Raw genomic sequence first — 140,388 nt, forward strand, 5'->3', positions numbered from 1 at the left:
GTATAGATGCGTGCGTTATACAAAAATAACTTGCTTAATACAAGGATATATATCAGTTCTAACCTACTACAGTACAAGAAACGTAAACTACAATATTTAACTACTATTACAACAGTTGATACTATCGGCAACATAAGCTTATAATTAGCAACAACAAATTAACAATAACAGAGGTTACCAGACTAAAACAACAAAGCGGAGAAGACGATTGAACAGCAATGCTTGCAGCTGGAACAACAAGGAATTAGGAACAAATTTCTGGAACGTGGAAGAGGCAGGAACAAAAATAAGTCGAATCGCGCTTTGTGCTGTCTTGAAGACAGTTAGCACCCTGCACCGGCAGCAAGCAGACTACGGCGACTATCTCAGTAGGATGAAACGACATCTCCGGTGAACGGTAGCCACGAACAATCAGAGCTAGCAAAACTCAAGACGGGCTTGCTCTCAGTGATGAAAAACTCGAGAAAAAACAAGTTCTTCCAAAGCTCAAAGAAGAAAACCAAGTCTTAAAACTCAAAGAAAATCAAGTCTCTTAAAACCTCAATGAACTTTAGGGAGCTTAGGGAAATATATATAGGCTTGATGAACTTGGAGACCAAGTAAGACTAGAAGAGTATATCTAAAAGACCTTGGGGGCTAAGGAAATCTAGAACACCTTAGGGATGAAGGAAAGACTTGGAATGACTTTGCAAGACTTAGCAATAAAGGAAAGACTTGCAAAGACTTAGGGAAGACTCTCAAAGACTTAGCAAGAAAGGAAAACCAAGCTTGGAAGGAAAGCTACACATACTCACTTCCAACAATTTTAATATTGAAGAGTGGGCAATTACCGCCCTCGGGTGGCTCGGTATTCAGAGAAAAATTTAAAAAAAATAAATTTCATATATACAGTAATAATTTTTAAAATTGAAGGGTGGCTAGCGTAGCTCCGCCCCTAACCAGTGCTGGTGAAAGAAACCCAAAATCGGTGTTTAATATACATATTAAGTGGGATGATCTTTAATATACATGATTAAAATGGATTGAAATTCAAACCAAAATTAACCTAATCCATTCACACAGCTGAGCATAAGAGCTTGAAATTCAATAGGAATATAGCTGGCTGTATCAAATAAATTTGCAGTGTGCACAAAGATTATGAGGCCATGATGCATGGAAATCTTTTTGGGTATCGTTTTAACGTTTCTGAAACGTTTTTATTTTTGAAACATCAAGAGACGTTTTTGAACTACTTTTGTAATTTTAAAAATTTTTCAGGATTATTTCATAATATTAGAAAAATATTGAAAACATGTTTCTTATTTATAAACGCATTTCCATCCACAAATAGAAATGAAATTTTTTCTGTCTCTAACTTAAAATTCTTATTTTTTTAAAAAAAATTATTTTTATAATTTATTTGAATATGTTATGGAATTTATGTTTGATTTTAGATTGAATAATTATTTTTTATTTTAAAAATTATATTTATAAAAATGCTCTTATATTTTTTTTTATTTATACATTTTTCCGCATTTTCATTTCTTACCTTTTAAAAAAATGATATTTTTTTATTTTTATTTCGTATGATATCTGTTTCAGTTTTCGTTTTTGTTTTTGTGTAACTTTAGCCAATAAGAAACAATAGGTAGAATAAGTATAGACAAAAAATACTGGTTAATAAGCACATAATAGTACTAAAATGAAATAGAGTTATTGAAGTAATGTGAGGAACTTCCTTTATCGTTACTATGTTAATGAAGATGAAACTGATCAATAAATCCCAAATAGCCATATATAAATAATTCACCCAATTTACAGCAATTGCCTGCACATCGAAGAAAAGAGCTTTCTCTACTATTAGAACATAAAATAAGATAAAATAGACAAACGCTTTTAGATCCAATAAGAATCAGAGGAAACGACTCCAAACTCGAATGCCTCGTCAAAGCCCCAAAAAGAATCCCTTTTTGTTGTAACGGTGACAAACGGCAATGGAGGCGTCAACGGTGACGAACGGGCAAGTAACAAGGTGTTTGGCTTAGCGGTTTGACCACTTATAAGCTTATCCTTCAACTTATAAGTCACATACCTTATTTAATTGCACATTTATTAAAAAATCATGAGGTTAAAGGCTGTCAATTTTATAAGCTATTTTAATAGAGTTTTGGAAAAGCTACCAAATAAGCTGTTAAGAGCTTATTTCGTTAACCAAATATTTTATCATTTTATCCTCAAACAATTACCATATTTCCTATGTATACCTATCTCTTTCATCCCTCTACCTTTTCTCTATCGCCATGGTTGCCTCCATCTCCTTCATGGTAGTCGTCGCCTCCAATCCCATCCCTCTCCCCATCGACCACCATGTATAGCCATGTCCCTATCAATTGTTGCCTCTAGCCTCCATCGTCGTCACCTCCTCCATTGTCCATCGTCGTCGTCTATTGCCAACACTTCCATCATCCACCTCCTCCTCCATCGTCTGCCACCCGCACCTCCTCTATCTCTGTACGTGTGTGTATATATATATATAGGAAAATGTTACTTGTATAAACAACTAGGTTACCAAGAAAATGATCGAGGAAGCCAAAATTCAAAATGTCCTCACCTAATTTACTACTACTGCCTCTAGATAAAGCCCCGGGTTTCATCCCATGAGAAGCTCGATGAATGATGATGAAGTTCGATCTATGAAGTTTGATTTGGTTTCGGGCTTGTACATCTCATCAGTACATGTAGTAAAAGGAATCACTAGTACGGCAGTGTAGGCAAAAACAAAATTTTTACCGTGTATCAAATATACGCAATGGAATATAACATGCCATGCAAAGTTTGAACATTTAAGCAACATGCATATTCAACAATTAAATATATAAATAAATCTCATACTTGATGTCCAATGTAAGGTTGGGGTGTAATACCCGAGAAATTCTAAAGGACTCAAGGGTAAATTATCTTAGGAGCAAAAATGGAATTTAAGGATAAATAAAGGGTATAATGGTAATTTATTACCGTATGAATGATCGAATCGACTGGAGGGAGTGTCCTGGAGTCGAGATGCCAAAGAAAAATGATGTGAAATTAACAAGCACCCCGAGACAGGATTTATGGTGCCAAAAGAAATCGAATCGGGAACAATTTTCAGTACAGCAAAATGGCAACTATCAATTAGGCTGCAATACCGAATTGTTATAGACAACTTTCAAGAAATCAACGTAAACTTGAGGGGGCTTCGATTTTTCATAAGTAACAACCCTTCAGTGGTTTCAGGAAGAAACGAAGAGGTTTAGGGTCAAAACGAATATTCGGGCTTAAGTGAAATTTCTTAAATTTGCCGGAAGGAGGTCGAAATGATATTTTTTCGAAATCTTCGGGGATGCAATGAAAATTATAGAACTTATGGGTCGCAATGACAGTATTGGGAAGCTTAGGGGCTTCAAGGAAATGATCAAAAGTTCAAAATGAGAAAAGATAGGGTTCAAAGTGCAATTTTCAAAAGTTGGAGATGGAGCAAATCTGCCATGGCCGACCAAGCTTCCTCTACCACCTCCCATCACAGAATTCGATAGTGAGAGACTCGAGGAAAGTGGCCTACGATGCTCTTAGATCGAGCTTAGGCAAACATTGGCCAAGATGATGACTAATTTTGCATGATTTTCGCCCGTTTTGTGGCCGAAATTCCAATACGTTGAATCTGTCTTTGGTGGCATTTTTGAACTAATCTAGAGCAGGTAGAAGCCTCAGGGAGGTTGGATCGACCAACCATGAGCATTTGGAGGGTCGGGGTTGCCTATAAATAGAGGTTTTTGAATTGGCCGAATGAAGTGAAAAATTAAATTCTTAGATCTAAGAGTTTGGGCAAAAATTGAGAGTAGCGGATAAGGGGCTTTTTTTGCCCATATCCTAAGTTTCATTTCTGTGCAATTTGAGCCATTTTGGTTAAGAGATGAGTGAGATTCGAAGGCTCGTCGGAAAAACGAGTTTCGTTGAAAAATGTGCTTGAGCTCAATTTGTGAGTTTTTTGGTGTCATCTTGTAGAGGGCGAAAAGACGAAGCCATAGGTTCAAACGGGGAGTCAATCGGAGGTCGGATGAAGGAGATATGGCCATTAAACCAGAATGCGTCGGAGCTAGCTGAAATCTGGAGGTTGAAGACGACCGGTGTGTGCAGCACACTCTCCAGCTAGGCCCCGCGAGTGGGCGCGCGTGAGTTAACTTGTATGGGTGAGTGAGGACGCATCCAGACTCCAAAAATTCTGAACAAAATTGCTAAATTCCTCTAAAATCGAGATTTAGTTCCTGTAAAAAAAGATTTGGATTTGGAGTTCTCAGTGTCTCGATTCTCGCACAAAAGAGTCTCGTTTTGCATGAAAACGCAACATCTGGGTAAGTCCAGTTTTTCCTTGGAATTTTATAGTCTATTATGAATTGTTGTGAAGATAGATTTAAAAATATAGTCTCGATGTATTTATTGAGATTTTTAGAAGAAAAAATGAAAGAAAATAGAGGCAAATAGGAAATAAATGGAATATTGAGGATATTTAGTAATAAATATCATTTTTATGATTGAGGTAATCGAGATGATGTGATTGGTGCAACTTCTGAGAGTTGACACGAAAATCAAGGCGGGACACGCATATCGAGGTGATACACGCTTTGCAAGAAAATACAAATTTATCTCAAAATGTGAGTTTTCATATCCAAACGATGGTATTGCAAGTGATTTTCTCATAAGAACTTATATTCATGATATGTTTACGAATGTTGTTATGAATATAATATTCATTTTGGCATATTGCATGGAAAGTCATAAAAGTTGCATAACACGTTATTATTGATACATTGATATTTGTGCATGGGAATGGAATGTTGCCCTAGAGTGTAGCCATAATTCCCCTAGGGTAATGATGGAATAACGTTAGGTCTATCCTGTAGAGGTTTGGGATTTGTCTAGGATTCTGTGCCGGGTTGGTGGGCCTAAGAAGTTACATTAAGGGCACATGTTGATTATGTCATGCATCATGCATTCGTATATATATATTTTGGACCCTCACTAGAAGTTTCATCTTCTAATGAGTTATGCCCTTAGAACATTCAACGTTCCAGTTTAGTCTTGCAGTCTAGATAAAGAGCAGGTTGAGATGAGACGATACGTGATGGCGTGGCCAATGGACTCAGCGAGCTAATTTGGATATGTTTTAGCTTATGCTTTAATGAGTTGAGATATACCAATGTATTTATATATTTCTGTATTAAGGATATGATGTTAATGTATGGTACGGATTCTTATACTGTTATAAAGTGAAATTGATTATGTATCATATCAGGTTTCAATTTTTAAGCTTCCGCATTTATGATGATTACCTGTCGTAGCTTATTGATTCTTATTTAGTGAGTTGAGAAGGTAAAACGGGATTGTCGGGAGATGGTTTATAAAAAAAAAAAAAAATTTATTCCCGAAATTCCTAATACTACAAGAATTTGAGGGTTTTACCCACACACGTAAATGTGGATAAAAATTACCTTATGTGTCAACTATAATTTTTCCTTACACATAATGCAAATGTCAAGATGTGTGGGTAAAATGTGGTAGAAAATAACTTTTACCCACACATATATTTATGTGTGGGAAAAACTTAAGATATTGCCCACACATATATGTGTAGGTAAATATTTTTGTATGTGTAGGTATTTTTATGTCAGGAAGTTGTAATTGTGACGTGGTTGATGATGTGGCTTTAATTGGATAATGATGTGGCATGACATATGTATTTAATTATGTGTAGGTAAAGTTAAGATTATGTGTGGGTAATAATATAAAAAATAATTTTCATGTGTGGGTAAAAAACATTATGTGTAGGTAAAAAAAATATTATGCGTGGATAATAATTTAAATTTTTTTTGAATATGTGTGGGTAAAAAAAATTATAATGTGGGTAATAAATATATTATGTGTGGGCAATAATATAAAAAATAATTTCTATATGAGAGGATAATTTTTATATGTGTGGCTAAAAAACATATTATGTGTGAACAAAACTAAAATTGTATATTTAAAATTTCAATTGTTGAAACATCTATTACAATATAGTTCAAATATATACGCACCAAAAAAGTCATAAAGTCACAAAATAAGCATAAAATCATGAAGTCACCTAAAAAGTTCAAACATATATGAAAAAAAAAAGAATAAAACAAATTATTAAATCTCGTCGCCAAACTCCTATTCAGTAGAATGGAGGGAGTGGCTGGAGCTGGATGGGTCGAGATGGGAATGGCCGAGGCGGGATCGTCTTGAACTATGATCCGATGGTATATGTGGAGTGGATGGAGAAGGCATAATATTCTTCTCAATTAACACTTGTTGCAGCATGTTTACGTCTCCCTGAAGCTCTCGAAAAAGAGACTTGTATTGGTTCAAATGTTCTACCAATTCATTGTAGGTTGGACGACTGGATTCCTCACTAGTGCATGTTGTCTCGAAAGTACTAGGAGATCACCCCCAACCGAACAATCGAACAGATTGTCATCCAAGGACCTTTTCTAAAATATCCTTATCAGTCATTTTATTTGGAGGATTATCTCGCCTTAACTGCATCATTTGTTCCTGTAAAAAAATGCAACATATTCTTAATCAACTATTTTTAAATTAAAAATATAGTCTCAATTATGCCAATGTAAAGCAGTTAAATTTATAGGGTATATACTCAATTATGCCAATGTTTTTAATTAATAATTAAAAACATCTTCATGTGTCAGCTGAAGGGATGAGGAAGGTATCAAATGTAAGATATATGTCAATTTCCAATCTACTCTAGATGATTCCAAGAGTATAGTTCTCATTTAGCTAAATTAGATAACATTCTATGTATTCTAACTCTTTTAACTTAGGAAAAAAATAATATACTTACATATTTAGCCTCTAATTCTGGAGATGACCAACCGTGTTCGAAATGCCAATGTCGAAGATGCCAAGTCTCAATATGTCCTGTCGGGGCATCTAAGTTAGCTCCACGAACAACGTGATGACGCGCTGTACTCCTTGAACCATTTCTAGATTCCCACTTTCGTTTTGCACGAGAGTCAGTATTCTTCTGTGCTCGTTCCTTTTAAAATTAACAATTCACTAATAAATATATATTTTCATTAATAAGAAAGAGAAATCCTAAAAAACAATTATAAGCATTACCATAAAAATAGGATTTGTCCAAATATCAGAAAGGTAATCCCAATCCTCTTGGGATATATGCATGAGCTTTAATAGAAAATCTACTGAACCAAGTATGTAAATGGGTTTAATCGGGGACCCATTTACATCCCTAGATAGGATGAAAATTGTTCAAACAACAAAAGAAATCAAACTCCATTCACAGATGCAACTGATTGCAAGTAAGTAATCAAATACAGGATTAAGCATGCATATACATACATATCAGTGAATTTTTATAAAATGTACGCTTTGGTTGATAATGCCACTCTCCTACCTCTCAAGCAATAAATGCCTATACTAGGCCATCTCAAAAATCACAGAAAAAAGAAAACCTAGCCCAAACCTAACCCCCCTCCCCACCCCCCCCACCCCCTAAAAAAAAAATGAAAATTAAATTAAAAGCTTTAACATTGAATTAAAAAACAGTAATGAGAAGTCAAAAAACATGAACAAAGTAGAAGAAATGACTCAATACGGGCTCCAACTTTTGAATAATATTGTATTATAAAAGAAAACGAGAATAATTGGTAGAAATTTTACAACCAATATGATGATATTAGAATTAGTTACATAAAACTTATTCAATTAAATAGATTGTACCCTCTAACCCCATTTGGAATCATTCAATTAATCCACATTCCATTTATGTATATGTGTGTGTGTGTCTGGCTCATAAAATTTTAAAGAAGTAACTCTAGAATGTGTATCGTTGCACTGCTGGGGAGTCATGGGTTCATACCATACATTTTGGTTCCAATGATTGTATGGGCACAAAAATGACAGAGAAGGTAACAGAATCCAAAGAAGGGAGAGGGAGAACCTATATTCCTCTTGATTTGGTTCTAAAAATTGAGAACAGAATTAGCAAACTATTGGTTGGCTTGGGGCGGAGGGGTAATGTTGTTGCAAAGTAATATTTCTGTGAGACAAATGCAGTGTAGAAGAATTAGTTAAATGAACAAGGAATAAACCCTAACTATTTCCGCTTAAAGACAAATTGGAAGTAATTTAAGAACATCAAAGCTAGGCCGTCAAAACGAATTAGAATATCTCTATTTTATGCATATTCCACCCTTTCTCTTAGCAAACCAAGTAGGGAACTACAACCAAACTGAAAACGGTAAAAGAACCGACGACCTACCTGCTTGAGATCATGTTTAGGCAAGTTGGACATAGCGAAGAACTTAATGGCGTCGTTTCCCGTAATGTGTCCGTCGGAATTTGAAATCAACAGCTTAAATCACCAATCAACATGCAAATACGCATGTATATATATATATATATAGAGAACTTCAATTGGAACCCCCAATCAGAAAAAAATGACTGAGATCTGTTTCGTCTTTTTATACAATGCTGGATTCCACATAAATCCAACATACTCAACACAAAGACACCGCACAAACAGAGTAGGAGAAACCATGTTCAGTTCTAGCTTCACATCAATTGAAATCATCAGGAAATCACCGCACACAGACAACAAAATTAATTAGCCATCAACTGAAATAAAGAGGGGGTGATCAAACCTTACTAGCAAAACCCCAATCTAGAGGCGGCGGGCGTAGAGGTAGCGATGAGGTTGCGTCTGGAGGCGGTGGCAGCATTGAGGCGGCAGAGGCATTGGGCTGGAGAAGGCAGGGAGTTAAGAGTGAGAGGGGATTTAGAGCAATATGTGATTTAGGGATTTACAAAAAGAGGCGGGGCTTCTCTTGCCAACATTTTAGTTTTTTTTTTTTTTTTGAAATATTTCGTTATTAAATAAAAAATAAAATAATTTATAAAAATAATAATAATTATTATTTAATTAATAAAAATAATTTAATTTACTATTATGATAACTAATAAAATAATTTAAATTATGAAAATTATTAAATAATTTAAATTATAATTTATGATAATCATCTAAAATATGATAATAAAATAATTTAAATTATTGCATCAAATTAGTATTTATTTAAAAAATTAATTATATAATAAATCTAATAATTAGAATAAATTAGTTTGATATATTGTATTCATTTTAATATGTTCGTAATTTTTAATATATTGTATTATCAATAAATAATTAATACTTCATTATAATAGTTTAATAATTATATTCGTGATTATATTAGAAATTGCTTATAATAGTGTTAGTTAAATCTTAATAATTTTTTTTGGTTAGAATTAATGAAAATATATTCAATAAGGGAAAATTGTAAATATAACCCTAAACACAAAAAAATCAAAGATAAGAGAAAGAAGATAAGATAAGAGAAGAGATGAGATGGGATTATAAACAAAGTTAAAAGAGGTCGATATAGACCTAAAAACTAACCGATATGAGAAACGCCGTTGCAAAGAACGAGAAAAGGTCCAGAGCTTCTCAACTTTGTCTCTATTCCTATAGGAACTTTTTATGAGGTTAATGGTACCATGTATTTGTTAAAGTTTTAGGGATTTTAAAAATGAGCAGATGAACAAAAGAGATATTTTAGAAATTAGAAATTCGAAATCGGGTAGGAATTTTATTTTAGGGAAGGCAAAATTTTAGTGTAAAGATTTAGTTTTAGGTTTATTATTTGTATTTGTAAATAAAATAAAAATAAATTATTTTAAATTATCATAAAATTTAAAACGACATAGTTTTGTAATTTAAATAAAAAATCATAGATACATGAATACCCACACATATATAACATTTGTAATTATGTGTGGGTAAGTTTATAAATAATTACCCACATATAGATAACATTTATTAATATGTGTGGGCAATAAAATTTAAAAAAGTGCCACATAAGCTAATACATGGATACCCACATATATATATAATAATTATAATTATGTGTGGGTAAGTTTATAAATAATTACCCATACATACTTAATATTTATTAATATGTGTGGGTAATATAATCCAAAATAAATGCCACATCAGCTAAAAGTTTACCAAAAAATATCTCACCAACTTCTTAAAGTGAAGGGAATTTTTCCCGCTAAAATAACTGTGGGTATATAAATGTACCCACATATAATAAATGTGGATATTGTAACGAGTTTTTCTAATTTAATCACCCACACATATTATCATTATGTGTGGGTAAATATCCACGTATAATATGTATGGGTAATTTAAGTGTGGGTAAGTTTATAAATAATTTTTCACACATATGTAACATTTATTAATATGTGTGGACAATATAATCCAAAAAACTGACACATCAGCTAATGTGTGGATACCCATACATATATAACATTTATAATTATGTGTGGGTAAGTTTATAAACAATTACCCACACATACCTAACATTTATTAATATGTGTGGGTAATATAATTCAAAATAAATGTCGCATCAGCTAAAATTTTACCGGGAAACCTCTAAAAGTGGAGGGACTTTTTTTCGCAAAAATAAGTGTGGGTATACCAATTTACCCACACATAATAAATGTGGATAATATAACAAGTTTATCTAATTTAATTACCCACACATATTACTATTATGTGTGGGTAAATACCTACATATAATATGTGTGGATAATTTATGTGTGGGTAAAACCCTCAAATTCTTGTAGTGATAAGTTATTTAACGCTCGAAAAAAGTAGGGCGTTACATGGGGTACAGAAACTATTTATGTACTGAGACTGTGTCCACCTCACATTGTCGTGGTCCTAGTCTGTTCACCCCTAGTATGCAGTAGGGTATCGTTTAGGTCACATCTTCCTATACTAGACACAGAGGATCTACGTATCACCAGTGTCCATGTCTCAAAATTATATGCATAGCAATTACACGTATAATTTTTATGATTTTTTAGTTGAAAAAGAAGAGGAAACAGAAAAAGCTACATTGAAAGAAATGAGAGAGAGAAGGGGGGGGGGGAAGGCAAAGGCTCTGCCTCTGTCATTGAATAAACTTCCTTCTCTTTATCTTCATTCCCCTCTCCAAATTTAATTTTCCTTTGAAATCCGCAACCCTTCCCCACCTCCAATGATTTAACTCAATCAAATATGCAATTTCACTATGCACTATGTATTATGCACTATGCATTATTACTATACACTATGCATTATTACTATATACTATACATTACTATACACTATGCATTATTACTATGTACTATATATTATTACTCTATACTATGCATCATGCACTATTAATAGGAGGGCTAATTATCAACTTTTGACCAATCAATCCTAGAGACATTTTGGATACACGTTGTTGATACCAAACGCAACATTATATGGTGTATGACTTTCTAAGTTCACTACCTAGTAGCAATCAGATAACACTAAAACCCCTTTCGGTATCGATCAACCCCTTAACCCATCACCAGAACTTCTCTAAATTCCTGACAACGTTCTGAGAGTTATTGAATAGTGCTTAGCAACGACTTAAGACAGTATATGTGGTAGCGAAGTCTTACTTCAAGTGAACCTATTATAGTTGGCGATTACAATGTAATATAATCCTTCTATCACCTAATGTCCTGACTGAGCGAGAGTCATGGAGGCACAAATTCACAAATTCAGTAATTATGTGTCAAATCTCATTAATGTGACTAAATGACACCTCAGGAAAGACTTTTTTTGACTTTCACTATGTCTTGGGCATGGACTGTCTTGTCACATCAACAATAGATCACATAGGACATTCATCCCATCAAATACCGATAAGGGCGACGGATCCTATTCCCAACACCTGTCTCCATATACCAGTAATACGAAATCACATGGATGAACGTTCCCACCTCCCAATTAGATGATTTACTTTATTAGTAAATCCGGCACATCAATACACAAAAAAACTGTGTCGATTCAACTTTAAGGATCAACATATCATTGCAACCTGATGACATTACCATTATCCACCATGCCAAGTGGTCATTCATTGGCATCACATTCGACTGATCGTTCCCCAACGACTACCCACAGGTTTACTAGTGACATCTCATGTCATATGGCGTGTGACACACCATCCTCCCATCAGTATCCCCATACTGAATGAGATAGTAACCCCTATACTAGTCCATACTCGATTAATCGGAGTGCTCATCCAAAAAATCTAAGAACTATGAATAATTTAAGATATTTTGTTACCATAAAATCCTATCACATAGTCTCAATACTTGGAGAATAAGATTCTCACACAGAAAATCTAGAAACTCATTTATATAACTGATTGGAGAAAATATAAATAAAGAAAATCTTGTCTTTTATAGATTATACAAAAACATAATTAATGCATTAAAATAAGCTCGCTAAATGTCATCCAAATCTAACATCAGGGCACACAACACTAACATGTAGCACGGTCCATATATATATATTAATGTCTATTATATTAATATATTTAACATTTTTATTAATTAAACTTAAATTTAAACATAAAGTATTGTATTAATATAATTTTTTAGTAATTGTGTATAATTTATTAACACATAATTGTAACAATTTTATAAGTTGGACATCAATTTATAATTTATTTTTACTAAAAAATAATATTTTTATAAATTTTATTTATATTATTTAATAACATGTCCATATTAGTCTTTTTTGTAAAATTCTGATAGGTTATTAGTTTTTTCAAACTAAACACATAATTATATAAATGATATCTTAAAACACATTTATTACACATTATCAATTTAAACTCTAGTAAGCTTTTAAGCTTTATACAGTTTATAAGTAAAAAGATTTATGAGCTCAATAAAAAAATGGTAAACTGATTAGTGGTTAATTTTATAAGATTTTATTATAATTATAACCCCCGTTTTGATTTTAAATTGGTTTAATTGAATAGTTATGTGTAATAAATTATAATAAACATGTAAACATAATATATATATTATAACATAATACATATATTCAATGGAGTGCATGCATGGAGCATCTATATAATATATAAGTATATAATATACCATATAATATATCATATAAATATATACATAATATATAATTTAATAACATTCAATTGCTTGCTTGTAGGCATGAAGAATGTGGGTTTGGAGACTTAAATTGAATTGAAGAATGAAGAATTCAAACCCAATCCATGAAGAATTCAAATCCAACACATACCCATTAAATTGAAGGTCTAAGGACAAACACATGTTTAAGGCTCAACTTGAGCAAGCTCATGGAAGACATCATTTAGACAAGGCCCAAGTATTTTTTTCAATCCTAATAAAGGCCAAAAACCCAATTGTAGAAATTTATTTTTTTTTTATTTTTAAAAATTTATTTTATAAGTGTTTTATTAGGTGTGTTTTTTAACTAAAATCCATTTAACTATTAGGTGTGTATTATACCTAAAATTCATTTACCTTTATGAATGCTTTATTATGTGTGTATTTTAGCTAAAATCCATTTAACTTTACACGTGTATTATAACTAAAGTCCATTTAATTTTAAGTGTGTGAGTGTCTAATAAATATAATTATGTCTAGTTGAATAATTGAAATTGTGTGGTTTGTATTGCATTTTGTGGGCTATAAATAGCTCACTTGATTGAATTTGTAAGAGTGATTATTATTCTTGAATCAAAACTTAGTTGTTTTCTTAGAATTCTCTCTTTGAGAATTGTTTTTGTTCTCTCTTATTTTCTCTATTATTTTCTCTTGTGATCTTACGTTCTTTCTTTATTCTCTTGAATTCTTATATCATTTCTTGTTACTTTATTATCCACCGCCTAAATGGCAGGTTAATATCTGCCTTTAAATTTCTGTAATTTTAATTCCTGTCATTTTATTATCCACCGCCTAAATGGCCGGTTAATTTATGTTATTTTAACTCCTGTCATTTAAATTCTGTTATTTAAATTACGCCATTTAAATTCTAGTCAATTAACTTTTAAATATAGATGAGTAGCTAAATCTAATCTTGGGTTAAGGCAAGGATAGTGTCCAACGTCATTGATTCCCAAAGAAAGTTGCGCTTTAAATAAGTGACATTAATTTAAATTTCAGTATGGGTGTGTAGTTATTATTGAGAAATCACTAGGTTTGGATTGGAGCGTAAGCCTAACTTAGAGCTTTCATGCCATGTATGGGAGTTACTAGAACTGGAAACGCTATCATACCCAAACTTGGATGATTAATTTAGTTATTTTGTGTATTAATTGCAATCAGATTTATGGTAGTTGCTTAAACTAGAATCCCGCATATCATGTATAGAGATTGCTTAAACTATAATTATTATCATCTCTAATTGCATTTAATAACAAACCCTCATATCTGAAATTAAATTAATGTTACTAATCTTTTCTGCTAAAATTTGGAAATCAACGGGTTGGTGCTGAAATTGTCTTAACTCAAGTGCTATCCAATTTCATATCCTCACATTTAGCGTTTATTTCAACTTCTACCTTGTTTTATTTCCTAATATTTGTTATCTAAAAATTCATAAAAAGAATTTGTTGTCAATTCATCTAAATGCGTGTGCGTGTGTGTGACATTCTTTTTCTTTTGCCATAAATAAATCTCTTAGTGGATGACCTGAATTCATCCAGAAAATATAAATTTAAATTTAGACTACAACTGTACTCGTACACTGATGAGTATAAATCTCTCACCAAAATAAAGAAAAAAATATAAAAGTTTTAATGTGTTTTTATTGTGTTTGAATTGCATGGTGAGAGTGCAGCCAAATTTTGGCGCCGTTGTAGGGGAGATTGAGACAAAAACAAAAAGAAAAAAAATTATGAATTAAAATTTATTTTTAAAAAATTTAAATAAAAAATAAAAAAATATATTTAGATAACTGTTAGTTACTAAACAGTGTAAGAGACTACGGTCAGGTATGATTATTGAAACATTAATTGATTCATTAACATCATTATCTATCGTTGAATTGTCATTTTCATATTCTTTATGTCTCAGTATTTTAGCATTTATGTGTCTTCTAATGCATTTGGTCATCCCGAGCCCAATGAGGGGAGGTTTTCTTTTAACCAGAGTTAAAGAGAGAATTCTTATCTGTCAAGTTACGACCTGGATCTTTACACTGATTACCCCAATTCCTATGACCATTGGAATTATTCTTGTAACGATGACTCTTTGTTCCAATCTTATGAACCTTTCTCTCCAGTATCTCATCAATTCGAGTTAGAACAAAGGGTTACATCTGATACTTATCAACCTCAGGTTGAAAATTTTTTAGAGGACACCCTTCAGGAGTTTATGCAAGGTCAAATGAGTTTTAATGCACAAGTGGCCGAATTTAAAAAACAAACTACTAGAGCCATGTGACATTTTAGAACAGTTGATTGAGCTTACACAGACCTCAAGCGTGAGTGAGCCTGGCAAGTTTCCAAACCAACCCAATCAAAATTTCGAAGGGGGGAAATCGTCATTCAATGCGCCCATAGGTCAAGAGTTGGTCCAATTTACATCCATCCCTAAGAATGATGAACCAATTGAGAGACTTGATGAACCTAGGATGGTACAAACAATCATAGAAAAAAAATTGGATCAAAATGATGTGAGAAAAGAATAAGCCTGGGAGGTAGAAGAGGATAAAATTCGAAAGTCAAAATGTGAAGATGTCATAGGTCTATCCACATTTAAACCTAAATTTTTATCTTTTAGGCTAGTCTATATCATTGGGGATCAAATTAAACCAAACATGTGTGAGGTGTTTATGCGAATTAATATGCCATACTCTGATGTAATAAAACCAACACCTCCGGATGATATATTTTCAAAATATGTATGTGCATTCATGAGAAAAATCAATTTACATAATTTTGAAAGTGGTGTAATGAATGGGAGTTATTATACGATTAAGTGGGCAACCACTCATTTGATCCTTAACTGGAAGAAAAGAAAAAAAAAGAACTTTAAAAAAATAAAAATAAAATATATAATAAAATAAAAATTTTGTTTTTTTAAAATAAATAAATATATATATATATATACAAAAAAAAGATAGAGAAAAAAGGGAGACAGAATTGATGCTGGTGGTAGCCATTTTTCTTGGGCAGTGCAATCACACTGCCCTATAAAGAAAGAGGCACACTGCCAAATGTTGAAAAAGAAGGCACCAAGCGTTGAAAAAAATGCACACTGCCAAATGTTGAAAAATGAGATGTTAAACGACACTAAGCTCTATAAGAGACTCCATATCTGTATAAGGCAAGCCACACTTCTTTTGCTCAGTCTTCTCTCCTTTGTGTTATTCTTCGAACAGGTACTCTCATCTCTTTTGTAAGGTTCATAATTCTTTACTTTCTTCTTATTATAGTTATTTTTTTAAAAAAAAAAATAGATCTTCAGCTCTTAAAAATTCCCAAGTATTATCCATCTCTCCTGCAAAATGATTTGAAAAAAATTGATGCCGTTAGGTGTGAAACACTTAGGCTATTGATGTGTAATAACATCCCTGAAGATATTCATTGGCTGATCGAAGCAACAGTTCGATTAGCTAGGAAAACTTCACCTAGTTTTAAGCATTTTCCAAACTTAGGGAATAGTAGTTTTACTAAGAAACGAAGAGCTAAAAGAGTGAATAGTTGTCACAAATGTGCTCGATGGACCTGTAATACACAATTCAAATCTGTGGGGTTTACGTCCATAAATCGAGAAAATAAAATTAGTTTCATAAATGATGGACTGAGTAAGGAGTCTTTGGATGATATCCGATTGACTCTTGAGACGCATCCATGTGGAATAGTGCAAAGAGAACTTCTTACTTTATGGACTCAATTCATAAGTGACCACCAACGCTATAGTCTTGGGAATCTGACTAAAAACGACCATGTTTGCCAATTTATAAGAAAATTGGATGGGAAGCCTATCCCCACTTCATAGAAAGTGTTTAAGTCATTTATGGATTTAAAACCAGAGGAAAATGTGAGCCACAATTACAACTATTAGTACATACGCATGATTTTTGTTTGTATTTATTTCTTGTTGAATTTTTGTATAGCTACTTTTGATTGCCAAACTTCTTTCCAGGGCATACAAAAGGAACAAACATGGAAGGCCAGTTAGTTCATCGAATCAATACCATATGTGTACTTTGTGGCTCTCAACTTGGGAGCGATATTTGTTACGCACTTGCAGCAAGCAAACTTTGCCAAAAATTGGGAGAGCAAAAAATTAATTTGGTATATGGAGGAGGAAGTCGTGGATTGAATGGTTATGTTTCACAAGCTGCACATCTTGAAAAATTATTTGTGGTAGGTGTAATGCCAATCCCTTTGGCTGAACCACATATTTTCGAGATTATAGGCGGTCAACTTATAGAAACGATTTCTATGTTTGAGCGCATGGCTTGTAAAATTTATCAGTCAGATGCCTTTATTGCTTTACCAGGAGGTTTTGGAACACTTGAAGAAATCTTTTGTATAATCTCTTGGGCCAAGAGTAATCTCCATACCAAACCCATTGGACTTTTAAATGTTAACCATTTTTTCGATGGGTTGCTCTCTTTTCTTGATCAGGCTATGGACCAAAAGTTCATTTCTTTTTCAGCAAGAAAGATTATCATTTTCGCATCCACCATTGAGGAGCTACTAGAGAAATTACACGCTTATGTTCCACAGCACGATCCTTATGAACCTCGGATAGACTGGCCTAAGGCAATCCGTAACAAGCGCCAAAGGGGTCCGATTAATTTAAATTTATCACTGTGAGAAGTGCTCTGTATTAAGATGGCCAAGTAAATAGTACTTTTTGTACTCTTGAGACGCATCTAGTTATTGTACAACTTGTAGGATTTTTCTTGGTTGTGTTCTTAAAAAAAATAATAATAATTAATTAATTAAAAAAAACTGTGAAATGTTGTTAGGCAAGTCTATGGTAAGATGGTTGAGTAAGGAGTACTTTTTGTACTCTTGAAATGCATTTTGTTTATCTTATGACTTGCATGCAATTTTTATTTTGGTATGAAAATATAAATATATATATATGGTATTCTCATTTGTTTGTTTGAATTTTAGGAGTTCACAGTAAATCTATGAACTTGTGGAGTTATAGGTATTCCCAACAACCCTATTTTATTACTGCAATTCAGGTTGGGGGGTGTAAAGTCTAGTTATGAATTATCTAATTCATGTTTAACTGTGAGTTTGTTATTGCTAGTTTGTAGTCTTGTGTAAATTGATTATCTTTATCTACTCTTATTAAAAAAAAATTGTGTATTTTAAATAACGTTATTCCTAAACCTTTGGAGTTATGCACTAATAGCTGGTTAAGTTTGCAATATGAAACATGAATGCATTGATTTCTTATTTGAAAACGTATATGCATTAGAACAAGTAATTTGCATTCTTCGGGTATTCAAAATTTAAAAATTGGTTATCGGTCATAAAGTCAAAGGTAACAATAATTAGCTAATTAGTACACTGTATGATCCCTCAATAAAAATGGAGACTATTACCCAACTGAGTGTTTGAGCCTAATAATCGTTAATTCTGAGTGAAATAATACTTACTCTAAATATGCTTTATTGTTTATCTCATATTTTCAATAGCTTCAAAACATTAATTCGTTTTGAATGTCTAGTATGATAGCAGATGAATTTGACTGATTTCAAACTCTGAATTAGATGACTGAGTATCATCGTTTTGTAGACGTATGATAGGAGAATCAATTTCTTTCATTTTGTGCTTGTTAACCTTTTTCTTTCTTTAAATTAACCTCCCTTACTAGCCCATTTGAGTCATTTGTAGTACAATTTCTTTCGTTATCCTTGTTTAACCCATAATTATATGAATTTTGTCTAACCTTGCGTGTTTTGGGGAATTAGTCTCTCTAACTATTTTCATATTTAAAAAAAAGAAAAAAAAAGAAGAAAAAAAAGAAAAAAAAAAGTGAAAAAAGGAAAAATTCTCTTAGCTATTCAGCATAATTGTTTCAAAATAAATGCTGAAGTTAAAAAAAAAAAAATTACCGACACACCCTTTGCGCATTCTATCTTTTCTTTGACAACCCATATTAACCTCATAGCCCCATTACAACCCGGTCTGATCCCTCTTGATGCTATAAATCATGTGATTTCAAAATTCGAGTTTGGAGTAGGGAATTATGTTTAAATTTAGAAGTTACTCTTCTAGAGCATTATTCCAGTCATGAAGTTATGTCATTTTTCCTGTTCTTTTATAAAAATACGTTCCTTGTATTTGGGATGACACCGAGTTTTGAACTTGTTTTGCACTTATTCTTATAACGGTGCACCCCCTTGTGTGTACACTTGGGGAATCTTTTTTATTGGAGGGAAAATCCATAGTAAGGTTTAAAGTCAAAATTTTGAGCGAGTAAGTTTGTGTGTTGGCTATCCTAATTGCTATTCCTGAGATTGTATGACCTTTAACCAAAAATTTGATTTAGAATGCTAAATTATTTATTCGATTTTATGCATTTCGGTTTCGAATTTGAAATTTTTACATTCATACAATAATTGCGAATAAAGTTTGGCAGGTGTATAATCTTATTGCTAAGGAACTAGTAATGTTTAAGTTGGGGGTATGGTTAGTGGTTAATTTTGTAAAATTTTATTATAATTATAACCCCAGTTTTGTTTTTTAAATTGGTTTAATTGAATAGTTATGTGTAATATATATATATATATAATATTATAATAAACATGTAAATATAATATATATTATAACATAATACATATACTCAATAGAGTGCATACATGGAGCATCTATATAATATATAAGTATATAATATACCATATAATATATCATATAAATATATACATAATATATAATTTAATAACACTCAATTGATTGCTTGTAGGCATGAAGAATGTGGGCTTGGAGACTCAAATTGGATTGAAGAATGAAGAATTCAAACCCAACACATGCCCATTAAATTGAAGGGTCAACACATGTTTAAGGCCCAACTTGAGTAAGCTCATGGAAGACATCATTTGAAGAAGACCCAACCATTTTTTTTAATCCTAATGAAAACCAAAAACCCAATTGTAGAAATTTTTTTTTTTATTTTTAAAATTTTGTTTTATGAGTTCTTTATTAGATGTGTTTTTTAGCTAAAATTCATTTAACTATTAGGTGTATATTATATCTAAAATTCATTTAACTTTATGAGTGTTTTATTAAGTGTGTATTTTAGCTAAAATCTATTTAACTTTACATGTGTATTATAACTAAAGTCTATTTAACTTTAAGTGTGTGAGTGCCCATTAAATATAATTATGTCTAGTTGAATAATTGAAATTGTGTGGTTTGTATTGCATCTTGTGGGTTATAAATAGCTCACTTGATTGCATTTGTAAGGGTAATTATTATTCTTGAATCAAAACTTACTTGTTTTCTTAGAATTCTCTCTTTGAGAATTGTTTTTGTTCTCTCTTATTTTCTCTATTATTTTCTCTTATGATCTTATTTTCTTCATTTATTCTCTTGAATTCTTATGTCATTTATTGTTACTTTATTATCCATCGCCTAAATAGTCGGTTAATTTCTATCTTTAAATTTCTACAATTTTAATTCTTGTCATTTTATTATCCACCGCCTAAATGGCTAGTTAATTTCTGCTATTTTAATTCCTGCCATTTAAATTCTGTTATTTAAATTACGCTATTTAAATTCCTGTCAATTAACTTTTAAATATAGATGAGTAGCTAAATCTAATCTTGGGTTAAGACAAGGACAGTGTCCGACGCCAATGATTTCCAAAGAAAATTGCGCTTTAAATAAGTGACATTAATTTAAATTTCAATATGGATGTGTGGTAATTATTAAGAAATCACTAGGTTTGGATTAAAGCGTAAGCCTAACTTAGAGCTTTCATGCCATGTATGAGAGTTACTAGAACTGGAAACGCTATCATACCCAAACCCGGATGATTAATTTAGTTATTTTGTATATTAATTGCAATCGGACTTATGGTAGTTGCTTAAACTAGAATCCTGAATATCATGTATAGAGATTGCTTAAACTAAAACTATCATCATCTCTAATTGCATTTAATAACAAACCCTCATATCTGAAATTAAATTAATGTTGCTAATCTTTTCTGCTAAAATTTGGGAATCAACGGGTTGGTGCTAAAATTGTCTTAACTTAAGTGCTATCTAATTTCATATCCTCACATTTAGCGTTTATTTCAACTTCTACCTTATTTTATTTCCTTGTATTTGTTATCTAAAAATCTATAAAAAAATCTTGTTGTCAATTCATCTAAATGCGTGTGCGTGTGTATGACATTCTTTTTCTTTTGCCATAAATAAATCTCTCAGTGGACGACCTGGAGTCATACAGAAAATATAAATTTAAATTTGAATTACAACTGCACTCGTACACTGACGAGTATAAACCTCTCACCAAAATAAAAAAATATATATAAAAATTTTAATGTATTTTTATTATGTTTAAATTGTAGGGTGAGAGTGCAGCCATAAACCAAGCAACCTCTAAATACAAAGAGAGAGAGAGAGAGGGAGAAAAGACGAAGGGTTTTATGGGGGTTGCACTAACACGTGACAACATCTCATTAGTTTTAATTACACAATCAGCATATTGGTTTTCATGTTTGCCACATCAATGCCACGTCACCAATTTTGATGGAAGGTTTGTCGAAAAATTTTAAATGTGACCGCGTTGCAAAAAAATTCAAAGATTAGTAATCACCTTGTAAAGAATTAAAGTTTGGTGACTAAAATAGAAAATGCACCCAAGTTTTGTGATTTTTGGTGTGATTTACCCATCAAAAGCGTTTATAACTTAAACTATGACACTCCCAAGCCCCAATCAAAGATTATACTAGGAGATATAAACAAATAATAAAATGTATAAATATACAAATGGATAAGTCTCTTGACATCAAAAGAAATGCACAACTATCAAAGGAAAATTTCATCAGCATCACCTTTTGAACATATTTAGAAAATAACTTCCCTAATGATCATGTTGGCTTTGGTCATTCAAGGTTAACAGTTGTGCTGCCAACTCTAAGATACTCACCAAAATAATCACTTAGGTTGGTGTTACTAGTATTTTCCGATCTACTTATGGGTTAGGTTCAACCCAATAAGCCAGCCCAATCACCCAAAAACCTAGTAGGCCTAAAGCCAAGTTCGTCGGAGCAAGCTCACACATTGCTAAAACCCGAGCTCAGATCACGGGACCAAATAGGCTTTAAGCGAGCTCCTAGGGATACCTCTAGCAAGCTCCTGACGACGCTTAAGGTGATGGCGAGCTTTTAGCGATGCTCCCAACTCACTGACCTAACTAATTAGCTCGCATGACAAGAAGGTCACAGGGTAACCGGAGAACGGTTGTGGGCTAAGGGCTATTCCGATTGGGTCATCCAGGCCCAACCTAACCTCACCCTCTCGCTTCATTTCCCTGGCCCATGGTGGTCCAATCCTGGCCCTGTATCTACCTGCAACAACATCATTGCAACCATTTCTGGATTTTCGCATGCCTACCTCAGATCTCATCCCCATTAATGGAAAATTCCATCCTCATTAATGGAAGATCCTATCCCCATTAATGGGGGTCCCGTCGGCACCATGCCTCTGTTTGGGCGCCTCTATCGACGCCGGATATTTAATCCCATCACCTGTGGGCACACGACACATTCAGAAGAACATCCATTCCTCCTATATATCAGCCAGCTCTTTTCAGAGCCAAGTATGCTCTTCTCAACTAACCTACTAATATGCTACATCCTTCCAACTCCCTTACTTACTTGAATGTTAGAGTATTTGCAAGTATCGGCCGCCGAAAAGCCTACCAAAACCACCTTTGCAGTTCATTTGATCATCGTGGACCAACGAATCACGATTGACCAATTTTGAACGTCGACAGGTTGCATAAATAGACTTATACCTCAAGCCACGTTTAATGTGAGAATAGGCATTTGTGATATCAACCCTTAGTTACTAAGCAGCCAAAACTAGTAGAGTAGACAACAAGCATTAAAGTGAACTATTAACTCATGAGTTTCCTTAAGGATTATGTTGGCTTTGGTCGTCCAAGGTTAACTGTTGTGCTAACAACTCCCAAAATACTCACCACAATAAACACTTAAAGATGCACAAGTATACTCATAATTCAAATCACTATAAATGATCAAATCAGTAGAGTAAAGAAAATTGTTCAACTGGAAGCCGTTAAAAATGCTGCAGAGCTCAACTCTGTAAAGTAGGAGGGAAAGAAATAGTAGCCAACTTCATCTAGACAACACACTAGAATTGATATACCAACTAGGACACATATCACTCTTGCTCCCCAAAGCATCTATTGTTGCGCTCTTGCCATAAAAAATAAACCATAGCCTGCAAGGCCAACGGTTAGGCAATCTCCAACATTTCTCCAAAACCCTTGCCAAGCCAAATTTTTAGCGAGGCAAGCTGATCATTTCATCTCTTCCGACACTACTTGCCATCGCTAAATTGATAACAAACCCAAATTGCCTCACCAAATTTGGCAATTCATCTCATCCAAGCAACATTTTCCATCTCTCCCCATAACGACCATCTCAACGCCAGCGACGACCAATAAACTAGGCAGCAGGAGGGGAACAGTCACTGCGGCGACAACTTCGAGTGATAGGGCTTGTGTATTTGATTTTGGAGAATTATTTATTGATTTTTGTATTTAATGAGTGATATTGTGTATTTGTGTATTAGGTTATTGATTTATATATTTAATTATTAATTTTATGTATGTCTGTATTTGATTATTGATTTGTATATTTGATTATTAATTTTGTATAGGTGTGTATTTGATTATTGATTTAAAAATATATTAAATATTATTAAAATTTAATATAGTAATATTTATTATTAAATTATAAATAAATATTAAAATTTTATAATAGTGAAAATTTTATGTAAGATAAAAAAAAATAGAATTGAAGTTTATTTATGAATAAATAAAATAAGAAATCAAATAAAGAGTAAAATAGAAAATGTAATTAGAGCAATCATAGTTTTTAAGATAAAAAAATAAAAAAATAAATTATTTATAATATAATAAGAAAGTAAAAAAGAGAGAACATGATTAGAGATGATCTTGTAAGCAAAACATTTATATATAATAAATATATATACATCCACATGTCCTGAAATTGAAGCTACAGCCCTCCGCTTGGATCCGCCCCTGCTGCCAAGTGCCCTTCCCATTGCATCAATTGAAAGCGTTGGATTCTTAATTGTTCCCAAGCGTGTTTGCAGTCGACTCACTATGACTAAGCTCTCTATTGATGCAAGCGTTGGATTTTTAATTGTTCCCAAGCGTGTTTGCAGTCGACTCACTATGACTAAGCTCTCTATCACCATCAGCAGCAGATTGTGCTTCCGCACTGACTGGTGATGGACTCCAGCATGCATAATTGGCGTCCTTGTCCATTCAGCATGATTGTGAGTTGCATAATCGGCACTTGCAGTGTCAATAGACTTAAGGGGACCAGTAATTGGGCTTCTCGACAATGATCTCCCATGGAACATGACCTCCTTGATCGTTAATGGTATCTGCCATTCATTTGCAATCCCTTTCAAAAGTTATTTCCACCCACTGTTGCTCCACTGCCTCCAAAATACAGAGGGTGTGGAAAGATTAGTTCTCATGTCAATCGTTTAGAATGATGAAAAAATTATCGACCATATTATTTTTTTTATCATAAAAAATTTATGAAATTCTCGATCGTAAAAAATTTAAGAAATTTTCACAACACAATTAGTTTCCAGCTCGACACGTCTTGCCCTTCTCTAAAATTCATAATTCACCTCAAACAGGACCGGCTCAAGGGGTTAGAGGGCCCTAGGCCATTATTAATATGGGCCCCAACCCCTTAATAAAAAATTAAAAATTTATTAATTTTATTTTAATAATAAAATTAAAATAATTGTTTATTAGGCTCAAGGGGTTGCGGGCCCTTTGCACATGCCTCACCAGCCTACCCCTTGAGTCAATTCTGATCTCAAATCAGTCCAAGATGTATAAACATGTAAGTCGTGAGTCAAATCTCGAAAACTTAGTTCATCATTATCGACACAGATTATTACAACTTGTGCGGAGATAGATTCGAACTCGCAATCTATTGTAACTCAAGCTCCAGAATGTTATTACAACATTAAGGTATGATAATTAAAATAAAAAAAATACTTTAGCCGTTTTACATGATAGGAAAAGTTTTTGGTTTAGGGTAAAAGAAAAACTCTACACGAGACTATAAAATCAACTTGTTCGTATGGGAGAAAAGATGATGTATTAAAGCACTACCATGTGAAAAATATAAATGTAACATAGATGAAGATGTTATGATGGTTGCGAGACCTACAAGAAATGAATTATTTGCATTAAAGTCAAATTGACTCCAAGATAAAATAAGAGAAATGTATTAATTTAAACTTTTAGTTATATAATTATGTATTTGGTAAATAATAAGCTTATAAGTTATAAAAAATTTTAAAATGAATAAAAGGATATCCACTTATTTTTACAAAAAAAAAATTAATTAATTATATTATGTGACAAAGTATATAATAAATTATCAATAGTTAGATAATGAACTTAATATTTAATTAATAAATATGTTTAAATCTATTTTTGATTAATTAATTTACATATTTCAAACTATATATAATATAAAATATATTTTTGTAAATTTTTATATATCTAAATATAGTTTTTTTTAATTATATTATTTTAGTCTATCTCTTAACTTTATCCAAAGAAATATTATATCTAGCCTCACATCCTTTCCCACAATCAGGGCAATTTTGTCTTTTCCATCACAATAACATTTGTTTTTATTTTCTCTTTTTTCTTCCACCCTTTCTCCCTAGAGATGGTAACGTGTCCTTAAGGTTCCCAATTAGATATAGACATAAGACTTATTTGAAAATTTATTAAGATAAATATGTAAATAATTGTTAGAAAACGACGACATATTTAGGATTTTCATTCCATTCCAAAATTTTGAAAAGAAAACTGTAGAAGTGGTATTTGTTTACGCATTTTGTTTTCGAAATTTTGGCAACAATTTTTTGAATGGAACGAAAAAATTGGAACCAATTTAAAACCTATTATGTTTTCTAGACCGTTCGGACTCATTCTCCGCCCAATCTTGGTCCTTCCTCTGGATCTAGCATTGGCCCAGCGCCAGTCTGCCACGACATCATTGCAATTCTCACTGGGTATCCATGCGGCCGCCTTAGATCCTGCCCTCATTAATGACGGATTTCATCCACATTAATAAGGATCACGTCGCCACTATACTACCACTTAAGAACTTTTACCGATGCCGAATAGTCAATCTCATCACCTGTAAACATATGAAGCATACATACAGGAGGACACCTCCTCCTCCTATATCAACCAACTCTCTTCAGAACTAAGATATGTTCTGACCTCTAACCTATTGATACACTATATCTCCTTACTCTCTTACTCACTCGAGCGCCGGAGTACTTGCAGGTGCCAGCCGCCCCCCAGACATACCCATCACCGGAGCCCGCACCTTGCTATTGCAATCCCATCTCCAACTCTCCTCCTTCGATCAAGAAGGAATATATATATATATTTTTTTTTTATTCTTACTCAAAAGTTGTTGTCATGGTCTCTTTTTCTGTCCATCCAATTAAGAAGGTCTCTTTCTTTGTGACCGTTGGTTGGTGCCAACACTACGACATTTCCAATTCCAACAAGTCTATTTCGGAGCCATGCCAATGACCTAACTCTCATTTTCGATGACATTTTCAATTCAACAAACTCAATAATTTTGACACAATTGCAATCTTTTCACACCAAATGTAGTGACTCTACAGATTCGGCTGGTGACAGACTTGAAGTCACTAGTATTTCTAGCAACAAGTGGCCTTCGGCGACCAAATTAACAAATCTAGCCTCTCTTTTTTTTTATACCCACGACATGAATTTAATGTTGAAGATAGATTTAAAAAATCAAATATTATTTTTTGTTTTCACTTTCATTCTCATAGGGATAACACTAATAGAGCCACTTGCCTTCGAAGAATCTTTGTATATGGATGTCAATTGAATTACAGCCAGTTGTTACTAATCTTAGTGATAACCAAAAAAAATTGAATTCCCAAGATTGGAAAATATTTTTGTGTGACAATGAAAAGGAAAAATACATTTTTGTATTTTTGTGAAATTTGATAAATGGGTTTAATTGCACTTTGGTTGAAAAGACAAAAAAAAATAACAATAATGTTATTGGCCAAACTCATATTTTTGTTCTTATAATTTTATATTTTTTTCGTGTAGTCACTTGAACTTTCATTATTTTAATTATATTTTTAAACTTATATTTTTAGTTAATTTAACTTATATACTTTACGTTTTTTTTTTATATGATAATCTGAACTTTTCATTATTCTGATTACTTCTGTCTACCTACCTGCATTTAAGAAAAAATTATTGTACTTTTGTCATTGGGTTGGTGGGTTTCATTAATTTGAGAAAGACATGATTTTGACAAATAGGGTACAACCTTTTTTTAGTAAAAATTTAAAAAATCACATTAAATTTTTATTAAAAATTTAATTCATGTCTATTAAAATTTTAATATTATATCTCTCTTTCATCATTGTCATTATCATAACTCAACTATCGTCCTTGTTTATAACTATTGTTACTCTCTCTACTATTATTATTGTGATAGTATTCTCGATTTATTATTGAAATTAGCCACAATAGTTACCATCGTCATCAAAAGAACCCACAACTCTACTATTATTATTGTGCAAAAATGCTATGTTGCTCACTGACGGGCAACATAGCATTTACCTACCAGTGAAGGAGGCGCGGTCCCATGCACATGGACCCCATGTTGAAGTTAGCCACAATAGTTACCATCATCATCGAAAGAACCCACAACTCTACTATTATTATTGTGCAGAGATGCTATGTTGCCTACTGACGAGCAACATAGTATTTGTCCGCCAGTAAGTGGGCACGGGACCCATGCACGTGGGACTCATGTGCATCACGTGCATGGGCCCGCGCCCCCATCACTGGCGGACAAATGTTGTATTATTGTGATAGTAATTGTTGTCGGGACCAATTGTTGTTACTCTCTACCATTATTATTGTGGTAGTATTCTCAACATATTGTCAAAGCTATATCATTTTAAAATTTATGGTAATTTGACAATTGCAATATAATATGTATATATGTAGAGCCTCTTTGGTTTTTTTTTTTCCAATTTTTTCTCTTTACATAAAATAATAATTGAAAAAAGAAACCGTAGCAATTGTTGTCGGTGCCAATTGTTATTATTTTCTATTATTATTATTATTATTATTATTGTGGTAGTACTCTTGACTTATTGTCAAAACTAGTTACCACCGCCATCAAGAAAAACCCACAACTCTATTATTTGAATGATAATGATGGGAACAATCTATTTGAATTATCAAAGCATATGAGTGACATTTTTATATTATTTTAAAATTTTAAATAATAAATTTAGTGTACAATAATTTTTTTTTTATCATTTTAAAATTTATGGTAATTTGACAATTGCAAACATATTTCTAGTGGCCAATTATATATATAGCAACTCTAAAAGTGATCCTCATAGTCACAAAAAATTTCAAAATAATGCCAAATAATCTATAAAATTGAAACATGAGACAAATGAGATTTTGGCCAGTTGAATTTATACAGGATTAAGCCACCAGTTGGATTTATACGACTCAAATGAAAATTTGACCACGTGCATTATTAATTTGAACTGTGGAATGCCCCTCTAGATAAAAGAAAAAGAAGAAGAAGGAGGGTAAATTATACGAACCTCCTTTAGGGTTATGTGTAATTTATTTCTTATTTTTTGATTGCATCGAAAGATTTTTTTTATATTTTTTAAATATTACAATTAGTTATTATCTGTTATTATTATACAGAATTTTATGCAATTTATTAATTGATCAACTCAAAATTTTGTATTTTATTGATATACAGAATTTTAGAATTTTGTATGTAGAATTCTGTATTATTTATGTAGATTACTGCACAAAATTCTGTATAATAATAATGGATGATGGCTTATTGCAACATTTAGAAAATGTAAGGAGTTTATTTGGTGCAATAAAAAGTACATGAAGTAATTTGAACATGACTCTAAGTGTAAGAGGGTTTTATATAATTTACCCATTTAAAAAGGACTAATCGTAAAAATAATTCAATCATTTTCGAAAATTTGTAATTTTATCCAATCCTTTTAATTTTAACAATTAGGTTTAAATTATCTTAATTGGGTAAAATTTTATTTAACGTGTAAAATTGATTTAGAATGAGTATATTCATGTTGGCTTTGTATGTCTGGTATCATATAATAATAATAATATTTGTAGAATTTATATATACACATAAATAAAAAAATAAACAAATTATGTAAAATAAGTTATAATTTTTTTTTCTTTCATATTTATATGTACGTGTGGATCTTACAAATATTATTATTATATGATAAACATTATTCTAAGTCAGCATAAAGATATTTCTTCTAAAACGATAGATAAAATTATATCTAATTAAGTTAATTTAAATTTAATTGATAAAATTAAAAAATTGAATAAAATTATAAATTTGTAAGAAGAATTGAATTGTTTTAATAATTAACCCATTTAAAAATTCACTAAGTTTTCCGTCAATGTCCCATGCATCGTATAAATTCTTAAAGTCAACTTTTTTTTTGTACGATTGATGATTGATTGGAAAGGGTCAAGTCTTGTGACCAATGAGATGAAATGTAATATGAGACTTTAATTAAATCACATGTAACAACTGTTATTGTTAAAATATAATTAATCCCTAATTAAATTATTTTAATAATTAAACCCATTTAAAAATTCACTAAGTTTTCCGTCAATGTCCCATGCATCGTATAAATTCTTAAAGTCAACCTTTTTTAGTAAAATTGATGATTGATTGGAGGGGTCCAGTCTTGCGACCAATAAGATGAAATGCAATATGAGACTTTAATTAAATCACATTTAACGAATATTATTGTTAAAATATAATTAATCCCTAATTAAATTACATCACCATGGTATGTACTCAAACTCTAATAAATAGACTTTGGATTGTGGATAAGTGTTTTCAATATAAATAAATAATATTATGAATCATAACTGATTATGGTATCATCAATTATGTGATGTCTCCTTATTGAAAAAAGTTAAGGAGACCATATGCTATTATATTTTTTACCTAATACCTCCTTCAATAAGAATATAATACATGACTGATGCACGACTCCTATTATTACTTTTCCAATATTTAGGATCAAAAATGTTATTTGAACACTTTATGATGTTTTTAATAATATTTATTATTAATATATAAATGTCATAAAAAATAATTAAGGGGCTTAAGAAATTGGGATGGAGTCCAGCTAGCACATTTGATTTAGATTGCGATTTATAATCGTTTTTCCACTATCTAGTTTCCTCAGTCTAGTTTCTTCGATCATTGTAGAGGTTGGTTTTGGTTCACATTTAGCGTCTCCCTCTAAAATATATTTTGTAATATTTTATAGGTTCTAGGTTTCTTGATCTCCGAGATATGGAGCCATGTGTTTCTAGTGTGAGTTAAACTTGGGATCAAATGGTGAAATCTTTTATCCTGGGGTCTCGTAACTCAATCCCAAGATTTTTGTAGGAGGATTAAATCACGAAATTCAACAACAAGATTCAAATATGAGATTAACACCGAATATATAACAGCTAAATCTAAAGCTCTTTAAGACCAATGCGTATATGGTACCAATCGCCAGACTATACCCGTGAGGCCAATATGAGTTAAACTTTTCTGGTATGCTTGTGTTGTAGTGAGGGACGTCATAGCGTTTCCCTAACGTCTATTTCTTCTATTAATTATTAAAAGTGTATTTCTTGGTATATCAAACAAGTTAGTAGCTAATTCATGATGAGCTTAGTTTGGCCCACCTCGTTCTTTTAAATAGGGCAAGCCTAAACCCAACATGTTCGATGGTGAAAAAATCTCAACCTAACTTGAACTCATCGTCTCAGCCTAAATTTATTTTTTAAAATAACAATATTATAATTATTAAAAAGTGGATTGTATCTCAAAATTAATCCTTTAAAAAATTTATATCTCATATACCATTATATATAGTTTTACACAAAAATTCATAATAACCTTAAATAAATACTATATATATATAAATAAAGTTACCAATTTAACATAATAAATCATACATAAAAATGCTATATAAATATATGTTTCTTACAGCCCAAAGAGTTGCCAAATGGGAGATTTCGGGACGTCAGAGTTGATTCCGAAGATCATAATGGGAGGTGACGACACTTACAAAACGCTTCAATGGTGAAATGAGTAAGAGATTAAATTGGTAGAGTGTTAATAGGCTGAAAAGAACATATATTGGCCTATGATCAGGCTAGTTTACATAGAAGAGTGGGGAAACCCACTTGCGTGTATTTTTTTCTTTGTTATGGCAGAGAGATGGGATTGAGGCTTCCAGCGCCGGCGAGCCTTCCTGGCGAAGGTATGGTGCTGACGGTACCTGCAGTAAATGCGGATGGGACTAGTAGTAGACGCAGGAGTGTCAAAGTACAATAGTGATGATAATAGTCGTTGTAGGCTGAAGTTGGGCCGAGATCAGGCCCTGGTCCGAGTGATCTTTGGGCCTTCTGAACTGGGTCAGGCCTGATTTGGTTAGTACAATCCACAGCCTCCCAGGTCAGATGTTGGAGAGGCAAGCATTTGCGCTAGAAGAGAGGAAGCTGGGTGATGTTGTTACTTAGCTAAGATAGATAGCCAAGATGATGTCGGGGTGTGGTCGAGATAGTGTTCGAGCATGACCGAGATGTATGACCGAGGTGGGGTTGCAGTTCGAATAGCATGGGCCTTTCAGTATGCTTGAACTTGGCTCAAATCCGACAATAAAAGTGGCATTTTTGTCATGTTGAATGTTTAAAAATATTGACTTGAGATCGGGTAAGTACATTTGTTTCTACTATCGCGTTTGCCCTTGTATATATATAATAGGAATAAGGCCCCAATAGGGTATGCCAAGAGAGAAAAATCGAGATGGACTCGAGATTCGACCATGCTTGTTTGATACAAGACATGTCTTGAATGAGACCGAGGTGACTTGAGATCTGGTCATGCCTGTTTGATACAAGGCATGGCTTTGAGTGAAATTAAGGTGATCGTGTCGAACTGACCCTTGTAGGCATGACTTGAGTGAGATTGAGGTGATCATGTTGAACTGACCCTCGTCCATGTTTGATCCAGGGGACGGTAGACGGCACAGCGAGAGAAAGATCGGGATGGCCCTAAAGTTTACCCGTCAAGGTAGACCTGGGCACTTGGGAGCGAATTGACCATGCCGAACTGACCCCCATCCCTATTTGATCCAAGGGACAGTAGGCAGCACAGCGAGAGAGAGACCGGATAGCCCTAAGGTTTGCCCACCGGGGTAAACCCAAGCGATTGAAGATAGACTGACCTTGTCGAACTAACCCCCGTCCCTATCTCATCCAGGGGACAATAAACGACATGACAAGAGAGAGACTGGGATGGCCCTGAAGTTCGCCCGTCGGGGTAGACCCGGGCGTTTGAGGACGGATTAACCGTGCCGAACTGATCCCCGTCCCTGTTTGATTAGGGGACGGTAGACAGCAAGGCGAGAGAGAGACCAAGATGGCTATGAGGTCTGCCTGTCGGGGTAAACCCGGGCGTTTGGGGGCAGACTGACCTTGTCGAACTGACCCTTGTCCCTGTTTGATCCAGGGGACAACACAGTGAGAGAAACCAAGATGGCCTCGAGGTCTGCCTATCGGGGTAGACTTGGGCGCTTGGGGGTAGACTTGGGCGCTTGGGGGTAGACTGACCATGTTGAACTGACCCTAAGCATGATAAGGGAGAAAGAGAAAAACCTAGAGAAATTAAGAGCAGCCAGTCTTCAAGATAAATATAATCCAAGTTGAACAACTTCCAATTTTATTTGACAATGTGTAATCGCACAATACATAGGTGAAGGCCTAATGTGAGAATATCGAATGTTGGAAGAGAATAAGATGAAATTTAGGCTTGGGCCCTTATTGTTATAACAAACAACAAATCTTTGAGCAAATGAATAAATTAATGGATGAAATTTATTTATAACAAGGGAAACTCAAATGGCAACTTAGTTGTAGTATCTTCGTAGGCTACCGCATTCCATGATCTTGGTAGGGGTCACCCTGAGAGCTTAGCAAGGTGGTAGGCTCCCTTGTTGAGGTTGTAGGTGATACGGTAGGGGCTTTCCCAATTAGTGCCAAGTTTCCCTTCTCCGACTTCGAGCTATCGCCTTACTATTCATTCATTCTCTAATCGAGTAGTTGTTCCTAGCGACCGAGACCTCCTCTATGGTGATATAACCTGTTGCTCGCTCTTGAGGTCGTTTAGGCTGGCAAAAGGCTTCCGAGCTAGTGAGTCAGTGAAAGGCCCCAGTTTAAACCCAGCCATAATAGCGTGTAGAGAGACTGTCGAATTGAGGTTCTTGATTTGGATGGCCTCCTGGTTGAACCTGTGCAGGAAGGCTCAGAGTGACTCATTCTCTCCTTGCCTCAAATTGATAAGGCTTGCCGATGTTTTACAATGTGCTCGGCTGGTGGAGAAGTTGGTGAGAAAGCGTGTGGTTAGCTCGGAGAAGTCATGAATAGAGTTTGGTTCCAAAGAGGAGAACCATAACATGGCCAACTTCTTAAGTGTGCTAGGAAATGCTTGGCACATGATCGATTATGTGCCTCCGCTTTACAACATCGCAGCATTGAACATGGTCAAGTGCTCCTAGGGGTCGGAAGTGTCATCATATGGTTCAAGGTGTTGGGAAGGCAAAAGCCATATGGCAAAGGTACAGACATAATGAACTCCGAGAAGGGGTGGCCTGGAGCACATAGGGATGTGGAAGGTGGAAGAATGGGAGTGTAGGGTAGCCTAGTGTTGTTGGTGGTTGCCTTTTGCATCATCATCAACCTTCTCATTGCGCAGGTCGTGTTGTTGATTGCGGGTTAACTCAACAACTTGATCTTGGAGTTGTTAGATAGTTTGGATGAAAGTATCCATGGCTGTTGGATTTTCTAGGTTGGGGCCAAGTTATTCTGGCTTCTGGTTCTAGTCATAGGTGATCGTGAGGAGTAATTGGGAATGCTACGATAAGGTTGTGGGGTAGGCAAAGTTTAACGACCTCACAGTGGGAGCCAAATGTTTCTTCCGGCTCAAAGGGTTGCCAAATGGGAGATTTTGGGACGTCAAAGCTGATTCCGATGATTGGAATAGGAGGTGGCAGCACCTACAAAACACTTTGATGGTGAAATGAGTAATGAATTAAGTTGGTAGGGTATCGATAGGCTAAAAAGAACATACATTGGCCTGTGATCAGCCTAGTTTATATAGAGGAGTGGGGAGACCCACTTGTGTGTGTATCTTTTCTTCTGTTATGGCAAAGGGATGGGATTGAGGCTTCTGGCGTTGACGAGCCTTCCTAGCAAAGGTATGGTGCTAACAAGACTTACAGTAAATGTTGATTGGACTAGTAATACAGTAAATGTTGATTGGACTAGTAATAGGCACGAGAGTGTTATAGTATGATAGTGATGATAATGGTCACTACAAGTTGAAGTTGGGTCGAGATCATGTCGTAGTCCGACTAGTCTTTGGGTCTTTTGAGGTAGGACAGGCCTGATTTGGCCGGTATAGTCCAATATAAAAATTTGGCAACAACATAACGATTTTTATTTCTCATTATTGTCAATATCATCATAATATTAAACTTAAATTAATGTGTCCTGGATCGTCGTTACTTGGCGTTGATTATCAACAATAAACGGGTCAACCCGTCCAAATTAGATGCTCCCTTAATAATTAATAAATAGATAAGGGGAGGGCAGTTGGGTGGCATCCAATAATTAAAACTTTTGGTAGCCACACAAAAATAAAATAATAAAAAAATTAAAGGAAAAAAGAAAAAGAAACAATACGGCTATCAACTACTAATCACAATTTTTTACATTAAATCTCAGACTTCATTTTGACAAATGACATTAAATTATTTACTTTGATTTTTAAATCTTTTTTCAAATAAAAAAAATTGTGTTTTTAAATTGTTGTTTCTTTTTTCCTTTCTTGTATTACAGCCATGACTCCTCCTTACACTTTAGCCCGTTTAAGAGGGCGTCGACGCTAATTTTGAAAATTTTGGTAATTGATGAGGTGAATTTTAAAAATTTAAGAGTGTTTAAGCTAAAGGATTAAAAATAAGGAGACAACTAATTTACCCTTAAGTTTTTGAAATCGTGATCCTCTCTAAGTCTTTATTTGATGAGTAATCGGATGTCTTCATCACAAATATCGACATTTATCTCAAAAGTTTTATAATGTTTGAAAAAAAAAGTCATGTTGATTAGGAGTTTCAATTCAAAATGAAGCATTATGAAGATTCCTTTGATATTTGTGTGTATATATATATATATATTGTTAGGAGAAATATAAATATATTGATAGTCTTGATTTTTTACTTTTTAGTTTCTTATCGTGAGTCTCGGAGTATGTCCTATCATAAATTATGGACACTTTATAATTTTTTAATGAAATACTTACTTATCTAAAAAAAAAAAAAGTTAGATGAGTCAAATCCCTAGTAATCCATCAATAACATGACTTATAAGTTATTGGAACGACAATTATTCGATTTGATTTGAATCTATTGACTTTGTCAAAAGTGTCATAACTTTACTAAATCGAAAGAAATACAAGAAATGAAAAATAAAATTAAAAAGCCAAAAGTACTAAACATCATGTTAAATTTTTATGTTGAAAATAGAAAGAAGATTCGAACACAATAAAGAATAATAGCAACAGAAAATTCCAAAGAGAAAAGTTCAAAAAATAAAAAATTGTCTCATGCCCCCATTTACATGTCAACAACATATCCCTTTAGGCCTATATATCTAAAGCATAGTCTAGAATATTTCTTAACAACACTTTAATATCTTGACTCTTTTTTATTTTTATCGTAACAAACATAAAAAATTCTCGATCAAGGCATAGTTATCAATTGAGATTGTCGCATCTTTTGAAAAATTTACGATTTACTGCATCACAACCTATATGAGTTAGATAGATGAATCGCGAGTCAAAACCTAAACCCTAATCTCATAAATATATACAGATTATCGACAGTTATATAAAAATAAATTTTATCTCACGATTTTGGATCATATGATATTTTGGGTTTGGGGGCGAGTTCAAAGACAAATATCTACCAATTGGGTACACTTGTGACTTTTTTGTATAAGTTTTTATTTGTATTATCTAAGATGTGACTTTTCTTTGTACAGGGAATAAGGGATAATCTAGAAAGTGTAATACCCAAAGTGATTGTCCTAGAGTATTAAAATGATTTCATCCATACAATATGGCTTAAAAACAAAAGGTCTCCATCATTATAGTGTAAATAAAACTTTAATTATATCAGCATAAATTTACGTAATACGTAAGATGATAATGACTGTCACGTTGATAACATTAAGGGGTCTAAATTGGCACAATAAATTAATTTTGTCTTTATTTAAAATGAATTTAATATATACATAGATTCAAACAAAATTAATAATAATTTAACATTTAATTTTTTGTTTAATAAAATAATTCAACTTCAAATATACATGTACTAGAAGTGGGGTATGTGTTATGTACGGACAAATAAAAAAATGAAATATTTTAAATAAAGACTTATTAGGTGACAATTGGTAGTTGGGTCTCGTTTGTATATTTTTTAAGATAAATTTCAAATATGATAAATTTAAATGTTTTATATTCTCAAAGTTATGAGATCATTAATTAAGTTTTATTTTTATTTTTTTAACAAAAATATGAAAAATATCTTAAGAATTCATTTTATTGATACAACGGCATAATATTCAAATACCCTTTATATATATATTCTGTTTAAAGTATAATTTAATTTTATCTTTATATAAAAATATATAAATTGACTCTATCTATTTAAAGAAATAAGCTTAGAGAGAGTGAGATGGGGGAGCCAAATAATATCAATTCCCAAAGCCACTTTTCTTTCCGTTCGATTCATCCAAACTGACCCTCAATTTCTTCCCTTCTTTCTTCCTTGCTTCGCACGCCTTCTCTCTCTCTCTCTCTCTCTCTCTCTAGTTGACTGACTGGTTCCTACATAGATGGCCTTATAAGGGTTGCGTGGTCTTCGTCTTCTCACCCTCAGCAGCAACGAACCTTCCTTCTCGCTGCAGCAATTTGCAAGATAAATATACACCTCTATCATTATCACAGTCCAGCTCGTAGTAGTCTGTTCCCTGCGCCCAATGGAAAAGAAGGTGAAGTTCCCTTTCATTCTTTCATCACCACTTCGACCAATTATTTTATGGGCTGGCATTTTTTTAGGCATTGATGGGTTTTTCGCAGTTTTTCCGTGCTTGACTTTGAGATTTAAGCCCGTGTTTTGGTGGGGTTTGTAGTTCCTAGTAGTTCCGGAGATAACGATGTTTGATGCTCTGGTTTTCCTTGGCTTCCTCTGAATTTCAAATTTCATCTCTTCATTATTTGATATTCTCGAGTTTCATAGACAGGGAGGGGGTTTTGCGATTTCTATCAGTTATGGGGATCACTTAGTTTGATGCTCTGTTTTTCCTTGGCTTGCTCTGAATTTCAAAATCCATCTCTTCAAGTGTATGTTCTGCAATCTCTGTCTGCTCTGAGAAGATAAACGTTTGATTCTCTTGTGTTTCTTAGAGCAGATAAGCATCTTGATGATGGGTTTCCGCAATTTCTTTCAGTCTTGAAGATATCGAAGAAGTTCGATAAGATGCTCTGAATCTCAGAACCCATCTCTACCATCTTACATCCTGCAATTTCTATCAGTTTCGAAGAGAGAAGCGCTTGATAATCTTGAGATTCTTATAGAAATTAGTCGTGAATCTTGAGCTACTCTGTCCTTCTTCTAGATGCCCTGAACTTCGAAACCCATCTCTTACACCCTTTACCTCCATCAGTTCTGAAGAAAGCCGTGTTTGATACCCTCGCAATACTCTGTTTTTTCTCAGAATTTCAAAACCCATCTCCTCAATTTTGCATCCGCGCCTTTGGTGAACGATCCCCGTTTAAAAATCTTGGCGGGTGAAACTGGTGATGTCCCGCTCAGGAACCCACTTTCTCTTCCAAGAGATTCTTTGCTTTTTCAGAGTAGATTCTGTATTGTTCTTGACAATTACATGTCCTTTTGGTTGGCTACGTCACTGATCTTACGTCGTCTCCTCTTTCGCAGAAGGTTGTACTGAGGCTGGACGCGCATGATGAAAAAGCCTGGCAAAAGGCCATGAAGACAGTCACAAGACTCCCAGGTGTCCAATCCTTCCTCTACTCTCTATTCATTCTTTTAACCCCCTTAAAACTGTTCATAAATTTTACTTCATCAATCATTTTTATCTATTCTCGACACATCATTGGTGTTCTCTTGGTGAGTTTTCAATTTCTATACAAATCATTGATTGGGTTCCCAATTTGTAACTTTTTTTTCCCTATACAAACGAGTCTTGTTATTGGGTGTTTGTTTTGTCAAAATTTTCTTATTGGGTTTTTGATTTGTCTAGTATTTTTGTACAACCCATTGATAGGGTTCCTAATTTGTGAATTTTTTTTTCCTTACTGAATGTTCAATTTGTTGAGTTTTTTAGTACGAATCATTAATTGGGTTCTCCAATGATGGTGGGTCTTTATTAGGTTTTCAATTGGTCCAGTTGTCAAACTTTTTCTTACTTTAATGTTCGGTCGATCAAACTTTCTATTCAAACCATTGATTGGGTTCCCCCTTTGTCAAGTGTTTTTGGCCATTTTTTCAATTTGTCGGCAAACTCATTCTCATACTCTAGAATCAGATATAAATACAGATACAATTAATTAGTATTAATTTCTTTTATTATTATCATTGTATGAATACAATACGATTAACTAATACTAATTCCTTTTATCGTCGTGTTATTGTCGTCGTTGATTGTGTAGGGATAGAGTCGCTCACCAAAGACCCAAAGGACAGCAAACTGACAGTGATAGGGGATGCTGACCCAGTGGTTGTGGTGTGCAAACTGAGGAAACTGTTCTGCACAGAGGTAGTGACAATTGGGCCTGCCAAGGAGCCCGAGAAGAAGAAGGAAGAGCCCAAAAAGGAGGAGCCCAAGAAGCCTGACAAGCCCATTGAGGTCAAGCCCTGCCGATGCCATCCCTACCCTTGCCAATGCCATCCCTACAGTCCTTGCTTCAATCCGTATCCTGTCTATTGTGCAGTGGAAAACCCAAATCCTTGGTGGTTTTTTTGATCCAAACCCAGCCTCACTCTTGGCCCCTTTCTTTTATGTGTATCAGTTTTGCCCCCTCTTTTTCAAGTCTTCTTCATCCCATTTCAAATAAGTACATGAAGTTATGCTCTAATTGGGGGGATGCTGATATTTTCTCAATAATATGAATGTGATGGTGAAAATAAACTCTAATTTAAATTTCTAAAATTGCCAACCTTTGTGTATTTTAGATCATCGATGCATGTCGAGATATGAGTGAATTGCAATGTCGTGTTATTGTATTAACGTGATATTATAGTTATAATAGTAATGGATTGATAAATTTTAATAATGTTATTTGGAGACATTTTATATTCGGGTTTTGTACGCTTAAATAAATTGTTAACACTTCATGAATTTATTAACTATATAATTTTCAAAAATTCAACATTTCAAAGATTATAATTAACACTTTACTATGTAAACATATCTATAAGTTTTTTTAAAAATCCGAGAATTACATGATGGATTTGAGACCTTCTCTTCCTCGGTTTGAAAGGTAGGTTATGTAGATGTAAGTTAGTTTTTCTTCACACGATTGAAGGCAACTAATCAAAAGGAAAGCGGGTAGGCCACACCCATTGACACACTTTTTTTTTTTGGTGTAAAAATGTTATTTATTTTTTAAATTATTGTGGGTTTTTGGCCTTGCAAATGACAAAGCTTCAGCCTTATCTATAGAATTATTGTGGGTTATTGCATTAATTATATAATAAATTTTAATTCTTATTAAATATGTATTTAAATTTTTGTAATTGTAACAATTATATAACACTAATTGTCTTGTGAACTTATAATGAAACAAAAATCCATCAAAGATGGGTCAACCAAAAAAATAAATTTTTATTTGTACAAAAATTCATCGAAAAATTAAAAAATGGCAAAAGATTTAGTATTTATTTTTGAAAAATAAAAAAATAAAAAATATGTGAAAATGTGAAATGAATTTTTTGAAATAAATAATTTTAAAAATATTTTTATTTTTTATATAAATTCATTAAATAATAGGTATCCATTAAATAAAATTTTTAAGAAACAAGAACACACTGATAAAATAAATATTATACAACGAAAAAAAATATATAACCAAATTTTTAATACAACTTTGTATTAAAATTTGGGTTGTGATTTTTGTATTTTTTGATATAAATAAAATTTACACAAAATATATTTTGGTTATGTCAACAAATTCCATTGAAGTCAACACTTTTTTCCTAGCAACAATAATGCAAAATGTGTTTCGTCAAAACAGATAAATAATTGAGGTTGCATCGTGTCACTATCAGATAAATAATTGAGGTTACATCATGTTACTAATTGGTCGTAATTTGTTATCTTATTGGGTCAAGAACCTTTAACTTGAATCTAGACATATTAACGAAAATAAGTTAACATGTTAAATATTTATTAAGGTTAACATATACATATCATGTTGTCCCATTAACGTATTCAAGTACTTATTAAAATTTAAATACTAACTAAAATATTAAAATTAAAAATAAAATAAAGTAACCCACAAATTACTAATTAAATGATTTATTTTGCTCTAATTGTTTTTTAAATAATTCAAAGTAGTCAAGACATAAATTAAAAATAGTACACACATCCTGCATGATATAAAATAATTAAAGTCTCAAGTGAAAAATGACTTAGTAAAAAGTGAAAGAATGAAAATTAGAAAAGATATTAACGATATTTTAAAAATTAACATATAGTTTAATTAATAAATCAATTTTAGTTTTGGGTTTTGAGCCAATCCATTTAAACCTTCATTCGGTCAGTTTTAAATTTTTTCGAGTTAATAACTAATCTACTCGAACCTAATAAATTTTTATTAGATCAATCTAATAATGACTTAAACCTATTAAAAGTCGACTCAAACTCATTAATTTCTTTTTAACTTCGGATTAAATCATCTAATGCGATAATCTATTGACAGCTCTACATATAATATATATATATATATAAATGTTATTGGATCAGCCACAGTTATCAAAATTAACAAAGCTTGAGATCAGCTTTAATGGCAGTTCTGCACCAATAACATTAATATATATATATGTCAGTATATATCCACCTAATCTTGGTGGCTGTTTCATCTCACACCATCCTCCTTCCATTCTTATAACCAACTATAATTAATTAATAACAAAAATGTTATTTAAACACTGTTATTAGTGTCATTTTATATTAATATATTTTATATTTTATGTTATATTAATATAATAAATATTAATATAAAATATCAATTAAAATGTTAAAAATAAAAATAATATTAAAAGTTATGACTAATAAAAATATTATTCTAAAATTAAATATTTAAATAACATCTTAATTAATTGCCCCTTCAAATTCAATGTCTGCATCAGATGGTGGCCGCTTATTAGTAAATTAAGCTCTTCTGATGATGAGAGAGATGCAAGGAAGAAAATAAGTGATCAATGAGAATCTGATGAGGCAAAGCATGTGTGTTAATTTGGCCATAAAAAATAGGGGTCTTAACGGTTCGGTTTGATCAATTTTTAATATTTTTAGTACGTTAAATTATTTGGGCGATTTTTTTGTTAAATAAGACTAAGTGGTCTGATTTGGTGCTCGAAAATTGCACCATAAAATGCAGTGCGGTTTCCACAATTTGTACAAAACATCTAAAATATTAATCCACCATTTAGCCCATAAACTCTATCCATATTTAGATTTTCAAGTAAACTAAAATAAATAAAAAATTATATATAAATAATCTTTTTATTTATACAATAATCTGTTTATAAAAACAGATTGTTTACAAACAGATTATATAAATAAAACAAAATAGATTGTTTATACAATCTGTTTAGTTTATACAATCTATTTGAGATCTGTTTTAAATAAATTATTTCATAATTTTTTTTATTATTATATTATACTTGACCGGTTCGATTTTAAACCAAACCGAGAAATCTTTAAACCGTGTAGTTTGCAGTTTGAAGATTTCTCAAACCGTATCAAATCGCCCACTCAAAAAATCGTGCAATTCGGTCGATTTTTGTAATTTATCGATTTTTTTGAACATCCTTAATCAAAAGAGCATATTCTTCATGTTTTAAATAAAAAAATAATAATTACACTAATTTTATCTAAGATTAAATGAATTACGTGTGGTATTATTGTGCTTTTGAATATAACAAAAAGTTTAGTTATTGTTAACAAAATTGTATAACGAGTTTATCTAAATTAATAAATTTGTATGTCATAGGTCGTGGGGGTTCATTCAGCGCCTCTTGTCTCTTACTCCTTCGCCATCTCTCTCTATACACTAACGTCTCATCTTTTCATCTTCCTCGACGACATCTTCTATTGTAAAACATATGATATTTCAAATCGTTTATAAAGAGTTTTTATCCCACATTGATAGGGTAGAAAGTTTTCATCATCATTATATATGCATCGACTCTATCTAGGTTGAGTTGGATTTTCGATCATACTCAACCTTTGGTCTGAATTATTCCACATTCTCTAAAAATCTACTACCTTCTCCATAGCTTAAATAAATAGGCAATTTTATCACTTGCTGAACCCCAGTGCCAAAGACCCCTCAAATAAATACATGCGATTACGCAATTTCGCGTTGAGACAAAATCAAATGCACGACCTCGTGATATTCCAAACTCTCAAACGTTCATGGTGGATCGTCTGCATTGTCCCAATAGTTATTAGTTTACATATTTAAGTGGTAGAAATTAACAATATTTTCTTGCAAAACATTGAAAAAAGTATGTATGACAAAAGACAAAAATACATGAAAGTCTAAAATTCATGTAGCCGACCCCACATAGTGAGATAAAGGCTGGATATGTTATGTTGTATTGGAAAATGTAAGATTAAAATATGTATAAATATAACGTTTTTTAATTTGAATAAAATAAAAAATTTCGTGCACTAAAAATGCACGAGTCTATTACAAGAGACTGAACCATATCAAACCCTTTTTTTTATTCCTTTGCTTTGAATGTGACTTGTCTTTAATTTTATATATGCCTCGTTAAATCTCAACAAGTGATGTATAGATCCAATATTAGTAGGGAAAATATTAAATTGTTTTTTCTGTAAATAAAATATTGGATGGATTCTTGTCAATACTCTGTTATTTTTTTTAATATATAACAAATTTTAAGAAATGTCGGTACTAAGGGATATGTGACAGTTCAAACCATATCTTATAATAAGAGATGATTATCACTTAAATCACTTTTAAAAGCAAAAAAATAAATAAATTTAGATTCATTAAACTTTCTTCATTCAATATGGTTGAAAATTAAAGAAAGTTTACTTATTCTGTCGTTGGCAAAAGCCCATTAAAAATTCAAAATAATATTTTGGGTTAAAAAATTGTAAATTTTTCCTTATTTGGAGGGTTTCATACAATGTGTAAACTAGATAATTCCGACATCTGAATCTCCTCAAGGGTCTCATAAAAAGGATATACATTATCCTATAGGAATCTTATTAAAACCTTAGTTTAAAAGAGATAAATATTATCTATTAAAAATTTTAATTTTGATAATATATCAAAATATTGGCATAAATATCATCTACACAAATCTCAAACCAACAAAATTTGGAATTGCTCCATTCCTCTCTATAAATAAGCAAACCATCATTTCAGAAAATGTGTGTCTGATACTGGTAAAAATTCTGCTTTATAATTTTCAGTATACTTAATGTCTGAGTTAAGTAGGAGTTTTCCACATCCTCTAATTATTTTATTCTTTATAGTTTTGGACAACATCATGTCTCAAGACAAAAGTCTCATAACAATATCAAGTACTGGGATGAAGACCTTAGGACGACATCAAGTCTCGAGACAAAAGTCTCAAGACAACATTAGGTCTCGGAACAAAGGAGATCTCAGGTTGACGACAATCCCGGACGACTTGATAACAATATTTTCACTCAATAAATCTATTATTGTGTTCGACCGATAACACTTAATATTTTATTGATTAGATTTAACTTGGGCCGATTGACTTAATCAATAACTCTTTTTAAGTTTTTCCTCAAATGACGTATAAATTATAATCACTCAAATGACGTCGTCTAAACCGTTCAAATGGCTCAAATTGCTAAATTATAATTTTGGTAATTGATTTGGTTATGAATTAGAAAATAGACAAATCCTCAAAAAGGGTTTAGTTTCAAATCAACCATTGCCCAATCTTAGTTATTCGATTAGTATGTTAATATGAAATACTTAGAAATATTTTAAATATTGATGGCCTTTAATGGTCCAACTTATTGGGGCTGAAGTTAACAAAGCAAATGTTTGTGGGCTTATAATCAGGCCCAGCCCAATTTTACAATTCAATTTTATGTCTTTTACCAAAATGCTATAGAAAATATGATATGGGCCCTTTTTTGTTTGGATGTGAAATATTTTTTTGGAAAATATTTGTTTATTTTTTGGTGTTTTTGATGGAAAAGAAAATGAAAAATATTTTTACATAAAATGATGTAAAATAACTTGCCAGTTTAACACAAGTTACTTTTTTATTTAGAACAAAATTAACAAATTATTTTTTTTATTTCATCAAAACATCTTCATATATATATATATATTTAAGATTTAGACCCATTAACAATGCTAAAGCCCTAAAGGCTGGCCCACCAATGGGAGGGCGTGAAGCCCAAAAGGAAAGAAAGCATCATGCAGTTGGCTCTAGAATATCCATGTAATTTTCTCCAATGATCGCGCAAGAGTCAATTCCATGAAACTAGTGATTTCCGTAGCTAAGGTTTTATTTCTCAAGGTAAGCCACTTTTACCTAATTAAAAGGTCTGCAATTTCTTTTGTAAAATTTGTCAAAATTTAAGTATAAGAATGTTTGTATAAGAGATACCTTATGCTATTTAATCATTTTCTTTCTTTTAAAGTTCTTGGAGCTTGAAGACAATTTTCCCTTCAAATAAATATATTATTTTGTATAAGTGATAACAAGTAAGTTGTTTATGGAAAACTCAATCGAAAAGTTGAAGGATGTTTACAAAAGTAACTTTTAAAATAATTTGAACAAGATCACAAGCAACTGGAAACAGGTAGGGTGAAGAAAGATATAACGTCACCAATCTTTTGAATCCACAAGGGTATTAAGAGACTCTCCCAGTAAAGGAAACATGAGCGAGTATGAAGTTAACCGAAGGCAACATGAGGAGAGCACTAGAGCCCTCTAAGAAGTGGTGGTCTTCTTACAGAATACCATGCCTCACGACCCACTATCGCCAAATTTACAAAACCACACAATAAGTGAACATGATGACCTAATAAGTGAGATGCACACTCACAAAAATAACCTTTAAAATGATTCAAAAAAGATCAGAAGCAATTGGAAACAAGTAGAGTGTAAAGATCCGGAAAAAAAAAATTAAATTAATTACTTAAATTAAATATATATATAATAAATAAAGAAAAATATAAAAAGAAAAGGGGAGGCGCTCAGCAATCCCCCCCCCCAAACAAAAACTAATCTCTCTCTCTCTCTCTCTCTCTTATTTTCTCTCATTCTCTCTCAGATTTTCTTCGATTCCAAGCAATCGAACCGTTCGATCTTCGATTCGACTTCAATTTTATCATTAAAGCGCCCCTGATCTACAAAGAGGTAAGTATTTTGGCTTCATCTTTTCAGTTTTTCTTGTTGTTTTTGTGAAATGTGGGTTGAGGTGCGATGGGGCTTTTGGCCGGATGTTTGAGATTAGATCTACGAAGATCCGACCGTTGGATTTCTTTGATTTTTGGATATGTTGGTCGGTTTGCTTGGGGGAGTTGGGTGGCGGTCTTGGATCGCCGAAAATCGCCGGCCACGATGGCCGGCGATGTTGGCAGTGTGTTTGTCCCTTTTGGGCCAAAAGTTTGACCCTAGATCTACGAAAATCTAGCCATCCGATCTTTCTCATTTTTGGGTATGTTGCTTTCCTTGGTGCTGTGCACCTCGGGGTAACCTCTGATCGTTGGAAAAATGGCCGGCAAATGGCAATGGCCAGATTTTGCCCCTATTTTGGCCGAAAATTAATTCTTAATGAAGGGTATAACTGGAATTATCGAAAGAATAAGGCTATATGACACACTAACGCAGTTTTAGATGATTAAATCAGTCGGAGGGAGCAACCTGGACCTTAGATAGCTAAAGAAAATTGTACAGTATCGACAAGTGATTTGAATTATGATTTTTAGTGATGAAAGAAGTGGGATTGGGAACAGTTTTCGGTACAGCTGTCGACCGGGCTGAGAAAACCGAATCGACATAGGAAACATCCAGAAGATCAACGGAGCGCGTCAAGGACTAGTATTTAATGTGTAGAACAACCCTTAAGCGATTTCAGGTTGAATCAAATGGATTTAGGGTCAATTTGACCAGCCGGGCCTAAGTGCAGTTTTTTAATTTTGCCCGAGGGAGGTCAAAACAGTAATTTTTCAAGAGTTTCGAGGGTCAAATGAGATATACTAAACTTGAGGAACTTGGTGATATAATTGAATTTATCAGCGGTGCTTTGGAGGGGGCAGAAATGTCATTTAGAAAGTCAAGGGGGTGAAAGTGCAAATTATCAAAAATGAAGTGTGAACGCACAAAGCCAAAAATCGGCCGCCGCCTTCCACTGCACATGGGGACTGTTTCTGGCGATGGGACGGCCAAGGCGGACCTGGGAACGGTCGTATACGGCCGAGGGAAGGCTTGGGGACCAAGCTTGGCCGAGATCCGGCTGGAAATTGAGTATAAAAGGGGTGAGGGTTTCGGCCGAAAATTGGTAAGAAAATCGACCGCATTTTGGTGCGATTTTGAGACGTTGGATAAGGGGTTATTACTCCTTGCATCGAGGGGAAGATTTCTGGTTTTTTTGGGAGTGTTTTCGTGGAGATTTAAGGCTGTTCCAGCAATGGCCGAAGTCGGGAGGTGGACCGCCTAGGGCCGCTTGCAACCGGCCGTTTGGGCCCTTTTCCGGCGAGCTTTCGGCCTAAAAATGGTGCCAATGGGATCGACTCATCGAGGGCTTGAAGGGGGTGTGCTCAGATCGGTCATCGGAGGGGTCGTCGCCGGCCGGTCTTGAGGAAGAAGACGACGCGCGTGGCTGCACGCGCCAGCCTCCACGCGCAGCCATGCGCAGGGCGCGTGAGAGCGCGTGCGAAGGGCTATTTTGGTAATTTTAATTCCAATATTTTTATTTAATTATTCTAGGAATTATTGTGTTGAAATATTTCGAAAAATAGTTGAAGAAATAATTATTTTGGAATTAACAAGGAGAAAATTGGGAGAAAATAGAGAAAATTATGGAAAATTGAGGAAAATGGATTTTAATGCTTCCTTAATTAAATATGGAGTTTAGGAAGTATTGTGGCTCGAGGTTGAGTATAAGTTCAAGCATTTGGGATTTGGCACGCAAACTGAGGCGTTGCACGAGGATTGAGGCGATCTGAATACATTCTAGGTGAGTGGTTTGATTCCAACTTTTCCTTGTCTTGGAAATGTTTTTAGGTGCTTGTGGTGGGTTCTAGTGAGCGGTTATACCCTCCTAGACATAAATTGTTTTACAAGGCTTTTGCTTATGATCATTGTGTCGATATTTGCTACATTGCATTAACTGTTTAATTTTAAAATGTTGGTGCATGGCGTGTAAATTTCCATATCATTTGGGGTCAAGTTTAATTGCATCGTTGGGTCCGTATGGGGCGGGATGGGGTCTACTTGAGATTGGGACAATGTTAATCCAGGTGAACGGGTGTCACACTGGGGCACTCGAGGGAATAATGTTAAACCAAGTGAACGGGTGTCACGACGGTGCACTCGAGGGATTAACGTTGGACCAGGTGAACGTGTGCCACAGTGGGGCATTCGAGGGATTAAGTATGTCAAGGTGATATCTCGAGTTAGACGTGTCTTGCATATTTACGTTTGTCTGAGTATGCCATGCTCGTGTGTCTCTCATGCATTGTATGAACTGTTTTATGCCGTCACTTAGATGTTTATCATCTAACTTGGGCTATGCCCCTGGAATGTTTAATGTTCCAGTCAGGAACTGCTGCGAGAGCAAAGATGTGGCTGATTGAGGGCCAATGGTGCTTAGTTTGTTAAGTCGTTGTAACGTTTGGAGGATTTAACATGCATTTCAGGTTGTAAATGAACAGTTGTATATAGCAATTTTATCATTTGACCTGTATACGTATTTTGTTATGGAAATACAATGTAAGAACTATGATGTTTTGGTATTAGTATATCCGCTGCGTTGTATTAAGACTCGTTTAGTTTAAGATTATTGATCTTGATAGTTAAACGGGCAAGACTGGGGTTCGCGGGGTTTTGTTTCTGCATGTGAAGATTGTTCTTGAAATACCGCTCGTGTTGAATTTAAAGAGAAAAAAAAAAAAAAATTCTAGGAATACCCTTATAGTGACACGCCTGGCGAGACGGGGTGTTACACTCCTAGTAAAGACAACATGAGTGAGTATGAAGTTAACTAAAGGCAACATGAGGAGAGCACTAGAGCTCTCTGAGAAGTGGCGGTCTTCTTGCCGAATGTCATGCCTCACAACCTATTACCACCAACTCTACAAAACCACACAAGAAGTGAGTTGAATGACCTAATACGTGAGACTTAGCAGGAGAACCTACAAAAAGGTATTTGGGAGTGTCAATAGGAGAATCCACTCATCCCATAAACCCATTAAGAGATGGATACTCGAGAAACTCTTTCAGAACTTGTTTAGCAAATGGAAAGGATTATCAAAATGGGAATGGTTGATGCAAGCATAGGCCAACATAAGGCAAAGATTTCTTAGCCACACAGGGGCAAGTACCATGAGGTGGTCAAGAGTACGAACACAGGTGTCCAATCGAAAAGTTAGCCCAAGAAAAAGTTGGAAAGATGATAATCAAATTATTTTCAACACACAAGAGGTTGTTGATATGAAAAGGATAACCGAGCAAGTGCTAAAGTAGAAAAAGCTGGTGCTAGTAGAAGAGGACTAGCAAAAGAGAGGAGGATTCACTTCATGCTCGAGATCTTGGAAAAATCTCTAATGTCCAAATTCAAAATGCCTCAGCTTGCTATGTATTCAAGCAAAGGGGACCTCTATGATCACATTCAAACTTAGTAATGTTGCTCAATGATGGGAGGATGTAATAATATGTCTAGCTTTCTCCCCAACTTTAATAGATATGACCAGATTTGGTATGGCAGGAAAAGGAAGAACATGTACAAATTCCTTGTGATTTTGGTCATTTATATGGAAACATTATATGGTTTGATTTATTAATTTGCTATAATTTTTTAGCATAAATCACGAGTCTGACTCTATTTTATCTTATTTTTTATTAATTTATTGTCTAATATATTAATTGCATCCGTTTCAATAATGCTTGACCATTAATGATTTATTTTATATCATCCAACAACAACTAATAAAATCTAAAAGACATTAATCGTAAATTAACTTAAAAAGCCATTCAAATCAATCAGAAAAATCAAAACCATTCTAAGTTACAATAAACAAAAAAAATAAATAAAATTAAGATAAATTCATAATAACGACAAAAATAAATATAGTCACAAAAATATAAAAAGAATTAGAGCAGTTACTCTAGAATTACAATAATAAATAAGACTTACCATTACTCTAAAAAAATAATTTATATAATGTTTTATGAGAGCAAGTCATGTCCATGCCATCTCCATTTCCTTCTTACCACATTGTCTTAAAAAAAAAAAAAAAAAAAAAAAAATCCATCTCCCACCTTACATTCCAAAGTGACACACCAGCCGGGTTAATCCGAATAATTAATGGGACATGTCAAGCCTAGGTCTGACCCGTTTATTAAACTAAGGGCCTAACTTAGCCCTTGATGCTGCTTAGAGCGACTTGAGACGAGTTGGCTCAGTGGGCTTTTGAGACTAGTTGGGCCCAGGCTCGTGAGCCATAATGGTTTGAGTCAGCAACAAGCCCGTTAGGCCGACTCATTTTAAAACAATTTGAAAATTATTTATAGTATTTTATATAACATCAAAATTCGATCAATCCTAATGGGCCAAACCCGCAAGCCAAAATTAGAGGCCCAAGCCAAGAGGAGCCCTTAGACGGGCCAAGTCAAGTCGAGCTGTGGGCCAAAAAAGATTGGGCTTGGCTTGGGCTAAGCGGGTACAAAGGTCATGCGATGTGTTTGATAATTTTATGTATAATGTTATCAGATATGATGGAAGTCTCAAATTCATGTAGCTGACCTCACATAGTAAGATAAAGACTTGATAGGTTGTTATTATTGTTGTTGTTTTTATTTATTTTTTACTAGAAAATGACATCTTTAAATTTAGTTTTTCTTTTTAATTAAACTTAGACCCCTTTATAGGCATTTGAAATTAAGAGATGTTTATTAAAAAGAATAAATTATAGGGTAAGTTATATGAAACCTCCTTATACTTAGGGTCATGTGCAATTTACCTCCCTGTGCTTTCAATTGTATCAAAAAATTCCCTTATACTTTCAAATTGTTGCAATCAACCACAATCTATTGTGATTTTACATGATTTTGTACAATCTATTGGTTGATTAATGTAAAATTATGTATTTTTTTGATATATTGAAATTATTTATGTAGAATTATGTATTTTGTATGTAGATTATTGTACAAAATTATGTAAAATAACAATAGATTATGATTGATTGCAACATTTTGAAAGTGTAAAGGATTTTTTGATGCAATCAAAAGCACATGGGGTAAGTTGCACATGGTCCTAAATGCAGAAGGGTTTCATATAATTTACCCTAAATTATAAGACTGCGTTTGAATATGTTATTTTTTTCTATAAAAGATTATACAAGAACACATTGATAAAATAAATATTATACAATGAAAAAAATATATAACCAAATTTTTAACACAACTTTGTATTAAAATTATAATTTTATATGATAAACTTTAAAAACTTGAGAAATATGTGTAAAAATAATTTCTACAAAACTATTATTTAAAAGATAATTGTATAAAATTTGGGTGATGATTTTTGCATTTTTTATATAAATAAAATTTATACAAAATATATTTTGCTTATGTCAACAAATTTCATTAGAGTCAATACATTTTCTCTAACAACAATAATGTGAAATGTGTTTCACATAATTAGGGGTGTCAAAATAGGTAGATAGTTGAGTCTCGATCGTGTCACTAACGGGTCGTAATTTATTACTTTATTAGGTCAAGAACCTTCAACTCAAATTTGGATATATTAACTAAATAAGTTAAATAATTGTTAAAATTAACATATACAAATCAAGTTGTCCCATTAATTTATTTAAGTACTTATTTAAATTTAAATACTAACTAATATATTAAAATTAAAAATAAAATAAAGTAACTCATAAATTATTAATTAAATGATTCATTTTGTTCTAATTTTTTTGAATAATCCAAAATAGTCAAGATATAAATTAAAACCAGCACACACATTATGCATAATACAAACTTAAAAAATAAATAAAATATTAAAATTTAATGTGAAAAGTGACTTGATAGATTTAAAGTGAAATTGAAAAAGATATTAAGACTATTTTGGAAATTAACATATGATTTAATTAATAGGTCAATTTCAGTTTCAGGTTTTGTGTCAATCTATTTAAACTTTCTTTATTATTGGGTGATGAGGGAATATTTACAGGGGGCAATTTTACTGTACTACTCCTAGGAGGTTACCATTAACTCGGAATCATGTGTGCCAGTAAAGACCAATATGCGATCGCCACGTGTCAAGACTTAGGAGTTCCGCTTATCTTTATAATCTTTACTATGATTTTGAACTGGAAAGAAATAAAGAAGAAGATTAAGTCAACCAATAATATCTTTAAATATCTCAAGAATTATCTCTATTAGGGAAGATTATCTTTTCTCCCTATGAAAAATGGATCAACCTCTCTTTTTGAAATATATCTTATCTCTTAAGGGAAAGGCCACGAGACATCTATAAATAGAGGGCAACCTCTACAGGTATGGGGATCTGACTCCTAAGGGACTCATATATTATTTTTCCATTACTATTATACTCCTCAAAAACCCTATGAACTGACTTGAGCGTCGGAAGGATCACGAGGAGCAAGTCCCCACCCTTTTTGCAGGTACTTGGTTCGAGACAGAAGAAGGTGATCGACTCCGCATCATCAATTGGCACCCACCGTGGGGCCTTCGTCTTTTCCTTCTGTTTTCCAAGTACAATTTCAAGCCATAGGAAATCTATTCAACTCAATTACACGTATTTGCTGATTGCATCATGGGTACGCTTGTTTCTCTTTTAATATTTTTTGTGTCTCCTACGATTATTTTTCAATTATTGTTTTATGTAAAAATAATTGAAAGAGAAGGCCAAAAGATTCATCATATTATATATATATATATATGTTGGAGAAAAGCTTATCATGGAAGCCTAGCGGAGTAAGTAAGAAAAGAGGTGTTATATTATAATATTAAAGGGGAAAACTTCTTGGAAAAGGGGTATATACCCAAAAACCACCATGGATGAGCCAGGCGATGGCCACAGCAAGCAGCGATAATGGCTGTGACGGAAGCTCTGTTAATGTCGCTTTGGTTAAAACTTATTTCCCTTGTTTTATCATTCTAGTGTTTTAACTACTATCTATTGGAGAATTGCTAGATATATAGGCAGAGGCAAAATGTTTTAATTTGAATTGCTTGATAGATATGCTCCAATGACTTGAATTTTAATTGATTATGTTAAAATGTTCGGGATTAATAACGTTAGCAGACGAAAGGCTCGCCCCGAACACCTGCAGATGTAAGTGTTATGCCGAACCGCAAAAATAAAATACTCTCTTTAATTGCGGACGTAGGCGTTACGCCGAACCGTGAAAACAAAATATTTGTTATTCTTTAATTGCGGATGTAGGCGTTACGCCGAACTGCGAAGACAAAATATTATTATTCTTTAATTGTGGACGTAGGCATTTCACCGAACCGTGAAAATAAAATAAGGATATTATTTGAAATCCTGTCATCAACTACAATCCAAGCCAGCATGTGCGCATGAAAATCGAAGGTCCGAAAGGCCTCAACAACGCAAGAGCAAGGGATCAGATATGATCCTCGGGGAGCCTCGAACCCCCGAACACTCAAGATGAAGGGATCAGATATGATCCTCGGGGGGCCTCGAACCCCCGAACACTCAAGATGAAAGGATCAAATGTGATCCTCGCAGGGCCTCGAACCCCTAACCAGAAAACATGAACGACTCAAAGGGGACCACCCCTACTAATTAAGGCACCAGTTCAGAGGCTACGAACCTCCGCCAAATGAAGACGAAAGGGGACCACCCCTACTAATTAAGGCACTAGTTCGGAGGCTACGAACCTCCACCAAATGAAGACCAAAGGGGACCACCCCTACTAATTAAGGCACCAGTTCGGAGGCTACGAACCTCCGCCAAATGAAGACCAAAGGGGACCACCCCTACTAATTAAGGCACCAGTTCAGAGACTACAAACCTCCGCCAAATGAAGACCAAAAGGCATCAATTCGGAGGCTACGAACCTCCGCCAAACGAAGACCAAAGGGGACCATAGCCTCAACCAACACAGCTTTAGCCAACGGCCCCGAAGGCAAGGCGCGCAGCCTAAACCAACACAGCTTCGGCCAACGGCCCCGAAGGCAAGGCACGCAGCCTCGACCAACACAACCTCGGCCAGCGGCCCCCAAAGATCAGGCAAGGTGCGCAGCCTAAACCAACACAGCTTCGGCCAACGGCAAGGCACGCAGCCTCGACCAACACAACCTCGGCCAGCGGCCCCCAAAGATCAGGCACGCGGCCTCAGCCATCGCAGCCTCGGCCAGTGGCCCCCGAAGACAAGGCACATAGCCTCGGCCAGCGGCCTCGAAGATAAGGCAAGCGGCCTCGGCCACTACAACCTCAGCCAGTGGCCCCCGAAGATGAGGAATGCGACCTCGACTAGCATAGCCTCGGCCCTAGGCCAAAAATAACAATAAAAATATATATATGTACTAATTTAAGAGCTGGTCCCTTTTCTACTATAGGAAAATTCTCGAACGTTACTATCACCTCGAGCGACCTAATCACCCTTCGCATGGGAAGACTGAAAAGGCACCGGGAGACTTAAAAAGCGAATTCAGCATCCAAGACTGCTAACCCAAATTTTTCGTAGAACTTTTTTACAGAGGCTCAGAAAAACAGTGACAACTACTCCTTCAGCTGCCCAACCTCCTTACTCGATCAGCTCAAGGAGTAGGGGGCAAGTGATGAGGGAATATTTACAGGGGGCAATTTTACTGTACTACCCCTGGGAGGTTACCATTAACTCGGAGCCATGTGTGCCAGTAAAGACCAATATGCGATCGCCACGTGTCAAGACTTAGGAGCTCCGCTTATCTTTATAATCTTTATTATGATTTTGAACTGGAAAGAGATAAAGAAGAAGATTAAGTCAACCAATGATATCTTTAAATATCCCAAGAATTATCTCTATTAGGGAAGATTATCTTTTCTCCCCATGAAAAAGGGATCAACCTCTCTTTTTGAAATATATCTTATCTCCTAAGGGAAAAGCCACGGGACATCTATAAATAGAGGGCAACCTCTACAGGTATGGGGATCTAACTCCTAAGGGACTCATATATTATTTTTTCATTACTATTATATTCCTCAAAAACCCTATGAACTGACTTGAGCGTCGGAGGGATCACGGGGAGCAAGTCCCTACCCTTTTTGCAGGTACTTGGTTCGAGACAGAAGAAGGTGATCGACTCCGCATCATCATTGGGTTAATTAGTTTCGGGTTTTTTTAAATTAATAACAAATCAACGCAAACCCAAATAAATTCTTATATCTAATAACAACTTAAACTTGTTAAGAGTGAACTCAAACCCATTAATTTCTTGTCAACTTCAAGTTAGATCATCAAATAAGATAATCTATTAACAGCTTTATACATACATATATGCATAGGGATCAACCACAGTTGTCAAAATTAACAAAGCTTGAGATCAGCTTTAATGGCGGTTCTGCACCAATAACATTAATATATATATATATATCACTGTCACTACGTATATATCCACCTAATCTTTCTTGGTGGCTGCTTCATCACACACCATCCTGATCCTTTCTTCCATTCTTAATTATAACCCACTATAATTAATTAACAAAAATGTTATTTAAACACTGTTATTATAAGTGTCATTTTATATTAATGTTTTATATTTTATTTTATATTAATATAACGAATATTAATACAAAACATTAATTAAAACGTTAAAATTAAATGTTTAAATAACATCTTGATTAATTACCCCTTCAAATTCAATGTCTGCATCAGATGGTGGCTGCTTCTGAATATATATATATATATATATAGACACACACAAACACACCAAATCCATTAGTAAATTAAGCTCTTCTGATGACAGATAGCGCATATGTGTTAATTTGGCCATCAAAAGAGTGTATTCTTCACGTTTTAAATAAAAAAAATAATAATTACACTAATTTTCTCTAAGATTAAATGAATTACATGTGGTATTATTGTGCCATTGAATATAACAAAAAGTTTCCCTATAGTTAACAAATTATATAGTGAGTTTATCTAAACGTTTAAATTGGTATGTCATAGATCGTGGGTCCATTCAACCTCTCGCGTCCCTTACTTATTCGTCATCTCTCTTTATAAACTAACTTCTCTTTCTCTTTCCGACGTAGTAGAAGCTTTTTAATATCCCGTTGATTCACTCATGAATGTCAGATTATAGGACTCAATCAATATTTGTTGATTCTGAAAAATACCGAAAAATTGAAAAGAATTATGGAAAAAATTTCAACAAAAATTTCATTAGAATTCTAAAAATCAACTGTCAAAAATAACCTATAAACATAGTATTTATATACTACAATAATTAGAAAATTAGAAAACACCCCAAAACCCTAGAACCCAAATCTTACCAAAAAAGGTAAGATTGAGTTTTCATTACAGTACTATCAAAATTAAATGGAAATAAATAAAATCCCCCAAAACGGCATATAAAAATTCACTCCCTAATAGAAGTTATTCTCAAGTCAATTATTTTCTAAAATATCAAAAATGCTAATTTCGAGACCAAACAAAGGAATTTGTCCGAAAAACCACGAACCTCACCAACAAAGCTGGTGATTTTGAATCCTCAGCCTAATTCTTTTGAAATTAGTCTTTAAAATCACCCAAATTGTACCTTTCATAAAATGCTAAAGCCATCTCATCCATATCACTTTCTCATTCTCTTTCTCTTTCTTGCTACCACCACTCATGTCTTTCCCTCATCCCCATACCCCTTACCCACACAGAACCTTTTGCTAGGGATGGTTGTTTTATTTCTCTCTTTACACGCACATCTTTTATTTTCTTTCTTATCTCACAATAATGTTAGGTTGAGCAACCCCAACAACATAGGGATGATTGTGTTGTTACACATTCTTTCTCTCTCCCTTCACACACATACATATGTATATATCTCATTTTTTTATATATCTATATCTCTCTTTATTCTTCCTTATCTCTCATTACTCTCTTACTCTCCATCTCTCTTTACTTAAACCATTGTCAAACCTAGAAGCTCTCTTCAATTTGGCCATGGTTGAATCAAAGAAGAAGGGAGAGGGACATATAAAGGGAGGGAGAAAAGACTTAGGGGTTTGGCAATAGTGGCCAAACCCAATATCGTTTTAGTGTATTGGTTATCATGGTTGAAGAGAGAGAGTGTGAGAGAGAGAGATATATGGGAGAAAGAAGGGTAAATTTTGAGGGTATTTTGGATATTTTAAAAAGTTTAACTTCAGTTGTTGTTTAACACTAGGGGGAAACAAGTTTATTAAAGTTGAAATGGATTGCGATAATAAAATTGGCTCCATAATCTTAAATTAACTTGATTTGGCAATACATTTATAAACGAATGTGATAACACTATGTGTCTAGTGTGCTAGCATCTAGTTATTGAATGTGTTAACACAATGTGCCTATTTTTGTAGCACTTGGCGTATGCATTTCCAAGTTGGTAATGGTAATGGTCGCCTTGAAACAGAATATAATCAGTTGTTAAGTCTGACTGACACCCGTTCATCATCGATCTGTCCCTCCCTAAGTCCGAGCTCGGACGAGCGGCGAGGTAAGGGGCGAGTGAGGGGACATCATGGTAATGTCATCCATCCTTCTAAACGACAGGTTAACTTGCAAATTACTCCGCCAACACTGCCTCTTGGCCGGCCCTTCCATCCCCTTCCTCTTCGCCACAAAGCTCCGAATCCTTCTTAGAGCAACTCTCATGGTGTCATCGTCCATGTTGGCGAAGCAAACCCTGAACCAGCCCGGCTCCGAGCAGTGGAAAGACACTCCCGGCGAGATGTTGAGCTTCACTTCGTGGACAATCACTTTCCAGAGCGCCAACTCGGCCTCAGGCGTTGGCTCCTTTAGTAGCCGCCGCAGGTCCATCCAGAAGAACAGCCCCGCGTTGCTCTCCAAGCTCCCGATGCCCACCTGAGCCAGCCCCTTCGTGAAATCTTCGTGCCGCTTCGCCAACCTTTTCCCGCTCTCGGCGACGAACTTTCCGACGAAATCATTGTCAGAAAGCATGGCGGCGAGCAGGTGCTGCGTTTGGGTCGAAACCAAGCCGAAGCTCGACATCTTGCGCGCGCAGCTTGTGACGGCGTCGTTGTAGGAGTAAACGATGCCGACTCGGAAGCCGGGGAAGCCGAGGTCTTTGGAGAGGCTGTAGACAATGTGGATGAGATCGGTGTTAATGGAGTTGGAGCCGCTTTCTTGTTCCACTATCTCGGCGATGCTGGTGTAGCGGGGCTGGCTGAAGACCGTGGCGGCGTAGATTTCGTCGAGGACGAGGTGGATGTTGTTCCGGGTGATGAAGCTGAGGATGTCTCGCATGGTGGATTTGTCTAAGATGGTGCCAAGTGGGTTGGATGGGTTGGTGATGAGCAGGCCTTTGACTCGGATGTTGGCGTCTTTGGCTCGCCGGAAGGCAGCTTCCAGGGCGGCCCCGGTGATCTTGAAATGGTTAGAGCTCTCGCAGGGCACTGGAACTAGTTGAACTCCCGTTCGCCATCGAAGATCTCTGTCGAATCTGCAATTTAATCCCAAATGGTTTGAGCAAATTCGGCAAGAAGAAGAAGAAGAAGAACGAAGTTCTAAATTCACTAAAAATGAGCAATAAAATCAAATAATAGTCTTTAGTGAGACAAGACTTTTGGTATAGCTATGACCCAAATTTGTTTAATGCTATCTTATAATAATAAATCTCAGTATAATATCCTCTTTAACTGCTAAGTCAACTAGAAGGGACAAGACCCCAAAGTGACCCACGTTAAAGGACATATTGGACCTTATATTTTCCATCGTTTTGCTTCAACCACCAACCCCCATGTGTGGTCCAAAGGATATTGGGCCCTTTGTTACTTTGAATAAATTCTTTTTATTTTCAAAATTTTATTAAAATAAAATATACCCTTTAATAAATGTTATATAAAACACCACACTCAAACTCGAAACCCAAGACCCGTAGTATTTTAATATTTTAGTAGGGGGTTTGGCGCTTGGGGCAGGAGACCAGGCACTTCCTTCCAATGGTGGGACCTGAACCTGTTTTATCCGTAGATAGGAAGACGGTTTTTCTCACGTCTCCACCATCAATAATTGACTCTGACGTCCGATCCGATGGCTTTGATTCATATGTTTAGGTTGATAATTAATTCCAGTTAATTATTGACTGTGAAACTGTATGTATATAAGGTTTATACCCAGAAAAGCAGGAAGAAGAAGAAGGATTAACAGCTGTTAATTACCCTGGATAATACGGCGTCGGCACCAGAAATGCGTCGCCGGGATCGGCCAAGCAGAAGACCAGCATCTCGTGAGCTCCGGTGGCCCCTCCGCTCATCACAATGCGGTCCGGATCGAACCGGGCTCTGTCTCCTCTCACCTTGGCCATGAAATTGGCCACGCCCTGTTGAGACAATCATCGTTAGAATCCAAATCAAAATTCAATTAATGCTGTATATATACATATATATACTGACATGAACCAAAAAAAAAAAAAAAAAAAGATCAAGAACATGATCGGAGATGACTTCCGGTGCCGGCGTACCTCTCTGAACTCCGGCAAGCCATGGTAGTCCTGAAAGATGGCTGTATCCTTGAAGTTGCCGGCCCCTTCGGCGGTGCAGATGGATGCTTTCGGGTTGTTCACGACCCATTCCTCGATCGGATCAAAGCAAAGCTGCAGAAAGAAGACGGGTTTGTTTGTCAGTCTTATATGTCAGCTCCGGGACCATTTGAACTGGACACCATTTATTAAGTATCTTTATCATGTATGCTTTGAATTACATCGTCTAAATATGAACTTAAGACACTACCGACAATCACTTGTCTCCATTACAGAGGTTTTGTCACCCGTCGATCTTCTTACCTGGTTTTCTGCAAGACCCATCTGGATGACGCCGTCAGGATTGCCGGTGGGATGGTAAGGATCACTGTCGTAAGCCTTCCAGCCATCGAAATACGACGAGTTTTCGCCATGGCCGCCGTCTGTAGCTATCTTGGACAGCAAGTGTTGCTGGTTATTGCTGGAAACGAAACCCATATCTTCTTGCCCTGAAATTGCTGGAAATTACGGAGACTGAAGATAAATGATCGATCGTCTCACGGAGACAAAAGAATGTATATCTCTTTGGCTGGTTTAATATTGTTGAATGAATAAAGGACCTAGCGATGGATGCTTATATATAGGAAGAGACAGAGAGAAAGAAAAGAAACAAAATACGAAGATATGGTTCATGGAAGGGGACCAGCCGGGCCGACCATCTGGCAGGTGGCACCGTGGCAGACGGAAAGAAGGTTCGTATGAGGAAGAAGGTCAAGAGGCCTTAATTTCCTCGAAGAGCCTTTGATGACGTCTTCGCAAGCGCTGCTCTCATTTTACTCTCTTAATTACATTTGACCGCGCATTGACTGCTCATACCATAAAATGAAGCTATAGTGAGCTTAGAATTCAAGATTTAGCTCTTAAATTTGAATTTCTTGATTAATTATTCATTTATTAAATTTTGAATTGCATAATTTTATTTATTAAAAAAAATGTGATACCATCTCTTGATGGTTCCTGATCAACACATAATTTTCGGTCGAGATTGTCTCACCCTCTTTGAAACTCATGACTCGACAAGCATCGAAACTTAGGAGTTGGAAAGACGTATCGTGACTAATTATGAAAAGTAAAAAAAATAATTAAATAAATTTTAAAATTTAGTCTAAACATAAATATAGTAACACAGTTAAATATGTTGTCTAATCACATAACTACGAGTAAGAGCAAGGTAGTTAAAATCGGGATTTTAAGTGGAATCAAAAAATGATTCATAAAATCGAATTGTAAAATCGTAGAATTTTAAAGACAATTAAAAATACTCTTTAATTTTTATAAATATATGTTTATAAAAATATAATTTTATAAAAAATAAATTAATATCATTTAATAACCTAATTATTCCTTATTATAACTCAAAAGATGATGCTTTCAAAATATAACTCAAAACTAACATGTTGATATAGGCAATTTAGAGGCAAAATATAGTTTAAAATTCTTTAGATGATGATTCCAATATTCTCCATTAGATTTAAATTGTAATTTATATTTGAAGCGTAAAATCGTAAAATTGTACACCTAAAATCGAAATTTTATAGGATTTTATCCCAAATAAGATTTTACATGGGATTTGAATCGTTTAGAGGTGTCCAAAGCATAGAATTGTATGAGTAAAATCGAAATTTTAACAATAATGAGTAAGAGTTTAATATTCGAGTGCGATTTTGTTCACCCCTTTTAACTGGGTGACCATCACCCTCAAAAGTACTGAGGGTAATGGTCACCCTGTTAAAAGGGGTGAACAAAATCGCACTCTAATATTCAGATTAGGTTAGGTATATATGTATATGTGTCTGTAGGGCTCGGGATGGTACCTAATATTAATAATTATTATAAGAATAATAGTTAATTAATAATAAATATATTTTATTTTTAGATAATATATATCTATTGCATCTTATTTTTAACATTCAAATAATTTTATTAGTTGATGATAAAATTACAAAGAACTATAAATGATTGATATTATTAAAATTTTTTGATAAATTATACTCAAAATCTCTAAGTTTGATAAAAAGATAAAGTAACTCTCAAATTTAAGAAATAACGGAGGCCTCCTTAACTTTTACAAGTCTTACTACACTTTTCTCTTATGATTATTTTATCGATATTAAAAGTTTTAATATGATTAAAGTATCTTCACATTTTCTTTTCGCCCTTTTCTCTCCGTATGACGAACTAGCTAGCCGAAATCTTGTTTTCTGTCTCTCTCTCTCTCTTTACAGTTCAGCAATGGTTTAATTAGCCATCACCAAATTAGAGAGAGATAAAATGGTGGACAAACTATTGGATTTTGGCTAGTTTGCTGAATTGGGGAGGGGATAAATGGAATTGGAGACAAAATGTAAAGGTGCTTTGATCATAACAATTTTAACAATGGAGGAAAAGTGTAGGGTTTTTTTTTCATTTTTTTTAGGTAACATGGGAAACTTGAGGAATCCTTCAATCATAGCCAACCTTCAGCCCGAATCCATCTTACTATTTCTAAAACTCATGACCCATTTGCTCCACGACCTTAGGTGAACGAACAGGTTCGTCGCGAGCCAAACCCCGGAGGCCTGGCACCTCGAATGGATACAGTTGATTGCGTATTCCTGCACAGAGGTAGAATTAAACCTACGATCTCACAATATCCCAAGCTCTTGAACACGTGCGGTGGACTATATGTGCTACCCTTGTTGGTTCATAGCCCAAGCCCCTAGCAATTGCTTCGTGGAACTACCTGTTTGTAAGGCCTGGGAAAGGTTGCACTCACAATATGGATAAGGATAAAGAGTTTGCCTCTACTAACAGTTTAAGCTTTTGGCATGGTGATAAGTGCTCAGTCTTGAAATCTCTTGGTAGGGTCAACTGGTATCAGAGCAAGTCTCAAGTTCGAGTCTCTTCCTGGGCAATTCTAAGGGAGTGAGGTGATTTTGATGATCCATAGCTCATGGCCTAGCACAATTCTGGGGAAAATGGGGATTTTTGGTTTATAGCGCATACTCTAGCAACTGTTTCGTGGGGTTGCCTGTTTGTGAGGATTGAGGAGAAGATTGCACCCACAATATGAAATAAAAAGTTGCGCCTCTATTAACAGTTTAAGCTTTTAGCACGATGGTAAGCGTTCAGTCTTGAAGTTTCTTGGTGAGGTCCAACTACTCCAAAGGGTTAAAAAAAAAAAAGTGTAGTTAAAATTGTAAATTTAGAGAAAGTTATTGTCATTTTGTAAATATTATAGGTATCTCTGTCTTTTTATCAAACCTCAAGGGTATTGACTATTAAGTGTAATTTTTTTAATTTTTTTTTTAATTTTATAGAAATTTATCCAAATAAAAGATAAGGAATTAAGGAGCAATGCAATTAAGACTAATCCATAGAATTAATGGTGCACTAAGGATCTCTTGACTCACAAAAGATAAGGCATTGACAATGCCATGAACACAGTAACTAACTACACATTATGAAAAAATTTACCATACTTTTTTGGTCTAACTTAAGTGATTCAAATTTACTTATTTACTATCAACAAAGTTTAGTGTTTTTTTGACCAAGATGGAAGGAATACACCTCCCCTACCCAATTTAAATCTAAGAAAGCGAATAAATTTAGATATCGAGTAATTCAGGATTAACCTAAGAAATCTAGCCTTATCCCTTATGACGATTGAAACTTCGAAAATCTCAATAACGAATCTTAATAAGTAACTCTAGATATCTTGCCCAACCAAGTCTCAACCCTACCTATATAAAGACCACAATCTCTCGCAAGAACATACATCTCATTTAAACATCTAAGTATTCTACAAACTTGAGAATCGAAGGCTAAATTATATGATCTAACCGTACCTCCTTTTGTAAGTACTTAATTAGCCCCGAATTTAACCAGTAGTGATCGTCCCCACCATCATCATTAATTTGCATTAATGTAAGTCATCCCTAGAAAAGAGTTTTCAGAGTTCAAAGTTCATCACCAACTACTCTGATTTTGATTTTGATTTTTAATGGCTTGGACAGTCGTGTGTGAGGTTTAGTCGCATCATCCTCTAATTTTGTATAATATATTGTCAAACCTAAATGGGCTGCTCGATTATATATATATTAATTAATGTTTGATCAAACCAATTAATGTTTGATTATGTTTTAATAAGCTCAAATTAACAGCAAAATTATTCGTAATCGTGTTACCAGATCTTGCTGCAGTCAAACACCCAAACCAAGTTGGTGGGTTTGGTAGTCTCACTATTCTTCTTTAAAACATTCTACTCTTACTCTTAGGTTATGTCCTTTTACTAATATACCCTCGAAGGATTTCCACTCCAAACCTTGGTGTTTTTCTCAAAATTAGACAACACTAGCTAAGAGGGTCGTCGTCCTATTTGTAAAAAAAAAAAAAAAAGTTGTCATCGTATCTTAATCACTAATTTTTTAATTATTTTATTAACATTGATCTTTTTTTTTCTTGGGAGAAGAAAAAGTTGATGGACAATAAGATTTTGTGATTTGCGTGAATCATGATGAATGGATGGCTAATCGTTTGTGCATGCATATGAAACACACATTTTTATTGTTAAGCTAGCTATGTCCTTTGTCCTTTTATCGATATATCAATACGGATGATTTCTTTCTCTAAAAACACTAGTTAGTGATCATCTCCTTCAACTTGACAAAAGTAAAAGTTGGTGTTCTTCAATCCTTTGAGTAGTATTCTCGTAAAGGACTTCCTCTACCAAAAATCTTAGGTTAGCTGTCTTCAATCAAACTTGACGAGAAGAAGAGTACTTGTGTAGATGAGATCTTAAAAGGAAGTCACTCTATTCATCGTGTCCTTAACTTTTTTTTTTCTCAAGAATAGATTTTCTTAAGAAAAGAAAAAAAAATAAGAAAATGAGAATTAAAAAAAAAAATTAACGAGGTTTCACATAAATTCCCTCTCTAGAAACCTAGGTTCTAGGGTTTCTAGATTTGAATGTGCTCAATCGATCACTACCCACTGGCCATCGACCTCTTCCTCTCTAAGGTCTTCTAAAGTAAGTTGCACCATCGTTGCAACTCAATCTTCTTCTCTCTTTGGTCAACTCCCTATCATTGGGTAGTCGTCATCTATCCTCTCAAATCTACTATCACCACTGCTTTCCATCTCCCCCTTTCATTGCCATTCATGTTTTGCCCTTTCTTGTTGTTGTTTCATTTTCCCTTCCCTACTCTACTAGTGACATTGTCGCTTTTAATAAGCCAATTCATTGCTCGTATTTTGTTAGTGATCTCCTTTCTCGTTTCCATTCTTGCTTTCTCTCTTTGATTGCCCTATTAGATGTCCCCTATAACCTTCCTTTTATCATGACAATGGTTTATCGTAAGAGTAATAAAAGTGAAGTTGTGTTTGGTTCTTGACCAATTAGATTATTTCTAGTGCTCTTGTCATCCCAAACTAGACATCGATTGCTCCATAGAGTTTCAATATGTGAATATCAAATGTCCTCGAAGGGTATTTTAGATAGCATCCCACTTATCCATTCCTATTCCTTTTCATGAACCGAGAAAAAACCTTCACCACTGTTGTCGTAGCATTAACCTATCACTTATAGTGCAATAACCTTACATGGTCACTTGCAACCCCATTATAGGCTCTTAAAGTCTACGATGCACAGAAACTTCTTGAAGGTGTCATGTTAGAGTTTCCAAAATGTTTTTGTTTCTGAAACGCCAAGAAATATTTCTAGACTACTTTTACAATTTCAAAACTTTTCATGATCATTTCGTAATTTTAAAAAAATATTGAAGACGCATTTCTGATTTGGAAATACGTTTCCCATTCACAAATACAGATGATTTTTTTTTTTTTTCATTCTAACTCAATTTTTATTTTTTCTAAAATTTGTTTAAATGCATTATAAAATTTATGTTTATTTTTATATTAAATAACTATTTTTATACTTTTCTATATTAAACATTATATTTACTAAAATGCTCATATATTTTATTTATTTACTCGTTTTCATTTTTTTATTTTTTTTAAAAATATTTTTTTTTTCATTTTCGTTTCATATTATATCCATTTCTCATTTTCATTTCCGTACAATCTAACTTAAAGTTATCTAGTATACACTCTCTTCCCCTACCGATGAACTTCTATTCATATTGTTTGGTTTAGGAATAAAAGGAGAAAGATTTCGTGGTTCACATTAGGATTATGGATTTCGACAAGAAAAAAAAAAAGTGGAAAAGCTCAGTAAATTTTCCAAACCTACCTAAGATTTAATGAGTTCTAATATTTATTAAAATTATATATATATTATTTTATGCATGAAACACGCATTTGGCTTGAGGGTCGGTCGGTCAGTCAGTCCCTTTTGGAGATTGCCAGAATGGAATTAAAAGAGTCTTCGATTTGAAAAAAGGAATATCCACATCACGCCACCGTCAAAGTTGTTGACTTGTGGTGTGGATTTTGTCACCTCTTCAATTCAAACCAAAACTTTATTATAAATTATTGGTCACATCCAAATACGAAAAATTGTTATTGATAGATCTTTGTATATATCTTAGGCTACACAAAGGAAGGCTACACAAAGGTGTATTAATAACAAAAAAATCTCTTATGAGGCGCGTGAGGAGCATGAAGACCCCTTTATATAGCCCAAATTATACAAAAATGATATATAAATAGCATGATTCATATATATATAATAACATTTGCTTGTATAACGGGTGATGGTTGGAATCTATCACCATTAAGTCAATCTCGATTTTAAAAATAATTATACATAATAAATGACATATCTATCACATAAAATTTATATCCTTATATAAGTATATTATGAGGCAAGAAAAAGTCATTAGATCTCAACTCATATGCTAGTTTGGGTAGGTGGAGATTTGAGTTCGGATTGGGACAACTTTGACAAATCCTATTATTCGAGTCAAGTCTTTTATCATAATTAAAATTTAAATCCCGATCTAAATATATATTTAGAACCATTTTCACCTCAAAAAGGTTTAAAAAAGAGTATCTTTGTAACTTCCCCGTGCCTAAAATTCCCCATCAATGGCCATTTCCATATTTATATATATATGCCGTGTAGCATTATAGGAATGCTCATACGAAGAAGGTGGTCCAAACCCAGCAAAGAAAGGAAGGTGGTCCTAAATATATGGTTGGCGTGTCATTGAAGAATAAAATACTTTTAACAATAAATTCATGACAAAAAATGACGTAAATTTTGAATTGATTGACTTGTTACGAAGTGGAAGAAGAAAGAGAAAAATTATCGACAAATATAATTGTTGTCGTTTAGATATAATAATAAATTTATAAAATAAAAACGCCATCATCGATCAAACCAATTGGACTCTACTAAAAAGAGAATAATCGGAGGGTACAAAGTAGTCAACGAGCAAAAATTCTTATGATTAATTAAGTTAGACACTAAAGACTTGAAAATTACATTAAAATCAGTATTTGAGACCTATCTCTTTTAGAATAAAAACTCATCTATTTACAGAGTAATATAGAGTTTTTTTAAATTTTTTAATGACAACGTTTATTCTAATATTTTGAGTTTGACTAGGATTATAATTCTTATAAATAATACTTATCTCGATATTCAGTGGCGAACCTAGAAAAGAATTTTAGTCTGAGCCAAAGTATAATTTTAGCTCTGTCCAAATTATAAAAATTATAATTATTTATAATAATATATATAAAAAATAAAAAAGTTAGCTGGGCCAAGGCCCCAGCTAGCCAAAATGTGGCTCCGCCACTATCAATATTCTATTATCCACTAGAATTAAGATTTTTATGAATAATATTTATTTTTTTTTTACAGAATTCTTAGAGAGATTTTTATATGTTGAAATTATCCTATTTGGGCCCCAGCTAGTCAAAATGTGGCTCCGCCACTGTCGATATTTCATTATCTACTAGAATTAAGATTTTTATGAATAATGTTTATTTTTTTTTATAGAATTCTTAGAGAGATTTTTATATGTTGAAATTATCCTATTTGTGCTTCATTCAGTATCCCTCCAATTAGGAAAAATTTTATTGGAAAAATTTTCAATAAAGTTTTAAAACACTAAAACCTAATGTTTTCTAATATAAAAAGAAACTTCTATAAATTCTCACCTTACACTTAGTTATACCGAACAAAACCAAACTAAACCGAACACCGCCGTCCACTATATATATGTGTCTGCGTGCGTGTGGGTGGGTGGCGGCGGCTATATATGTGTGTATGCATGTATGTATATGTGCCTGCACGCATAATAATGGCTGCAAAGTTGAGCACGCAATGCATGCATGAACCTCAAAATGGCCATTTTGTGTTGTTTTTGGTGATTTTTGTGCTAACAACACGTGGTGGCCGTCCACCATCATGAGATCGTCATCCATGCACGTGCGTAGTCGCATGGGGGTGTGACCGAGGCCTCCGCGTTGTCGCATGGGGGTGTGACCGAGGCCTCCATGTCTGTGTGTGTTTGTAGGTATGTGTGTCGCACGTGATGTGAGATGTGTCACACGTGCCATGATGAACACAAGTTCCATTTGATACATAGTTTTCACATGAATTATGAATGGGTTGCTTTTTTTGAGGTAAAAAAAAAAAAAAGCACAAGAATGAAAGGCCTTTCGTTCAACTTCACTTTATCATAACTTATAAGTCGTGTTTTTGAATTACCTTAGTTGGCACAATCGTGAAACATAAAAAATCGAACTATGCTTTTATTAAACTTCAATAACAGTATTATTTATTCTTTAAACTCAATAAATAATGGTGGAAAGGGGATACATGAGCTTCAATAGGGGCAATATTAGCTCAAAGATAAGATCTCCCTATTAGCAAGCACAATTTTTATTATTAAACCACGATTAATGGTGATGACACAAGCATTAATCACCAATTGAATTCATATGGCTTTACACAAGATTTGTACCATGTTCCGAGTTGATTTCAATCGTAAATCTTTGCACAAGTAAAATGAGAGTAAATGTCCCAAGTCTCCACTAAAAAAAGGTCACTCCAATTCTTAAGTCAACAAAGAGTTTGAGGGATAATTTATAGCATGTTAGAATAGTATAGCATGTTGACTCACTCTTCAAAGTCTTTTTATATTCTTATGGATTAAGTTTTGTAACGAGGATCATGATGAGAATTAATTGATCCCACTTATGTCGTAGAGGTTTGGTTGATTTCTCCTATTTTGCGGGGTCGGAATTGATTTAGATTGAAATTATTAATTAAGTGTGAAATATCTTATCATAAGTTTATAGAGATTATGATACGTGGCATTAAAGACTTGGAATCCTATCATGTGCTTCTTCATATTAGGATTGAATTTCTTTGGTCTCTAAATTATAAAAATTGCCTCATATTGAGAACTTATCTCATTAAAATTATCTTTAGACAAGGGCTTAAAAGAGAAGTGTTTTAAGATCTTTTCCGACATGAACTATGCTTTTGAGAATAGTCCATATACTATCTTGGAGAATACTTCACTATTCATCTTCTACCTGAATTAGATTCTTTTGCCTTGTCTATCTTCGTATAACTCAAGAGTATAATTCACTCATAATTCAAATTTTTTGTAAAAACCAAGCACTCAAAGTCAAACTATAAGTTAGCCAAATATGACTTTTAGTGTAACACTTGACTTCTAAAATGATTATAATAAAATAACACTTTGTCTTGTGTAATTTTTTTTACTTTTCTTGATGGGTTGACTCGATTCTAGATTGGCCCTCGATGATCATGTTCAAAATTTTAGGGTGAATTTATACATTAAAAAAAAAAGAAGAGAGGATAGGCTTGAGTTTTGGGCAGGTTTTTGATTCAAAGCATGTGGGGGTGACCATAAGATTAAGGTAAGCATGAAGCATTCAAACCTATATATGTCCCCTCCAATTCTCTTTTCAAAAAGTCATATAATAAGCTGATAATTGCTTCCTTTGATTGTAATGGCTGCCTCTCCTGTTACTAAATTGTTCTTCTTTTCCAAGTCTGGTTTATTATTTTTTTTAAATATTTAAAGAATTTAATTTAAGAAAATAGTATTATTGGTGGTCTCGAGGACTTAAAGTTTAGGGTTTTGAGTTCGAGTTTCATAATTCAAGAAAATAGTATTATTGGTCTATAAATTTTACATTTTATAATAAATTAATCATTATCATTGGTCTCGTTTTTCTTTTAATTTCTAAAAAAATCTCGCCAAAATAAAAAATATTCCTCTCTTCACCTTCTAAAATTTTACTGCAAAATCTTTAAGATACCAATAATGGTTGCTTTTTTTCATTTTTTTATTTTATATATCTACAACTTGATTTTTTTTCTCATAATCTAACAAAATTTTTAAAAAGAAATTAAATTATAACAAAATTTTTATAACTGCTGTAAGACAAATTAAAATATAAAAATTATTTTATTATAAAAATATAAAATTAAAAGGCAATTATATTGTTTACCCATCATATAACTCATTTGAGTTCCAAAGAGATTAGAGATATATTGAGTTTGAAGATTATGGCTTGCACTAAGGTTGAGTGACTTGCATCCACGAGTTAATTAAGTTTTTTCCTTTTTCTTTTTCCAGTATAGGCTATTTTCTAGGTTTTGAAATCAAATTATGTTACCTGAAAAGTAAATCTTTTGACCCAAAGGTGGCCAGCCAGTCAAAGCCACCTCCAATGGGGACAAGGGATTTTGAATTTGTGTGTGACATAATCATTCATTATGCTTAAGTAAGATTTAAAATAGAGTCAATCTTAATGTAATTATTAAAGGCTTATTAAAGGAGTTTTTTTAAGAGACTTCGATATATAAGAGTACTTGTAATTCTAGACTATGTTACACGGAAACGTTTTCGATAGAAAACAGAAATGTAGAAACGGACTTTTTTTTAAAAAAATAGGCATAAATAGGGTTAATAAGAATAAGAAACGTTTCAGAAACGGAAAAACAGCACCTCTGAGATGTGTTTCCGTGCAACATAAATTTTAGATACACGAGAATTGAACGAGTGAAATTGAGTCAATTTAATTTATTTTTTTTTAATCCAATTTGATGCCCCTCTTGATTATTTTGTCCAAGTTGGACTTTAGGGTCTAATCAACCTGAATCAACCCGTTTCATTAACTACTAGTTAAATCCTAAAATTTTGTAACTTAATAAAAGATATGATTAGAAATAGATTTTACACGTCTAGAATTTATGTGAATTTATGTAGCCAACCCGCGTAATGGGACTTTTAAGGCTTTTGATAAGTTATGGAGCGAAGACAATACATTGAACCAACCTGAATAACCAGGCTCGTGGGGCCCACCTAACTAGTGGGATTAAGGGTTGAGGCTTTTGGAAAGTTATGATTTGATGACAATACATTGCATCAGTGAAAGTGAATTACCAGGTTAACTGTGCAAAACTTCATCCACCATCACACAGATACAGAAACACACATGATAAAAGCATGAGCACAAACAACTGCATTTGAACTTGGAAAAGGCTAAATTTTAAATTCTGGTTTCAAATTATGGATACAGACAAGTATGATGGAATCCCCATTTTTTATATTTGGGGCATTCTGTAGACTGTTAAAACTCTTAAAGAATAAGCAAGCTATTGGATCCTAGTATGCAGAAAGACAAGGTGCCAATTTTAATACACGAGACTTACTAGTGTGGAGAAGACCCTGTCTCTATTTTCTCATGAGAAGAACAACAGTATGTGCTGCAATGCTCCTATTTTCCCCGAGGCTGTCGACCTTTTCGTGAGTTTTGGCTTTCAAGTTTACGACAGAAGGGTCTGCTCCAAGCAGCCTAGATAAATTGGCCCTGATAGCCTCCTTGTGTGGGCTCAGCTTTGGCCTTTGAAGAATCAGAGTGGCATCTAAGTTGCCTAGCTCATAACCTGCCTCGTTCATCAGTCTCACCTGACATGACCCGAATAGCAGAAGATGAGCAAGTCAGAGAACAAGTATATTCACAACTGAATCGAATATAGACTAACTGCAATATATGAGCTCCTTCAACTCATTCAAGAGAGCATGGACCAAATACCCAATACAATATCAAGGAATGGAAAATTAAACTTGAGCTATTCTAAGTGATAAGGCATCAAACTATCAAATATAACAAGTTCAAGGTTAAATTTCATCAAAATGCCAATAATGGGTCTATTTAACGTTTCATAAGTTTATCACCTCGTCATGGTTGTCAAAATCCCAATTCAACTCATACAATTTTACGTGTCAAGAACCTCTAAACCACTCAATGCTCATATAAAATCTAAATTGTAGTAGAATCAAAGTGAATCCCAATTCTTTGGACAACAATTTTACTGATTCCAGCATAGTATTAATTCTGATCCAAGGGATGCCCTCTGCCTCTGTGAACCCTTATCTCTCTCAAACACCTTCATCACAGCCTTCTGTTGTTCCCTCTTGCTGCATGGTTGTACAGTGCTCAGTGTTGTCGTTGATTCACAACTTTCGATTGCTCAATGTCGTTGTCGATTCAAAAATACAAACTACTAGCTAAGCTGTTGTCGATTCACAAACACGAATTGATGTTTCCATGCTCGCCTACTCGGTGTCGCCATTTCTGTGCAACACGAATTGATTCACAGCTCCAATGCTCAGTGCCGCTGTCGATTCAGCTCGAAGGGGCATACAACTTTGTCTATTTCTTCTTTTACAATTTCTTCGTTTGTTTCTTCTTTTGCAATTTCCTAATCTGATTAAGTGATTCTTGTCCGCCACAGCTTCATTTGTTTCTTCTTCATCTGACTTCATTAATTTGATTATTATTGTTTTTTTTTAATTTAAAAGTGAATTATTGTTGGTTTCCTTAAAGAATTGAATGTTTATTGGAGCTTTTATTATAATTATTGCTTGTAATATAGAAATTTATTAATGTATGTTGTTTTTATTTATATTAGGTTATGACTCATATGACTTAAGAGAATTTACATTTTATGAACTAATATTTGAAATTTTCATTATGGATGGGTGAATGATGATAAATGGACTTAATATTTAGAAATTTCATATTATTAAGTATTTTTGAAATTGATAGATGAAGTTATTTTGAAATAGGTAACAAGTATTTCATTCATAATAAGGAATAAGGTTGAAATAATCATGTTATTAAGCAATATTAATTTATTTTTTTATAAAATCATGTCATTATAAACTTATGTATATAGATTAAAGGGTATTTTTAATTATCTCTAAAATCTTACAATTTTACAATCCAAGTTTACGATTCGATTTTATGGTCCCTCCTTCGATCCCACTTAAAATCTCAATTTTAACAATCTTGCACCTCATCACTGAATTGCTTTCTTTCTATGTTCCTTTTTTTTCAATTCACAACAATCATTGATCATGCATGCATGAAGATGGAACCTTGAGAACTAACTTCACAAGCATAATTATAGAAAAGTTTTAACGTTAATCACTAATTAGAAACAGAAAATTATAGATGAAGATTGGCAGCATATTTCAGTTTGATTTTGTACCACTCTGCAAGTGTATTTTCATGCTCATATTCTCTCTTTCAGGTACCTAGAAGTTTCATTTTTTTCTCTTTCTTCTTTTTCATGATAAATCAAGTACCATGCTATTCTTTTAACTCTCACAATTCATATTGGCAATAGATGGAGTCCAAGCCAGAATTGTTTGGTTAAACATTATTTTCCACACATTTTTCTTGTATTGTTTGACTGCTTCAAAGATACACATTCAATGCACCATCATGGCAAGTCATTATGCTTCACATCACAGTCATGCCAGCTTCTCAATTACCCAAGACAATAATAGACCAGGTTCACTCTAACCTACAGAAAAGGAACCAACATTCTTGTTGTTCACTTTTGTCTCGCAATGTCTGGATGCATCTTCTCCCTTCCTCTTGTCAATTCCAAGTAAGTGCTGTCCCTCTCACATCAATTCAAACTCATAAAGCCCCACTTCCAATAGCACATCCAAATCCCTCTAACTAGTTCTTAGCAATCCTCTCACTAATGAAATCAAACACCATAATTTTTTTTAGTCTTATGCAATCAAGCACTATAAAGTTTAATTACCAAAGTGAAATCAGCAAATATCCCAACAAAATTGTTTATTTACTTGGCCAACAAACAGCTTTTAAGCTTCCTCACCAGTTATTTCTCTCAAAGTCAGAAGCAGGTTTTTCTAATAATTTCAAAAACCAAAGAAGGACACAACATAATGAAAACAATAATAAAAGCAAATATCAATCCTTGAGTAGCCCAAAGTTAAATTAGAGCACGTGCATTTGAATTTGATGTGCATATAATAATTAATCAAATCAAAGAGACATATATAAGTAAGCAAAACTCACAGCTTCTTTGATGAAAACTGACGAGGCTGCACCTTTCCATTTGGGATCAGAATCGGGAAAGATCTGGCCAATGTCTGGAAGCCCTAAAGCACCCAGAATAGCATCGACAACACAGTGAAGCAGCACATCACCTGCAAACCAAAAATATTAAGCTATCAGAAACACACAAATTACAAATAAACACACATACACATACATATGCAATTATAAGTAAAACCAATTCAACATCGTGAATTAGTCAGTGAATTTTAACCAACAGATTAAGCTCTCTCTGCAGCCACATATAAGGCCTTAGAACAAATACGCAAAAATAAACACACACACACACACACACACACACACAGGGTTAACAATACTTCAAGTGATTCAGCCCCAAAATATAGGCCTTTTCAACAACTACAGGAATATACTCATAAGTGAACTTACACGTGTAGTGTCAATGGAATTAGTTTAATTATGCAATTAATTTGGTCATCCTAGTGAACGTTCTCAGCCTCAAACGATTATGTCTTAGAAGAAATTCCAAAAACCTATAAATACGTACATATTTATACACAGCTGTTTGAAGAAAGAATTAAATAAAGATGTATATGTATTATGATGTGCAATTAGAGTTATAGTGAGCGAAATCGACCATCTGAATGAGCTTCGCAGCCTCTATCGTGAGGAATGTCGATGCCGCCGATGATGAGAGGGTATCCAGGCTCCAACCGGTGGAGATCGAAGCCGTGGCCGACTCGGAACGGAAGAGACTTCCCCGGAGTCACGGCGGTGGTGGCCTCGGCCACGGCCTCCGCCGCTGCTGCCGCCGCTCTCGGCGTTGATCGGAAAGACAGAGACGGCAGCGGGACTGCGGCCGAGCGTCCGGCGACGAAGGCTGGAGAAAAGAGAGAAGAAAGGGCGGTGTTTGGCTTTGGAGCAGCGGTATTCTGCTTGAGAATAGGAGAGGCGAAAGAGAGCGCAGGAGTGGCCATCGCCATTATCGATTGCTTTTGGAAAGGTGTTTGGTTTACAGCGAAGACTAGAAACTTGAATGGGTTGAGTCCACGTGGCACGGATTAGTTTAATTGCTCAACGGCCACTCAATTTTTATCGTATTTCTATTTTGGTACCAATAAATTTGAAAATTTTCTTTGATTGTTTTTATTCCCAGGGTATATGCTATTTGGCATCTGAAAGGAATCAAACTGGAAGGACGTTATTTATTTTATTTTTATTTTTATTTAAAAAGAAAATTAATTATTATACTTTAACACAACCTAATAAACTTCTCTATTTCAAACTCTATCACGTTGGCCATTATCGTACATATTATTTTGATATAGGCAAACACAATACCAAGAAGAAAAAATCTATTAATATTCTCAGTGAAGTGCCAATAACTAGGGTTGCAAATGAGCTAAGTCATTTGCGAGCAAATTGGTGTTTGACTCGAGAAAAACTCGTTCGATTTCATTCGTTAAGGTAAATGATCCGAACTTAAATCTAACTTTGAAACTCGATTTGTAAATAGTTAAATTTGAGCTCATTAAAATTCACAAACATGTTCGATTGGAGGTTGTTGAATACTAATAGGCTCGATTAGACACTCATAAACATGCTCGAAAAAAGTTTACAAATAACTTGTGAACAACCTCACTTATAAATATATTATTCAACATAAAGCTATCAAACCTTAAATTATTATAATAATATAATCAAATTAAATATATTTAAAATTATTATATATATTAGTTTAATCATTTAACTTAATATAATATATAATAAAGTAAAATAACAAATTAAGTTTAAACAAATAACAAGTTATGGCGAGCTTGAACTTGTTAGAGTTCGGGCTCGCTAACAAGTGCTTGAGCTGAGCTTTAAGGCTTGAGTCTAGAAACTAGCTCCTCAAGCCTAGAAATTGACTCGTGAGCCGAGTCTGAGCTAGCTCAATTGCAACCTTACCAATAACACTAGAAATGACCCTTTGAATCAATAAGAATCCAAGAACAATTCCAAAACTGTCGATTGATAAGAGTTTTATATCTTTATATCTTTATATATATAAAAGTAAGATAGTCTGAAAAAAAAAAAATTTCCCCCAAAACATGCGTTAATAATTTGTATTTAATACTTATTGCATTAATAATTTGCATTTAGTAATTTATATTAATAGTTTAAAATTTTCAATTATTTTGAAATAATAAGTACTAATTATTATAAAATTAATAATGAATTTTAAATACATGAGTTTTTCAATGGTAATCATAGATTTTCCAATACATTATTATGTGAATATTAAATATTTAACTAATCCGTCAATCAATAAAAAATAAATACTATTTATGAAGAATATGAATAGACACTTAAAGTATTAATTAAATCACAAAAAATTGTTCATTAAATAAAATCTTATCTTTATATAATATAATAATATATAATCTTTTTATATATATAAAAATAGGATAGTCTGGAAAAAAAATTCAGCCAAAATTTGCATTAATAATTTACATTAGTAATTGCATAATTTAAAATTTTCAATTACTTTGAAATAATAAGTACTAATTATTGTAAAATTAATAATGAATTTTAAATACATGAGTTTTCAATACATTATTACGTGAATATTAAATATTTAATTAATCCGTTAATCAATCAAAAATAAATATTATTTATGAGGAATATTAATAGACACTTAAAGTATTAATTAAATCACAAAAAATTATCCATTATATAAAATATTATCTTTATATAATATAATAATATATATTATATTATATTAAAGTAGAATAGTTTGCAAATTTTTTTTCTTTCAAAAAGTCTGCCAAGTTGTTTTTGCTTTTAAAATTTATATTAAATTTGCATGAATTTTCTGTAAAATATTAATAGACAATTTGAACTATTAATTTAGTCATATAAAATTATCCATTTATTTAAAATTTTATCTTTATATCTTTATTCTATATATATATATAATATTAAAATAGGATAGTCAAGCAAAGTATTTTGTCAAATATCAATCAATGGTGATTTTTTTCCCTAAAAAGCTTGCATTAAATCAAAGATAGTGATTAATTAATTATTAATTTTACTTAATTAATTAATTTTACTTTAATAATTATATTATAATCTTGAAAATGTAATATCTTAACAAATTCATAAAAAGATATTTAAGATTGTCAAATGCTTAGTTTTTTCAATGCTAATTAATATTTAAGATATCACATTTTTAAGACTATGAAAAAATCAAAATTTATATTTTTAAAACTTTGTTATTATTAAAAATGTATTCTTACTCATATTTAAGAATTTTAATTTATATTTATAATATAATAAATAAAAAATAACAAACGTCTTTGAATTGATATATTATAAATTTTATTATATTTATTTATAAATAAATATAATATAATAAATAAAAAAATTATAAATATTTTACCAAATAACTTACTTAATGTGTTAATTATTCTTTAACACATTAAATGACGATACATTGAATTAAGAGTGTTCTCCATTAGTATATTGAATAACGAATAATTAATTAAACTTAAATTTTGATAAAAAACTAAGTATTAAAAGGAAGAAAATTATAATTATCAATTATGTTAGAATTATTTAAAATAACGAGTTTAATATTTAATTTTTAAGTTAACTGAGCTAGCAGGGCCAAGCTGTTCTTGCTTCAGCTTTCTGAAGAAAGAATCTGGAAGGTGAACATTTGAATTGAATTGCAAGATAGATACATGAGGCAAGAGCATAAGCTATAGCATTATCTCAATGCTGGTAGTTTATACATGCAAAATGTACAGTTATAGATAGCCAAGTTCAGAACAAAGAGCAAACAGGTTCCTTTTTGGCTAACAGAGAAAACACATCCATTATATGATGGTGAGAATATTTACAGGCATCCAGAGAAACCTTGTAGAACTTCAAGCGACAGACGAGAGCTCGTTATGGCGGGATATCAGAAGTTGAAGCTCTCGGGTGCTTGCACCCTTGCTCGGGTGTTAGAAGTTCGGGGGCAGCTCTCTTTGGTCTCATCTGCAAACAGAAAGGAGGGTGAGGGGACGGGAAAGGATAGATCTCTGTCGTGTGTGCTCGCATTGTCGTGTTATAGTGAACTCTACCTTCTCATCCGCACGTTGATAGAAATGTCTCAGAAGAATATTTTTGGCTTCTGCAGATATCACTGCCAGAATGTAAAAGGGATGTCAATGATGCATCGTGGAACAAGAAGTGTGTAAGGTAAGCAATAGACAAATTAAACAAAAACATGCATCCATCAGTAACAAAGTTAATTGGTCACTTTTCTTAAGTTACTCATAGCAGGCCAAATTTGAATCCACTAAGTTATATAATAAAGATCTTTGCCTTAAACATGGTAAACCAAACTCTCTCTCTCTCTTTATATATATATATATATATATATACACACGCGCGCGAGAAATTAGCATGAAGAATTGCTATCATGGATGTAGTAGAGTGACGTAGAAATTCGGCCATAGAAGCACATAATGTTACCTTGTCTTCACTTGAACCCCATTTTATGATCAATAAATATGATTTTGAAGGTGGAGTGGGGGATGTATTTTTGACAAGATATACACAGAGGGGAAAGACCATGGGAGATGTGAGAATAATCAATCAATTATCCAAAATTGAGAATTCAAATGAAGGTATTGAGCAAAAGCTTAGCATCAGGTGACCTAACACTTAAAGGCAGCCATCTAGACAAGGCAAGGGCATCAACTTTAATATGCATCACTATAATCACTACGACAGAACTTTCTTATTACCAAAAAAAAAAAAAAGAACTATTCTGGACCCGCCCCAACCAAAGAAAAAAATGAAAAACAACACAAAACATCCAAGAAAAAACCTAAAAAGAGAGAGAGAGGAAGAAAACGAAAGCCATAGAATTCCCACCCTAACATCCAAGTTCAAACATAGGAAATCACTTGCTACAACTACTGCTTATCGAAAGAAGACAAGAATTGCGAGTGATTTTCCAAATAAAAAAATGTGTCTTAACTTTTAATATCACAAATTTGCAAAGAAAGCCAAAATTTTGTTGTCATAACATTATATATTTATGATCTAATGAGCAACAATATAATCAAGATAAATCATCATTACTGAAAAGAAATGTCTGTCCCATCAATCATGCATTAAAACATATATTGGTTTTACGCAACTTTGAAGCAAAAATCAAAAGGGGGCAAATTCCAAGAAATTTATTCTTTTCATTTTCTTCTGAATGTAAAAGGTACTAGGGAAGCAATATTACTAGAGGACCAGCTTGGGTAAAACAATAGCATTGTCTAACCATATGAAATACCTTTATTGCAATAGATTAAATGTGAAAGAAATTATTAAAAATTAATGACATAAACCAGACAATGGTAGTCACAAAATGTGAATACTCTTTTTTGTTTAAAGGAACAATAAAGGAAAAGAAATAAAAGCTCCATTGTCCTTGCTAATATAATTCAGTAAAATGAAGTTGTAGACAACATCAATCTGACATAAACTCTCTGTTTATCTTCAACTTCCATATAAATATCTCGTACAATGATAGACATAAATAATCTCGAGCATTTCTTTTTAGATAACCAAAATCTGGAGCATTTTAAGGGGTTATTCTCTTTTTTTCTTTGTTTTTTTCTAGAGGGAAAGGTAAGCACAATGGTAAGGTTCAAGTCAGGTAATAATTTCTTTGCTAAGCAAGGGTAAGACTGTGTACAATTGACTTTCCCCAAAGCCCACATTGTGAGAGCCTTGAGAATGGGTTCCTTTTGTTTTCTTCTAGAGGGAGTGGGGCAACTGAGGGGGAGCCTTGGTAGCAATAGTAAGATTGTTCCTTTGTGATTGGAAGGTCACAAGTTCAAGTTGTGAAATATCCTCTTTCCAAGCAAGGGAAAGACTGCAAAAAAAAATGATCCTCGAAAAGCGAGAGCCTCATATCCTAAGGATCCCCTTGGAGTGGGGAGACTAAATGAATCAGATATCTTTGGGAAATACTTACCTACCATAGCCACGTGCATACAAATACAAAAGAAAACAAACTCAACATGCAACCAATTACTTGTATATGTAACAAAAAGAAAAAGGAAACAGCTTGACCAATAGCAAGAGACAAGACTAATCTCATTACCTTGATTAGGTGGGGGAAGAGTACGATCATGAGTAGGATGATAAGTGACGGGCGTCATTTTCTGATACAGAGAGAGAAAAAAACAAATTGTAATCGAAAGTTATTGCATATCTCATTTTTTCTTTAAAACAAAATCATCAAAGAAAAGCAAGTGAAGCATTTTTAGCTCTTGGACAGGTGAGTAAGGAGAAAATCAATGCCAGGAAGTTTCTATTCTTCAAAACCCATTTGTATCTACCTAAAACCCTTACAGGAACATTATGCCTTTTTCAAGTAAACATCTGGCTGCCCATGAAGTACAGTGACAATGTTCGTTGTTGCTTTGCATAGATTCCAGTGATTCTAAGAGCATTTAGCCCCTGATCCTGGAAGTATTAATAACTACATAACATTAAATAGAAAAACCCCAATCTAAAAATCCCTTATCTACTTGAACACATCCATATCTCTTATCTGAGTAACATATTTCCCCTACCAAATTGGTACACCTTTCAAGATAAGAATTCAAAGAAGGGCAGTGTCGTGCACAGGGTTCCTATTGTTGTGGGAACTATGTTTTCCTATTGTTGTGGGAACTATGTTTTCCTATTGTTGTGCACAGGGTTCCTATTGTTGTGGGAACTATGTTTTCCTATTGTTGTGGGAACTATGTTTTCCTATTGTTGTGGGATCTAGAACATAGTTTCTGGTTCAGGAACGCAGTGTGGTGATGTGGTACACCACTTTTTTGCCACACTATTTTTTGGGGTTGGGGGTGAGGAGCTAGGCTTCTTCGGTTCACACCTCAAGTTATGTAACATTGTGGTGCACAGGGAACAAGAGTCATGAGATTCATAAACAAAGTCTTGAGAGTTGAGACAAAAGTTATATATTTAAAATCCATAATTCTTATATTACCCAAAAGTTAAAAGTTATACATTTAAAGTTTTGAGAGTTTAGACAAAAGTAATATATCCCCATCTAAATCAAAGAAAATATATATTTTTTAATATCTGTTCTTATAGTTCATACAAGAGTTATCAAATTTTAAAGGGGCAAATTACATTAACCACCCCTAAGGTTTGGCACAATTACAAATACCACCCCACTAGTTTGAGAAATTTCAGGGACCTCATAAAACTTATATTAGCCAATACCCCTGCCATTAAATACTGGTAATTAAATTTTTAAGAAGTCAAAAACACCCTCATATTATATTTTTTTTTAAATGTCAAAAGTACATAATAATTATCCAGGAACAAAAAAACATCATCATAAAGGTGTACATAATAAATACACCCTCATGTATTTGGATCATGATGATGATGTTTTCAATTTGGATTACGTATTTCTCAATATTATGGGCTTATAATTTGTGCACACATGAGTTAATGTCATTTATATATATATTGCGATTTGTTCTAGACATTACGGAATAATGAACCCAAGGAAGTACTCAAGCCTCTCAACATGCATGGACTAAAAAGGAGGATACCATGCTGATTCAATGCTTTCTAGAGCTGACAAGAATATTTGTTGCTGAAAATGGGTTCAAGAGTAGATACTTAACATCTTTAGAAGGTATAATGGAGCAAAAGTGGCCTGGTTGTGGAAATAGAGGCAATCCAAATATATAATCAAGGTTAGAGACATTGAAAAAGGATTCGCAAAAAGTAATATGATGTGGTAAATACTAGTGGATTTGGATGGGACACAAGAACAAATGTGTTACAGCAGAAAAGTGGCCTGGTTGTGGAAATAGAGGCAATCCACATGTATTTGTTTGTGTTATACAAGAGAAAACCAAAACTAAGAGAGCTTGCTACAAGACTTTACATAAATATCATAATGATAGTTTGGTCAAAAAAAGAAGCAAAAAAGGCCATTAGTGAAGCAAAAAGTAAAGCTAGTGAAAATTTATACCAATAACTTGATAACAAAAGATGAAGAAAGATATATATATATATATATAAACTATCTAAAAAGCAAGAGAAAGAAAAACAAGAGATTTAAGCCAAGTGAAATAAATGCATAAAAGATAAAGACTAAAAAATATCAATAAATGAAAGGGCAATCAAGGACAGATGTACAAAATTGTGAAAACATAGAGGAATCAAGTTAATGAGCCACACTGAAAAACTTTGAAAAGAGAGATTAAGCAAAGAGGAAGAAGAGAAACCATGGTATGTAAAAAACAATTTGGTTTCATACTTGGTAAGTCAATAATGGAAGCTATATATTTGTTAAGGCACCTAATGGAAAAGTATAGAGATAGACAAATGGATCTGCATATGGTATTTATAGATGTAGAAAAAGCTTATGACAAAGTTCATAGAGAAGTGTTATGGAAGGTTTTAAAGGAGTCTGAATTGCTTATATACAAGTTATTAAAGACGTGTATTATGTAGCAAAGGACATATGAACATGAGGAGATACTAAGAGTTTCCCAATTACAATGGCATTACCTCAAGGATCTGCCTTATGTCCTTACCTATTTGCATTAGTAATTGATTAACTCACTAAACATGTTTAGGTAGAGGAGGTGCCATGGTGTAAGCTATTTAGAAGACAAACGAAGGTGTCAATACTTAGTTCGAGATATTGAGGAATACCTTAGAATCTCAAGGTTTTAAAGTAAGTAAAGTGAAAACCAAATATATGGAATGTAAGTTTAGTAAACATATGAGTATGGATGATTTTATGGTAAAATTTGAAAATCAAATCATACTAAGAAAAGACCAATTTAGATATATTGAATCAATAATCCAAAAAGATGTGGAGATTAATGCGGATGTTACTCATAAAATTTAGGCATGATGGTTAAAAATGGAAAAGTGCATCTAGTATTTTATGAGGATGTTATTCATAAAATTGAGGCATGATGGTTAAAATGGAAAAGTGCATCTGAAAAGATTCCATTAAAGCTAAAAGGAAAATTTTATAAGACAACTATAAGACTTGCTTTGTTGTATGACACATAAATTTTGGGAATAAAATGTCAGCATGAGCAAAATATGAGCTTAACTAAAATGAGGATGTTAAGATGGATTTGTGGTCCTACAAGAAAGATAAAATTAGAAATGAGGTTATTTGTGATAAGGTCAAAGTAGCTCCTATTAAAGAAAAGATGAGGGAGACACAATTAAGACAGTTTAGTCATGTCCAAAGACGACCAATAGAGGCCCTTGAGATGAAAGTTAATGGAATAGAACAACTAGTTAGCAAATTAGGTAGAGAAAGACCAAAACAACTTGGTTGGAGACACTTAGATTTGATATTAAGTATATGGGCCTTACATAATATAAGACAATGGCTAGAAATGAATGAAAATCTAGAATTCATGTAGCCCACCACACATAGTGAGATAAAAGTTTAGTATGCTCTTGTTGTTGTTGACTTGATTTTAAGAGGCCAAGAGTTAACTTCAGGTAATGCTTTTGGGCGAAAACTGGCATCACAAGAGATATCTAAACTAATCCAAATCTATCTGTGTATGGATAGAGGCCAAAATAGTACGTTTTAAGACTGCTCATGGGTCAGAACTATGGCAAAGTGAAATTGTGGCATCTGAGGATGTTAGGACTTAAAGTAAAGGAGTTTATCATGATATAATCCCAAGTCAATAGTATACTCAAAAGTTTTAAGTATATATTATTTTCTCCAAAAAACCTAAAAATTAACTTCACCTGGCACTTACTGGATGAGAGGACATGGCATTATAGCCAGTTTAACAGAGCTTTCAATTTTCTACTTTTAGTTTTTAGTTTTCATTTTCAACTTTTTGCGTTCAGCCTTTTACTTTCATTTTTTTTTAAAAAAGAGAACTTAACATGCTGTTTGACAACTTTGGGTTCATTTTCAGTTTTGTATTTTTTTTGTTTTCATTCTTTTACTTTCTAAATTGTCCCTACCGTTGTTGACAATTGGAGGAGATGTTGGAGGTAAACATGATTCCTCTGGCCTTTCTCAATTGTCAGCAACTCCTTTTCCAGTCAATAACAACAATTATTGTGTTCTCCAATTGACAACCAACAACAAGATTGCTTCCTTCATTCAATGGTCAAAACTTCTTCTATGGCAGCAAGATGACTGTGGCTTGCTTCTACTAGTTTCTGCTTGGAGGCTCTACACATTGATTCCTCAACCAGTGATGATAAGTTGTATTCTTCAAAGACTGAACAACATATAATGATGTTGATAGCTACCTTTTCTGGGAGTGGGCAAGACTCCTAGAACTCCCAAACCAATTTGGGAGTCTCAATGACTCCCAGATCTTCAAGTCAAACTAGCATGTGGTCAAACTCACAAATCAACAAGACTGCCAAATTTGGGAGCCTCACTGGTCTCCTCTCTTGGTATTGGAGTCACCAACAAGTGAAGAGACACCGGAATGAGTGGCCAATGAGGAGTGTGGGAAGGGAAAGAAATGAAAACAAAAACAAAAGTGGAAACACTGTGTCTTTGTTTTCAAAATTTTGAAAAAAAAGAAAGAAAAGAAAACAAGTAATCAAATGCTATTTTTCTGTTTTTGTTGTCAAAATAGTAAATACAAAAACTGAAAACTAAAACAGAAAACCCCACCAAGTGAGCCCTAAAAGTTCTGCATATACTTACATAGCACTAAATTATCCATCAACTCTTCTCATACTAATGACACTTTTTTGTGCTGCTGTTTTGAACAAATTATGTAATGGTAATCTCCTTAACAGATGTTATATATGATAGCAATAGGTCTAAGCCAACAGCATGAAAGAATACTGCCATAAACAAAAGGCCTGTTTTTTAGAGTTTTCGATTTCACAATTTTGACAACGAAAAACAGAAAAAAAAAATGTTTGGTTAGTCGTTTTCATTTTCAACATTTTGAAAGGATTTTTATAAAAAAATTCAAAATTTGAAAACAAAAAAAGGCATTTTCTCTTTTCTTTCTTTTTTTTTCATTTCTTCCTCTCCCACACTCCTGGCCGCCAATCACTTGTTCAGGTGTCTTCACATTTGCCGGAAACTCCCATTTGCTGCCAAGAGAGGAGACAGGCGAAACTCCCAGATCTAGGAGTCTCACCAATTTGTGAGTCAAGATCTGGGAGCAAATCAATTTGGGAGTTCTGGGAGTCTCACCAACTCACATGGAAGTTGAAGACTCCTAGATCAAATCTGGGGGTTCGACTCCCAGAATACCCAGATATCAATGTTGTTCTGTGGTGACCTGTCATCAAAGAAGATAATCCATTGTCACTGGTTGAGAGAATCAATGGGTAGAGGCACCACGAGCAGAAAGCTTGCCAAAGCAAGCCACCATCATCTTGCTTCCATTGAAGGCATCACAGCCATTAGATGGAGGCAATCTAATTGGTGGTCATTGATTGGAGAACACAACAATTGTTGCTCTTATTTTCCGGAAAGGGAGTAGCCAGCAACTTTAGACAAGGCCAAAGGAGTCACTGGCAACCTCCAGCATCTCCTCCAGTCAACAACAACATTGGAAATGAATTAGAAAATAAAAAAATAAAAAATAAAATTCGAAACTGAAATGAACATAAAGTTGTTAAACAATATGTCAAGTTTTCAATTTTCTAAATGGAAACAAAAAAAAAATGAACTCGAAAAATTAAAAATGAAAACTGAAAACTAAAAACAGAAAACTGAAAGCTCTCAAACTGACCCTTAGCTTACATTGCAATTTACATCACCAAGTTGGTTGGTTGGGGTTGGTGCATTGGTCTTATCCAAGATCCTCTCAACTGGGTTACCTTCATTATCCAACCAATAAAAGTATTATTCATCAACATTTTCTAAATTCTAATAAATCATGACTAAAGGTCCCCCGTGGAAATTAATAAGATAAACATGGGCCATAGAGCCAAGCCAGTTCCATAAAAGATCTTCTTCGATAATAAAGGAAAGAAATATCCTAGAAATCAGCAAAACCACCCACCATCATTCAACAATCTGCTGGCATGAATAGTTTTAAGTCTTTCCTTTTCACTACTACCTGTTAGATAAAGAAAATACTTGAATATGCTCTCATTCTAATATTCTGTCAATGGAGGACCTCAGGACACTATTTCTTCATTTTCTTCCCCATCACACACTCTAGAACTAAGCTGTCAATCCAAACCCTCAGTTCACACCTTATGATTCCGCCCAGAAGCACCAAACTAGTAACTGCTTCCAATTTGAGAAACTCTTAATGCCACACTTCCCCTGGCAATGCCAGCTTTACCACTCAGAATACTGTTATTTGTTGCATCACACTATATGTAACTACCATAACTTACCATTCTTATTTTCCTGCCTTTTGTGTGTATTTGGCGGTTGCCATTATATTCATCTAGACTGGAAATGCCAACTTTTCCTTCTCAAAGCTGATGTAACCTTTCTTCCAATAAGAAGAAAATATGTTCAGTCACAAAAGCTTTTTCTTTTCACTGACATTTAAGGTTTGTCTTATCACAATAATATTCCTCATGGAACAATACAATTGCTAGATATAAGCACCGGATATCCTATGTATTTTAATGCTTCAACTTGAATTCGTTACTTTCTTCTCGTGTCCAGTTTATTGTATACTTTGAGCCACATTACTTTTTACACACCTAATAGAAAAAAGGAACCACATCAAACCCCAAAATCAAGACTTGAAACCTTGCCCTAATATAGTTTTGTCAAATAAGACCAATTACAAAGTCTAAATATACAACAAAAGGATGGCTTATCTGGGTTTACCATCTAGGTGGAAAAAATGTAACGAAGAAAAATCAGCACTGTGCATGCCCTCATGCTGTTCAAAATAAATTAAAATTAAGAAAAACTCGTTTCACATAATTCCATTAGAAGAGCTATTATATTTAACATATAACATATGTATCTATATAGATGAACAAGGCCTTTCTCCACCTTTCCACTCCAAAAAACAACAAAGAGCGTGCATTGACCCATAAGCCTGCCCCCATGATAGGGCTCAGCACCTGTGTGATTCACTGTGTGAACAGAGAGCTAGATTGGACACTGGAAAATGTTTCCTTGTAATGGCATGTTTCCATTTAAAACTATATTAAAGAAAACAACACAATTTCATAAGCATACAATAATCATTTCCATGGCTACAATACCCACAGCCATCAAGCAATAACCTTTATGGACACCCATCTGGCTAAAAAATGCGAGTGCTAGAAGTGCATTACGAGTTAGATCAAAGCATAAACAAAAAATGGCGGCAGTCAAGCTGCGCATGCTCCATTGGACCGCACATGAAAAGTCCATGGGAACAACTTATGTAGGTCATATTACAGACACCTTACACAGCTTCACGAACAAAAATAATGTTGTTCAAATGCCATTTAGACAGGCCGGATTTCTTAACAAATATTAGCAAATACTGCATTTATTTTTACTGTAACAGGAAATCCCCAAAATTTTGAAATTTCAAGTATGCACAACTGATTGACACGATCCCAGCAAATTTGAAGTTAAAATTCCAAGGGCACACATAATAATTCCAGGAAACCCTAATCTTGAAACTGGGAACAAAAACCAAAACGTGCATTTTTCACTTCACAACTCGAACTAATCACAGCTTTCCACTCTAAACTACATGCGGGCATTGTCTTAAACATAATCAAGCAGGAATTAACTGCAGAAAAAGAAGAGCTCCAGGATCAACACAACCCACGTAAAAACTAGCTATATCAGTAGCAAAATTTTGTGGGAAAATGAAGATATAGGGGTAATTACCGAAGGATTTGAAGGATCAGATGGTCGAAGCTGGCTGAAATTGTGAGGGTCGAAGGAAGGCCAGTCTCCTAGCATAGAACCCATCAACGTGAAGCTGTGTTCTTGGTGGAAGAATCTAGACGATCGAAGAACAATGCCGCTTCTGATATGTGTGTGTGTGTGTGCGCGCGTGCGTGCATACAGCGGATACAGAATGGCTCGGGCAAGATGGGTGGGGGAGCGGCCTTTGGCAAAGCACGGTTACAGTGAATTGAATTTTCTAAAGCAAAAGTATATTATAAGGATAATCAAAAAAATCTTTTATATTACATATTTATAATTTATTTTTATCATTCAAACAATCTGATTTATTTGATAATAAATGTATTATATTTTAAAATATTTAATTCATTAATTAATCAAATCTTTTAAACATTATTTTACAACATTAATTTTCAATAACTTTATATTATCGTTGAATCAGAAATTCAATAATATTTAGTGTACATTTAATAAGGAAAATGAAAATTACATTGTTGTTTTGCATGCAGTCCCTTGTCTTAGGATTTGTGTTGTAACATCTCTTTGAAGGATTTCTTCTAGAAAGTCTTTGAGGGAATTTTTCGAATAAGTCACTCGAAGTTAGGTAGAAATATAAGAGAATGTCACAGCTTAAAAGAGTTTTTGGAAATCCTTTATCAGTGCTAAAAATTCATCCATAGATTAATTTCACAACATCTTAAAAGACCATTCAGGTGACTTCCTAAGGATAACCCTTTTGGAGTATTTTCATGCTCTCTCAAACAGTAGATCGAGCTTTGCCCTTAGGTGCCAATTCTCCTTGATGGTGAATCAAGCCTTCTATCGAGTCATTGTTGCAGACTTGTCCAAACAAATATCGCTCTTCCATTTCACCTAGTTTTGCCAATCTTCTGTTGAATTTTTTTGATATATAAATTCTAATTGTTGTATTTTAGTAACAATAATTTGAGGTATATTATTGAGACTAATATTTTATATTAGAATTTGAGTCTTAAATTTGAGTATCTTATAATTTGATTATTTGAGTGATCACTTGTAATGTAATTTACAAGTTTAAGAGTGAATGAGTCAACAATGCTATGTTTAATGACACCTAATGTAAGTTTCGTATTTTTTTTAAATATTTGAATAGTTAATATTTCTTATGGGTATTTTTTACACCATTTCTTATGGACTGGATATGACCCAACAAACTGGCCCAATCGTCAAAAACCCAATAAGCCTGAAGCCAAACTCGCTAGAACAAGGTCGCACATCACTGAAACTCAAGCTCAGGTTGCTGAATCAAGTGAACCCCAGTGAGCTCCCAGGCCTAACCAAGCAAGCTCTTAATAATACTTCCAGTTCTCTGGCCTAATCTTTCAGCTCGCAAAACAACAAAGCCGCAAAACAACCGGAGGCATGGACCCACCTATTTTATCTAAAGCAAACCAGATCTCTGGTAATATGGAACTCACTCTCAATTTTATGGAATTAATAAGTACATCTTGTCTCTATAATGTAGTCTTTTCACTTTTGAATTTTATGCAATTATGAACACTTCTCATTATAAATAGGGGTCAAAATATTATTATAAATGATGACCAATAATAATATACTATTATACTATTACTCTGCTAGAATACCTGGAGGACAATTGTAGAGTAGGCATCATTCCGACCGAATCACATAAAAACTTCTATGCGTACCATGTATCTTTTCTTCTATTTGTTATTCCTCTTCGCGTTTGTGCTAATCTTCTCATTGTGGGTCTACGAATCACGGTCGGTTAATTTTGAATGTTAACAATACTTAAAATGCAAATATACTTTAGATAATATACGTTAATTGTATTTTGTTTTTAATTTATTATACTTTTAATATATTAAATACATATTATTTATAATATAGAAAAGTATTATATCCATATAAAATTCTTACAAAAATATAATTATTATAAATGAACGTGACACATATAAAATATATAATAATTATTGTTATGCATAAAAATGCTGAAAGGAGAAAAACAGTGCAAACGCCATGTGGCAGCTCAAGGGAGCGCCACGTGGCAATCCTATGGGTGCACCACGTGGCAGCCCCATGCGTGCGCCAAAGGGGGCCACCCAAGGGTGTGGGCGCGCCCAGCGCGGCCTCTAGCGCACGCGGCCTAAGCAGCACGCGGCTGCTTGGCGGGGGCCACACCCTTAGCCCCCCAGAGGCGCCACCCCCGAGTGACCCCCCTCAGGGGGCTCAGCTGAGCATGAGCGCAGTTGCGCGCACCCATGCGCGCGGGCGGCCGCGCGCGCCCCTACGAGCAGCCTTCCCCCGAGTGACGGTCACTTGGGGGAGCTGCGCCTTAGCGCGCGTGCGCCCGCACACGGGTGCCTATTTGCACGGCTGCCCGCGCACACCCCCGCTTGCGGCCGCGCGCGCGGCCATCGGCGCATGCGCCCGCCTGTGAGCGCGACCATCCACGCGCGTGGCCTCCCTTGCTCGCCCCCGCGCATGGCTCCTTCGCACCCGGCCCCGTGCACCCGCGCGCACGGCCTCTCGTGCTCTGCTTGCCAGTGCTTGTGCATACCCCCGAGTGAGGGTCACCCAGGGTGCCGCACTGACATCCACGTGCCCCCTATTCTTGCGCCGACGCCTCCAAGATAATCGGCCTAAACCTACTCCCATGAGACTCGGTCAAAGCCTCTCCGAGATTCTTGCCGCAAAGCTCAGGGCACGCGACACATGGATGCCCCTCATATTGCTATAAATAAGAGGTCACTTTCCCGCATAAGGTATGCAATCTCTGGCTCTCATATTTACACTTTTACTCTCAAGTACTCTACTCTTACGGTGATCTAATTTAAGCATCGGAGGGTTCACGCGGGGACCTTCACCCGCGCCCCTAACCGACTCTTTTTCTAGCAGGTCATCCATCACTCTCGATCCGACGAAAAGGGCTCACCCATCGCCGTGTTCATCCCAGTAGACTCATCCATCGCCCAGACACACCACGAGAGGGTCACCCATCACTCGAATCGCCCATCAGAGGGTCATCCATCTGCAGTTCCCCGTTTACAAATTTATTGTTGTTACCGAGTAACAACAATTGGCGCTGTCTGTGGGAAACGCAAACAAAAGGCTACAAAACTATTCCCTCACTATGGCTCAAACCCGAAGTAATCGCCAAACCCTCTCAAAGGGTGCCCAATCACCTCGACGAGAGACCTTCGCTCGGGGGGAAGAACAACATCCATCTACCCAAGAGGGCCCGCTACCCCTCATCCATGGGGGCCATCCACCTCTCACCCATGGAGGTCAACCGCCCCTCATCCATTAATCTCCTCGTGAGGGTCCTCCATCCCTCACTCACCAGCAGTCGCCTCTTCCAGAGCCCTTTCACCCTATTGGGGGTGCAACTTCAGGTGCCGTCTTTTACTGCCTCACATGTTCTCTCAGGACCCTACCCAGGGATACAAGTCTCATCTATCGTTCCTTGGGCAGAGTATGAGGCACTACGACAACAACATTCTGAAGGAATGCAAGCCCTTCGGGAAATGGCTGGTATCTTGCAAAGTTTGGTTCCTCACGGGACAATCCTAGAGACATTAAGAAAGTTTATGCCAGAGACAGTTCCCTCCCATAGGACACGTCGGGAGGTACCGGGGGATGGCTCCTACCGAGAAGTGAGCCCTAAAACCCATGCTCAACATGTCCATATTCGAAACAACCCACCAATATCCCCTTTAAGAGGAGCTCATAGCCAAACCTCTCCACAGCAAGAAAAACGAGGAAGAATTGATCGTCGAAAGACTGAAAGGCAAAGTCCACAAAGAGGAAGATACTCTGAAACGGTAGCCAGTACTCCTATGGAAAGAGACCGGGATTCCAGACAGAGAGATGGGCCCGATGACAACCCTACTGCATTTAGTGTACGAGAGACAGCTGACATGAAAAAAATGATAGAGTGGGTACTGCAACAGAATAACTTATTACCTGCTCATGAGGAACAATCTCGAGGAAAACTACAATTCGTGGCAGAAGTAATGGAGAAACCCTTGCCGAGAAAGTTCAAAATGCCCTAGGTAAACCCTTATTCAGGTAAAAACAACCCCTATGATCACGTGCAAAATTACGAATCTCTAATGATGCTTCATGGATGGGACGATGAGATAATGTGTAGGGCATTCCCTTTAACCTTAACTGGGCACGCTCGGGCCTAGTTTACCCGAAACATCCATTTCTTCATTCAGGCAGTTAAAAACAGAGTTCATTAAGGCATTCATTATTAACAGTCAAAGGAAGAAAGACGCAACGTACCTTCTTAGCATTCGACAAGGGCATAAGGAAACCCTACGTCACTACGTAGACAGATTTCGGAATGCTACGCTTGAGATTTGCAATCTGCCTATTGAAATGGCTGTGTCCGCTATGTTCCAAGGAACACGACTACCCCCTTTACAATAATCATTGTCTCTAGACCCGCCGAAATCTTTTGGAAGACCTGTTTGTCAGAGCCAATAAGTACATACTCCACACAGAGATGATGAGAACAATAGGGGGAAATGAAGATGGAGAAAGGAAAAGAAAGGAGCGAGATAATGAAGAAAGATTGAATCAGCGAAAAGAACGAACCAGGAGGTCGGATGCGATTGGACCACAATTCCATCATTACACTAGGCTCAATCAACCCCGGTCAACTATACTGGCAGCAGTAGAGGGGTCGAGCCTTCTCTAGCTTCCGAAGAAGGCAGACCGTCCCATGGGGAGAAATCAAGAAGAATACTACAGGTATCACCAGATTCGAGGGCACTCTATCGACCAGTGTAGGGAGTTAAAAAACCAGATTGAAGCACTCATTCGGGAAGGGCACTTGCAAAGGTATGTGAGGACTGAAGGAAGAAACGACCGAGATTGTCAGAGAATGGAAGAAATACCCAAGGGTCAAGACAGACGAAATTTGCGACAGAATGAAGACATAATTATGCCCCCCCCCCGACAATGAGCCGACACATCAAGCCATTCATGTCATCTCTGGGGGCAAGACTTTAGCTGGGAATACTTCTTCTTCACGAAAAGCCTATGCTCGTCAAGCCTACCAGGTCAATTCAGTGATGGAGGCAAGAGAAGACGAGGAGCCCATCACATTCACCCCAGCTGATAGGGGTGATATAATACTCCCGCATGACGATCCCATGGTAATTTCTGCAACTGTCGCCAAACACCCTGTCAGTAGAATATTGGTGGATAGCGGCAGCTCTGTTAATCTGATCTATTGGAATTGTTTCGAGCAAATGCATATATCCCCTGACCGATTGAAAAGAGTATCATCTTCCTTGTACAGCTTCACTGGGGAAGCTGTCTCAGTGGCGGGATCTGTTCAACTACCAGTCACATTGGGCGTCGACCCTCAAAGTGTGACTCGACAGGCAAATTTTATGGTGGTCAAAGCCCTTCTGCAGCATACAACATGATTTTAGGCCGACCGCTCCTCAACGATATGAGAGCTGTAGTGTCATCTTGCTACTTATTAATGAAGTTCCCCACGCTCTCAAGAGTGAGGCAAGTTCGTGGAGATCAAAGGAAGGCGAGATCCTGTTATGTGTCATCTACAAAAGGAAAAATGACAGAAGAGACTTTGTCTATTGCTGAGAAAGCTATACACAAATCCTTAGCAGAAGAGATTGCTCGCAAGCCTCAACCAGTGGAAGAGTTAGAAGCAGTGCACATAAGCGATACAGACCCCGAGAAGTTGGCGTATGTTGGCACACAGCTTCCGAAATCGGTAAAAGAAGAAATCGTGGAGTGCCTAAGAAAAAACTTGGACGTCTTCGCTTGGACACCAAAGGATATGCTAGGGATCAAGCCAGATGTGATATGTCACCATCTGAATGTGGACCCTCAGTTCAAGCCTGTCCGACAGAAGAAAAGGAATATTGCCCCTGATAGACTGTCAGCATTAGAAGATGAAGTTGATAAGCTACTAAAGGCAGGTTTCATTCGAGAGGTCTTATACCCAGAATGGCTGGAAAATGTCGTCATGGTTAAAAAATCCAATGGAAAATGGCGCGTGTGTATAGACTTCACTAGCCTCAACAAGGTGTGTCTAAAAAACTCTTACCGTTGCCTCGGATTGACCGTCTCGTGGATGAAACATCTGGGTATCAACTGTTGAGCTTTTTAGATGCCTTCTCGAGGTATCATCAAATAATGATGTATCCTCCGGATCAGGAGAAAACATCGTTCATTACAGAGAAATGGATATATTGTTACCAAGTTATGCCCTTCGGGCTAAAAAATGCGGGGGACACCTATCAGCGCATGGTGAATAAAGTCTTCAAAGAGTTATTGGGTGATACCATGGAGGCCTATGTTGATGATATGATCATAAAAAGTCGGGAGAAGGAATCGCACGTGAAAAAGCTGGCGCAAGTGCTTGAAGTCTTTAAGCAATACGAAATGCGACTAAACCCAACAAAATGTGCATTTGGAGTTCAATTTGGAAAATTCCTAGGGTATATGATCACACAAAGGGGGATAGAGGTGAACCCCGAAAAAATTCAACCGATACTGGATATGGAACCCCCAACATCAATTAAGGAAGTGCAGCGACTAACAGGTCGGATGGCGGCTCTTGGACGTTTCCTCTCCAAGTCAGCCGAAAGGGAACTCCCGTTTCTTCAGACATTAAGGGCGGGAAAAAAGTTTGAGTGGGCAGAGTAATACCAGAGGTCGTTTGAGGCATTAAAGGAATACTTGAAGGAAGTTCCTTTGTTGACCCGACCCGAAACTGGGGAAATGTTATATTTGTACTTGGGCGTAAGTGACAAAGAGGTGAGTGCAGTGCTGATTAAGAAGGAAGGACCAGTAGACCGGCCGATGTACTATGTCAGTAAGGTTCTGCAAGGCCTAGAAACACGTTATCCCTTCACTGAAAAAGTGGCGCTGGCCCTGCTGAATGCCTCCAGAAAATTGAGGCCATACTTCCAAGCTCATTCCATCAGCGTACTGACGGACGAACCCCTACAGAGCATCTTGCAGAAACCTGAATGTTCCGGTCGTCTCACCAAATGGTCCATTGAGTTAAGCGAGTATGACATACAATTCCAGCCTAGGCAAGCCATAAAAGGGCAAGCGTTGGCAGATTTTATTATTGAATGTACTCCCTTTAAAGAAGCCAAAGAAGAGAACAAAACAGAATGGTTATTGTTTGTAGATGGCGCCGCCAGTTCACAAGGAAGTGGAGCTGGAGTAATGCTTATCCCGCCAGAAGGATAATCCCTTGAATACTCTCTGAGATTTGCTTTTCCAAGCTCAAATAATGTGGTTGAGTATGAGGCGCTAATTGCCGGTCTAAAGTTAGCTCGAAAGCTTGAAGTAGCGCAATTGATAGCGCATAGTGATTCTCAGTTGATTGTTCAACAATACTACGGGCAGTACGAGACTAGAGAGCCGGTCATGGGACAATATCTGCAAAAAGTTAGGACACTTGCAAAATTGTTCGAAAGTTTCCAGTTAATGCAGATCAACAGATCCCTCAATGGCGATGCGGATGTCTTATCCAAATTGGCATCCACCAAAGAAACCATTGGGAGAACAGTATATGTAGAAGTCCTTCAGCGACCAAGTATAGACGAGCCTGAGGTAGCATGCATTGAGAATGGTAATGATTGGAGAACCCCTTTTCACAAATATTTGACCACGGGAGAATTGCCAGCAGACCCGAAGGGGGACAGAATAGTTAAAATTAGAGGGGCTCGTTTCACAAGAATTGATGGAACGCTTTACAAGCGAGCTTACACTATGCCGCTCCTCAAATGCTTAGGTCCCCAAGAGACCGATTACGCCTTGACTAAAGTTCACAGCGGAGTATGCGGTGAGCATCTGTGAGGAAGGGCCCTAGCAACCAAAATCCTAAGGGTAGGTTTCTTTTGGCCCACATTACAACAGGATGCCCAAACGAAGGTCAGGGAGTGTGATAAATGTCAGAGGCACGCTCCGATTCATTCTGCTCCAATATCGCAATTACAGCCCACATTACAGCCTATCCCCTTTGCTTAATGGGGTTTGGATATTCTTGGCTCATTTCCACGAGCTGCGGGGCAAAGGAAATTTCTTCTGGTAGCAACAGATTACTTCACCAAGTGGATTGAAGCAGAAGCCCTAGCCACTATCAGCGCTAGGAAAGTTGAAGCTATGGTGTGGAAAGACATTATATGCCGATTTGGTGTCCCACGAATCATCAACATTGATCATGGAAAGTAGTTTGACTGTGACTTCTTTCGGAACTTCTGCAAAGGCCTAGATATTCAGTTAAGGATTTCTTTAGTGGCATATCCCCAGGCTAATGGATAAGCCGAAATTAGTAACAGAACAATTTTACATGGTTTGAAAACTCGGCTGGAATGCGCCAATGGAGCATGGGTGGATGAATTGCCTACCTTCCTGTGGGCCTACCGAACAACCAGCCGGGTCTCAACGGGCGAAACGCCCTTTAACTTGGTGTATGGGACAGAAGCTTTGATCCCAGTAGAAATCTCGTGCAGATCACCCCGATTGGATGCTTTTGATGAAAGTGGCAGCTCAAATAACTCTGATGCATTGAAAGAAAATCTTGATCTCATCGAGGAACAAGAGAACAGGGCGACTGTACGAATCACTACCTATCATAAAAGGGTGGCCCATTATTACAACTCTCGAGTAAAGAGCCGGCTTCTCAAGGAAGAGATTTGATCCTCAGAAAATCGGCCATCACTAATGCACTCCGAGAGGATGGAAAATTTTGAGCAAACTGGGAAGGGCCGTATCGCATCCAGGAAATGATAGGCCTTAGTACATGTATTCTCCAAACACTCCAAGGTGAAACCATGAGAAAAACGTGGAGTACAAATCACTTGAAATTGTACTCCCCTCCTGACATGTAACGCAATAATAATATGAACCCGACGAGGGACCGTGGACGTAGGCACATTTTGCCGAACCACGTAAAATACTTGTGTCTTCATTTTTTCTGTTCTATTTCAGGCAAGGGAAAATAGAGCTTTTTACTTCCTTGCAAAGTAGTATAACAAGTCTTGCCCGAAAGTGAAAAAAATCAAAATTGGCAAGTGAACTAATATCCCGCTAGTAAGTTGCTCTACTAATCCCGATAGCAATACGTAAGGCCCTGCCATGCAATGCGCCACGAGAGAAGCACGACTCAATTGGCCTAGTAAATGTGATAATTGCCTTGCCTCAAAGCCAAATGGCCCGGCCCAATGAAGTAACAAATACGTCTAGCACAACTCGCCAATATTGAAATCACGAGCTATCCCGCCAGTCTATTTAATTGACCTGGCTTGATAGCGAGAGGTCAAGAAATTGCCAAAGGACCACTAAGGGCTTGAACGCCCATAGTCCACATTGTGGCAGCAAAACCTAAAATCCCAGACCTTCTATGGGCAACAATAATAAAGAAAACCAGCGAGATGCAGCCATTTATGCAAATAAAAGATATTACACTCAACGGAGAAAGAGCTACTACACTTGAAAAAAAAAAAAGGATCTACTCTAAGTCCGCTTCCTCCTGCCAGAACTGGGAGCACTGCTACTCGGAGCAGATGGGGCCTCCTCTTCTCCTTGGCCCGAGGATGCAATAACTGTGTCATCAACTATAGGTAGGGCATTTGTCATCTCCACTTCCTCTGAGGCAAAGGCGTACGGCTCCCACGGGCCCGACAAGTTCTCCAGATTATCAACTAAATGAGCATTCAAATAAGCCTTGGGACTCGTGGGGTCAGGATCATTATATCTTCGCCAGTCAGGAACATCAGACTCCTCAACCTCATCAGTATAGACCAACTCAGGGAACTGTTCTCCTGGACGTTTTGAATCTAGGTGCAAGCGTGCGAGATAGAATCCATACTTTGTAAAGCAGCCCCCATAACTGATCTTTCTCTCTTGGCAGTCCGTTGAAAGGCGATAGTCCCTCACAGCCTTCTCATGTGCCGCCGAAATCTCCTCATTTCTTTGATTCTTGAGCGACCTATATTGCTTCTTCTGACGAGCAAGCTCATCTACCCTCAAGGAATGCTCTTGCAAAAGGTTTTCATGGGTTTCCTTAACTCCTAAAAGCTCTCTCGTCAGCGATTCTTTGCTATTCCGGAGCTCCTCTATCTCTCCATTTATGCCTGACGATTCACCATCAGCTTCCGCCAGCTTAGAGCGCATGTCTTCTACCTCTTGATTCAGCTTTCTGATATCTGCTTGGTAGCAACGCTCGTGATCCCTCCACTTTATCATGTTCTCTCTTGCCTCCGCTTTCTTTTGTTCAACCCGATGATGATAAGCTCTCCTGATAGCGTTGGATATCACCAACCCTTAAACCCCCTGGGTGCAAATAGTGCATTAGAAGACCAACAACCAAGTCAGACTGCAAATATGACATATAGGCACAATAAAGGCATCCTACCTCAATAATCTTTTGCTCGGGAGAGTTGGCAACGCTAGGCCAATTGCCAAAAAAATTAGGCTCATCCTGAGGGAGCAAGGTAGCATATATCATCCTGGCACTAACCCCCGGGTCTCTTACAGAGTTTGAATCAATCAGCCTAGACTGTACATGGAAGTGGTCACCCCTCACTTGAGTGCTGTTAGGAATTGGCACGGGATTTCGTCTTGGCTCAGTAATGGGAGGAAGAATAGGCCGAAAGTCTGGGAGCTCAGCATTTAGCTTTCGTCGATCCCTACGAAAGGGAACAAAAGGTTGGCGACTCTAATCCCTGATTCAATCGAGCTCACTGCCAAAAGAAGAGCGAGAGCTGCCAGTCCCCTTCCTGCGTGAGCTAGATGCATCAGTTGGATTTGGTTCCCCAAGGGCGACTTTGAGGGCAGGAGGGTCTAACATATAAACGTCCGAGGTGGGGACCGAGGGATTAGGACAAGAAAGGCTGGGCAAGGCATCCGTCTCAGACCTCTTCATTTTTAGATGCCTTCGAGATGAGCTAGGAACTGGCGGAGGAATAAGGCTAGGGTTTGGAGTGTCAGACGGAGACTTTTATGACAAGCCATGGGATGCTTGAGGAGGAGGTTGATGATCTTGCTCGCCAGCCTATCGTGAATTCCTACCACGTCGTCTGAGCGTTTGTTCCTTGAATATATTCATATCGTCTGCAAAACAAGAGATAAAAGTAAAAGTCAACCATTGACATGGATAATTTAAAAGGCAATCTCTACGATTCTGGGGGTCTACCCTTACAGGAAGAATAACTAAGAAAGACCATACTCCCTAGAGATTTCCCCTCTTTTTTCTTGGGGCCCTCGTCCTCTTCCTCGCTGCCTTCTTCCTCCTTAACTTGTAAGGTGTCCTCGGGTATAGCCGATGATGGCACAAAAGTGAGAGTGGAGGTCCCGGGCATGTCTTCAAGCCAAATGCCCCACCCTACGGCAGCAATGTTTTATGAGGTAAGCAGGCCAGGTAGATTACAAGTGCCAAGAGCACATAATCTCTCAATTACTCGGCAATAGATAGCCCGGGAAATCCCGATGTCATCAAGCTTCTTCGACCAAAAGTCCATCTCGTTATCCCAACACCAACGAAGCGGTGCTTTCCAGTCGGGAGGAGGCTCGACCACAATCCATCGGGACTCGAAGTCCACATTATTTTGGAGTTTTTGAAAGAGGGGAGATAGACCCACAATCTTTTGAAGTGTGAAAAAGACGCCCCTCCGTTCGACTCTCCTCAACCTATAAAAGCAACCAAACAACTCTACGGAAGGAGGTACAGGTACTTGGATCATATGGCAAAGAATGGTGAAGCCAACTAACTGACCCCAATTGTTAGGATGAAGTTGAGCTGGGACAATGCAATGATAATCGAGCCACTCCATGCCAAAGCTAGACAAGGGGAAACGAAGACCTGCTCTTAAAGAAGCTGAATATACCCCGAAGCCATGTCCTCCTACCATGGCGGTACTTGTCTCTTCAGGTGTAGGAAGTCTAATATGATGATCGATTGGAATATGAAATGAGACTGTATCCCGACTAATTCTCTCCCCTTCACCGAAGACTGTCGTCCTAGAGATATATATACATTGGGAGCAGGAGGTGAATGTGGTAAAGCATTCTTAAAACGGCTCATATTGAGTGCTTAAATCCTAAGGCACGGCCACAAACACCTATGATTCAAGCGAACTATGACTCCTATGGATGAGGGTCACATAAGGCTAAGGGCAAGACCCATGGGTAAGGGTCACGCCTAGATGGTAAAAAGACCCATAAAAGGATTCATGCATGGATAAGGATAATGGTAGGACCGATAGATGGGGATCACGCCTAGATAGCAAAGAGACCCATGTAAGGGCTCACGCACGGATGAGACTAATGGCAAGACCCATGGATGAGGGTCACAAAGAGCGACGACCAGCGATTGAACCCATGGATGAGGGTCACTCGGAGGAAAAATCTAAACATCCCCATGGATGAGGGTTATGGATGAGGAAGTATACCGTGTCAAAGCCTGGGATGCTGAGAGAATTCTTACGAGAGAGTAGTTGAGCAATGAAGAAATGAAAGACCAAGTCATCCTTTTATAGTGGCTCTGAGGGACACTGTGGAAAGAATAACCTCGAGAGACTTGAAGTTGAAGAGATAGATACAGAATAAATCTTCTCCTCAAAATGAAAGTGGTCTCCTGGAAATAGAATTGCAGCATAAACAAAATACTCTTTCTCCCAAGACTCCTGACATAAAGAGTATGGAGCAATTGTTATGCATAAAAATGCTGAAAGGAGAAAAACAGTATAAACGCCACGTGGCAGCCCCATGGGTACGCTAAAGGGGGCCACCCAAGGGTGCGGGCGCGCCCAGCGCGCGCAGCCAAGCAGCACGCGGCTGCTTGGCGGGGGCCGCGCCCTTGGCCCCCAGGGGCGCCACCCCGAGTGACCCTTCTCGGGGGGCTCAGCTGAGCGTGCGCGCGGCTGCGCGCAGGCGACGGCGTGCGCCCCTGCGGGAGGCCGCACGCGCCCCTACGCGCGGCCTTCCCCCGAGTGGGGGTCACTCGAGGGAGCCGCGCCTTAGCGCGCGCGCGCCTGCGCACGGGTGCTTATTTGCTCGGCCGCCCGCGCACACCCCGCTTGCGGTCGCGCGGGCGGCCATCGGCGCATGCGGCCGCCCGTGAGCACGACCATCCACGCGCGTGGCCTCTCCTTGCGCGCCCCCGCGCATGGCCCCTTCGCACCCGGCCTCGTGCACCTGCGTGCACGGCCCCTCGTGCTCTGCTTGCCCATGCTTGTGCATACCCCCGAGTGAGGGTCACCCAAGGTGCCGCACTGACATCCACGTGCCCCCTATTCTTGCGTTGACGCCTCCAAGATAATCGGCCTAAACCTACTCCCGCGAGACTCGGTCAAAGCCTCTTCGAGATTCTTGCCGCAAAGCTCGGGGCACGCAACACATGGATGCCCCTCCTATTGCTATAAATAGAAGGTCACTTTCCCGCATAAAGTATGCAATCTCTGGCTCTCATATTTACACTTTTACTCTCAAGTACTCTACTCTTACGGTGATCTAATTTAAGCATCGGAGGGTTCACGCAGGGACCTTCGCCCGTGCCCCTAACTGACTCTTTTTCTAGTAGGTCATCTATCGCTCTCGATCCGACGAAAAGGGCTCACCCATCGCCGTATTCATCCCGGTAGACTCATCCATCGCCCAGACACACCACGAGAGGGTCACCCATCGCTCGAATCGCCTATCAGAGGGTCATCCATCTACAGTTCCCTGTTTACAAATTTATTGTTGTTACCGAGTAACAACAATTATATTTAACATTAACAACAATTTATAACAGTCTTATCAAAATTATTAATTTTAGATAAAATTATCATAAAATTTATTATTTTATAAAAAATATTTATTAAATTTATCTATGAACATCAATAAATAAATAAAAACATAAAAAGTATGTGTACGTTACCCTTGTATAATTTTAGAGTGGCTCTGTTAATCGATCTCGGCCGTCGAAGTTGGAACTCATCTTTTAAATCCGAAGGCAAATCGCATGGAAAATTCAATTATCACGGCCACACAGAATTTCTCTCTACTTTACCACCTCCGCGTCTAGGGTTTGTGCTGCTCTCGGAGGCTCGAAACTTTGCTCTCTCCTTTTCTCTCCTCTCTTTTTTGAATTTATAGAGAGAGAGAGAGAGAGAGAGGAGGGGCTGTGAATTGCAGGGACAGAATGGGGGCGATAGAAGGTTCAAATTGCTACGTCGGAATCGCCCGAAAGTCCGCCGCTTTCCGCCTCATGAAACAAATGGTTCGTTTGAATTACTCTCATACGATTAAGGCACTGAAGATAGATTTCTGTAAATTTTCTTGGTTGGACTGTAAAATCGGAAGAGAAGAAATGTGCATTTTTCAGTTTATTCTGGCTTTGATCTATAAAAAATGCGGACATTCATGTAGTTCGACATTTGTTTTATCTCAAGTTTCTAGTTCGAAATCGTTACTAGGGTTTACTTCAGTTGTTTCTGCTCAGTTGTCAATCTGTATCTACAGGTGCGTGTTTTTGTGAAGTTTGATGTAGTGGAGATGTAATTGTTTGCAGGGGTGGGAAGAAGGCGAAGGGCTCGGCAAAGACAAACAAGGGATCAAAGGCTACGTCAGGGTTAAAAACAAAAAGGACACTACAGGTTTTCCTGTCTAACTTTTTCGTTTGTATGGTTTTCTATCCATAAAGGGATGGAATTTACAAAAAAGAAAGAAAAGTGTCATGAACCTAGGGTTCATAATAGGTTTAAGAAGTAATTGGGGAGGAATTGAGAGAGTTAGACCTGAAGAAATGGAGAGAAATTAAGGAAGAACAGAACAGCGAGGGAGTTTAGGAAGAACTGAGACAAAGAGAGAGAAATGAAGAGAGAGATTAGAGGGGATGTGGAGGGAGATTGAGAGGATTCAAGTGTGGGAAATGAAAGCATTCAATTATCAATTCAAACATGATTCTTCCATCCTCAGCTAAGGCTTATATATAGCCTAACAGCCTCTCACATGCACCCATGTGCAATGTAACAAACAGCCCAGTTGCCTATTAGCTAAAGACAAAGCCCTATAACAGAAAATACAAAAGGAAATGTAAATTCCTACTATTATATTCACTAATCTATATTTGGGAAATCCTTAGGGTCATGACAAAAAGATGAATGAAATGACCTAATACGTATATCCCTATCGTGTGGTGAGTTATTCAATTTATTGGAAGAAAGCAGTGCAGCATAACATGTATAATTCAAAAATTGTTCTCTCTTAATAAGATTTTACCAGCTGGGTTCCTTTTTCAAGTTTGGATGACATCATATTGTCTTGAATTCAACAGGTATCGGTGTAGATGAGGCCAAAAATAATTGGGCATTTGATACAGCGCAGTTTGACAGCATCCTTAAGAAATTAAAAGTGGTAACAGCCAGATTTCTCATTTGAATTAGATTTAATGTTAGCTCACCTTTAACTATGTAATTATTACTCCTTCTTCCTCACTGTCTCTATATTCTTGCAGAAAGCAGCAGAAATCAATGGTGAAGGTACAACCTGGAAGTAATTGGTACTGCACTCAGTAGCATGATATAGTTCAATGAAGATAATGTTTGTTATTAATTTTGCATCTTTCAGCTGTAGAAAAGGATGACATTCAAGAAGACACAATTAATCTAGGTGCAGAATCTAATACATCTAAAGAAAGTATGAATACGGTAGTCAAGGCTACTCGACCCCAGGGAAGGTCAATATAGCTCCCCGTTCTCTTGTTCTTTTATATGCCACAAGTTCAATTTCAACTTTATTCCAAATTTAGATCTGTTTTGATGCTCCTCTTTCCTCCCTATATAATTGCCAGGTACAAGAAAAGAGAGAGGGGGAAATTTGTCCATGCATATTCTTCTCAGGATCTTGAAGGAATACTTGTGAGTCATTAACCCAAATATCTGTTACATTTCTTTTTTCCTATTCCTTTTGCATCAAAAGGACTCCAGGTTCCCTTTTGTAGAGCTGTCTGTAGCAAGTTCCGAATAGTGTGGAGTCTCATATAGAAGTACTGAATTTTGTTGTTTGTGTTATTAAGGGCCTGTTTGATTTTGCTGTCTGTTTTCATGTGTTTATTTTTATTTGTTTTGTGTTCATTTTCATTTTTTTTTTAAAAATACGAACTAATTATTGTGTTTGATATTGTTGTCATTTTTCACAATTTTCAAAATAAGAGCTAGAAACGACATGAAAAAACTAACGGATTGAGTTAATATATTGATTTTTAGCTATTGGTTTGGGTTAATGTATTGATTTTTCTAGGTAAGGTTAATTTTTTGGGTTACTGCCTTTTAGGTCAAAAGTTAGGTTGAGTTGGTTTTTGCTTTATCTCCTTTGGTTGTCTCTATCACGGCCAAATAGAGTGGGAAGATGGGGAAAAAAAAGGAAAAAAGGAGATATAAAAGGGAAGAATGCTCTTTTAATGCTGTTGGTGGATGTCACGACCCTAGCGTTTAGCTAGTGTAATACTCCAAGAGTCTAGAGAAGGGTAGTATATATCGAGGATAAGTAAGAAAAGAAACAACACCAGCTGAATACTTTTTGGGCTGAATGTAGGCAAAGAACTCTGGGATTAAGCGTGCTTGAACTAGGAAAGCTCAAGGATGAGTGACTCCCTAGGAAGTTCGCGTAGACCCATCAGGGTAAGTTGTTTCGGTCCTTCCTATCACTCGATGTGGCATGTTACAGGTGGTATCAGAGTCGACTCTTGAAGAAGGCGGTCTAATGAGGGCGGGGAGTGGCGCCGGGGCGGAAGGGCCTGAGCAAGGAACGGCTCTTGGCAGGTTTCTAGGATGACAGCCTCCAAAGGGAAAAAGGTCTGGGATCAGTTGTAAAGTCGCATGACGAGGACGTTATGTACTCAAGGGGGGGGGGGGAGAATGTAATACCTCGGGAGCCTAGAGGAGGATAGTATATATCGAGGATAAGTAAGGAAGGAAACAACACCAGCTGGATACCTTTTGGGCTGAATGTTGGCAAGAAACTCCCGGGTTAAGTGTGCTTGAGCTGGGGAAGTTCAGGGATGGGTGACCCCCTAGGAAGTTCGCGTAGGTCCATCAGGGTAAGTTGTTCCGGTCCTTCCTATCGCTCGATGCAGGATGTTACAGCTAGGGTCTAGGAAGGAAATTGGAAGAATTTGGGAGAGAATTGGAGGGAGAGACAGAGCAGAAATCAAGAGAAATGAGGGAAAATAAGGGAGAATGAGAGAAAGAAAGTGAGGAGGGAAATATGAATTCACTATATCATTCCAACATACTCTTCTCTACATACTAGAGCCTATTTATAGGTTATTCAACTGAAAGAAAAATATAGAAACAACACCCATGTGCACTATAATAGAACTAACAACATCTTCTAACAAACAATGGTAACTAATTACAGTATTGACCCTCTAATTCTCTTTAGGGTCGTGACAATCCTCCCTACTTGAAAGGTTTCTTGTCCCCAAGAAACTTACAGCTATTGACCCTGTTCTTCATTCTATTCTAGACTTTACAATCTAATTTCTTCTTCACATTTTCTCGTTCTTTTCTCATATTTCCCTTTTCTTTTGCTATCTCCTTTCTTTTACCTCAACCATAACAGTATTATGACTTGCTGCAACACCAAGTCCAACCATCCACCTCTTCCCTATTGTCATTGAAAATGGTTCCAATTGAGTTGTCATTCCTGTAACCATATCATTTCCAATCATAGAGAGAAATTCAAACTTCTTTGCAGGCCAAACATTGTCCATTACTTCCAACTGTTCTGGCTGCAATGACGCATCAACTCTATATGATTTCTGACCTTTAAGCAAATTAACCCTTTTGGTAGCTGTTGTCTAGTCTTGTGTGCCCGTGCCCATGACATAGGTATGAGATGTTCCAAGCAAGATGTCCGGTGTAATCCTTTCTTCCTTCTCCTCAAGTACTTGGTAAAGAGGCTTTTCAGACTCCTTCCTCTGTTGCTTCCAGAGATCAATAGCATCAGGAGTCTCAACACCAGTGGGAGTGCTTGAGAGGCAGTCAATTGTATGAATGCCATCCTCCAATTCCTCTTCCCCAATCTCTTCTTCCACCACCTCTTCTTCTTCCTCTAGATCACCCCAATGTCTGGTCTTATTAACTAGTTTTTCCTCATAGTTGGGCTAATCTTGTTGCAGGACCCCAAAAACATCACCATAGAACGGACGACCATAATCATCAACAAGAGATTTTCCCCAACCACCAAGATGATAACCAAAGCTAGATCTAGGAGAAATAAGAGCATTTAACCCTGGAATTTTCAAATGCAAATGGGAAGTGGGTAGACCATATCTTTGCATGTTGATGAGCCATGGGGAAGGAGCACCTTTAGGCATCCCAAGAGCTTCTTTTAGTTCATGGACAACATCCCAGGCTCCATCTCCCTTAGCTTTTCCTCCAACTCTTTTCCTTCAAAATATTGATCATCGTGTGTTGTTAGCTTAGACTAGGTTGACATTTGAAAAATGTATCATGGGGAACCTGATAATCGATATCCATCTTTCCCATATTTGGCTGCATCCTCTCCTGTTGTTTTTGTTGGAGTTTCTTGTTTGCCCTAATATTCCTCCATCGTTCCCTTCTGTTTCAACTTATTTCATCCCTTAATGACATTCTTCCTCGTTTTCTCCCCAAACTTGTTGTAGAGATCATTTACGAACTTTGGCTAGCTCTATTCCACCCTTCCTTGGCTTCAATTCTGAAATCAAGCGTTTGCAACGCCATCCAAATAAGCTGCAACTATGTTCACTTTCTCCCCTTCAGCTACTCGGTATTGATAAAACACCTGCTTACACTTCCTGATCCACTATTTCGACCTATCTCTTTCAAACGCCAGAATAGCCATTTGCGGTGTTGGGGATGTGGAAGGGTTTCCTCCAACTCCTTTGCCTCCGACCTCTCCCTTGCTTCCATAGGATCGTTAGGCCTTTGCCTAGATCTTGGTGTCATTAGAATTGCTTCCATAGGATCGTTAGGCCTTTGCCTAAATCCGTCGGAAGGTGGACATTAGACTGCCAAGCTAAAATGCTCTAGGCAACATTCAACTGTTGGCTGATTTGCTGGCGGAATCCAACAATTTCCTCCTGGAGCCCGCTAATGACTCAATCCAAATTGGCTGTATACTCCGCTCGATAGCAACTTGCCTCCACTTGGAGCTGCTTGACACCATTTACCAAATTGTTTGTCTTGGTTTCCAGTCATTCCATCCTTATTCCCTCTACCCTGGCCTGAATCAACAAGCCCTTAATCCAATTTCGGAACCGAGGATTGCCGGAATGAGTTCCACTGAATCACCTTAGTCACCTGCAACGAGCTAGATCTAAATTTCAGCATCTCTAATCCAAGTACTCTTCTTGGATTGCATTGTTAGTTGTTTAGCGATTACTCAATATTCGTTTCCGCTACACCCTCTGATTTGCCTTACTCAAAATCAAAATTCAGCGGTCCAGAGTTCTCCACAATCATTGTTGGAATTGCCTTCTGCTCAAAATTGCAGCACGTAGCGACGTATCGGTTGGAGACTTCACCGTTCTGGATTGGAATTACCTTCCGATTAGAATGATTAGCACACCATCGAGCACCAATCAGATTCGCCTTCAAATATGAGCCACCTACTCTCATTTTCCCTGAATCCTGATACTAGCAACTAATCACTGTCCGCTGTTGGCTGTGACTCCCTTCCTTGCCAACTTCAACAGAGCCTTTGTTTCGCTCTTCGCCCTCCGATGGCCTCCAAATGCATTTCACCTTGCCGCTTCTGACAAACGACCTTTGACGGACTGCTGCTTCAATTGCGACTTTCTTCCCCGTCTGATTCGGTGTCTTCGTCTCTCACCCAATCAATGTCCAATGGCTTATCGGAATTCACCTAAATTCTGTGCCTCTGATTTGCAACTGTATTGTCGATCGGAGCCAACAATCGCGATGGGTAACAACCTCTGGGCTTACACACAATCTGCTTATGATCGCTACAGATTCAAGATCACTCCTACGTTCACCTCAAGCCTGGATCGTCGGAAATCGCTGCTTCAATTCCCAATTTAATTGCCAAAGTTTGCTGGAATCACAGGAACTGAATTCGTCCTCTAATTCTGAGAATCAACCTCCTTTGGACAGCAAATGTCGATCTGTCAGAAATTAATCAACAGAGAAAGCTGCTGAGGAATGATGGCTTTGGTACCAAATGTCACGACCCTAGGGTTTAGCTAGGGTCTAGGAAGGAAATTGGAAGAATTTGAGAGAGAAACAGAGAAGAATTAGAGGGAGAGACAGAGCAAAAGTTAAGAGAAAAGAGAGAAAACAAGGGAGAATGAGAGAGAAAGTAAGGAGGAAAATATGAATTCACTTTATCATTCCAACATACTATTCTCTACATACTAGAGTATTTATACGCTATTCAACTGAAAGAAAAAACTAGAAACAACACCCATGTGCACTACAACAAAACTAATAGCATCCCCTAACAAACAATGGTAACTAATTATAGTATTGACCCTCTAATTCTCTTTGGGTCGTGACAGTGGAATGGAGGGAAGAGGAAGAGGAAGAAAAGAAGAATGGAAGAAAGGAGAGAGCAAGGAGGGTACATGTGTGACAACGCGGTGGTTGATCAGTGGTAGCCCCCCAGTGCTTTCCTTCTGCACAGTCTGACCCTCACTTTTGTTTTTCTCTTGGTCTTGCCTCTCTCCCCATTTTTTACTGGGTGCAGCACAAATAGACAGGTGCACCATTGGACACCTCCTCCCTAGCCTCGCCCAACTTATTGGGTCAGCTTTTCTGTGTTTTATTAAAGCATTTCTGTTAGTATTATATATATATATTATTGTTATTATATTTTAAAAAAATAATCTGTTTTGGGGTCTTTACATCTCCGTTGTTTACTTTCATTTGACACTGCATGCTATAGGTCAAGAAGAATGAGGAATGCGGCCAGAAGAACTCTGAACCGGACAACATATTGGAGTTGGTGGAAGAACCTTCAAATCATGTTTCTGATGTTGAAGGTATGCTTGAAATACTACAAGATGGAAAAGAGTACTTTTCTCCTTCAAATGGAATCATGGGTGGGGTTTTACCAATTGTTCTGAAAACTTGGATCTGGGATTCAAACCAGAAATGAGAGGGGGTCAAGGGTCAATAGTCAGATCAGAATCAAACCAGGATTTATTTATAATAAATAAGTAAACACATGATAATTAGGACTTATATCTAAAATATTGAAAACAATTCATCACATAGTATTATAATAGACTTAAAAATTCATTAAGTAACACTATCTTATGATAGAATAAGTCCATACAGTAATATTATAATAAGCTTATGATGAAATAAAATAGAACTCAAGATCAAATATTTAAATTACAAATCAATAAATAATTACAAAAAGCTCCATATGTCAACAAGATTAAAATTACAGTTTATTATAAATAGTTTCATTATGTTATCCTTCTTTTTTGTTTTGAAAAGGATTTGAACCACTAAAATTATAGATGGTAGCTAAAGAGTTGGCATTAACTTTTTCCATATCTCTTAAATTATTATTATTTTTTAAATTTTAAAATTAAAAAAAGGTTAACATTTAATTGGTTGAATTGGGTTCATATGGTACCTGGTTCAAGTGGCTGGTCTCTTTGCCTACAACCAGATCAATCTGTTGATTGGTTCCCAGTTTTTTGGTTGAATTGGCCAGTTTGGTCTGGTTTTCTCAACATTGGGTTTTACTATGACTTACCAATTACCATTCCATGACATCTCTTTACATGTCCTTGCTAATGTCTCCTCAGAACTTAGTTTTTGTGCTCTTCAAAAATCAGAGCAGGTCTATGATGCTACAAAAATCAGAGCACTCTGGGTGGGAAATTCATTCCTAATTACACTTGTCAGTGATGTACAACGCTTTGTTTCTCAGTTAGTGAGGCACTAGTGTTTCAGCAGTCTAGACTACATTATTATGGTTTCATTGTTAATGGATGTTGAAGAAGATTTTGTTTCCATTATATACATGTATATATAAAAATTTGCATCTTCTCATCCATATTCTGATACAACATAAGACTTGATATTCTCAACAGACAGATCTATATTGAAATCTGTAATTGCTGCTTGGATAGAGCTGTATGCTAAACATGAATACCTAACATTGTGGCAGGAGATGAAGGTAAATATGTTTCACCAGAATGGTGGGGCCATAAATTTGTTTCAGGAGGTTTTCTTGGAGCAGAATCCAGGAGAAAGAAATCCCTACCAACCACAAAGAGGGCTGCTTTCCATGAAGAAGATCAAGAAAATCTTTACAAATTGGTCCAAGTAGGTACTTTCTTGTTTATATTTGGTTTAAATTACTGTTTATGAAATATCCAGTGCTGTTGATTTCTGATTTTCTTCTCTTGATGGTGAGGACCTAGCTTCCCCTCTATCATAGAAGTGACTTTTCAAACATGCTAATTTGCAGAACTGATAGTTGTAGTCACTTAAAATTGTTGACAGCCCCTCAATCCAATTGAGCAAGATAGTAAGAAAAAGAAAAAGAGAAATTACTATTTCTATTGAAGCAAAACAGAAGAACTAATAGTTAGCTAGCAACTTAAAGCTGCTTGGTTGCCTAGTTGATTGCCTTGTTGCTAATTGAAATAAAATTCCCCCAAAAAGGCTAATGGATATATATACATAGAAAATTCCTTGTGTTATATTGTAGTGATAAGCTGCTTGTAGTTTTTTTATTCATGTTAGTATTAGTGTATAAACTTTTTCTAATTGTAGGACGACATTATTCAATACAGTTTTAAATCTATCAAGTATTACATGATATATTTTATTTCTTTTAAATTTTTATATCATAATTTTAATTAATATATATTGATTTACTTTGTAAAAATACATCCCAGTTCAACCCCTATTCTGTTGTGGTTCGACCACTGAACTGTGAACCTCTCCCCTTTTCGGTCCTATACCCCAATCCAGTTCTTTGAACATTGATTTAGACTTAATGAGTTTTCTTAATCATCAAAATAATAATTAGGGGTTTTTAGCACAAGTTGGCTATTCTATTAAGTATGCAAACACCAAATTTGGTGTGCAAAACCCTATCATAATTCCTTCTTCCTAAAATACCCTTCTATATCTTGCTTGAAAAACAAAACTAATTATGTTAACAAGATTTGAACTTATGACCTCTATAAACTACAAGAAATTTGTGAACAATTTTACCATTATACTAAGACTTATTTTGTTTAGAATTTTGACTTAAAAATAAAAATTAAGTTTCAACTATCAAGCATCACCATTTTGTTTAAAATTTGACTTAAAAATAAAAATTAAGTTTCAACTATCAAGCATCACCAAATGAACCTTCATTTGAAATTTTTTATTTACACGTGCATAGCATGAGTCACCCCTCTAGTTTTAAATATGCGTGCCCGTGATTGTATTTTTATAAGTAAAATTCATACAAAACTTTTCTGCACACAAAAATAATAGAAATGCAGCATTCCATAATTATCAACCAAGACTTTTGGTTTTTTAATTAAATATTAGTGACCACACTATTCTCAATGATGATACTCACTTGTACATGTATGTATATATGTATACATATTGTGTATATATGTATTTATTTATAGATATACACATACATATACATAAAGATGTTTTGATGAGAGAAAAAATAGTTTGTTAGTTTTTCTGTAAATAGGAAAATGACTCACGGATTTGAATTGGTATGTTGGTTTACATCATTTGGTGTAAAACAACTGAAACAAATGGTGCCTTAACCTAATGAGCTAGGTCAATCTCATGAATTTTAGATTTTCAGAAATTTTTAGCAATAATAATTTCTTCTGTAAGTCATTATATTTATAAGTCTTTTTTAAGAGTTTATTACCAAGTTTTCTTTGACCCACTTCTTCCTTTTTTGCTACAAATTTTCACCATGTGTCAAATACTGGACTTATATTTGCATCTTATTCTCAAATGCCCAGACCTTATAATGTATAATACTCATTTGTAAGTTTACTATTAAAAATATGTAATTTGTGAATATTATATAGCAACCTTCTAGTTGGGGAAAAGGGATGCACACATACCTTAGAAAAAGTAGTATCAACAGAAGCTCCCTTCTTCTACCATATATATATATATATACACACCCTAAAAAAAGGTCAATTATAAAAAAAAATCGAACTTCTACTTTGTTTTCTATTTTAGAGTCATTTTTAAAAAAAATTGATATAAGGGCATCCAATTTTTTACTTTCAATTATAGACTATGGTTTGCTGTTATTATTCATCTTTAATTGTTGACATGACAATCTATGTTAGATGATTTGATCGACTAAGTGCAAGAATTTTATTCGTCAACCAAAATCGTATGGGGGTTTTCCCACCTAAGCACACGACGAGTTTGCAAAACCCCATTTGATTTTGGTTGACAAATAAAGTTCTTTTCATTGATCCAACATCTATGTAGATTCTTAGCCCCTCCTCATCAACCAAGCCATCTACCATAGTTTATCATGTCAACAATTAATAGTAAAATGTAATGGTAGTAAAATCGGTAGTCTATAATTAAAACTAAATTAAATGACAAGTTGGATACTCCAATTGATAAAATTAAAAGTTGAGTCTAGAATTAAAACAGTGTGAAGTTTAGGTAGGCATGTCAAATGGGTTGGGTCGAGCCTGGGCTCAGCCTGTCAGTGGAACATAGGGCGCTCAGGTCATGAGCTTGCTCACTGTCAGTCGAGCCAGGCCAGCATGGGAGCTTGAATGGGCCAAGCCCAGTAGAAGCTCGCTGGGTGAGTCTTTTTTATGTAATTTTAAAATTATTTTCAAAAAATTATATTTATTTATTTCATGAATAGGATATAGAAATATTTAAAAAAAATACAAATTCCACTTTTAAAATAAAATTAAGAACTTAAGTTAGGAGTTAAAAATTTTAAAAATGAAACTTTTATCTTTAATAGTTTCCAAAAATGGCAATCTCGAATACGAAACTTTAAAATGAGTTGATAGCCCAAATTCAAAGGTCTAAACACAAAAATCATTGGGAGATGAAAGAGGTTGACTTATTATTAAGCTTTTGAGAAGACTGTTAGCTTTAAATTTGTGATGTTGGCATTCAATTTTCTTTCCCATGTTTCTGGTTCTACTGTTATGTTTTTATGTTATTGCAGACTTTCTTTTAGTTAAATTGAACCTTGTTTTCATTGCAATATCATTTAACAAAAAATTTCCTTTGAATTTTAATAACCATACCAATACATTATTCAAAGCAAACCATGAACCAAACTGGCGTATCAACTAATCCTACCCCCCTTGAATGAGTGCCTAGCTAAGTAGCGTACCTCAAACCGGAATACATACCATGAATTGGAACCATGTAACTACGGTTAGGGAAGGAAATTTGATTTCCTCCAATATGAACTCAATTTCAAAACCAAAGATAAATAAAATGGCTCAAAATCAAGCACAAGTTTGCTTTAGAGATTCAAACTATAGAGGGAAAATTTAGACAAGTTTATGCTAGAGTACAAACTGAAATAACTGTAATTATCTCCTGTTGATATATATGAGATTAACTCTGACAACATTATTTATAGAGATTCAAATATAATAACTAACCACTGTTTTGTTATGACATGTCTTCTACACATAATTTAAAGTCTTGAACCTCATAATAAGGAATTGAATTCTTTGAAATGTTCGATAATTTATGGACTTGTTATGATATGAATTTGCACATTTCTTTAGATGGATGATTATCTGTCTTGATGCGAGTCTTTTATGCAGAATAAAGCCACATCTGGAAAACAAGGACTAGGCATCAAGGACCGCCCAAAGAAAATAGCTGGTTGCCATTTTCAAGGGAGGAAGACAACATTTGATGACAGTACAGATGAGGATTCTTCTTATTCTCGTCCTGCAGGAAAACGAAAATATTGTGACATTTCGAAAATGGCAAACAAAGATGAACCGAAGGTTAAGCTAAAAAAGCTTTGCAAGAAGCTCCTGCAGCAGGTGTGAGCTTTATATTCCAACATTATTCCCGTTAGGATTAACTTGTTATCTCAATTAGTACACCTGCCAACCAGAAAAATTGTGTTGCAGGCACCTGGTGAGTCGTTAAAGCTTAAGCAGCTTAAAGTTCTTATTGATGAACACACTCCCGTTTTTTCCAGTTTCTCCTCCAAAAAAGATGCTCTTGCATTCTTGAAAAGCAAGGTATGATGGTTCCAGTTGGTTTGGCTTTGGTTTAATTGTCTGGAGAATGCCAATTGTTTTGGTCACTGTGTCCAAGTTTTGAATCATGGCTAGAGCTTTTCTCATTGTTTTTCCAATTCAAGCCACAGATGACATCTTTGTTTTTGCTTTGCAGCTAGAAGGCAGTGACAAATTTTCTATAGAGGGAAAGAGAGTGAGCCTTTCATCCAAGAAAAGGAATTAAAGTTTTGGTAGGAACCTAGATCCTGTAACGGTCTGTACATCAAAGCTGAGACTAGTTAAATTCAGCCTTATTTATTTACGATTGGGTTTCCATAAGGAGGTGGGAGGCATTTGTTTGATTAGCTATCAACAGTGTTGGGAGGGCGGGCCTCAATAGCAATAGTAAGGTGGTTTTTTTGCAATTGAAGGTCACAGATCCAGCTCGTGAAAATTTTTAAAGATTGCTTACAGAATAAGGAGTCTCGTACACTCAAGTCGAATTATCAACAAGTATTGCAAGCAATCATTCTTCCTTTTTTTTTTTTTTTTGGCGTACTATCATGTAATAGGATGGGATGAATGAGCTGCTAGAAGAGGTTGTAAGTTCAATTTGTCTTGAAATTTTCCGAGCGAGAAGTTTCTCTGTTCTATCTTTCCCTAGAGACTCACTATTGGTACATGTGTCCCTTGGCGCGTCATGTAAGCGTGCATATTTTTCTCTTTTCTATTTCCTACTAAATATAGTTGGCTTGCACAATTTTCTTTGCTATGTACTTGCCTAAGAAATTGTATCCATGGAAGTAGAGTGCTTCAATCTCGGCCCTCTTTCCACTCTCCACCATTGCAGCCACCTCTTCCTTGTAGTTGTCCTGCAATTAGGTTCATTTCTAAGTCCCAGCCCCAGGCCAATTAAAAGAGAACTGAATGTACTAACTGTTGTCTCTATCCAAGACTACTAGGTAATTGTTTCTTGGGCAAAGTAAGTACCTGCAAGATCTCCGAGGATGCCAAGCTTTTGGCTATTTGGATGTCCCGTGGTTTCAGTGGAATGAAAGATTGTTCGGGCAAGAGTCCAGATCGTCCCTTCTTAGCCCCAGCCACTTGACGTTACAAGCTTGATTGCAACCAAAAAAGAGAGAGAGAAAAAAAAAAGGGAATAATTAGGACCTGTTTAGTTGAAGGAAACATTTTTGCCTTTTAATTTCATTTTTCTATTGAATAATAAAATCTCAAGGAGAAAAATTTTAAAAATATTTTTTTAATGTATTTTAATTTTTTTAAAATAATATGATTTTTTAAATTTGAAATGTTTGGACATCTAAGAATGAGAAAGTAGTGGAAATGAATGGATTGGAATGTAATAAATAATAGATAACTATCGTACGTAATAAAGGATAATGATATGATAATAGAGAAATGATAACGGGATTATTTCACTAAGTTAATTAGGTATTTTGGCACATTTAGCTCATTAAAATATTAATGTCATTTAATAAAAAGATAGGACAAATTACGAAGGTTAAACTTGTACAATTTTCAATCCATTTCTATTCAACCAATCTACCCCCAATTTTCAGGGGGATAAGAAATAGGATTTCAAATAAAAATATTGTTCTTCTATCTATTTTCATTTATACCCCCTCTCAAACATACTTAAATTTCATTTTCACTTGTAGGGGAAAGAAAAAATCACCATATCTGTAAGCCTCAAGTCCCATCCCTATGCTCCCAAACTTGAAGGTGCAGAGTATAGCTAATCCTGCCGGATTCCTTGAAAAATTTTCAAATTTTGGGGCTAGTGAGATACCATGTATCAATGGAGCTGACAAGGGAAAGACCATCCATACCAGTCAACCAGCCCGAAAATGGGCAAGTCAGGAAAAGTTCTGCTTATCCGGTGAAGGAGAAACCTGTTGGGCAAACAAAACATGCGCTATTGATTATAATCAAGCAGCTAAATGAATGTTGTGAAGATCGAAAGTCAAGGATTTTACTAAATTACCTTGTTGCTATGTCTGGATATCCTTTGGCTGTGATGAGAATGCTTGGAATTTGATTATATACACAGTCCTCGGCTAGCCGCTGGAATATGGCATGCTGAAGTGATCCAGGTTTCAACAACAATATTATGCATCGATAAGAAGCAACTCAAATGGAATATTACCTTCTCCACCACAATAATGTAGCGTGCATCAGTCTTCATGGCCAATTTGTCTAACAAATTCAGGTCACCGGAAATAGCATAACCAGATGATCCACAGGTAGAGCAGTCCGTCATCTCTTGGTTTGGCTCCTGGTTTTTAGTATGGAATTAGAGATGCTAGTGCATGAAAGAATGATGGAGTAGCTTCTGATTGCAGAGAGCAGAATTTATTGAAACGGGAAGACCATTGAATTAGAGCCCACTTCTAATTTCATGGAACAAACTGTTTATAGGATCTGTCTAGCTGTTGCATTAAGGCTTTCTTTTCTTGTTTTGCTTGAGATTGAGAACAGCAGATTGATCAATGTTTGCTTTGTCTCACTTGCCCAATTTCTGAAAGTAATTTATACCATCTCAGATTGGATTCAAATAGAGCCTAAGAATAAAGATGTGTACCTGCAGCACCAGGCGGCCAACAATGGCTCCTCTACTAGATGCAATTATTCCAAGACTGAAGCGGCTGCAACGAAGCAATGCTACCACATCTGATTGGGGGAGACTAAAGTATGAGTAAATATATAAGCATGGTTACCCCAAGGATTAGTCTACTAGTAAAAGATTATATGACCTTTTCTACAATTAAGGTTCCGGAGACTCCACATGCAAATTTCTGTGTGCTTTACTTGGCGTGCATGCAATGAGTATACTCAATAGACACTTGAAAGATAGTGACTGTAAATTCTTATTGATAGCAATACACACACGCACGCACGCACATATATATAAACATGGTTTGGGTGCTGTAGAGATAACGGATTCCTATATTAATTATGTAAACGGAAAGAAGCAAAGGAGAGTGTGACCTTGGACTGTCCTGTTGACTTGTAATTGAGAAGTGAAATAATCTGATGAATCACAGAGTAATTTGTAGAATAGCTCTCTCTGAGTCACTCTTTTTTCCTGAATCAGAACCTGGTAGCACATCTGCATCACCTTCCAAACTGTATTTTGGGAGAGACAAGAAAGCAAGAATGAGGGGTCAGAAAAGAGGCTTCATGTCTGCATGCAGCCTGGATGGCCCATTTGGTTGCACAAATTCAAACTCTGTTTTGGGACAGACAAGAAAGGGGTCAGAAAAGAGGCTTCATGTCTGCATGCAGCCTGGATGGCCCATTTGGTTGCACAAATTCAAACTGTATTTTGGGAGAGACAAGAAAACAAGAATGAGGGGTCAGAAAAGAGGCTTCATGTCTGCATGCAGCCTGGATGGCCCATTTGGTTGCACAAATTTTGTTGGCTGATTTTGAATTACCTAACTTGAAATTTGGAACTTTGTACATGAATTATTCAAAATTTACATAGATTGAAAAACAAAGCTTTTTATCCTCAGTTTCAGAAAAGAGTGATGCTTTTTGGTTTGGGAGAGAGAGTAATGAAATGGAATGGAAAATATTTTTTTAGGCTGGGAGGGTAGAAGACGAAAAGCAATGAAAAGTACTTTCCCTTTATACCACAGAACCATAGAAATAGATAAAACAAAAAATTATTAAAAAATAAATAACAATTATACTCTCACAATAGATATATAAAACAACTTATTTGAATTTTTATACAAAGAACATGACCCTTGTTCCGAACTGGATCGAATATTTTGGGCCGAATTGGGCAACCTTGCATTTGCACACTCATTTACACACTCAATGTGTGTAAATGCAAATATGAGTTTATTTTATCCTTCATACAACTATTGAGTTCAGTTTTGCGTACAATAAGAAAATTTTTCATCAATTTCTATTTCACCCATTCTCCCTCAATTTGGGGAGAACAAGAAATGGAGATCAGAATTGGATGTAATTAATGGAAACACTAATCATCCAATTTCACTTCTAATGGGAACACTTATCGTCCAATTTCACTTTTTATCAAATTTTCATTCAATTGTATCATTGATGCGTCTCTCAAACGAAGTAAACTTTTTCGATCCATTTCCATCCACCTCTTCAGGTCCCGGAACGCATTCTTAACTGTACATACCATAATCATTTTGGCAAACAGTTCACTAATAATGGTGGCGCTGCCGACTGGCTTACAGTGAAGACTACCAGGAAGAAGGCAAAACGAGAGAGATTGATAACACTATTACCTCTGATGAAGGCTTTGGCAGCGTTTTCTCTCGTCAAAGACCTAGTGCAGAACGCTTGAGCGAGAAAAATCCGCGAAACATCAGCCAATAGCCCCCGGTTCACCCGGCCATTACTCGATCTTCTACTGATCTGCAACACTCAAATCCCCAAATTCAGGCATCATAAACAATAACGCCTTCAAAATCAGAAAAGTTAGGTTTGCTCGCAACGCGAAAGCACAGATAACACATTTCCACCAAGGAGTTTGAAGTTCAAACCAGAGAGAGATCGGAGATTGCCGGAGTCAGAGAACTCAATATCTTCAGGAAATTAATGACGGCTACTTCGATTCTCGCTCGGACCTGAACAGATACAATTCAATTTCGAACTTATTAGGAATTTATACGCATATATGTATGTATATGTGAATCTATACCTCATGAGGAGGAAGGATATCGGCATAGCAGAGATGCTGATCAGAAAAGAACGCGAAAGAGTTTGATTTGCAGAGGTCTTCGGCGTCCGCCATTGTTGCTTGCAATTAGTTTGGTAAACTCAAATCATTCCACTTTGAGCGCGAGCTGCCATTGATTTGAACTTGAAGGGGTTCTCAGATTAACAATCCAAACAAGGATTTGGAGGGAATTGAACAGATTTAGAAGTGAAAAACAAAAGGTATATTATAATTATTTTATTTCCCAAAGAAGGAATTTTACAGTACTTATTTTATCTTTAATTTGCATTTCATTATATATTATTCCAATTTCTATTGTATTTCTTTCCCCTTTTTGTTTCTGATAATTTTTTTTTATTTAAAGTGCAAAAATTGACATGTGATGCAATTTTGATAAATTGACTTGAACTTCGCTTAAAAGATATTTGAGCCCATCACAGGACAAAATTTAGTGTCTCGATTATTAATGAACATAACTGAATTAGTATGACTTAAGTCTCTAATACCACGTCTTGACATTATTCATGTTATGTCTTAAATAGGATCTTTAGTACAAATCACACTTAGACCATTTCTTATATAGGTTATAAAAGCGCTCAATTCTTTGATAACAATAAGTTTGTTCTTATTTTTCTTTTGATTATACTCAACCTCATCTTTCTCTTGATTATACTCGACCTCTAATTGTTGACTACTAACTTGACAGTCAAAGCTTTTACTAGAAGATAAAAGCTCCAAGTTTGAAGAGACTTACAAGTGTTGTTGTGGGCCCATCTTCCTAAAATCATCAAATATAATTATAGAAATCTTATTTGATAATAATAACTATTATAATTGTGATTTTGACTTCAAATTTGTTTGTGAGTGGGATTCATAATTTGACTATGATTATGACTTTGAATTTGACTATAATTAAGATATTGTCAAATTTGATTTTGATTAGATTTATCTAATTTGAAAAAATACCTTAATGAATCATGATAGAATTTTCTGTATACATCTATAGATGATTTAGGTATATAAATAGTTGTCCAATACTTTAGAATTAATTGTCACAATATTATCTTAGTGATGATATTTTGATATGGTAATATCACATTTATATTAGCAATTTTTACTTAGTGTTATTTTGATATTTTTACTTATGATTTTTTAAAATTTAGGTTTTTCACATAAAATTCTATATTTACATGTGTGATTAATGGTTTGATCGTAATTTTTCTCGATTTAAGTTTTTATTGATAAATTATATTTTATATCACATCAATACATAAATATTATTAAAAATATAAAAAGAGGGAGTGTTCAAATAACATCTCATTACATAAACTAATTTATGCATTAACCTCGTATCAATCAAAGTGATTTTAATTCCCTCTAGATTTTGCTTTTGTCGAACTATAATTAATTAGATTCACAACTAATGATGGCTGCAACCGTCCAACCCCGTGACTATAGCAAATCGAGCAAGTGGCACATGTTACAGGCTGTTTGGTCTTTGGTTTGCAGCAAAAGTTGAAGGCTGATTGTTTCATGGTCAAAAGAGGTGTCATCACCTATCACGTTGAACTCTTTGGCAGGGGCGGATTCATGCACAGTACAGGATAGCTCATAATTAAAAATAAATTTTAATGTAAAAAATAATAAATTTTATTAATAGATTTCTGAATCCGTCCATGCTTTGGTTTTTCATTAACATTATAAGAAAGGAAATTGTCGTATAATTTCACATACTTTATATACATGTAATACAACTAAAACTATATATATATTTTTTGTAATTTAAAAAACTCAAAGGGTCTCTCGTTCATAAATAACTTTCAACTTAGAGCTATGTCACCCTTTTTAAAACTCTAGGTCCATCTACTCCGTTGCCCAAGGTGAATTGATAGGTTCAAAACTTATTTCATCGAATAGACACAGACGATTGCATGATCCTGTACGAAAATAGATTCGAACTCAGGGTCTCACGATATTCCAAGCTCTCGAATGCTACTAAAATATTATACTTTTATAATTTGGAATTAGGGTACATTCTCATATTTTTTGTAGTTCGAGCCATTTGCATGAAGATTTTTTATGGTTAATTATCTTTAAAAGTTACGAGAATCATATTTTTAGTTTGAAATTGTCTTTGATGAGGTATCTAAATAAGAAAAAAAAAATTTAAGTTACGAGAATCACGAGAGACCGGTTTAAGTCACAAGGATTTAAAAATATTATTGAATAAGGTTTTTGAGGAAAGAAAATAAGCCAAGAAAGACTTTCAAAGCCATCTTTGAACTATATGACATTTGGGTTCAATTTATCATTTCAATACTCACATCATTCTATCTTTGTTTCTAATGTAAAATTTTGAAAAAGAAAAAATTCTTGCAAAGTTGGTAGCTAGCAAAGTGCCTTCCCCAAATCCTAAAGTCACAGCTTTCAATCCATCCAAAGTTCCCTGCAAGCCTATAAATGGCTAAAACCCTATACCCTATGCTTCTTAGGTAATTGGCTTAATTATATATGGGACAAGAACAAGGCGGACCACCAACACCTAATGGTCTGGTCTAATGGAGATGGAGAAGAGGATCAGACATTGTACATATGGTGCTTCTTAAAAATCCACCTCCAAAGCACATGGTGGTCCTTAAAATTTTTTTAACCCACCCCAAAATCTCTGATGTATAATTTTATATCTCAAAAAAAAATTTCAGCCTCTCCATACATAAATTTCTAGACTCGCCCATGCTCGGAAGCCACAAAACTACCCCACAATTCTCTACTTAATTCTCTTTGCAGTTACAAGTCACAAGTTGGAGCTCCAAAAGTAATTTCTTTACAAAAATAAAATAAAAAGTACAATTGAGTACGAAAATGATTTTCTCCCCTCAAATTCAAAATGGGAGTTCGTCGTGCAAGGGAAATTATGATTGACGGATCATGTGAGTTTAACTTGTGAAAATTGTTTTTATTTTTTTTTATTATCCTGAAATATTCGAGTTTTGCTCGACTAATTCTCAAGAATTGATGACCTTCTCTCCTGATATATTTTCTAGATAAATTTAGATGCGAATATAATCTATACATATTCGGAGCTGACTTTCAATATGTTAGCAGCTTTTTCATGCTATCCTCCCAATAGTACTCAGAATTAACCTCTTCCTACTTTGTCGCTGCACTATGTCTGTGGTGGTGTGAAAATCGTGTCTTTGTAAATATATACATATGAAGTGAATACAAACTAAAATAACCAAATCATATAATTAATATTATGATAGTAAGAACAATATCATATTCATTACTTCTTTATCCTTTAAATGGTCAGCATTTCTAGCATGGGTGGTGGGCATGCTTGTACTGAAAGTGAGGTCTAGAATAATGGGGCTCACCTAAGCACAACTTGCAGTGATAGGGTTGCCAAAAGATTAGGATATATAGAATTAATTAAACGTGGAAAGTCTAGGAATAGCAACAAATAGTGACACTAGTAGTGCTCAGGCCATGCCATGCATCTACATATAATATTATATATATATATATTATATAGCCTGTGAAGGTCCATGCAGCTAAAGTATATAGATATCTGGAGTCGGACCCAATATCTGGAGTCGTTTTATTGGGTTTGACGGGTCTACTGAGCAACTCACAAAAAAGGACAAAAAAGATAATTTTGCCCCCACTCACTTTGTAAATTTGCAAAGCGGGCCACTGCCCCCCTCTCCGCTGTGTCTCCCCTGTCATGGCCACTGTCTCGCCTCGCTGCTGTCGCCTCACTTCTGTCGCCTTTTTACCATGGTCGCCTTGCCTCGTCCTCTTTGGCAATCGATGCAGCGACTGTCAGCGAGGGTAAGACGGCAATGGCAGAGAGGCGACAGAGATGAGGTGAGGTGACAACAGTGAGGCGCGGTGACGAGACGAGGTGGCAGCCATGGCAAGGGAGACGCACTAGAGTATGGGAGGAATCCATGGGAGGGGAAGAGAGAAAGTAGGCGTGAGGTAATTTTTTACCCCTTTTCAATAAGGCCGTCAATAAGTCCCTCGGGTTTTGTTTTCTAACATTTTCCTAGATATCTATTCATCAAATGTGAAAGCCGTATTTAATTGGAAAGGATGCAAAGCGGGGGGCTGGGGGCTTGGCCTACGCTTCCTACTTGGAAACATGAATGTAATTGTCTTGGAAGCTCAATCCATATATAATTTCTATCATGGGCTGAGGAAAGAAAATACATAAATATATATATATATATATTTGTGTGTGTCTATATATATAAATTGCTATAATTAAAAATTTTATTTATAAAATGACAATGATAATTTTTGAGATGATTGTTCTTGCACGATTCTCGATATTCGTGTTTTCGATTATATCAAAGGAGGTAAATTGTAAATTGGGCCATTAAGCCTTGTATAGAGCAATAATCGAACTCATAATTTATTGAATTGACACTTGACACATTACTCATCTGACTACTCGACGTATGTTCTGACGATAATGATGATTCTTAAATATACCATGTTATGACAAGCATCATTAACTATCGAAATATTATAAAATACATAAATTATATATATACACGATCAAATTAACTATTATAGATATTAGGGTATGACTACTTAGATGGTAAAATTAGATTCGTTTGTTTGAGAAATCTTCTACTTCTACTTGAGTTCAATAATTAGTAGCGTAGCTCTATTTTATGTGATTTAATTAATTTCGTTCAAAGTAGAAGATTTTATTTAAAAGTGATAACTATCTTATGATGAAAAAAATGACAGCCTATAATTGTATGGTTGCCAACTGCCCAACCTTAGGGCTCGTCTCAAAAAGGCTTTTGTCAAACGTCAACAATGACATGCGTGTAAAAATCTTCAATCTTCAAAGCGTGTCGGTTTTAGCGGGTATTCGTTTTCTTTGACATTTTCAAAAAGTCAAACCCAAACCAGTGGAAATGCAAATCCTGGTTCGAATCAAGCTCGAGCTATGGAGGCTGTCCAGACCCTCTTTGTCAACCTTCTCTATCTCTATATCTCTGCTGTATAATAGATATATATATATAAATAGATCTCCCTTCGCTTCTTCTTCAAAGCCATAGCTCTGACTTCTGAGTTTTGACAGATTCTATAATTAATAATGAGTGGTTTCGCCACCGCCGGTGATCTGGATGCTGTAGTTGGAGGATACTCCGACGGCTTCTCCATAGCGGCCGCTGCCGCCTCCATGAACGACTCACAAACGAGCTTTGCACCTCTAGACGTATACCGAGATGGCTTTGTTCCAAGCAGCTTTCCTGATGATTTATTTGAAACATCCACAGTTTTTGATGAACTAGGGCAAGTTTACCGGCCCTTCTACCCCATGTTTAAACCCATATCGCCAGAAACGATTCTTTCTCCGTCGTCGGGAAATGGGAGTGCTATTACTGGGTCTCCTCCGGCTCCGGCTGCCGCTGTAGCTACCGTTCGTGATTCCAAGTACAAGAAGAGGTAATTATTTAATTATTCCCGTTCAACTGGGTGGTTGCTGTTTCTGAAGTATTTTTAAATTGTTGAGCTTTGAAAAGGGTTTCTGTTTTGACGACAAATTTTGGGTTGTTTTATCAGGAAGAATCATCAGAAAAGAGTGGTGATCAATGTCACAGCTCCAGATCTTTCCTCCGATGTGTGGGCTTGGCGAAAATATGGCCAGAAACCCATCAAAGGATCTCCTTATCCTCGGTATACATCTCTCTCTCTCTCTCTCTCTCTCTCCCCCCACCCTAGAGCTGTTGACGATATAGTCGATCATTATGATTGTAGTTACGCGTTGAAAAATATGCCACATATAGATAACCAGGGTTTTCAAAAGTGTATGTAATAACCAGTTACTTAGAGCTTTGATGATTAAGATCATTTTTAGTTCTGTTCATTCAAATTGTGTCATATATGAGTGTTTTTGTACTTTTTTTGTGCAAATCTATGTACTTAGTAAACCCTAATCACGTCAATTTTTTTGTGCTAAGCAGGAGCTATTACAGGTGCAGCAGCTCAAAGGGGTGTCCAGCAAGGAAACAAGTGGAGAGGAGTCTCTCCAACCCAGAAATGTTCGTCGTGACCTACACGGCGGAGCACTGCCACGCGCAGCCAACTCGCAAGAACTCCCTTGCCGGCACCACCCGGCAAAAGTTCTCTTCCTCTAAAACCCCCGCCGCCCCGGCCGCCGCCGGAGATCTGAGCCCCCCAGAACAGCCCAAAGTCGTCGACTCCTGCAATTCCTCCCCAACGACTTCATTCTCAGCCCCATCTCCTCCCGGCACAACCACAGAAGAAGCTCAGCAACAAATGGCCGTGGCGCCGATCGAGAACGACGAACTCTTCGTCTTCGATATGATATTGAACGATGACTGGCTGCCGGGCTTCGATGAACTCGATAGATTGACCTCTGGCTTGGCTTTTAACGGTGATCTGCAAGAGCAGTGTCCTATGAGCTTCCCTTGCTTCTGATTTCTGACAGAGAATCACAGAGCTTGAAGATTCAACCTTGCTAGAATTTCACTTCAAGCAAGCTGATCTTGTTTATGAATACAGCGCCAGCTTCTTCATTATTTATGTACATTTAGTTCCATATATAGAAGTAATAATGTTCTTGGCTTAGGGCTTGTTTATGTTGTTGGAGGATGTAAGAATATTTTTGAGAAGTGAATATAAAAATCTTCTTTTTGGGTGTTTTTATAGTCTTTGGTCAATATATATAAAAAGATAATTATATTTCCCCCAATTTGGGGTTAATTTAATTCATCAAAAAGGTAAAATATGATCGAATTATTTGTAATTATAGGAGATTATCCGTCTTGAACTTTTAGTTTTCAAGAGACCTACGAAAGAGAAAATAATTAGGGTATAGAATATCTCCTGCATGCATAAGTCCTCCAATACTTAAATTAGTCTCTAAAACATAGTATAGAAAAATAAAAAAAATACAGTTTAACCAGAGTTTTAATATTAATTCAATTAGAGAAATCAACTCTTATTTATTGAAATCAAAATTGATAGGTGGTGGAGAATTTACGGCTCTCATATCATTTGTTTCGGATTTCAAGGCAGAGACATCATACGTGAGTTTAACACATTTTTGAATTCAAGAGAAGCTTTCGAGAGGGTTTCCAGAGTAGTCAGGAAAGGCCTCCCAAACTTTCCTTTTTGAATTTCTTTCTCTTGATCCTATTTTGAACTTGGATCCACTCTTTTGGAATATGTATATAAATATTATTGTTACATTATTAGTTCTTTAAGAATATATATATATATATTTCTAAAAAAATATGCACATATACTACTACCACATCATTTTCATAGATAATTTATTAAAGGTGGAAATGTCAATTATGTCGGTGCATTTTCAAAGATTTAAGAGCTGATGAATCGACGGGCAGGGCACTAAATATTCAAATTAATGATCAAATCAAGATGATTGTGATGGAAAACTAAGACAAATTATTTTAGAATTATTATAGGTGAACCCATGACAATTAATTTGTTCTAATCTGTAACTGATTCGATTTAAATCATTAAATTGTGGTTTATAGCATGTAAACTAAAATATAAAATTAATTACTCATATTTTTTTAATTGAAACTTAACATATTTCTATAATCACTAATTTTTTTTTTATGGTTGTGCCGATTTTGATGACATTTACTTATATCTTTTAATCCGAAATTTTATGTATTCTGTAATTTTTTATATTTCAAGAGATTGTTTTAACTTTGTTAGTTGTGTACGAACTCTTGAACTTCAATGATTATATTTTTTTACTGTTAATGTTGTCTAAACACAATAATAAATTTATAACTATAGATGAGTGTCCATCTCGACCCTTCAGTCCTTGAGAGACTTGCAAAAGAGGAAGCGATTAGGGGCATGGGATATGTCTCTTGCGCAGGCCCTTCGATGTTTAAATTAGTCTCCATGAAAAAGTGTAGGAAAAGAAGAAGATTGTAATTTGAGTAGAGTTTCTCTTATCTCGATCGGAGAAATCACTTCTTATTTATAGAAGTCGAAGTTGATAGCTAGGTGAAGGAGCATCCACATCTTTCAAATTATCTGTTCCAAATTTTCAAACAAAGACATCACATGTGGATTTGACATATTTTTGGACTTGAAAGAGGTCTCTTGAGATATCTGGAAGGGTTTCCCAAGGGTACCCAAAAAAATGTCTATGAGAAAGTCTCATAGGATACCTTGGGGAGGCCTTTGGGAAGGCTTCTTAGGTGTACTAAGGAGTAAGATTGCTAAAATTGAGATTTTAAGTAGGATCGAAAGATGATTCATAAAATCGGATTGTAAAATCAAATAGTAAAATTATAAAATTTTAGAAACAATTAAAAATACCCTTTAATTTATGTAAATATATATTTATAATGATATAATTTTTTTAAAAATAAATTAACATCTTTTAATTAATAACCTTATTATTACAACTTTTATTAATTTTTAATATTCCTTATTATTAATATTCTTTATTATTAATTTTGACAACAACACTTGCAGCACCAACCACCAAGTGATTGGAGATTCAGAGTTGTTACTAACTTACAGTAACGACGACACCAACCACCACCAGTGTTGCATTGAGGGGAATGGTGGGGAATTGCGTTCGTGTTGCATGGAAGGGAATGGTGGGGCATTGAGCATCGATGGCGACATGGCGTCTCGGATTCACAGCGACATGATGTTGATTTGTGTGTAAATTGAGTCAATCGACGACAACGGAAAGTGAATTGTCACGCCCTAAAATCCAAATGTCGTGATTTAAAAATTTAAATAAAGACATTTTCAAATTCTTCTTAAGCCCATTTTTTTATATGTATATATATATATATATGTATACCGCAGTAACAAGTTACATATATCAAACACATTTATTATATCCACTAGGGCTTAGTTGTCCAAAATACATAGTAGGTGCACTTTAGGTTTACAAAAACATAACATATATTCCTTTGCACCTTAAAAGCAAAACCCCCAAAGATCTTTCCAGTCAAGATTGTCTCTATACACATTACTACCCCAAAAAGATCTACACCACTGGAAATAACCTAGAACTTTGCCTTTCTCTCTAACCTGGAATGATGTTAAAGCAAGGTAAGCCACAAGGCTCAGCAAGTATATAGAAATAATAGAAAATGAATACGAATAGACTTCCTCAAAATATCATGCATATCATGCTATACCTTGAAAACACACATCATACACACTCACATAAACGACACACAATCCATGCCATGCCATATGCCATATCACACACCATGCCATGTGCTCATATAAAACAATACCAAGCTATAATCATAAATGAAGAGATGCACATATATGGTTTTTGGGGTCCATGTAAGATGCACACACTGGCGCCCAAGACCCTATATACAAACTTGCTAATAGCCAATGACAAGCTACCAAATCAATAACATAAGCCCAAGGTTCTTATATCACATCCACCAACGTCATATCCATCACCGTCATCATCACTTGCCAAAGCACTCACAATCACATCACGATCACAAGTTGCTGTGTGTCTCAAACCCCCCAGGCTTATGCAATCACAAGATCCAATTGTTGTGGGCCTCCATCCACAATCTTACGCATCACAATCACAAGCTAATTTCCACCACCATTACCACCATGCAATGCAGCACATAAAGAATGCAATTGCTCTTGCAACATTAACGTGATGGAAAAGCCCCCATATGCCAAGTATCAGGCTATGCTACGTCCACGTAAGAATCCACACACATGAATGCTCTAATGCATATTCTTACCTAACATATACAAGTCAGCACTCATAGGCCAACTATGTCATGCTAATGCTCACGCTCCCAACACATACAAAGCATGACCTCCAATGAATGTAACCCATGACCCATATCATCATGCGAAGCAATATAGAAACATAGTGCCATGCAACATAACCACAATCAAAATCACACAACCAACCAAATATCAACATTTGGAACCTATCCCCTTAGAGTACAACATCATTCCACAAAGAAATGTAGAGAGGAACAAGCCCTACTTAGCTAGTGAATAAAAAATGCAACAGGAAATGCTCAAGAAGACTCCCTCAATTCTCCAAGGAATTTGCTAACAAAAGAAGAAACACATAACCTATTAATGTCTCTCAACCATACTCAAATATAACACAATGAATTTATTTATTTCCTAAAAATCAGAGAAAGACAAACTACCTGAAGTAGAAAAATTCCAGATTCTAGGCAAGGATTGACAGGGTTTCTACAGCTCGAAACATACACAAATGATCCAAGAATTACGCAAAAACAAAGCTTAAGGAGTCTAGTTTATGTAGCAAAAAATGAACTTCAATTTGGATAACACCATAATAAATTGTGTTCAAAAGATTGGAGCATTGCTGGATTGAAACAAAAATCTCAAATTTCAAATGGGTATTTCATAGGAAATTTACAGGACTAATACTTGTCCAAATAATCCAATTTCTATACCAAAACTAAGCCTATCGAGTCTAGTTCACAACACACCAAATGGTTCACAAATCGAACATCTACACAAAAAGTTATGCTTGAAAGAGTACAAGGTGCTTGATCTAACTGAAGGCTGAAATGACTAAATAACTTAGGTCGATCGAAGTTGGATAGAATGCACAATTTTGAGCTTCAATCAACTGAAATCTAACTTAGGTCGATTGAAGTTGGGCAAAAAACTGACTATTGAGTTTGGTCGACCGAAATTCAACTTAAGTCAACTAAAGATGGGTAGAAAGTTGACCCATGATCTTAAGTTGACTGAACCCTTGATTGAAAATACCCACAAGCTGCTGGACAACTTAGGTCAATCGAAACGACAACTTTAGTCGATAGAAGTTGTACAGAAGTTACAACTTCAGTTGACCAAAGTTATAATGAAGTTGAAAAATAACGAACACACCCAAACTCCAAAGATAGTTTTTCTAAGGTTTCCTAACCACAAGTGTGCCATTCCTTTGAGAAAGTAGGGTGAAATAAACCCCATGGAGACTTGGACTCAATAACATCTTAGGAAAAATCTAAGAAATTTGAAAGAAAAAGGAAGAAGAACCCCATTAACTACAAAAATTGTAATAACCTAGATTTTTTTAAAAGGGCTCAAGAGTAAATTATCTTGGGGCAAAAGTGAAATTTCAGATAAATTGAGGGTATAAGAGTAATTTCTTACAATATGAATGACCGAATCAAGTGCAGGAAGTGCCCTGGAGTCAAGATTCCAAAGGAAAATGATATGGTCATGATGATTATTTCGAGGCATGATTTATGGTATCGAAAGAAATCGGATCGAAAATAATTTTCAGTACAGATAAAATACAATTGCCATTTAGGCTGCAAAATCAAAATGTTATAGGGAACTTCTGGGACGTCAAGGGAACCTTGAGGGGGCTTCAATTTTTCATAAGGAACAACCCTTCAGTGGTTTTAGGAAGAAACAAAAGGGTTTGAGGCCAAAACGAAGATTCAAGCCTAAGTGCAGTTTTCCAAAATTTCCAGAGAGAGGTCGAAACGATGTTTTCTCGGAATCTTTGGGGGTCAAATGAAATTTTTAGGACTTGAGGGTCTAGAAGGCAATTATGAAAAGTTAAGGGGCTATATGAAATAGGACAAAGTGAGAAAACCCAAACTTGGAGGGGTTAAAGTGCAAATTCAGCAAAGTTTGGCCAAGTGGGGAAATCGACTAGTCCATGGCCGGTCGCTAACCGTCGAAATGGACCACAGGGTTGCACGAGGGAGGGTCGGGAGAAGCTTTTTGATAAAGGGCATAGTCGACAAAGGCCACCGGGGTGGCCGAACTTCAAGAAAAAGCCAACCAGAAAGTTGACCGGTTTGTCGCGTCTATAAGTGGGATTTTTGGTCGGCTAGGGTCGATTCCAGGTTAATCCAGGGGAGGTTGAGGCGCCTAAGAGGTTGTATTGAGCGGCCAAGGGCATTTCATTGCTCAGATTTGCGTATAAATAGACGTCAATGGTAGCCGATTCTGGAGCAAATTAAACCTCCAGATCGAGGTTGTTTTCGAACAAATTGGGAGTCAAAATTAAGGGGCTTTTGTTTCCCATGAGAAGAGGATGAATTCTGGAAAGTTTTAAGAATTTTGGTGAGGGTTCGAAGGCTCACTAGAGTTGGGAGGCGGGTGGTCGGGCCGAACCTTTGGCCTGCAAATCGGAGGCCTTCCAACCATCCTTTGGAGCATCCAGGCATGCCATGTTAATTGACTTGAAGAGAAGAACCAAGTGGTGGAGACAACCAACATCGCCGGCTAGCCATCGCCGGAGAAGACGACCGGCGTGTGGGCCACACGCGCGGCCACTCGCCCTAGAGCGTGGGGGTGCGTGAATGGCTAAAAAAATCGAGAAAAAATCCAAAAAATTTTAGAAAAATGTTTTATGGGGGTTTGTGCAAAATAAAGATTTGGATTTGGCCTTCCCGATGTCTCAGTTTTCACACCAACCAGCCTCGTTTTAGGTGCAAACAAGGGTTTGAGGTAAGTTCAGTAATTTTCCTTTGATGTTCTTAGACTTTAATGAATTGTCATGGAAAAAGATTGGAGAAAATAGTCTCGAAGGTATTTATTTGGATTTTTAGAAGGGAAAATGGAAGAAAATGCATAGAAAATGAGGAAATTAATGTTCTAAGATATTTAGTAATTAAATATGATTTATAGGATTGTTGTGCTTGAGATAAAGTGATTGGTGCAACTTTTGAGTGTTGCCACAAAAATCGAGGTCGGGCACACAAATCGAGGTGATCCGCGTTTTTTGAGATTTTTTGAACTTCGTACTAAAGGTAAGTGGTACTTCCCAACTAGATTTATTTTTATGAAAATGCTTGGTTGGTAAGTTGTTCAATTCCAAAATCTGATTTTAAGTTTATGATTTTATCATGTTGTCATGCCTTGATGTGAATATGTCATGTAGCTTGTATTTACATGTTTGATGATAAAATATGCATATGAGTATGATGAGATTCACGGTCATACGTTGCATGGGTTTGAGATTAGGTACTGGCTTTGTTACTTTGCCAAGCATGCACCCATATACCTCGGTCTGGTAGGGAGACTGTAAAAATGACAGATAATCTTAAGGTGCAATCGACCCAAATATGAGAGTTATGATATTATGTGCATTGCATACATACATGAGCATTAAATATTTTGTTCCCTTAGATGATTCATCATTTAACTTGGGCTTTACCCCTAGAATATTCAAGCGTTCTAGATGGAGATTGTAGCAGAAACGAGAATGAATGAGGTATGAAATGACACTTAGCGAAGTGCATAATGAGTTATATGATGAGTTGAATGTATGTTATGTAGTCCATGTGTTTAAATTATGCTATTTTGAATTCTGAACGTTTTGAGGAATGATGATGTATAGTCTCATTTATGGTTAATGATGATGTACCTTATTTGTGGTCAATGAGAATATAAGAATTGATTTATGATTAATGTTAAGATGTTAGATTCGATTTTAGCTTCTGTATTTAATATTTATGATGATTTTCTTTCGAGATAGATGTATGAAAATTTTGGGATAGATAAGAGCAATGATATGGTTTAGTTCTAGTAGTATTGAAAAAAAATTATTATCCCAAAATTGTCCTGAGTTTTAACGCGCTCGGAAAAAGGGGCATTACAAAAATGCTTTTCAAGAACACAAAGGAACAACCTATGCTCATTGATGCAACAAAACATCCTTCAAACCACATTTGGGGATAGATGAATAATCTAGACTTGCTTAAAAGAAGAAGAGTAGAAGAAACTTGCACAATCCAAATAAAAGTGCAAGAAAGAACTTGCCTTGGAGTTACTTGTCAATGAGAAGAAAGAGGAGAAGAAGGAACCAGTTGCAAATTAAAGCCCCACTCCTTTGAGCTTTTAGACCACCAAGAAAAGAAGAAAAAGAGAAAGAAGATGAAGAAGAAAAAGAATCAAGAGCCAAAATGAAAAGAGAAGAAGAAGATGCAAGCAAGGAAAGAGAAAGAAAAGCATGGCATGCACGTCTCCCCCACCTGTTCCCATCAATTTTTTTCTTCCTTTCCACATTTGCCCTTCAATTGCACACATATCACACAAATATCCAATCCTTTTTTGGCCATTTTTCATTTCTCCTATTCTTTCCCATTTTCTTTATCCTCCCTATTTAGGGAATTCTTTTTTTTATTCTTAACCTTTTCCTAAACCATATATAGAAAGTAAGCCCTCTTTGGACTTTTTCCATTTCCTTTTCTTTTTCCTTTACCTTAATCAACCTCCATGATACACGCACACACGCGTGCGCACACACACACACAAATATATATATATATATAATCCAATTAACCATTTAATTAATTAAGCATTATGCACTCATATATACATACATATTATTCTCATTTATGTGGGCTCATCAAATTTAATTTTCCTTACATTTATTTCTCATAAAAATATTTTCCCTTAATTTTCCCATTAACAACACATAAATTATTTCCAACAAATAATTAATAAAGGCAAAATTTTCTAATGCTCAAAATAAAGTACAAATAACTCCCAGACCCACTAACGGGTCGTTACATGAATAAAGTCAATCGACGATGGCAGAAGGTGAATCGAGTTAATCGATGATGGCACTGAGTACTGAGCACCTGTGCAACAAGGGAAAACAACGATGAAAGATTATTTGACATAAGGGACTAAGGGTTCGCAGAGCACTTCGAAGATGAGAATCTCTAAAAAGCTTAGAGGCATAATCAATTTTCATCTTTAATTGATTTCTATCGCTAAAAAGCTTAGAGACGAAATTGATTGATGGAATCAAATGGAAATCAATTCCATCTCTAAGCTTCTAGCAAGTAAAAAATAAAACAAGTGAAATCGCGATTCAACTCGCGATTTCAATGATTTTAATGAGTTAAATCACAATTCACACTGATTTTACCTCAATTTCGATTTTATAATCAAGTTGAATCATTTAAAGGTCTTTAACACATAAAATCATAAAATCATACAAGTAGGATTGCGATTTTAACAACAATGCTCATGAGAGCACTTCAGAGATGGGAATCTCTAAAAAGTTTAGAGACATAATCAATTTTCGTCTTTAATTGATTTCTGTCTCTAAAAAGCTTAGAGATGAAATTGATTGATGGAATCGAATGGAAATCAATTCCATCTCTAAGCTTCTAGCAAGTAAAAAATAAAACAACTGAAATCGCGATTCAACTCGCGATTTTAACAAGTTAAATTGCAATTCACACCAATTTTACCTCAATTTTAATTTTATAATCAAGTTGAATCATTTAAAGGTCTTTAACACATAAAATCGTAAAATCATACTAGTAGGATTGCGATTTTAACAACAATGCTCAGGAGAGTCTCTTAATGACAATTTTGTTGAGATGACCTTTAGAGCTTCTCTTTTTGAGCTTCTTCGTCTTAAGCCCATCTTGGGCTTGAGTGTTTTTTTTTAACAAAACACTTGATGATGTTCTCTTCGTGTTTCAATTTTGAATTCTAAATTTTAAATTCATTTTTTAATTTTGTATTTTGAATGTCTATTTCGAGATTTTTAAAAATGGATTCTTTTTATCATTTTGAAAATCTGTTTCTCAAAATAGAAAACACGTTTACTTAATGCTCCCCTATCTATGACTGACATTGCGTGACCCACACTAAAGGTTACACATTCAGTGACGACCATATGGCATCGTCACTAATGCTCCCCTATTTGTGACCAACATTGTACAACCCTCACTAAAGGTTGCACATTCAGTGACTACCATATGTGGTCGTCACTAATCCTCCCCCATCTATGACAGATGTTGTGTGACCCTCACTAAAGGTTGTACATTCAGTAACGACCATATGGGGTCGTTACTAATGCTCCCTCATCTGTGATCGATGTTGCGCGACCCTCACTAAAGGTTGCACATTCAATGACGACCATATGGGGTCATCACTAATGCTCCCCCATCTGTGAACGACATTGTGCGAACCTTACTAAAAGTAGCACATTCAGTGACAACAACATGTGGTCGTCACTATTGCCCGTCATTTGTGATGGATTTTATCTGACCATCACTAAAGATTGGAATTAGTGACGAATTTTGACTGGTTGTTATTAAATGTGGTCACTAAAAGTCCAATTTCTTGTAGTGCTTTGGAATTTTGAAAAACTGTTTTGTGTTTCTTTTTTTTTTTTTGCTTCTTTTCTTTTTCTTTTTTTTTTCCTCTTTTCTTTTCTTTTTTTTCTCTCTTTTCTTTTTCTATTTTGTGGCGTCTACATCTTCTCCGTCACTGGCAATCATTGCCAGCTGAAGATTCACACAATCAAAGCCTACCATTAGAAACTCCAAGCTAAGGGGGTTAACATACACAAAAATGGGTCAGGTTTAACGGTTGGATTTCCGTAGATCTAATTTTTAATTTTTGGCCAACATCTATATACACACTATCAATTGCCACCAGCCACTATGGTCGGTGGTTTCTGACTATTAGAGGCAACCACCTAACACCCAAGGGCCCATTGACCAACTACCCGAAAACCAACAATATCCAACGGCCAAATCTCCTTAGATCTAAACTTAAACATTTTTTACCCACCCGCCTATATATGTAGTGCCAGTCACCAACGACCACCGTGGCTGGTGGTTTTAGATGATCTGAGGTAACCACCCGATAACCAAGGGCTCATCAACCAACATACCCAAAAATCAACAAGATCCAATGGCCAAATGTTCTTAGATCTAATGGCGGAGGCGATCAAAAGAGAGAGGAGAGAGGAGACAACCTTGAGATCGAATGGTGGAGGGTGATCGAAGGCGGCTTGTGGTGCTAAGGGAGATGGTGGGCGAGGTCGATAGTGACTCGTGGCTGTGAGGGAGATGACGAGCGTGGTCGACGGCTTAGGCTTGAGAGAGAGAGAGAGAGATTTGTGAGATTTGGGGAGGGGGGAGGGGTAGTGTGTTTTCTGTGTTTTAGCCCTTTTGGGTGTTTTGATTGAAAACACATGTTGTTTTGGGTTTTCTTTAGAAATTCTTTTCTTGTTTTCGAAAACGCGTTTTCAGTATTTTGAAAAACTGAAAACTAAAAATGATATGAAAACAGTAAAGATAACGCATCCTTATATTCCTATAACTATCCAAGTCGCTAGGCTATAGTTTAGATGGCTTAAAACGCATGATGATTTTGTTATGATTAGAGAAGTAGCTAAACGACCATTAGAGTTTGGTTTGCAAAACACTTTCGAAATTGTTCAAACTAACCATTACATACTCTTACTAACTAAATGGTCCATTTCTAAATATAAATTATTTACAAAAATGTTATTTGACATTCACTCGTATATTTGTAATGACGTTCACATGTCGATGCATAATAAATTTATATTAATTTGACATAAAATATAACATATTAATATATAAGTATTACAAAATACCACAAATAAATATCTGAATAATATTTCTAAATTATTTATTCTAAAAGGATAAGCATGATTTATGGGGCTTAATTATAACAAGTTTTCATTGTGATACCGATTGATGTACCAATCAGTGTAAGTGTAAAAGTAAGATTTTGTACATAAAATATATTTAGAATTAGATGACATTGTACGATTATTTGGGATGATCGTCCTTGCGCGACTCTCGATACTCATGCACTTAATTGCGCTAGGGGAGGTAAATCGCAACTTGGACCTTTGGCCCTTGTGCAAGGTGAGAATCAAATTCACAACTCACAGGATTGACACTGACATATTGCTCATCCAACCGCTCGACCTATATCCTGGGGGCACATCGCACAGTTATTTGTTTCTACTCTGGTGTGACATTTTGTTATTAATAATTCTTATTAAAAAATTATATACTTAGAGATGATGTTAATTATTGTTTGGACCATGTTTAAATATAAAGCCTTGCTATTTTACCCGAGAGCCTTACATAGAGGCTTATTGAGTGGGGCCAAAATGACAAAAATATCTCTCACCCAAATGCAAAATTACCCCATTTCCTGCAATCTCTATTCTTTTCTCTCTTCCTTCCCATGGCTACCACCTCTAGCAAGCTCTAGCACCTGCCACCGCCTCGCTTTGCCCCGTTCCAACATTGTTGCATTCTCCCCATCTACCGAGAAGAAGGATACAATGGCGATGGGTGCGAGGAAGGCAACGAGTGCTATAGCTTGCTGAAAGCGACAGCCATGGGAATGAGAGAGAGAGAGAGAGAGAGAGAGAAAGAGAAGATATGAGAGGTTGTAGGGAATGGGGTAATTTTGCATTTGGGTAAGGGGCATTTTTGTCATTTTGGCCCCTCTCAATAAGCATCTTTGTGAGGCTCTCGGACAAAGTAGCATTAATCTTAAATATATCTTGTAAAAGTTTTAATTTAAATAATCATGTTTTAAATTATTTTATTTCAAAAATATTAAATTTAAAATTAAATTATTTAAATAATATAAGACTTAATTTATATGGCACCCCCTCAACAATTAAAAAAAATATAACATTTGATCACTTATGTGCAAAATATTAAGATTCTGTATCTTAACTATTAAAAAATGTTACTTTAAATTATTACCGTGATGGAACATTATGTGTGTATGAACGCGTTTATTTTCGTAAGGGACAATACATGGATGATCGGTTGAAAGTATCTAAATAGATTGACCATTTTGTTATGTTCCTTTAAAAATTAAAAAAATGGCATTTGGTCCCTAAAGTGGTGGTTGTTGGCAATTAAAAAATGTAGTTTCTTTTTTAAATATATATATATTTTTATCATCTTGGCCATTAAATTTTTAAAGAAATAGTTTTTGATTTAATATTTTTTTTTAAAAAATCATCTAAGTATAACATATTAAAAAATTATTTTAAAACTAAATATTATTCAAAAAATATCAATTAAATATTAAAACACTTGTAAAGTCAATATTAATTATAATCAATTAAAAGTTATTTATCCCAAGAAAATATGAGTTGTATATAATATAAAAATATAGGGGCAAACTTTGCAAATTAACCTACAATTTGAGTGGGGGAAATTTCAAAAAATAATTTAAACATTACACATTTAGTGTATATTTTAGAAATTTAAAGGTACACTGCTGAAAGATAATTTAAACACTATACATTTACTATATATTTTAGAAACTTAATAGGGGTCAATTGCCCCCACCTTCTCATAAGGTTGTGCAATTGGTTATAACTTAATTGAATTGACCAAAAATTATTAATCGAATCAAACCGCATGTGCTAATCGAACTGAATGGACTAACTAATCATAACCAACGAAAACCTAAATCGTGATAATCAAATCAAACTGAACCGAAAACCTAACTAATGCACAAAATAACCAAATAGACTGAACATTAGTTCGACCTTACTGTTGCTGTCGACCACCTAGCTGGCCAGTGATTCCAATGATTGAAATTGACCATCGAATTTCTCCAACCGTGGTGATTCATATATCCAAAAATAAGTTTGATCCAACGGTTGATTTTTTATAGATCTAAAAATTAATTTTATGATAAAAAAACTCAAAAACACGTTTATGGAAAAACTTTGTCGACCACCATCCACAGGGAATTCCAACGATCACAATCGACCATCAAATTCGCTTTGGCTTAGTAACCCACATACCTAAAAATCAAAAGCATCTAATGGTTGAATTTTAATAGATCTATGTTTTAATGTAAAATAGAAGTTGTTGGAAAATTTACCAAATAGGCTATCAATGTCGACGGGCGAGCATAGTGGTGCAAATCGAAGGGAGAGATAGCTGCAACCATCGTCGACATTGAAGTCAACGTCGTCGTTAGTGTTAGAGGTAAAGAAGAAAGGTCAACGGTTGGTCCCTTGACACACACAATGGCCACTCAAGAGAGGGGTGAATTGAGTGATTAAAACTTATTGAATCGATTCTTTCCTTTTTAAACTCTTGAGATTTACTTATACACAAAATACACTTGTTATAAATATATATGTTGTTTGGAAATGATAACAATATAAATACACAAACAACCACAATATAAACACAAGATATATAGTGGTTTGGTATATCCAACACCTACTCCACTCTCTCAAGGTCAAACTGACACTTGAGGTTCCACTAAAACCACCATTAGGTTTCCACACAATATCACCTAGCAAACTTGTACACCCCGAGATTTCCCCTTAGCTCACCTCAAAAACTAATACAACACAATAATACACCTAGATTACTTGGGCTCTAGGATGCCACTCACAATCCACAATCTAATAAAAACAAATCAATCCTATGTCCAACACACTTGGACTACAATGGATATCAATACAAGATCAATATACAAGGCCAAATGAAATGATACAAGTTACCAATAAGAAGAAAACTTCTTCTTTGCCTTGAGGCTCCAATGGATAAATCTTTGAAGCTCCTTGGGCCTTGGATTGCTTTGATTGAGTGCTTGAGAGCTTGGGTGTGCTTTAGGAAGATAGGAAATGGTAGAGCATTAGCCTTCTCAAGATTTATCCCTTTGATATTTATATTGAGGCTCCCAAAATGACCTGCAACGGCTCCAAAAATTCGACCGTTGGAGTCTGGCAATCGATTGCTCAAATTGACAGTCGACTCCGCAACACCCATAGTTGACTTTCTCACAGACAGTTGACTCTCATTGGCCTACAGTCGACTGGCCAAAACCCACTCTCGGCTACCTCGACTCTGCATAAATAATGCTCGGCTATATCGACTGATGCACATTCACAGTCGACTGCCATTGACTTACAGTCGACTGTCCCTCACTGGGAGTCGACTCTCAGTTCAGATTTCAGAAAAATAAGATTTGTTTTGATAATACAATACATAGCATAAATTCATTACAAGATATTTACATTTCTTTAGTTTAAGTAAATGTCCATATTTTCTTTTATTTATATTTTACCTTCCATTTACTTTAATACATAAATGTAAATAACAAAGTGCCCCCCATTTGGATTCAATATAAATATCTAAAAAATCAAAATCCAAATAGATAAGAAAGTAGATTTTGGGTTTTAGAACAAATTCTAGTTTTGATGATTTTAGCACATCCAAATACATACTTTCCATTACTTGAAAAATTCACCAAAAATCATTTTCACAATAATGAATACTAGCTATGAAAATACCGAGAGTTAGTTTTCCAAAAGGAAAACATTTTCTTATATGTTCCCTTATAGTGTGCTAATATTCTACTTAGAATCAAATAGCATTTCTTGGTTCGTTTTGATACACAAGATACTATAATACTTAACAAGTATCAAAAATCCATTAGGGGTTTTAAACATACTAAAAATAGTTTTACTAAAATTATGTTTTGTTAAACATCAAAATACACAATAGGTTGATTGGAGCAACTTGGCTCAATATCAACATCAAAGTCGGCGTCAGCATTGCAGAACCCTTCGTCTTCTTGTAAGTGTGGTTGCTTCGACATAAACAACATCCGCTAGCATTAAAGGTAGAGAAGAAGCATCGCATTGACGTCGACAAAAGCAATGGGGCCTG

At 35.7% G+C, this 140,388-nt stretch overlaps 9 protein-coding genes across 13 annotated transcripts; 4 read left to right on the plus strand and 5 right to left on the minus strand.

The window, feature by feature from the left end:
• Positions 1-5,813: 5,813 nt before the first annotated feature.
• On the minus strand, positions 5,814-8,853 carry LOC127812592 (uncharacterized). Of its 2 annotated transcripts, none has more exons than XM_052353026.1 (3): positions 8,333-8,849; positions 6,893-7,087; positions 5,814-6,588 (listed from the first exon to the last, which is right to left on the minus strand). In XM_052353026.1, exons 1-3 carry the CDS (start codon positions 8,363-8,365, stop codon positions 6,508-6,510), a joined length of 309 nt encoding a protein of 102 aa, XP_052208986.1. In that variant the 5' UTR covers positions 8,366-8,849; the 3' UTR covers positions 5,814-6,507. The 2 variants fall into 2 exon arrangements, with proteins under 2 accessions (XP_052208986.1, XP_052208985.1); XM_052353025.1 differs by having other exon boundaries at positions 5,992-6,588; positions 8,715-8,853.
• Positions 8,854-37,220: 28,367 nt separating this feature from the next.
• LOC127812497 (heavy metal-associated isoprenylated plant protein 12) lies at positions 37,221-39,688 on the plus strand. Of its 4 annotated transcripts, XM_052352900.1 has the most exons (4): positions 37,539-37,842; positions 37,950-38,364; positions 38,438-38,513; positions 39,172-39,688. In XM_052352900.1, exons 2-4 carry the CDS (start codon positions 38,302-38,304, stop codon positions 39,483-39,485), a joined length of 453 nt encoding a protein of 150 aa, XP_052208860.1. In that variant the 5' UTR covers positions 37,539-37,842; positions 37,950-38,301; the 3' UTR covers positions 39,486-39,688. The 4 variants fall into 4 exon arrangements, with proteins under 4 accessions (XP_052208861.1, XP_052208860.1, XP_052208859.1 ...); XM_052352901.1 differs by lacking the exons at positions 37,539-37,842; positions 37,950-38,364 and adding an exon at positions 37,221-37,490; XM_052352899.1 differs by having other exon boundaries at positions 37,539-38,364.
• A 17,732-nt stretch (positions 39,689-57,420) lies between these two features.
• LOC127812511 (1-aminocyclopropane-1-carboxylate synthase-like) lies at positions 57,421-60,348 on the minus strand. The gene is made up of 4 exons (XM_052352919.1): positions 59,978-60,348; positions 59,657-59,788; positions 59,355-59,515; positions 57,421-58,636 (listed from the first exon to the last, which is right to left on the minus strand). The coding sequence occupies exons 1-4, from the start codon at positions 60,149-60,151 to the stop codon at positions 57,643-57,645; spliced, it is 1,461 nt and encodes a 486-aa protein (XP_052208879.1). The 5' UTR covers positions 60,152-60,348; the 3' UTR covers positions 57,421-57,642.
• A 10,796-nt stretch (positions 60,349-71,144) lies between these two features.
• On the minus strand, positions 71,145-75,063 carry LOC127813742 (2-C-methyl-D-erythritol 2,4-cyclodiphosphate synthase, chloroplastic). The gene is made up of 3 exons (XM_052354876.1): positions 74,685-75,063; positions 74,051-74,181; positions 71,145-71,616 (listed from the first exon to the last, which is right to left on the minus strand). The coding sequence occupies exons 1-3, from the start codon at positions 75,028-75,030 to the stop codon at positions 71,383-71,385; spliced, it is 711 nt and encodes a 236-aa protein (XP_052210836.1). The 5' UTR covers positions 75,031-75,063; the 3' UTR covers positions 71,145-71,382.
• Positions 75,064-77,736: 2,673 nt separating this feature from the next.
• On the minus strand, positions 77,737-88,145 carry LOC127813167 (DET1- and DDB1-associated protein 1). The gene is made up of 4 exons (XM_052353974.1): positions 87,900-88,145; positions 80,187-80,247; positions 78,160-78,221; positions 77,737-78,073 (listed from the first exon to the last, which is right to left on the minus strand). The coding sequence occupies exons 1-4, from the start codon at positions 87,981-87,983 to the stop codon at positions 77,984-77,986; spliced, it is 297 nt and encodes a 98-aa protein (XP_052209934.1). The 5' UTR covers positions 87,984-88,145; the 3' UTR covers positions 77,737-77,983.
• Positions 88,146-93,004: 4,859 nt separating this feature from the next.
• Positions 93,005-94,613, plus strand: LOC127813436 (uncharacterized). Its single transcript, XM_052354397.1, has 3 exons — positions 93,005-93,319; positions 93,430-93,883; positions 94,075-94,613. The coding sequence occupies exons 1-3, from the start codon at positions 93,005-93,007 to the stop codon at positions 94,611-94,613; spliced, it is 1,308 nt and encodes a 435-aa protein (XP_052210357.1).
• Positions 94,614-101,967: 7,354 nt separating this feature from the next.
• On the plus strand, positions 101,968-114,866 carry LOC127813169 (G-patch domain-containing protein 1). The gene is made up of 11 exons (XM_052353976.1): positions 101,968-102,186; positions 102,478-102,562; positions 103,243-103,322; positions 103,423-103,447; positions 103,536-103,644; positions 103,759-103,825; positions 108,858-108,954; positions 110,100-110,257; positions 113,740-113,967; positions 114,058-114,171; positions 114,326-114,866. The coding sequence occupies exons 1-11, from the start codon at positions 102,109-102,111 to the stop codon at positions 114,392-114,394; spliced, it is 1,110 nt and encodes a 369-aa protein (XP_052209936.1). The 5' UTR covers positions 101,968-102,108; the 3' UTR covers positions 114,395-114,866.
• Positions 114,867-114,887: 21 nt separating this feature from the next.
• LOC127813168 (meiotic recombination protein SPO11-2) lies at positions 114,888-119,045 on the minus strand. The gene is given in 12 exon segments (XM_052353975.1): positions 114,888-115,022; positions 115,141-115,226; positions 115,229-115,267; positions 115,847-115,923; positions 116,001-116,063; positions 116,156-116,250; positions 116,318-116,446; positions 116,753-116,841; positions 117,160-117,297; positions 118,440-118,569; positions 118,698-118,781; positions 118,856-119,045. Coding segments are annotated over 12 exon segments (1,158 nt in total). The 5' UTR covers positions 118,949-119,045.
• A 4,792-nt stretch (positions 119,046-123,837) lies between these two features.
• On the plus strand, positions 123,838-125,491 carry LOC127813401 (probable WRKY transcription factor 29). The gene is made up of 3 exons (XM_052354355.1): positions 123,838-124,345; positions 124,463-124,576; positions 124,864-125,491. Exons 1-3 carry the CDS (start codon positions 123,993-123,995, stop codon positions 125,339-125,341), a joined length of 945 nt encoding a protein of 314 aa, XP_052210315.1. The 5' UTR covers positions 123,838-123,992; the 3' UTR covers positions 125,342-125,491.
• The last annotated feature ends 14,897 nt before the right edge of the window (positions 125,492-140,388 follow it).

This window comes from Diospyros lotus, chromosome 11 (assembly GCF_014633365.1).
Source record: "Diospyros lotus cultivar Yz01 chromosome 11, ASM1463336v1, whole genome shotgun sequence".
In the NCBI taxonomy this organism is placed as follows: domain Eukaryota; kingdom Viridiplantae; phylum Streptophyta; class Magnoliopsida; order Ericales; family Ebenaceae; genus Diospyros; species Diospyros lotus.

Coding starts and splice junctions, on each gene's coding strand:
- LOC127813169 (XM_052353976.1), top strand. CDS start 102,109: ATGGGGGCGATAGAAGGTTCAAATTGCTACGTCGGAATCGCCCGAAAG. Junction 102,563..103,242: donor AAACAAAAAGGACACTACAG/GTTTTCCTGTCT, acceptor TGAATTCAACAG/GTATCGGTGTAGATGAGGCC. Junction 113,968..114,057: donor GCAAGAAGCTCCTGCAGCAG/GTGTGAGCTTTA, acceptor ATTGTGTTGCAG/GCACCTGGTGAGTCGTTAAA.
- LOC127813436 (XM_052354397.1), top strand. CDS start 93,005: ATGGAGGCAAGAGAAGACGAGGAGCCCATCACATTCACCCCAGCTGAT. Junction 93,320..93,429: donor CTCAAAGTGTGACTCGACAG/GCAAATTTTATG, acceptor TTATTAATGAAG/TTCCCCACGCTCTCAAGAGT. Junction 93,884..94,074: donor TGATAAGCTACTAAAGGCAG/GTTTCATTCGAG, acceptor TGAGCTTTTTAG/ATGCCTTCTCGAGGTATCAT.
- LOC127813401 (XM_052354355.1), top strand. CDS start 123,993: ATGAGTGGTTTCGCCACCGCCGGTGATCTGGATGCTGTAGTTGGAGGA. Junction 124,346..124,462: donor GATTCCAAGTACAAGAAGAG/GTAATTATTTAA, acceptor TTGTTTTATCAG/GAAGAATCATCAGAAAAGAG. Junction 124,577..124,863: donor AAAGGATCTCCTTATCCTCG/GTATACATCTCT, acceptor TGTGCTAAGCAG/GAGCTATTACAGGTGCAGCA.
- LOC127812592 (XM_052353025.1), bottom strand. CDS start 8,792: ATGCTGCCACCGCCTCCAGACGCAACCTCATCGCTACCTCTACGCCCG. Junction 7,088..8,714: donor ATTGGGGTTTTGCTAGTAAG/GTTTGATCACCC, acceptor TAATTTTAAAAG/GAACGAGCACAGAAGAATAC. Junction 6,589..6,892: donor CAGAATTAGAGGCTAAATAT/GTAAGTATATTA, acceptor ATTTTTTTACAG/GAACAAATGATGCAGTTAAG.
- LOC127812497 (XM_052352899.1), top strand. CDS start 38,302: ATGTCCCGCTCAGGAACCCACTTTCTCTTCCAAGAGATTCTTTGCTTT. Junction 38,365..38,437: donor GCTTTTTCAGAGTAGATTCT/GTATTGTTCTTG, acceptor CCTCTTTCGCAG/AAGGTTGTACTGAGGCTGGA. Junction 38,514..39,171: donor GACAGTCACAAGACTCCCAG/GTGTCCAATCCT, acceptor TTGATTGTGTAG/GGATAGAGTCGCTCACCAAA.
- LOC127812511 (XM_052352919.1), bottom strand. CDS start 60,151: ATGGGTTTCGTTTCCAGCAATAACCAGCAACACTTGCTGTCCAAGATA. Junction 59,789..59,977: donor TGGGTCTTGCAGAAAACCAG/GTAAGAAGATCG, acceptor TTCTTTCTGCAG/CTTTGCTTTGATCCGATCGA. Junction 59,516..59,656: donor GCTTGCCGGAGTTCAGAGAG/GTACGCCGGCAC, acceptor TTGTCTCAACAG/GGCGTGGCCAATTTCATGGC.
- LOC127813167 (XM_052353974.1), bottom strand. CDS start 87,983: ATGGGTTCTATGCTAGGAGACTGGCCTTCCTTCGACCCTCACAATTTC. Junction 78,222..80,186: donor TCTTCCCCCACCTAATCAAG/GTAATGAGATTA, acceptor ACATTCTGGCAG/TGATATCTGCAGAAGCCAAA. Junction 78,074..78,159: donor ATCAACGTGCGGATGAGAAG/GTAGAGTTCACT, acceptor TTCTGTTTGCAG/ATGAGACCAAAGAGAGCTGC.
- LOC127813742 (XM_052354876.1), bottom strand. CDS start 75,030: ATGGCGATGGCCACTCCTGCGCTCTCTTTCGCCTCTCCTATTCTCAAG. Junction 74,182..74,684: donor CTGCGAAGCTCATTCAGATG/GTCGATTTCGCT, acceptor TTTGGTTTGCAG/GTGATGTGCTGCTTCACTGT. Junction 71,617..74,050: donor CAGTTTTCATCAAAGAAGCT/GTGAGTTTTGCT, acceptor GGGTCATGTCAG/GTGAGACTGATGAACGAGGC.